Here is a 121,896-nt window from a genome sequence, read left to right as displayed (position 1 = left end):
TTATGTTCTCTTGCTGGACAACTGTTCCAAATGCAAGAGAGAAAAAAATCAATTATCTGGCATATGGAGGTTGGGGGAAGGGGAGGAGAGTTTCATATTTCCCTAGTCCCTTAGGCATCCATAAAGCTTTACGGAATTACCCCAGGCCTTGGGTTCACAGCCACAGAGGAATAGGCTTCAAGGGCTGTGCTAGTGATGGGACAGGGTCACTGTGATTTTCAAGTACTGAAGTCCACATTAACAGTGACTGCCAAAATCTTCCCCTAACCTTGAATTCCTACTTGCATCTAAAACCACATCTCCCTATGTGTTTCTCAGGAAATCATCCAAGGCTGTGGGCATGTAAAGGTGTCTCATAAGGATAATCTCCATGTAAGAACACCATATTCATAATATATAAATTATAACTTATATTAACATACAGATAAAGAAGTAACTTAGAAAAATTTCACGTGCCCTCAGATGGCAGTTTAATAGAAGTCTGAGGTAGTGAACAATTTTCAGAGTGGCAAATTAATATTATTCATGAATTATTTTAAGCTAGTTAATATAAGCATAGTATGATTTATTTTTAAGTGAATAACAAATACTACTGTTCCTTAAAATAACCCATATAAAGTAGAAAAGCAAGAACACATCTTTCAAATTTATTAAATGTTTTCTCCAAGAATCTCATGGTGCCTTTAAACTATCAAACTATTACTCTAGAAAGCCAGATGGTGTTTTAAATAACTCGACCCTCTTCCCTTTTCCATAATATGAAATGACCATAATTGTGAAGAAAATAAGGTAACCACTAAAAATTGAACACGATGCCTCCAGCATTAGTGACGCAACATGGTTGTAAATCATACTGTCTAGCTATTTCTAAGAATCTGTTAAATGAGGCCTGAAACATTAACCCGCAGTGCAGGACGTATTCTTTTTGCCACACACAACAGGGAGGACAAGTCAAACCAGGAAGTTGTTCAGGTCCCCAGGCCTGCCTGGCCTGTCCCACCTCTCGTCTTTCTGATTGGAAGAGACATTCCAGCCCCGAGGATGTCTGGGCAACTATTGGCTTGCTGTCCTATCATTCCTGTGTCATCTCGTTGCTCTTTAGAACAGGTAAACAAACAAGTATTGCTCAAGAGCGGCCACAGGAGCTATTCTCAGAAAGGATTTAGTCAGGAGGATTTGAAGTTGACCCTCAGTAGGTTGCAGTGCTGAGGAGTGTCTTCGCTTGCTCCTCGGAAAGTGCTATTGGCAGCTGGGAGTGGCATTGTTTTTCAGCGCTCCCTCTCGCCATGAGGCTGTGTCTGATGGACAACTTCAGAAATCTGCAAGCGAGCGCTCGCAGGAAAGCCATCACAGATCACTCACGTAATCTAACATCATTTCTGAAATGAGCATGAGCTGCTATTTCAGTGTTCCACAGGTGTTTTGGTTCGTTTAATTCTAAGCAAATTCTCAAGGATTGCTTTTTTTTCCTTTTTCTTTTTTTTTTTTTTTTTTTTTTTGCCCATATATGGGACTGTTAAGGGAGGCATCTCTTGAGAGTCTATGGGCCCTCTTGTTTGGCCTTTGAATATTTTTCTTTCTTTCCATTACCTTGGCTGTTTCTTCTGAGCATTGGGTAAGATGCCACTTTTCACATCCGGACTGTGAGAACCAGAATGGGTAACGTTAACAGTTTACTCAGGTCCAAGAAATACTAGTTTCTGGGACTTCTGGGGAACCAACATAAAAATATCCTGCCCTATAATTTGCTTATCTCCTTAGATGTTATCAATTCTCCATAACAAAGAGTTCATTATTATAGTCCCATCTAGCATTAAAACAAATGATCTCTTTTATTGACCATATCCTCCTTAGTGTTCTTTGTATGGGATACATTATATATAACGGACTATAAAAGTGTTCAGGACACACAAAGCTTTCAGGATTCACTGTGTAATAATTATCTGCTACCTGAGACCTTTCCCCTTGGGTCCCTTCCTGACAACAGGGGTTACCCACGCTCCCACAGGTATGTTTCTTTCTATTCTGGTTAGCACTAATTCAATCCTTCCACATCCTGGGGTGGGTTATTTTACACAGCCTTCTGTTATTCCTGCCCTCAAGGATATACAGATATAGATAGGTCTTCCTAACTGCTGGATACTTGCATAATCCAAACTATAAACAGAATAGTTTAACCATTTTGGGAAGTCTGGGTGGTGGTTAAGCACCTGCCTTCAGCTCAGGTTGTGATCCTGATCCCAGGGTCCTGGGGTCAAGCCCTGAGTCCAGCTCCCTGCTTGCCTGGGGAGCCTGCTTCTCCTTCTCCCTCTGCCCCTCCCCTTACTTGTGCTCTCTCTCTCGCTCTCTCTCTCTCTCTCCCTCTCATGAATAAATAGAAACTTAAAAAAAGAAAAGAATAGTTTAACCATTCTTCTGACAAAAATTTAACCAAATTATTTTGTACATGAATACAAGTCTAAGCTCCTCTGGGAGAAAATTGCCTACTGGGGGTAGACCGATTTAGAAACAAAACAAAACAAAACAAAAATGTAACAGAGGCAAGGATTGTACTTTAGAACCTATGGATCCATGCAGAACATAGCACATAGGCTAGTTGGGCATTCTGCAAAAATTTATCACATTAGTTCAGGCAATTTTGCTTGCTGAAATACTTCCCAGCTTGGATTACAATGCTAATCCACCAGGCTTCTCTAAATCTGTTTGGTTCATGTTTCTCACTTTTTAGTCTTTTAGCCAGTTTTTTTTTTTTTCATTCAACATTGAGTCAGTAAACACTCATTGACTGCATGATGTGTGTTAGCATATCTGTCACATGACAAGAGATACATCTAGGGAGATTGGTACAAAGGCAGCAAGTGTTAATAAAACAATGTGATGGTGCTGTGAAAAGGGAAACATCCTTCCTTGGAGATGCTATTTGGGGACAAGGAGGAAGGGGTTGGCTCTTTAATGGCACAGAGTGAGGAGATGGGTCTTCCTGGCAGAGGAGACCACTTGAGCAAAATCAGAGATGTGACTAGGCTGATGGATGACCTTTGGATTATCAGGTGGCTCCTCTGGAGAGATGGCCAGGAGGCTACACTGGGCAATTATGTGTGATGTGATAAGGAGTCAGTGGGGCTATTAAATAACTTTAAATAGGTGAGTGCCACAATGAGTCTGATTTTGCTTAGGTGTTACTATCTGCAGGAGAGTTGTGAAACCAGCATGGAGGCTGGACTGAAAAGCTGGCTAGGGGCAGCGAGGTCAGTTAGCTGTTGTTTTCCAATTGTGTGGACCTAAGTGGGTCAAGATTTAATTTAGGACATACCGTTTTGTTAGAAGATTCGCTTCCCGCATTACCGGATTCCCTCTCTCCCGCCTTGAGACCTCCCTACAGAGGCGGTGGTGAATAGTGAAGAATTTGTGGGAACTGGCAGGGTCATTAAGCAGGGTCATTAATTTCCTATCTGATTAGCAAGATCACCCTTGCCCAGAAACACTGAGCCGGCCAGGGCATTCTAGGCTTCCCTTTAGACTCTGGGCAATTCCTCCAGCGCTTCAGGACTGTGTCCTAGAGCGGTTCCTGTAACCACGCCCACAGCCAGGGGCCTGCCTCTCTGGAAACAACTAATAACTAGTTTCTTGTTGTTGTGAGTTATTTAAGGTAAGCCACGGTCACGAGGTGGCTTTACACAGTTCTCCAGTTGGGCCCCACCTTCTAGAACACACGTGCCCCGGGACACAGTAAACAAGGTAACGAGGGCAGAACCACAACACTAGTATGGACGAGGAGGTGGGAGCTGGTGTTTTGATCCGTCAGCTGGCATGCTTTTCCCTTTCATTGCAGTAAGGGTGGAACTGAGTGAATGTCAGATTTTAGATAAAAGAAAGGGGTCTGATATGCATACGTCAGGGTTCCATTTGGCTTCCGTGGTTCGGAATGCTAGAGAAGTTTGCATCGCTAACTTCTAGGCCCTAATCACGCCTTACGTGGTCCTGGGCGCCATCCTGGGGTAGTCCTTGGAGCCGTGGTGGTAGTATTGGGACATTCTCCGGAGGGGTGTTGGGGATTCTGGGGAGGGACTTTGGGGAGGGGGCTCCTTGGGACTGTTCTGGGAGGGAACCTCCAGGGGGTCCTCTGGGGGGGGTCCTCTGGCCGTCCTGGGGGTGTGAAGGAGGGGAGTACTTCCTGTGGGACCCTCGGGCCGTCCTGGGGGCGGTTCTCGGGGGACAACCTCCGGGGCTCCTCGGGCCGTCCTGGCAGCGGCGGTCACCCCGGCCGGCGTCCCACGGCGCGGCGACCTCGGTTAGCGCAGTGGGGAGGGCGTCAGTCCATACTCTGGAGGGGGAGAATTGGTCCCTTGCGCACGTCCACGGTCGGGAAGGGGCTGCCGTCGTGCGATTTTAAGCAGCATTCTTTTCCCGTGCTCCGTCCAGGCGCGGGACCCCGGGCCTGAGACCCGAAGGCGTCAGGTGGTGGCTGGGCCGCGGGAAGCCCACGGGCTCACCCCGCGGCGGGCCGGTCCTGGTCCCTCGTGGTGGGCGGGGCCGAGCGGCGCGGGGGCGTGGCCTGAGGCGACCAGGCGGGCCCGGCGCTCCCTGCCCGGCTCCCGGGGGCGGGGCTCGGCTCTCCGGCGGCGCGTGCGCATGGGCGGCGGCGGCGCGGCGGCCGTCCCTCGCGCCGGCATGGCGGTGTGCGCTCGGCTCTGCGGTGTGGGCCCGTCGCGGGGATGCCGGCGCCGCCAGCAGCGCCGGGGCCCGGCCGAGACTGCGGCGGCCGACAGCGAGCCGGACACGGACCCGGAGGAGGAGCGCATCGAGGCGGGCGCGGCGGCTCTGTCCGGGGCGCTGGGCGGCCGGGGCGCGGGCCCCCAGTCGCCCCCGCGCTGCTCGCTGCTGGAGCTGCCGCCGGAGCTCCTGGTGGAAATCTTCGCCTCGCTACCCGGCACCGACCTGCCCAGCCTGGCCCAGGTCTGCACCAAGTTCCGGCGCATCCTGCACACCGACACCATCTGGAGGCGGCGCTGCCGGGAGGGTGAGCGCGCAGGGGCGGGGGTCCGGGCGGGCGGGGGTGCCCCAGGGCTCCGGACGGGGCCCGGCCTCAGATCGGGGGCCTCAGGGGGACGGTCCCGGCCGGGCGGGCGGCGGTGATTCCGGGGGCCTCTCCCACAAGTCCGGGGCGCGGGGTCTGGGAGAGCTGGCGTCCCGGCTGCGCCGCGGAGTCGCGCGCTCTACCAGCTCTGGGGGAGCTCTGAGAGGGGTGGGGGTTCCCCAGCCGCGGAGACTGGGCTGTGACTGCCCTGGGGCTGGGGCTGGGTTGAGGCCGGGGAGTGAGCTGACGCATGTGGGCATCCTCGTCTGTCCCCAGGCTTCGGGAGGCGGAGGTGAGAAGAGCGGAACGGTTAGGGAAGTGGAATGGTTAGGGAGCCCAGGATTGTGGAGGGTCTCCTGAGGGGCGGGTCTGTGGAAGGGCAGGTGGAGCCGGGCACTGCCGGAGAGGGTTGAGTTCCCTGTCAGGGATGCTAATGGCAGTAGTGAGGGCGGTGAATAGTTTTGTAACAAATCGCAGGAGGAAAGGTTTACTTAATCCAGAGTTCGAGGCTCTCTGCGTTTAAACGTTGATAGATGCCAGGTGTTCCATGAAGTCTCCTATTTTGGTAAAAAGAATAGCTGGGAAACAAATCCAAACAATGCAGAACAGCCGCAGGAGGAAAGTAAAAACCATCAGAGACCCCTGCAATCAAAGATAACCCACTCTTAAAATTTTGGAACACGTCTCCATATGCACATGTAGAGTCCTGTACACATTTTTACTTAAACGGGATCATACCATATATATTCTTCCCCAGACAGTTTAGTATGAAAAAGCTTTGTGGGATTCCACTGCGTACATCTGCCACCAGACCAGTTAGGCCCTTACCGACTGACTTTTGAGTTTGCGGTTTTTTCTTGTCACCAACAATGCTGTCAAGGCTGCTTTTGTGCAGTTTTGTAGAAATTTGTGCTGTTTACTTGTGCTTTCTAGGACTTCTGAGATTGTCTTCTAAGGGTGCACTTCCTCTCAGAGCAGGGTTGTTGGTAATAGGGTATGCACACTGATGGTGTAGATGCCCATTGCCCAGCTGTTGGAAATTGCATCCCCAGAGAGGGTGCATGAGAAGGCCTCTTTCCTCAGATGCTCCCCAAAAAGGGCATCAGTCATCTTATCTCTGCAGTGAAGCTCAATGGTCAAGAGTCCGGAGTTTTAGTCAGCAGGCCAGGCTAAGTTTATGTGCTTTGAGATCTTGGACATGCTTCACCTTCCCAAGTATTTTGGGGAAGTGCTGCTCCTGTAGGGTCACTTTGGGGGTTAAATAAGATCATGCACATGAAGCTCTCACCCCCTAAATGGTATTGTTCTATTGTGAGGCTTTTTGGCCATTTTATTTCATCTCTTGTGATTCCTTATTTGTGCATTTTTGTTTATGTCTCTTAAAGCATCTGTTTTTGTCTTACAAATTTGTGAGACCTCTTTGAATGTTAGCAGTATTAACCTTTTGTCATATATGTGGCAAGTGCATTTCTTTTGACATTTTAAAATAGAGATAAAGAAAGTTCCAGGTTCTCTGTGAACTCTACCTTTTCATTTGTTTTGTTTTGCTTTTTGTATACCTGTAAGACCCAGATTCGTCACAGGTGTTCCATTGTGCTTTGAGAAGTTTCTCCATCGGTCAGCCGGACCTGTGTGGTGGTTTCTGGTGGGTTTGTCTCTGGGGAACTGGAACTCATCTAGTTCAACTGTAGAAACAGAGTAAGGACATTTATGTAATCAGAAAAACTCCATTTATGTAATAAAAAAAACCTCGAAGGTATGGTATGGATTAAAACTCACTGGGGTTAGAGTTCAGGGTGAATTCTTAGAGTTGCTGATGGAAGTGCAGGAAGCCCTGATGAAGATGTAGAAGGAAGTTGGGGACGGACGGACGCAGGACTGCAGTCCTTGCCTGCTGGGGCACTTCTCAGTTTCACTTTCCTGGGGCAAGAGACAATGTGACATTAGAAGCAAGGCATCTTGTCCACCAAGGCAGGCAGACATGATAGGAAAGAAGTTAAAAAAAAGAAAGACAAAAATGGTAAAGCAGGCATTTTCCTAGTCACCCCCAATAAATAACTGCTAATTCTTTTGTTATGTTTGCTTTTGATTCCTTTACCTTTTTAAATTTTTAATGTTTAGGTTTTTTATGTTTTTAAATATTTGTATGAGAGAGAGAGAGAGAGCATGAGCAGGGGTAGAGGCAGAGGGAGAAGCAGACAGCCACTGAGTGAGGAGCCTCATGTGGGGCTCCATCCCAGGACCCCAAGATCATGACCTGAGCCAAAGGCAGACGCTTAACTGACTGAGCCACCCGGGCACCCCTCTACCTTTTTTAAAGGAAAGCGTCTCAGCTGATACTCACTTCTGATCAGCACTGTCCTTCTTATTCTAAGAAGCAGCCTCTGTCGTGGGTTTAATTTACTTGTGTATACATATGCTCGTGTGTGTCCCCAAATAAAACATTTTGTGATGGTTTAATTTTTAGAAATATATCATACTGTAAGTCTTGTGCATCTGCTTTTTCCCCTTTTGAACTTGTGTTTTTAAGTTCTATCTGTGTGAATACATTTAAGTCTGGTTCAGTCTTTTTAAATGCTGTGTGGTGGTTCATAATTTGAAGAGACCATGCTTTGTTCCTTCTCTTATTTATGTATTTGGTTATATACAGTGTACAGTGAACAATCTCCATGTCTGTTGAATGCAGATATAGAACACATGCAGAAGTAGTGCTGCTGGGGTGGGGTGCGGTGGGCCGTGAGCCCTGCAGTTTCACTCGGTACTGCCCAGTTACTACGGCCGTGAATTTTAGCTGCTTAACTTCCTGACACCAAAGCATGAGCAGGTAAGTCACAAAAGGTGACATGCAGATGTTCAGTGTGCACCGTCTCACCACAAAGCAGTTGTCATTTCTGGCCCGGCTGCTCCGAGTTACCCCATTTAATCCAGTATCTGCCAAATTCTCTCTACTCTGAATGATTCACCTTTAATTATTTTAATTTGCATGCGTTCGATAACTGGTGAGGATGCATACTTGGAAAATTACATTATTGGTGGTTTGGATTTTTCTTATTTGCTTATCCTTACTCCTTGCCAACTTTCTACCCTATTTTTTTTTTTCTTACTGATTTGTGGATTTTATTTATTTAGTCTGGATAGATTTCTGTTTAATACATTTCAAGACATTTCTTTTTTTTTTTTTAAGGTTTTATTTATTTATTTGACAGAGAGAGACACAGCGAGAGAGGGAACACAAGCAGGGGGAGTGGGAGAGGGAGAAGCAGGCTTCCTGCAGAGCAGAGAGCCCGATGTGGGGCTCGATCCCAGAACCCTGGGATCATGACCTGAGCTGAAGGCAGACGCTTAATGACTGAGCCACCCAGGCGCCCAAGACATTTCTTTAATAGTCTATAGTGATATGCTATTTAACTTCATTTATAATGACTTTTGTGAAAGTTACAGTGTTAATTGAACCTAGGTATTTTGGGCATAAGTAATGATTTTCATCTGAAGGTCAGGAAGATGGTCGCTGGGTCTTCAGTTTCACTAGTTCGTTCTGGTAGCTTTAATTTCTAGCTTATCTATGTCAAACATTGGATGGCTGGTAATCCCATATGGTGTTCATAGATGTCTCAGAGTTAGTCTCATTATATATCTAAGAACAGTCAGGTATGGGATGGGTCTGATCTGAGTTCTCTTAGCTCTTAAAGTTCATCTTTCCTGAACTAGACATTTGGTTAAGGTGAGTGTTGATACTGCCAAAGCCCCAAGTCCATTTAGGTAAAAACCAAAGCCCTCCCAGCCTTGGTGGGCAGGAGGCCGGATCTCAGGCTGGTTGAGGAGGTGAGTTGTCTTAGCCCCTCAAGTGTCCTGGAATGGAACCTCTGGGTCTGGTCCAGCCCTGATGGTTGTAATGGTGGCTCCATTTTTTAGTGTCTTGGGAGGTTGAGTGAGACTAATAAGTGAATTTGCATGTTTATATGTTTGCTTTCTGTCTGTTGATGATTGAATTTTCCAGAACAGAAAACAAGCCACAAAAATGGGAGTCAGAAAGAGAATAGCACACACCTGTGTTTTATTCCTTCAAAGAATTTGGGGCCATGATTGACTTTCAGGGGGCAGACAATGCATGTGTGCTTAAGAGCCCTTCCTAAAATGATAGGATGAGTTTGTGGGGGTAGGGGGTAGCGCTAGAAACTTAAAAACGAGGTAGCTATATTTATAATGTTTGGTGAGAAGCTCACAATTTCCAGTGTCCTAACAATAAATCGGTTATTTTTATAGAACTTTGGTCTTTCTAGCCTGCTGCATACTGGAGCTGTTGGGTTAAATATTTTCTAGTGGTATTTCTCTAGGCAGGTGGGAGAAGGTTGCTAGTGAGAAGCCAGGTCTGTGCTCCTGATTTTGGGGCAAGCACAAAACAACTAGGTGATATTTATCCTTTTACAGGAAACAAACCGAACCAAGCCCAGCTCCCAGGGCAGGCGCAGGCCAGGGTGAGGGTAAACACTTTTTTTGATGCATCACTCCTTTGGCTGTGGGCCTCCTGCAGTTACTTGCGTGTGGGGCTATAAATAAGTCATCATTTCTCAAGACTTCTGAGGGTAGAAGCCAAGTGCGTTATTTTGCCTTTGACCCTGACAAGGCTTTTCTTCGTTAATACTTAACCATTTACTCGGTGAATTTTTAAGTGTACATTCAGACTGTAGTTCTAAATCAAAATATTCAAATAATAACAAAAGAAAATTAGAAACAAAGGAAATGCTCATACATGTATTTTCCCTTTCCACACTGAGCTTTAAATACTCAGACACAAAGATTTCATATTATTCAGCTCAGTACCTGTCGGTGTCTGGTTTTGAATTTATAATATATAATTTGCCCATTTCTTCCCTTGATGGTATTTTTTTTTGACACATAGAATGATATTTGTATAATATTTTGATTTTTTTAAGTCTAAAACGGGTTTAAATTCCATCATAATTAGGAATAATCCTTTTCCAATAATGTATGATTTTTATGACAGAAATGGGGAATTAAAAACCAGTATTTAATTCTGTTTTTGCAAGCAGAAGAAAATGCTGTGCAAAAAATGAGAAATGTGGCTTTTGTTAAATACGACTAAAATTGGAGGGTTGTCTTGGGAAGAGGTGAATTGGGCAAGTTGTTCGTTTTAAGGTTGGCTTCAGGGATTTTTATGATTCTGGTAAAGCAGATCCTTGCTGAGCCCACTGGTTTTGATGGTAGGATGGGCATGTTGGCAGGTAGATAGATAAACTGTTCAGGTGGTAACACGTCTTAACCACGAGAAGGGGAAACCAGCCCTCCTCCTGGACATGCAGCAGGATCTCAGAACTTGGAGGAAAACTGTATCTTTTTCTTCTGCTTTGCCACTTGAAGGGACTGCAGTTCTCTCTCTTTTTTCAAGTTGAATCTCCTGTGCTGCCTTATGGAGAAACCTTCCTTTCCCTCAGCAAAGCAGGAAAGGGAAAAGGGCAGTGGTGCCTCGTAGGGGAGCATTTTTCAGACTTCCCTTATTTCAACCTTAAAAAAGTAAGCTAGAAAGTGAACCTGGTACCCAGAGAGCATCGAGTAAAGATTTCCCCCTGGCCATATTTAATTGGACAGACAATGGTACCTCGCCAAAAAGAATTGATCGGTTGTTAGAGGACCAGGCACTGCCATTGGCACTGTTTTCCTGTGTTTATAAAGTGATTACGTAATGAACTTGAGGCTCTGGGTTTGTCTTTCTGGCTGGAAAGGGCATGCAAACACAAGGGTGTCTTTGCGTCTTTGCAGAGGAACAGGTCTCCTCTCGAAAACGAAGGCCCTTTCCCGAGATGGGCAGGGTTTGGAACACATGAGTCAGCATCCTTTGCCACCGATACCATCGCTGTCCACCCGGTGGCGATGGAGAGGCTGGTTAACCCGAGCCGGCCGGGCCTGCTGTGGGGTATTATTGGAGGAGCCGGGAAGTGTCGGAAATACTAGACAACGTCCAGGGCGAGATGATGGCAGAGTCAGGCTCACAGGCTTCTGTCCTGGTCTCCTACATGGGCGGCGGGACAGTGGGACACTCAGGAAGGGTGGGCATCTCAGGGTGACAGATGGGCCTTAGCGGGAATGGGTTTCCCTTGGCCTGCAAGTGCCTGTCATGGGAGCTGGACTGGGGTCAGAGTCCTCTTGCTGGAAGAGTGCGCTTCTCACGGTGTCCATTGGCATGGAGACTGTTTCTCTTCACGTGGCCCGAATTTGTTGAGAACAAGTCACATTAATCTTGTAGGTGGTTTCAGCCATCCTGGGGAACTGTTAAGCCTCCCAAATAGTCCAGGTATTTAGTAGGAGACACCTGTGGGCTGTGTCCAGGTTCTGAGTTATACATTCTTCCATCCTAAGATGATAATGGCCGCCTCCATTCTTCCATCCTAAGATGAGGTGGCTGCAGAGTGTTTTTCCAGATTTGCTACATTATTTAAAAAAAAAAAAGGCATTTCGTGCAGTCAGGAATAGCTAAGTAGAGCAGTGTGCTGGAGAAGCCTGGGAGTTTAAGTCAGTGCTCTGTTGTTGGAGGGCATTCTTGGGTTTTGGCACCCAGTGGCTGTGCCGGGAAGCCTGGGGACTGGTTGCCTGACCCCTCCATCCTGCCTGGTGGAGGACCCCTCCCCCACCCACCCCCACCCCTGCCTTTGGCTTCTTTTTTAGCCTCAGAAGTAAAAGTGTGAACCCTTTTTTTATTAAGGAGTATAATTATCCCCTAATTTAGTGCAAACAAAAAATCTTTCTGGTCAAACTGCCTTTTAGTTTTATTTAGAGAACTGTGTGTGTGCACAACAGGTAGGAAAGAAGCCTCTGGCACACTCCAGCCCTTCTTCTCTCTGGCTCCCTCCTGCTTGCCTGGTACCACGTCTGGGTCACACTCTCCTTTCCTCCTGACTCTGACTTACCTAGTGGTACAGTGGCCTCCTTGGACCCCCCCACCTGCACTTCCAGGTACGTCTCTGCTGGCGCCCCCACAAGTTAATAGTCTGCGCTGGAGCCTCTCTCCATACCTAAAACTCTTGTAGACTCCCTTCTCTGCCACCTAACTGCCTTCAGGGCTGGGAGAGAACCTCCCTTTCCAGATGGATCTTGTCTGCCCCCATGTCTGCCCCCAGACGCGCTGCAGGTGGCGTCTTAGTGGCGTGCCTGTCCATCCTGGCAGAGCTCCCTCCTCAGTGGCATTGACTGGGAGAATGAGACGAGGTCCCCGCTGTGGCAGCCTCCTGGTATCGACACAGTGCCCTGAAGAATGGCGCTCACTTTCTTTGTCACATTCTGCTCTGACGTGTGTACACATCTCAGCCCTGACTGCCACGGCTACCATGTCCCTGAATCTCCACCTTCTCCTCCGGGGAAGGGGCCTCGAGAAGCAGAGCTGTGTCTCCTGGGTTCTCCTGCAGCGTGGGCGGGGGGTGGGGTGGGGAGAGAAAATCTCTAACCTCCTACTCTAGAGACTGACCAGAGTTAGTGCATGTTCAGAAATGTGCTGTGGGGACAGGGCGTTTTTGGTAAAGCCCATAGTGCAACCCTGAGCCCGTCGCACAGGAAAGAGTGTAGAGTGCTTGGCAGCCCTGGGCAGTTAGGTCACAGGAGGCTGCCGCTTACGTGTTGACTTGACTCTGCCAAAGTACTAGGCTGTTCTTCCCTCCTGGCAAAACATTTTTCAAATAGCTTTTTGGAAATTTTCCGATTGGAGTATTTGAAGTGGCAATTTAATTTTTTTATTATGGTAACATATACATACAACAAAAATTGCCATTTGGACTATTTTTAATTGTGCAGCTCTGTGGCGTTCAGTAGTTCAGTACATTCACGTTGTTGTGCAAATCCCCCGCCCCTGGCCGCCTCCAGCCGTTGTTCATCTTTCGCACCTGCAGCTCTGTCCCCTTACACACCAGCCGCCCTCCCTCCATCCAGCAGCCACCCTCCTGTCTGTCTCTGGGAGTCTGACTATCCAGGTACCTCATGGAAGTGCAATCATACAGTATATTTGTTTTTTTGGGGACTGGCTTATTTCCCTGAGCATGATGTCTCCAAGGATCATCCATACTGCAGCAGGTGACAGTTTACTTCCTTTTGAAGGCTGAATACCATTCCAGCGAGTGGAGGGACCATGTGGTGTTGATGCGCTCATCTGCCCGCGGACACTTGGGTTGCTTCCATCTCTTGGGTATTGTGAGGAGTGTGCTGCAGTGAGCCCGGGTGGAGAAGGATCTGAGCCCTCGCTTTCGGTGCTTTGGGGGCTACACCCAGAAGCAGAATGACAGCTGGGTCATAGGGTGATTCTGTGTCCCCATATACTGGTCTCCACAGCATGACCATTTCATATCATAAATTCCCTCAAGTCCATGTTTCTCCCTTCCCAGCTTTTTGTTTTGTTTTTGCTATCTTTGGAGTAAATACTTTCAAAAAAGAATTGCTTAAGCTCCTTTATTTAATAGATTAGCAAGGACATTTTTTTTTTTTGAAGTTTTTATTACTTGATCTCTACATGGGGCCTGAACTCATGACCCTGAGATCAGGAGTCACATGCTCCCCCACATGAGCCAGCCGGTCGCCCCATCAAGGAAATTCTTTGAATCGACAGCCTGTACCACCAAATCCAGTGTTGGATTGAGAAGCATCTGTAGGCAGCATGGGTGGTGTGCTCGCTTGCTTGCAGTCAGCAGGGGCAGGACCTGTGCCAAAGGGTGGAGTTCACACTTGGTGGTTTTTCTGGAAGGAAGGATACACGGTGCTTGTGAGTACACAGGCCTTCAAGCTATTTTAAGGGCAGTTTCCCTTGATGACTTACGGAACGTTTGTAGAACAATCAGAGGATGTCGCATTGTTCTTAGCTCCTCTTTTAAAAAAGATTTTCCCATCAGGTGGAAAATACCAGACAATTCTTGTAGGAATGGTTGGGTCAGAATGACATTATTCTGCTTTGGTGGATTTATTATGACCTTCTGGGAACATTAAGAAAAACCCACCAAGGATTGCTCTGTTTATTAGCACTACATTCTAATTTTGCTTTTCTCCTGATTGTTCATAGTGTTTTTGTGGATGCTTTATCTGCTTGTGCAACTTCATACCCTGTGCCATATGCACAATACCATTTCTTGACACAATATGCAGAAATTTATTTATTTGAGAGAGAGAAAGAATGAGAGAGATCACGAACAGTGGGGAGGGGCAGACGGAGAGGGAGAAGCAGACTCCCCACTGAGCAGGGAGCCGGATGTGGGACTCGATCCTAGGACCCCGGGATCATGACCTGAGCCGAAGGCAGACGCTTCACCAACTGAGCCACCCAGGCACCCAATGTGCAGAAATTTATGATGAGGTGGCTATCCTGGCTAAAACCCTTGGAGCCGTTCAGAAGCATTGTTTCTGTCAGGTTGGAGTGTGCGTTGGACTCTAATTCAAAAATCATAAGCCAGGTCACCAACCTTCACAGCCTGGGCCCAGAGAAACGCCTAAGCAGCAATGCCAATGCCTCACAAAGGCCTGGCTGTGGACCTCAGGGGCTGTCAGCCACAGGAACATACCTGAATGCATTTTCAGGGCTGTGCCCCAAGTCTAACCATTGGCACCGAGAGTCACAGTGTCTTGCCCGCAGCACTACACACATTACAAAAGAGAAGACCCCTGCCCCCTGCAGTCACCCCACTTTGTCTCCGAGGCAGTAAGAGACTCGTCCTTGTCTGTTATTGTAAGCACCAGTAGCATGCTGGAACCGAGAAATGTGAAACGAGAAACGGAGCTGTCCTTTCAAAACCACCCAGGAAACAAACCGACACACCAATCCTGTTAACGCTGTAACAATTTTGAAGTGCATTGTTTGCACAGGAGAAAGCCAAAGTGTGTGTACGGAGAGCCAAAGTAGTGATCACTGACAGGGTTTTCAGGAGGAGCCCCTTGGCCATCATGGGCATCACGGAGCCAGCAGGAGATGGTGAAGAGAGTTTTATATAGCGTTTATATTGAGAGTGGGGTAGACTGGTTGTTCCAGTGTGTTCTGCCCATCAGGGCGAGGGTGGCCCATTCAGCTGGTTCACGGGGAGAGCAGGGGTTTGGATAAGCTGTGATCTGAGATGCTGGGGACCCCGTTGCATGTGGGTGTTGCTATGTCCCTGCCCTAGATGCATGGACAGCATATTTCATCTGTCTGTCCTCATAGGCTCCTAAGACTTGAATTATCCTCCAGAATGGAGTCCACATTCTTCTTGGCAGCAGGATAAAACATATGCTTTTTATTTTTTTGCCTGATAGTGAGCAAGGCCGTGACTTACATCTTAGGAGTCTTTAACTTCACGTCTGTTCATCAGCAGAGGAGGTAGGGAAAAGCAGGGTTCCCCTGGGCAGGCCCCATCGGGAGGGACATTGCCGAGTAGCTGCCTTGCCCTAAATACCTTCTCCCCTCTGTGCATCTGGAGCTTTGCTTTGTGTACTGTTGGAATCCTATCAGTTCGTAGAAGCGTTTGGGCTGATATCATCCATTCTTTTGAAAAGACCGGACCAGACCTTGGGAGGATTTAGGCACCATCAGGAGTGACATGATGAGCGGACGGCACTTGGCCAGTACTGGCCACACTGCATGAATCCACGTTTTAGACAGACCGCTGAGCTGCCAACCTTGCCCAGCCTTGGCGTCCCTTCCTGTGATGGGGGCATAGTGCTGGTCACAGAGGTGGCTGTCTGTGATGCCCCAGCTGATTGACTGCACCCGGGATGACACAGAGAGTCCTGGTGGGGACTCTGTGTGGACGTGGGCAGCGGGGGTGCTGAGCACGCTTCTTCCTGCCTGGGCTCTGCTCACCACTGTGAGGCGCCCCATCCAGGCTTCGGCTCTGGGTCCTGCACCACCAGCTCCGCTCTTCTGTGCAGGCCCCGGGCCTCTCTGTGCGTGTTTTCTCTTCCATGAAATAGATGAGACAGTAGCAGCTCTCTCAGGCCTGCCAGCAGGGCTGAATACAGTGGTGCCCGGCCCGCACACAGGTACCAGGTACTAGGCAGGCTCTTGCCTCCCAGCAGTTCTGGATTCGTGGTGATTAGTTCCGTGCGGTGCTTTCCTTGCACAGCCTTGCCCGGACCTGACCTGAAAGACCCAAGGTTTCAGCTGGGAAGCTGGGGTGGGTGACTTGGAAACGTGGGGTGACAGGGAGGAGGAAGCAGGAGGGTGCCGTCAGCCAGGCGAGGACGGGGAGCAGGGAGGGCATCCAGGGTCTCCATCGCTGGCTGGGGTCTGGGGGCCTGGTGCCAAAGGGATGTGGCACAGCTCCTCCTTCCAGGCCCTCGTCCAGGCTCTCACTGGCGTCTCCCCTCATGGGCCGTGGCTTTGTTTAATAGAACTGGTGGTATGGTGAGCCACAGTGCGGGTTCAGGGGGTCTTCGTGGGACCCTGACACCAAGGACGATCTCATTTCCATGGGAACGTGCTGTTTCCAGGCCACTGGGGATTGTCTAATTTGGGGTTTGTGCAATTAGGCTTCTAGAGTTTAGCAGGATAGATAGCGCGGATTGTTGCTTTGTCAAGTGTGGTCTAAGCAGAATAATGGCTTCACCGGTGAGTGCGGGTGCTGACCAAGTGTGGAACAGCGAGGGTCGGACTCTGCCTTGGAAGACAAGGTCAAGGCTTTGGCACACACTTTCCTTCCCTGCGCTCAGTCTGTTTCTGCGACCTTGTGACTTCTTGACTGTGATCTCCAGCAAATGTTTCTTGTTGCAGAGTATGGCGTTTGCGAGAACCTGCGGAAGCTGGACATCACGGGCGTGTCTTGTAGAGACGTCTATGCCAAGCGTAAGTGAACCTGTTGCCGCCCACGGTCCCCTTCGTTCCAGATGCAGATGCAGAGTGAGCACCCTTGATAGCAGTGCGAAGAGTGTGACCCACAGCCCACAGTCCCCTCTCGGACACCCTCTGAGAGTCGTAGCTGGTGCTCCACGGACGGTGCTGGGAGTGGCGACCCTGACCTGGGTGGTCTTTTCTCCATCTTTGGGGGTGTCATCCTTATTTTTCAGCCTGTCACAGATAATGGTGTCTTCCATTAGGCGTGGAGAACCCCTAGATCTGAGAAACGTGGCTGCGCTGGGAACAACCCTGGGCTGCTTCCAGAGGTGTCCCTTTCCCTGGATCTGGGCCCACAGCCCAAGGGGCACGTGGACAGCAGCTTCACTGGGAAGTGTGGCCGCTCCCCGGGCTTCCTAGGCATCCTGCCGGCAGCCCCACATCAGGCTCCCCCTTCTGGGGCTCCGTCTACCCCGTAGTGTCACGTTCCCGTGTTGAGCCCCCCAGCCCCCATTTCCTGTTCTCCCCTCCTTTGCTTTCCAGAGTCACCAGTGACACGCCCTGTCTGAGTGCTCCGAGTCCCCCCAGCCCCAGATGTCTTTCCTCGGTGCCCCTTAGCGTGAGGCTGTGAAGATCTCTGTTCACACTGACACCAGCCAGGAGCTGTGGGCCAGCACCGACCCACAGGGAGCAGCCCGTGGGTTCACCCCTGGGTGGCCGTCTCGTGCAGTATTAGCGCCCCAGGGCTGGGATCAAAGACCAGAGTAAGAGACGACGGTGACCAGTTCTCTCTGGCCTAAAGTTGACTGCTCACTGCTTTTAAAAGGACCTTAAGCGGACGCCTGGGGGGCTCAGTCGGTTAAGCGTCTGCCTTCGGCTCAGGTCATGATCTCAGGGTCCTGGGATCGAGTCCCGCATCGGGCTCCCTGCTCAGTGGGGAGTCTGCTTCTCCCTCTGCTCATGCTTGCTCTCTCTAAATAAATAAATAAACAAACAAATAAAATCTTAAAAAAAAATAAAAAGACTGTAAGGTTTCATCTTAAAACCATCTTGGTAGATTTTGGTTTTCACATTCTTTTGAAATGTTCTCCATTGAAAGCAGAGCAGGTGGTGCTCCTTCCTAAATGGCTCACCCGGGAGCGGCGGCTGCGGTCTGCACGGGAACACCTCCTACTCAGGACTGAGACGGAAGCAGGTCTCTGAGAACCAGCCGAAGCCCTGGCAGCCCCTCCAGGGTAGGGGGCGTGCCGGCCGCTGCCTCTCTCCGCGTCCCTCTTCTTAGTGGGTCTGTCACTCAGGTTCTCCCTCTGAGATGCCCCTCCTTCACGTGGCCGCAGGGGAACATGGGGTTTCCATGTAGGGCTGGCTCTTTGGGAGACATGAGCAGTGCTCCCTCCATGGAGGCGGCTGATTTTGCCATCCTGTCGGTTCCTTGCTCCGTCAGAGGCTTCTCCCCACACTGAGATCCATGGCAGCTTGGGATTGTGCGGTGGTTGGTGTTCCGAGTTAGGATTCGCTCACATCGGGGAGCTCTCCTGTCAGCAGGCTGGAGGTTCTTCATGGACCTTCCTCTGGGAAGCCAGCCTGCTCACAACTTGCACAGCTCATGGGGGCTCAGCCATGCCCTCTGACCTACCACCTGCCTCTGGGAGCCCTCTGCCCTGCCATGCCCAGCTCCCCGCTTTTCCCTGCCCTCCTGAGGCCTTGGGCTTCATCGTTGCCCCAGCCACCATGCCCAGCTCGGCACTTGCCTCCTGAGTCCTGTGCTTGGGACCCCAGTGCAAGGCTGGCTGCTCAGGACCTAACAGGTCCTCCTTCCCTGTGCGTGCTCGGACTTGCTTTCTTCTCTTGGCTCCGCTCCACCTTCCACCGTCCCAGGGGACGTGGGTCTAGGGGGCTCTGGTGGCCGCATGTCCAGAAAGCCTGACCCCTTCCTGTCTTCTCCTCTCCGCAGCCAGAACAGTGCTGCTCTGAACCCTGCAAAGCCCAGATTCCAGAGGCAAAACGCCGGTCCTGCCCCCTGCCTCCCACCCTTCATTCTGTGGGTGCCCACATGGCCCTGGCTCCACCCTTGGTTCCTCGTGCTTGCCCAGAGCTCAGGATCTTAAGTCCAACCAGAGCTTGGAATTGGAGGGACTTAGGCTGGCTCTCAGCATTGGTGTTCCATCCACAGCAATCTCCGTGCATGTGCACATAAAACACAGTGTCCTGACTTTTCTGGACGGTCAGCTGGTTTCTAGGAGTATCCACCATGTCAAGTTTTTATCAACGGACTGCTTGAGTTTGTTAGGTCTTTGGACAGTATCACCTGAAAGCCACTTGAAGGCAGAGTTCTTTAGGAGTTTAGGAGTAAGCATTCCAAACAGCACCTGGAGGAAGGCAGGTGCTGACACCTGCCGGGTGTGGGGGCAGATGTGGGAATAAGGCCCCCACGGAGCTCCGCTCAGTTACGCTGTCCTGTGGAGCACAGGTGGGCAGGCAGGTGGGCAGTAACCGTGAGCAGCAGATGGCGTGGCCGGGGGTAAGCTGCGGGTGGGCGAGGGAGAAGGGACGGGGCCAGGGTGAGGTGAACGTGCTCGCCTGCGCGTCTGGAATGCTGGGGACATGGGCAGGTGCAGGAGGACATCTGGAGATTCCTTTTCACCGCTGAATCTTGACCCCCTAAAAATGGTTGCAAAAACCGGGGAATGATTACCTTATTCAGTGTCCAGAAGTGTTGCATCTGACCCGGTCAGAGCCAGCTTCAGTTTTCACGTTCACGATGCAGGAGCAGTGTTTTTGTGAGTTTGCTCTGAAGACCTTATTGAGGAGAAAATTACTTAGCTTCTGGAATGGGTTGTGGAGGAAAATCAAGGTTGGTTCCTGGCATAGATGGGTTCAGGAGGGAGGAGGCCTGAATTAGGAGGCAGGCCAACATCGCCCTTAATCAGAAACAAAACACACATGCCGCAGAGATCGAGGAGAACGCCAGGTGTGCACCAGGCAAAGGAGAGATCGGACTCGGGCACAGGGGTTCTCCAAGTGATCCCCGAAATGTGCCCCAGCCACAGCCTCGGCTCTCCCACCTCCGTGTGCTCCCTTAATCTGTGGCCATCAAGAGAGGAGGGTCCCGAGCTTGCCCGCCTTCATGAGTTTCTGGTGTGGCTCCATTGGTTAAAGGAAGACCGGTCACCCCTGGCAAACGCTTGCACCCTGAGTTTTCTGGGGGCTGTAATGGGAAGTGTCCGTTGTCAGGGAGGGAGGGTGTTGAGTCCTGGGAACTGTTCATACTGTCCTGGAAGCAGAGCCATCTTTATCCTTTCCCTGCTGTGTCTGTTCAGGTATAAACCCTCGCGTGAAGTCGGGACGTTTCATGAAAATTCTTCCCGATTACGAGCACATGGAGTACAGAGATGTTTACACCTGCCGTACGTACCTCCTGCTGGCTTTGGCATTTGCGGGCGAGCACGGCCGAGAAGCTGCATGGAGAGGGACCTCTAACTCCGGGCACGAGGACTGCTTGGGTGTTAAATCGAGCTGCCCTCCTTGGCTTTTGCTGTTTCTTACCTTGGCTGTTTTCTGTGGCTCAGCCACAGCTGAGGCCACAGCTGAGCCGTGGCCCTGGGTCGGCTGCACACGTGGGCCGGGATTCCTCAGCAGCTTTGGGGTTCTTGGGTAGTACCAACAAGGCCACGTTTTTTTTTTTCTATTAAAGATTTTATTTATTTGATAGACAGCCAGAGAGGGAACACAAGCAGGGGGAGTGGCAGAGGGAGAGCAGGCTTTCCGTGGAGCAGGGAGCCCGATGCGGGGTTCGATCCCAGGACCCTGGGATCATGGCCTGAGCCAGAGGCAGATGCTCAGCAACTGAGCCACTCAGGCGCCCCTGTTGGTACACATTTTAATATTTGCCGTCTATTGAGGCTGAGGGGGAGAGGACAGGGTAGAAGTCTTTAAACACTTCTCCAAAATTAAATGTGTTTTGTTTCTAGATTTCATTAGTCACATCGTTACAGCATATGTGAATTAAAAAAAAAAAAATCATACAGTGGACCCACACTGGGCAGAAGTGAGTAGAAGCACTTGATTATTTAGAACCGGATTCCCCTCCCGATTGGCATTACTTGGGTCTAGAAATTTCCCTGAGCCGTGTTGCACACATCTCCGCTCTCTGTTAGGTTGAGCTGAGGTGGAAAGTGAATGTTTGTTGTCAAGAAGACATCACACATACCTGCTTGCACTAAAAGGCGTTTTTACATTCCTGGGAGCACACGGCACTACTCCCTCGTTACTCCCATCCCTCTGAACCCTCCAAGTGTCTGTGTCGCCTGCCTAGAGCAGACCCGCTCCTGAGTCTCGTAGATGCACAATTTCTAACAAAACCTGTGGGAGCAGAGGAAATAGAGGCGCTTAGGGGATCATTCCTAACCCCCGTCAGACTGTGGACAAGCAGCCGGAGTGTGTTTGCTGGTCCCGTGGAGACCATCCTGGCGTCAGTGCAGAGATTCGTGGACGAAGTTAGCCTGCTTCTGGGTGTGTGCAAGGACTGGGCACAGCTCCTGACAATGCCCACCTTGTTCGTGTCATCAGGCCCAGAGCTGAACTGCTGGAGTAGAGACTGGTGACCGCGGGGCTCGTCGGGAGGGTGAACGAGCAGGCGTGAGGAGCTCGCTGAGCTGTCAAGGGGGTCGGGTGGGTCAGGGGGAGTCAGAAGGCATGAATTGGGTTCTTCCTGAACCCTCTTGGAAGTTACCTCTAGCACATTTTGTCCTAGATTGACCCGCCCTCCCGGTTAGTAGTCAGTGAGCAAAGGGGCCTCATCCCGCCCAACCTTCCAGAAATGTCCACCGTGATGACTGGCGTGTGAGGACCTTGGGACCTGGCACTGTTTCTGTCTCCCTTATCCACTTGCCCTATTCCTGGAGCTCTTGAGACCCCGTGTTCCCTGGTTCCCTGGTCTCTCTGGTCTCAGGCTCAGCAGCCTCAAGCCAAAGACACTGTCCCAGGGAGAGGCAGGTCAGCCCATCTAAAGCTAACCTTTGAGGAGCTTTGTGGCCCCACATGAGCTGCTTCGGCTGTGTCACTTTTGCTCATTTTTTTTTTTTTTTTTTAATCAGGCTGCATGTTGTTGCCTGATAGTAGTCCGTGTCTTTAAGGCGTTGGGAGTATCTCGGGAGAATGTGTTGTGTTAACGACGTAGCTAACACGTGTCCTTGTGTGTGAATTGATAGTAACTATCTGTGACCACAGGGCTCTGGGTTTTGAGGTTCCCATCTAGAATTCTGGTGGTGCTCCAGATAACTCTAGTAGATACAGGGAGTTTGGTGGAACATTGCGCACCACTGGTGAGGAGATGGGTAGGCCACTTTTAATGCTTGGGCATAGGTGACGGGGTGTTTGGCTGCACAGGTAGAGTCTAATGGGAAGGCTCCTCCAGAGTCCAGTCTGCCAGGTGGGGCCAAGAACACACAAGGTGTCCTGAGGAAGGGGGAGACCACTGGGAAGTCTAGAAACAGGTGGGTGCTCCTAGAGAGGTCAGAGGGCACCGGCGGGAAGTGCATCTGGGAGAGGGAGACCACCTGCCAATTACCTGGCCAAATTCCTGGAGCCTGTGGGATGGTGTTCCTGATCCTGTTCTGGATGTTGATTCTGTATCCTGCAACTTGACGCAAGGTGGGCATCCTGCCTTGTTCTGACCTTAGAGGGGAAGCTCTCAGCTTTTCCCCGTTGATTATGATGTTAGCGGGGCTTTCTCATGTATGGCCTTTATTATGTTGCAGAATGTTCCTTCTAGACCTTTGTTGAGAGTTTTTTATTATAAGTAGTTACTGAATTGTATCAAATGCTCTTTCTGCATCTATTGAGGACATACAATTTTTTTTTTTTTAAAGATTTCATTTATCCATTTGTCAGAGAGAGAGGGAGAGAGTGCAACAGGCAGAGGGAGATGCAGGCTCCCCGCTGAGCAGAGAGCCTGATGCGGGACTTGATCCCAGGACCCTAGGACCATAACCCGAGCCAAAGGCAGACACTTAACCGACTGAGCCACCCAGGCATCCCTAGGACATATGATTTTTATCCTTCATTATGTTAAGGTGCTGTTACTACATTGATTTGTGGATGTTGAACCATTTATCCCTAGGATAAATCCCATTTGATTGTGGTCAGTGATCCTTTTAATGTACTGTTGAGTGGGATCTGCTTGTATTTTGTTAAGGATTTTTTGCATCCGCATTCATCAGGGATACTGGCCTGTAGTTCTCTGTCCTTCTGGCCTCCTTGTTTTGGTATTGGGGTCATTGTGGCCTGGTGAAATGAGTTTGGACATGTCTCCTCCTCTGATTTTGTTTTCATTTACCAGAAGCTACTAGCAAGTGGCAGGAGATATATTAGTTGCCTTTACGATAATCTTTTGGACAAGGGTCACGGGTGGGAACACCCATCACCCGAAACCCCTGCCCTGCAGCCTCAGATGTGTCAGTTCAGGAACGACTGAGGGCCGTGCTAGTGGAGGGCCGGCTGTCCTGCGTGAGGACCACAGCAGCTGCCTGCGGACTGCTGGGGAAGAGAGCCAGCTCCCAGCCCACGCTGTGCCGAGGACAGTCGGATCTTTTGGGTTTGCTCTTTGTTGTCTAATGTGCCAGGAGTTTCCCGCTTGCCTTCTTAAGTGGCCTTCCTGTTGGCAGATGGGAATTCACTGGCACTGACTAGGATGGGGCATTTTCCCGCTAGCACTTGAGCTGAGAGGTCCCTTAGCCAGCTCAGATGATTTCCCCCATTTTGGGGAACAGGGGTGTCTTGAGCTGAGAATGTTTTTCTGAATACGGCCACACTGACCTTGGGGACCAGTGGTTGGAGCAGCCTGCGAGCTGCCTTGTTTGGAATAAATACGAATTATTCTGAAAGGTCTGCGTCCTGCCTTGTATGGCTAAAGTAGTGGTGTTTTCTCGATTGTCATGGATTCTCTCTTGTTGAGGCTCTGCCCGTGAACTGAAGTTCTGCAATGTCCTAAAGCCCATGACAGTAAAGCACCTGAGGGGTCTAACACAGTTGCCTCCATGTCTCAGGTCCCCTGCCCAGTCTCTGTAACCTGATCCTGTTCTCCTCTCCTGACCGTGTTCAGCGGCTGTTTGGAAACATTGTGGGGAGGGCTCTTTGAGCTGGGGGTCTTCTGCAGGTGAGAAGCCCCTTTGGGTCTGTGAGTGCCTTGCTCCAGGACGTCTCAGCCAGGCCCTTCCTCTACCCGTGCAGGGTCAGGCAGAAGGTCCAGTGGGAGCATGAGGGAAAATGCGTGAACATGTGCACACACCTTGTATTGTTCAGGGGCTGGCCTTCCCAGCAGGGCCCTGGGCATTAGAAGGTAACTCTGAACATGGCCCCCCTCCTGGTATGGACACCCAGTTTTTGTGTGACTCAGGTGGACACTTTCAGTCTGGAGGCACCCTGGGCTCATGCTGGACTCTCTTCTGGATGCTTGTAGTTTTTAAAGCGTCTGTCCTAAAACACAGACCTTACATTTGCATGAGGACATGGCTTGTCCCTCCCAGGGGTTAGCTCAGAGGTTACCTGCTTGCAGGCCGGCGGGCGATGCTGGTCTCCGACTCTTTCTTGGACTGTTATGAGGGTGGTCCCAGGCTGAGCGAGTCAGTGTTGTGTTAGCAAAAGCCATGAAGGGCACAATGATTTTTCTAACACGTGCAGAGCTTATACATCCAGAGAGTGCTACCCCTCCAAGCAGACAGATGGGAGGCAGCGTTTTTAATTCAAAGGCTGTACCCTTTATTTTTTTTATTTTTATTTTTTAAGATTTATTTATTTTTATTAGAGAGAGAGCGAGAGAGAGAGCACAAGTAGGCAGAGAGGCAGGCAGAGGGAGAGGGAGAAGCAGGCTCCCTGCTGAGAAGGGAGCCTGACGTGGGGCTCGATCCCAGGACCCTGGGATCATGACCTGAGCCGAAGGCAGCCGCTCAACCAACTGAGCCACCCAGGCACCCCAGGCTGTACCCTTTAAAGCAGAACAGGGAACTCTCCTTTCAAAATTTCCAAGAGTCTCGTATGTTCTTTGAGCAGTCCAGGGGGCCTGAGATCGTAAGACTGATTTGGAAAGAACCAGACCATCGCTAGCAGGCAAGCTGGGAGCTAGGGGGCAGAGGGAGATAAGAGGGGATGGTCATGCTGAATGGGCCCATTTATTTTATTCTCCAGTATTTTAGCATGAAAATTTAAAAATCTATCAAAAAAAAAAATGGAGGGGATTATGGAGCAAACACCCACTTACCATCACCAGATCCTACAACCCTCAGCAACACTTTATTATCACATAGCTGTTCATCTGCCGTCTCTCCATCATTCCACCTTATTTTTTGATACATTTTAAAGTAAGTGCCAGATACTATCACATTTTACCCCTAAACCCTTGAGTGTACATGTCACTGTTTGGAGTTCATTATTTGCTTAGAGTTCCTGGTCCTGCTTATTATTGCTTGGTTATTAAATGCAAAACCTATCAGGGTATGACCATAAGATAACCAGACTGAATTTACTTTGCATCTTGTAAACCAACTCAGAACATTGCACACAGGATGAATGGCAGGTGTCTGGGAGACAGTACACGCTTGTTAGAAGCCTGTGTTCCTAGGCTGTGTACCCTAGGTTCCTCGGGTATCAGTGGTTGCCGGCACACTTGAGAGGCCTGAGCTGCTTCTGGCCTCACTTTCCTCGTCCCTGTACCCCGGACCAAGGTGGAGACCTGATAGCTGCCATCCCATCTTCGTCTCTCGGTCCCACTTGGCCCTGCTGGCTGGGGCTCCCTTCCCGCGGAATGGTGTGATCCTGCAGCGCCGGTGCTCCAGCCCATCCCTGGCTTCCACTGTGTATTCGCCAGGGTTCACCAGACGAATAGAACCAGTTTCTTTGGATGAATTTATCATAAAGAATTGGGTCCCACAGTTAATATAGGCTGAAAAGGTCCAAGATCTGCCATCAGTAAGCTGGAGACCCAGGGGAGCCAAGGGTGTAGCTGGGGTCTGAAATCTGGCAGGCTCGACACGTTGGAAGAATCCCTGTTTCCATTTCAAGTCCTAAGTTAGAAAAGACTGATGTCCCAGCTCACATAGGCAGGCACTCCCTGCTTGTGGAAAAGCCTTTTTTTTCCAGCTATCAACTGATTGGACAAGGCCCACCACACCAGGGAGGGCAATCAGCTTTACTCAGTGCACTGATTTAAATGCTAATCTTATCTGGAAGCACCCTCACAGGTACACCCAGAATAGTGTGGGACCAGATGTGTTGTCATGGGTCACGGGTGGCACCTGTTGCCGGGACAGGGCTGTTGGGCCTGTGTGCCCAGCAGAGTGAGCAGTTCACTCTAGTGACAATTTTTAGTCTAATTGCTTTATAGACACACCGCATGAACAGATGCCAGTGTCCCAGCGTTATAAAAATCTAGTCCCCGTCTGCCTTAGTCCCTAGGAAAGCGGTGTCCCTGTGTCTGACTCCCTCACTGATGGGAGGCTCACCACTTTACAAGGGTGCTCACTCCGTGTCTTTCAAGGCAGTGTCATTGGCACTGGCCACTTAGAGCCTGGGTTTCAAAGTGGCCCTGTTGTCTCTTTTATTATGGTTTTGAAAGACATTTTCCTTCTTAGAATTCTTTGGAAACTCTTTAAGCAGTCTGCTGAAATCCGTATTTATGTCCAAGGCTCTGCTCCCAGCCGCCACGAGTGGTTTGTCTGCAGTTCCCGGTTCCTGGCCTCGCCCTTCCCCTGTGTCCCTGTGGAGTGCAGGCTGGCCGGCTGCAGCGTGAAGACCTGCTCTCTTTCTCTCCCTGTAGTGCTCCATCGGTACAGACACATTCTGGGGCTGTGGCAGCCAGACATCGGGCCCTACGGAGGACTGCTGAACGTGGTGGTAAGTCCAAGAGCGCGGTGCGTGGGCCTTCACCCGCTTCAACCAGAGGGGCAAGCCCGCTGTCGCCTGCGTGACGGCATGGCCATTGGGAGGGGCCGGAGGCTCTTCGGTAATTGGTTCTCAGCCTTCTCGCTGCGTCCCTGGACTTCGTAGTGATGAGCCACTGGTTGCCTCGAGGGCATCTTCCCTCCCGTAGCCTGGTCCCTGCCTCCTGGACACCTTGGGCCCTTGCGCTCACGCCTGTGGGACACTCTAGTTTTGGGTCGTGCACTAGTTTGTTCTAAATGAGGACTCCTGGGAGCCTTGGGCGCTCACCCTCTGGCCCTCGGGGTCACATGGAATCGTCGCAGGTGCCCCATCGCTGAGCCCTAGGCGCACCCCAGCTGTGACTCTCCCTGTGCGCCTTCTGTTGTTCCGCTGACGTGTGTGAGCGCTTGCCCTGTGAGGAAGACGCAGTTCAGCGGCCTGGGAGGCACGCCGGGGTGCCGTGTCAGAGTGAGTCACCCAGCAGCCATGGCGGCCTTGGGACCAGGCTGGGCCTCAGAGCGAAGTCTGAAAGTGGGGCTATGAGGCCCTGGTTTTAAATCTTTTCTCACCCACCATAGTAATACTGGGGTCAGGCCAGCGTCCTTGATGGGTGGGAGCACCAACGGTGGGCACTTTTTGGGGAAACCGTATTTCCACCATCTGAGAGCATCTCCCCACAGATCCCTTATCACTTACTGTTGTAGCTTCCAGGGGCCGCCATACCAGTGACCACAAACCGGGTGGCATAAAACAACAGAAATGTATTCTTTCGCTCGTAGGGAAGCCTGACATCTTCAGTGTGCCCGACGTCCTCATTGTGCCCGGTGTCCTCAGTCAGTGTTCCTGACACCTCAGGCAGCGTGCCCGATGTCCCGTCAGTGTTCCCGACCTCCTCAGTCCATATTTTCCTGACGTCCTCCGTCAGTGTGCCCGACGTCCTCAGGCAGCGTGCCTGACGTCCTCAGTGTGCCCGACGTCCCAGTACGTATTCCTGGGCTGAGATCAAGGGTCACCATGCTTCCTTGAAGACTCCAGAGAAGGGTCCTCCTGCCTCTTCCAGCTGCAGGGCCCAGGCAGCCCTTGGCTGTGGCCAAACCCCCTCCTACCTCTGCCTCCCTCCTCAGCGTGGCCTCTCCCCTCTGTGTGTCTCAGACCTCTGTCTGCCTCCCTCTTAGAGGGGTACAAGTGATGGTTTTTAGGGCCCGCCTGGATGAGCCAGAATCCTCTGAAGATCCTCAACTTCACATCTGTAAAATCCTTTTTTTGCCGTGTAAGGTGATGATGTGCACAGGTTCTAGGGTTTAGGACGTGGACTTCTTTGGGGGCCGTTATTTGGCAATCAAGATTACAGGGCGGAAGAGGGCCCTTACTGGGGAGAGATGTGGCCAACAGCACCCATCCCAGTGGTCCATGTTAACTAACCAGCAGTAGGACTCTGACCTCAGGCCCCTCCTGGTTTCATGTGAAGCACACAGCCCCACTTCTCTGGATCTCCTGCCAAAGTACCTGACCCGAATCTACTCACGGGCACCTCATCACACAGACCGCAGGGGTCAGGCCCCAGAAGCACTGCTCTCCGCCTTCCGAGTGTCAGGCTCACCGAAGGCCGGAAGGGCTGATGAGCTGAGCGCCATGGTCCCAGTAACCGTCACCAGTGTGGGGAACATGGGGGCCAGGGCCAGCAGAAGAGGACCAGAGGGGACAGCCTGCCTGGCGGGAGTGGGGGCTGCCTTGGAGGCAGGCGCTCTGTCCTGCCATCAGCCTGACTGAGGTCCCGTGAGGGGCTCTCCTGGCCAGGCTGCTGCTGAGAGACCACAGTATTTCTGGTTTCAGCTGCCTTGTCTTCCTGACTCTGGCTATCTGCCCTTTTCCTGTCCCCTGCACGCCTGCTCTTTTCCCTGTGATGGTGGACATTGTTGTTAAGGAGTTATGAGCTGGATGGGTCCCTTCCCTCAAATGGGGTCGGGCTGATCAGCTGGATAGGGTGTTCGTTGAAGACCACTGGGTCTCTTAGGGATGTGCTGTAGCTCTTTGTCTAAGGTCCTAGTGCTGGGGGTTCTCCCTCCATGCCCTGGGGGTTCCTTTTGAAGACTCCCGTCCCTGGCTGCTTGGAGCTGGATGGTCCAGCACGCTGCCCAGCCTGTACTGGGCTCGGTGAGTGGTTGGAACCCGGGCCCCTTGGCAGATCCTTGGGCTCTGTCTCTGCATGGCTCCCTCCTTTCTACTCCAGCCCCGCCAGCCTCCTTGAACTCTGATCTCTGTTCGCTCAAGTTAGAACACTGCCTGGTTCTGCCTGGCCCCCTCTGAGCCCCGGGGTCTGGAAGGTGCCTCTGGCAGGAATCCAGGGGATGGCAGGGGTGACCTCTTATTTCTCTTCTCTGGGTTGACAGCCCTGTGTGGCCTGTTGTCCGGGATCACCTTGGGGCTCACAGCAGTCCCATTACTCTACTATGGCCAGGATATAAGTCTGGCCTCATTTTTTTTTTTTTTTTTTTGGTGACCTTTGTTTTCCTTCTTATTGTGTCTTCTTGAATATATCAGTCAAAGTTCCTTTAAAGTATGTGATCTCCGGTTCAGCTTACAGTCTCTCTTTTTCCTCGGGATTTTCGGGCGTGGCAGTTGGCTGCTGGCATGCCCGCACACGTGGCCGTGGATGCCGCTGCCCCCACGAGGGTGCCTGGCCTCTGGCCTGGGGTCACAGCCAGCAGAGCGCCTTGCCCTGACCGGGTGTGGTGAGCGCCGGTCTCGTCCCTGGTGGCCCCGTCCACAGAGTGTCCCCTGAGGGCTGGGCACCTCCTGCTCTCCAGGGCCTGCATTTCCCCTAGCGAGCCAGGGATACCGCTGATCCCTCTCCTGGCTGGTTGGCCTCTTAGCAGCCACCTTCTGCTTGGCTTCTCCATCCCCTGCCCCTCATGGGTTGGGATCCAGAAGGTGCCTCAAGGGCAGAGCTGTATACACTCTGGGGCCTGCTTCTTTGGGATCCTGCCCTAGCGCTCTGGCCTCTGCGGCAGCCCTGGGGGTTCCAGCGCCCAGCCACCCCTCTGTCCAGCCACCAGCGGTCAGGGACCTGGGGCAAAGAGGTGGGAGGCCCTGCCCCCTTCAGGCCTGTCCCTTGATTTTAGGCTCTCGGTTCTCGTCTTGGGGCCACTGTGCATGTTCCCTGATGTCTTCAGGCAGCATTTAAACTGTGGTGTGTGCAGACAGCTGGTGTCAGCAGGTGGGGCTGGTTGGCCTAAGCCCCTGGGTTCTAGGCAGGAGAAAAGTCTTGCGGTCTCATTTTTAGATGCTGTTCAGTCCCTTGCCTGTCATGTTTTCAAAGGTAGCTGCTCAGTTTTAGTGCTTTACGGGCATCTGTATCGTGGGATGTGGCACTTTACTGAGGCTCTGCAGTGTGCCCGTCCTCGAGCTTGCTGTGCGCTCTCTTCACAGAAGCCCCGGGGCTGGGGGGTGTCTCGGTGCCTGGCCCCCATGTCGTTGCCGCTGATGCTTCACTGGGAATGAAGTCTGGTGCCCTTCGGGGAGCGCTGGTTTTCTGATCTTGCTTCCCCCCCTGGTTGCACACACCCTCGGAGGACCGGAATCCCTAGACCACGGGACCGGCCGTGAGCACGTCTCTCAGACGGCACGTCGGGGTCTTGGTGTGGGCCGTTCTGAGCTCGCCTCGTGTGGGCCCCGCGGGGACTCTGGGTGCTCTTTTACTCTGTATTTTGCTCACCATGTGGGGTTTTGGGCAGGGATAAATATTGCTTCATGTTCTGTGTGGAGAAAGTGTTAAATACTTTATGTTTATGTTTAATATCCCTGGGGAAAGCCTTGGATTTAGAATGTTCCTCACAGGACCAGCCAGACTGCTCCCCGCGTGGGCAGGCTGCCTTCCATGCTTTAGGCAGGGAGGGTGATAATTGTTTTTCTTACTGGTAGTGATTAATAGAGTTAAAAAAAAATTGCAGCTTCTGAAAGCAGGGGTTAATTAGGGGAAAATGGAGCCATGACAGAACAGGGCCAGCTCGCCCTCGTTGGATCAGGTCGGATTGGATCGGATCGCCACAGAAATGGATGAGCCAGAGCCGGCCACTGGGCACCCAGTCTCCCCTGACTACAGGCTGGCCTTCCGGCCTTGGGGAATGTGTGGCGTGCTGTGCCTGGGGACCACTCCCCACTCTGACCCCGTCTCTGCCACGGCCACCTCGTGCTCTGACCCCGTCTCCGCCACGGCCATCACGTCGCTCTTACCCCGTTGCTCTGACCCCGTCTCCACCGCGGCCACCTCGTGCTCTGACCCCGTGTCCGCCACGGCCACCTTGTGCTCTGACCCCGTCTCCGCCACAGCCATCACGTCGCTCTGACCCCATTGCTCTGACCCCGTCTCCGCCGCGGCCACCTCGTGCTCTGACCCCGTCTCCGCCATGGGCCCCTCGTCGCCCTGACCCCGTCTCCGCCACGGCCATCACGTCGCTCTGACCCCGTTGCTCTGACCCTGTCTCCGCTGCGGCCACCTCATGCTCTGACCCCGTCTCCGTCGCGGCCACCTCGTGCTCTGACCCCGTCTCCGCCACGGCCATCACGTCGCTCTGACCCTGTTGCTCTGACCCTGTCTCCGCCGCGGCCATCACGTTGCTCTGACTCCGTCGCTCTGACCCCGTCTCCGCCGCGGCCATCTCGTCGCTCTGACCTCATTGCTCTGACCCTGTCTCTGCCGCGGCCACCTCATCGCTCTGACCTTGTTGCTCTGACCCTGCCTCCGCCGCGGCCACCATGTTGCGTGCACTGGAAGAGTGATGGCAGCGTAGTCGCCCTCTGTTGTCGAGGGCGGCAAGCCCACAGCACCTGCCTCCTCCCTTTGCTTCTGATTTTCAGGCATTTCAAAGCAGATGCCAGGCCCATGCCATTTCGTCTGTTCATACTTCCATGTGGATCTTTAAAGAACGTGGGTGTTTCTCTGCACGTGGGCCTTGTCCCTCCCCCGCCGTACAGACGTGGTGGGGACGCCACGCCCGACGCGGCCTGAAGCCTGGTCCACATCCGTCTCCCCGAGGGCTGCAGAGCTGCTTTGCACGAGGCTTGCTTGGAACCGAGTCTGCAGCAGCCCTCACGTGGCATCTGTGTGTGTGCCTCGCAGGTCTCTGCTGCCGGGGAGCAGCCCCCCGTTTCTGGTGGGCCAGGGGCCGACTGGGGGCCTCCTGCTTCTTTCTGGTCTTTCATCTGGTCTTTCCCTTCACTTTCAGAGCTGGCCCTTCTCTTCAAAAGGCTTGCCTTTATGTTTAGGTTGAACTACCTTTTTTTTCCTTTCTGTTTTTAAACAAAATCTACTTATTTTTTCTTTCAGAATTTATTTTTTACTAAAGCGTAGCTGACACGATGCTGCGTGAGTTTCAGCTGCGTGACACAGTCTGGACGCTGTGCTCACAAGCGCCTCTGACTTATTCCTGTGACCTGTTCATCGCGCAACTGGGAGCCTGTCCGTCCCCCTCCCCTTCGCCCCTGTGTCCCGTACCCCGCACCCCGGCACTCATCTCTTGTTCCCTGTATTTATCTTTCTGTTTCTGCTGCTTTTGTTGGTTTTGTTTCTTAAATTCCATGTATGAGTGAAATCCTATGTATCTGTCTTTGATTTATTCTACTTAGCATAATACTCTCTAGCTCCATCCCTGTCGTTGCAAATGGCACGGTTTCATCCTTTCTGATGATCGAGTAGTATTTCATGGCACATACACACCACATCTTCTTTATCCATTTACCTGTCGATGGGCACTTCGGCTGTTTCCGTATCTTGCTTTTGTAAATAATGGTGTAGGCATGTATCCCTTTATTTTCAGGTTTATTGAGGAATGGTGCACAGGTAAAATTGTAAGGTGCGTGACAAGTACGTCTCGGTGATTGGTATTTGTACACTTTGTGCAAGGGTTCCTGCTGTCTAGGATCAGCATGTCTACCACTTCACATTTTTATTCTCTCTTTTGGTGAAAACATTTAAGTTCAACTCTCTTAGAAGATCTCAGTGTTGGAGTGCCTGGGTGGCTCAGTCGTTAAGTGTCTGCCTTTGGCTCAGGTCATGGTCCCAGGGTCCTGGGATCGAGCCCTCTGTCTGGCTCCCTGCTCCTCAGGAAGCCTGCTTCTCCCTCTCCCACTCCCCCTGCTTGTGTTCCCTCTTTCACTGTGTCTCTCTCCGTCAAATAAGTAAATAGAATCTTAAAAAAAAAAAAAAGATCTCAGTGTTGATGCAGTGTTATCAACGACAGTCACCCTGTTTACAGTCGATAACTACTTTTAATTAACACGCACTTGGTAGATGGGCCATGCTTGTTGTGGTGTGCTAGATGAGGGCACCACAGTGTTCCCTGGCCCCGAGAGTCTCAGTGGGGCTGCCATGTGGGGACAAGGGTGGTTCTTGCGGACAGGTTAGGGTGGGGACCTTCTCCCTTGGCACCTCATCCTGAGCCTTCTGTGGACTTGTGCCCTTTCTCCTCCCCGCAGGTGGATGGCTTGTTCATCATTGGCTGGATGTACCTGCCTCCCCATGACCCTCATGTGGACGACCCAATGCGATTCAAGCCCCTGTTCAGAGTCCACCTGATGGAGAGAAAGTCTGCCACGGTGGAGTGCATGTATGGCCACAGAGGGCCCCACAACGGCCACATTCAGGTGAGTGCTCGGGGCTCCCTGAGGCGTGGCAGCCATGTGCAGGCAAGGGGCTAGGGCTCCTTTGTCCTCCCCGGACCCGGTGGCAGCCTGGGTGGGTGCCTGAGTGGCTGTGGTGTCCCAGCTGCAGACCTGTGTCCACACCAAGCAGTGAACATGGGAGGAAGTGGGGGCTCAGCCCCACTCCGGGGTGCGTTAGCGACATGCGGCTGTTGTGATGCAGCCCTTCAGAGACTCACTCGCTGAGCCCCCCCCCCCGCCCAGGGATTCTGCGTTCGGGTGAAACTGATTGTTGTTTTTGTCCTGATTCCTCACTGCTCCCTGGTTTCCTCTTTGCAAGAGTATAAACTTGGAATAAGACACTCTGCTCTCTGATAATGGTTCAGCAGACAGCCATCCCAATCAGCATGTGTGTTCCCTAACACACGACGAAAGCACCAGCCCTTTTCCTGCTGTAAGATGTCCTCCTGGGAAGACGCACATGCCTCTTCCCCTGAGAAGGAAGTGCGTGCTCAGGGTGGCTGAGTTCCCTTCTTGGACTGGCTGAGGTTCGGTGGCGTCTTGGGCTTCTGTACACATATGGGGTCTGTCGGTGCGGGACAGGTTGGTCGTGCCGCCCATGACTGACTCGCTCCCCTCTCCTTTGTGGTGAACGCTCAAGATTGTGAAGAAGGACGAGTTCTCCACCAAGTGCAACCAGACTGACCACCACAGGATGTCTGGCGGGAGGCAGGAGGTGAGCCTGTCCCCCTTCTGTTCACATGGCGCAGCTGTGAGGTTGAATGGTTTGACATCTCCAGTGTGCCCCCAATGAAGGGCCGTCTCCCCTGGTTCATCCCAGTGTGTGTGTCTGACCTTTGCGTCAGGACATCCTGTGTACGTGTCCATGCACACAGGCTTTCATTCCCTGCCGCCCCTCGGAACAAACGAGCCCCAGAGAAATCGTTCCCTCTGATCGCCTCTCTTTCGCCCCTTTGGTGAGAGTGTCCGTGTGCTGCTGGAGGTTTCTTCTTGGGTGCGAGTTTGCATGGAGACCAGGGGGCTTTTTTGGAGCCTCTGTGTTCTCCCCACAGACGGGCCTGGTGGCTGAGATTTCCAGGTCTTGGCAGTGCAGCACGGAGGCCTGCCTCGGAGCCACACCCGCAAGCTTCTTAGGACTTCCTTTTATTTGCACGGATACTTTCACATTGCCTTTGAGTTTTCCTTTTCTGAGGAGCCAAGTCATACTGCTGTTTCAAAACATTCTTAAGAAAAACTTGAACTTTTAAAATGTAGGATGCTCATTGAACTTACATTTATTTAATAGCTGTGTATTTCTCAAGTTCTGAGTCCGACAGCTTCCCTGTTAGCCAGAGAATTGCAGGGAGGTGTAAGGTAAATTCATACGCACGCATGTCTGCGTCTGAAGAGTGCACACAGGTGCTCACTGGAATCCTCTGGAGGTAGATGAGGCCCTGTTTTCTCACATACACGGCCTGTGAAGGTGACGGTGCATTTTTCATTCACAACGCTGTTGTTGAAGCCTGCACGTACAGTCACACACATGACATACAGGTGAGTGCTCTAGTCCGCGTTTCAGTGAAAAAGGTCAACGTGTTTTCTGAGAATAGACACTCCTCAGCTGTGGACCTCAAAAAGGCCAGATAGTGTACTTCTGGAAATACATATGCTGGGATCAGAAAAAGGTCTTGTAAGCCGCGTCTTTGTGATTTTGAAGTGGAATGGTATTTTTTCTGATTATAAAAGTACTAACCCAAGTCCTTTGGGGAAACTCTTAAGAACACGTGCATGCTGGGTGGGAGCAACGCTTTGCTGGTCTCGGGACTGTGGCGTCAGTTTGCGTTTCTGCGACCACGACCGTGCCCGAGGCTGAGGTTAGGGGCCTGGCTAAGGGTTTCTCGAGGTTGCTCTCTCTGGTGCTGGTATGTTTCTAGTTGATTTGTAGGAGCTTTTTTTTCATATTAGAAAACCAATCTTTCAGGTGTAAGTTGCAAGTATTCTTCCTCATGTTTTTGTCTTTTAGTTTAATTTATGGTATATTGTTTTCCAGGAGTTTTCTTGTTTTTAATTTTTATGTGGTCAGAGGTGTCTGTCTTCCCTGCCGAGCCCGTTGGGGAGACGCCGTGCCACCGGGCAGAGCAGAGGGAGAACTTGCTGTGTGGCCCTGCGGTCACTTCGTCCCTCAGCTGCCCGCGGTCACTCGCCGGCTTTTCTCTCTGCCCCTCCCCCTGTCTCTCCCCTCAGCCATGTGGGGACAGGGTCTCCTGCCCGTTCAGGAGTCAGCCAGAAATGTCTTCACTTTCTTGTGGAGTCTTTCAGACCCAGGGGAATGGCTTCAGGCCCCAGGGAGAGAAGACAGGCCGTGGCGGGATATCGCCATGTTCCTGATAGCTCTGCACACCGAGGTGAACGGCTGGGCTGTGCGCTCTGGCTGTCCTGTGCTCTGGTGGCTGACGGGCATGTAAAATCCTGGGGCCACAGGGGATGGAGGGCTCCTGGCGGCCAACAGGGCTAGCAGGGGAACAGGGCGGCGCGCGGTCTCCTGGGCGGGATGGGGGCGGCGGATACTCTCATGCCCCCAGGGGCTGGCCTGGTGCTGCACTGTCCTCCACCCTGAGTGGCACTGTGAGAGCTTGTGGGGGATGCCCTGGCGGTCCCCCTCTGCCGGCTGTGCTGTCTGAGAAGTGCTGCCCGTGAAGGAACCAGTGAGTCTCCCGCCGTTCCCCTGTGAAGGCCACAGCCGCCCTGCAGGTCTCTGGCTGATGCACCGCGTCTTGCTCACCAGCCCTCCCACTGCTCACACCCAGCTCCCGTCCCGAGGTTTCTGCTGCCACGTCCACCTTTGAATGCCAAGTCCGGACTGCCGTGGTGTGATCTGATGTCTCAGGCTGCAGTGCCCTTGGCCTGCCCCTCACGATGCCTCCGGGTGACCTGTGTGCTTTGCACACTGCAGCCCCTCTCCTGGGTTCCTGTGAGCAGGGCAGGCCCTCAGGCCTACCCAGGCTCGTCCTCCCTGGTCTCCTTCACAGATGATGGCAAGGCCCAGCTGCCATCTTCCCTGCCCACCCTGTGCCTGCCCAGCCCCCCAGCCTGAGGCTTTTGCAGAACTGGGGCCCGCGAGGAGGAGCAGAGACAGGGAAGAGAGGAAGGAGTGAGGACGGCCAGGCCCCACCCCTGCGATGCTGTGGGCGTCCCTTGTCCCTCCTGACCAGGCTGCGGGCTTCTGCCGGCCCCACTCATGGTGCGCTCTGCACTTGGTCACGCGGACTCCTTTACTGGACACAAGTTGCTTTTGTTTCTTTGTCTCATGTACTGAAATGATACCTTCTCACCATCAAACACGCAGTTGTGGGAGCCCCACCCGGGAGCAGCCCCCACACCCGTCCTCTGTCATCCCTTCTTGTTCTCCGAATTTTGTTTATGTAACTGGGATCTAACTCCATCTAATTCGGGTCTTTTTTTTTTCTTTTAAGCTTTTTAGCTCTTCCAGAAATATTTTCCAGGCTCATTAGAATTCTTTATAGTCTTTATTTTTAAAGCACTGTTCCGTCCGTCATCCGTAGGGTGATTGCGTGAGTATAACTGCTCTCCTGCGGTCAGACACGGGGTTTGTGCTCCCCGCTCCTGACCTTCTGCTTGGGTGACTTGCTCTCTGAGAGTCTCAGTCCTCATCTGTGAAACGTGGAGCCCTGCGGCGGCTGGAGGACTGAGTAGGGCAGGGTGTTGTGAGTGCCTTAGCGCCAGGCTGAGAGCCTCCAGGTGTTACTGCTGGAACTCTGTGCAAAAACCTTCCCTGGTTTTTGGATCATACAGAAATGGGATTGCCGGGTAAAAGGCCCTGAAGATGTTCCAGATTCTTGCTATGTGTTGTTAGTTTGCTGGTCCTCGTTTACCATCCACCAGGGTGGCTGAGCCCCCGCCTCCTCTGCTCCTGCTGGCCTTCCTCTTGGCCCTGGTGGAAACAAGGCCCCTTAGCACGTGGGCTCGGGAGTAGCTCTGATTCTGCTGCTTGCTAGCTGGGTGACTTGGGGAGGGTTTCTCAAACTCTGTGACCCCATACCTCTGTAGAACAGGAAAGGTGTGAGCACCCATCTCCTGGACTGGTATGCAGATGGAGGAGATGATTATGTAGTGCCAGCACCTGGTGAGCAAGCTCTGGGTAAATATTATTCTTGTGTATGTTCTGGGCCCCTGTGTTTCTCCTTGTGCATGCATAGCTCATGAGATAATTTCATAATGAACATATCTCAAAGGTCTTTGCTCTGAGTAATTGGGTCTGGTTGGTATTTCTAATGACTGACCTTTTCTTGCGAAGTGAATAAGATTATGACTCCCTACAAGCCAGCCTCATGGTATTTAGCTCAAGTCTGATTACTCACCGTGGTAACATAAAATCCCTACTTGTTGTATTAGCTCACTTCCATTTTTATCTTTTTGTTATCTGTTTGATTTTTTTAGGGCCTTACTCCATTTGAGTGGAAGGTTTTGAGGTGAAGTCTAATTTGTCAAGTTTTTTCTTTTATGATTATTGTTTTTGGTGTCTTAAAAGAGTTTGCCTATCCCTAAGCTGCAGAGTCTTCTCTTCAGAAGTTTGGTAGCTTCATGTTGTGTTTGGGTCTGTGGCCCATCTCGGATTATTTCTTGTGTGTGGTGTGAGGCAGGGATTGTGGTCCTTTTTTCCGTATGAATGTCCAGTCATTGGAGCATCATTTGTGGAAGAGACTTTCCACTTCCCATTGGGTGGATTGGATGTATTTGTCGGAAAGCAGCTGACAAGATGGATGGGTCTGTTTCTGGGCTCTCTGTTTCATTCCGTTGGTGTATTTGTTGACCCTGATGTTTGTACTACTGTCTTGATCACTACAGCTTTATAGTAAGTCATACCATGAACTGGGGCGGTTCCTCCAGCTTTGTTCTTTTGCAAGATTGCTTTGGACGTTGTAGGTTCTTTTCAGTTCCATGTGAATTTCAGAATCGGCTTATCTGTTTGTACAGAGGCCCTGGTGGGACTGGGACTCTGCCATGGCATTGAATCCACAGATGCCTTTGGAGAGAATTCCTGGCTTGGTACTCGGTCCTCTGGTCCGTGGGCACCCGTATCGTGGAGGTGTCTCCGTTTTCTTCCGGCAGTCCTGCGGCTGTCAGAGTAGGGGTCCTGCACATACTTTCTAGTATGTATTCCCAAGTCACATGTTGTCTGAGGCTGCTGGAGATGGACTTAAAATTTTTCATTTTCCAACCTCGTGCTGCTGGTATAGAAACTTTCAGTTGATTTGTGCATAATGAGCTTGTGGCCCTGTAACTGTGTGCTTCAGTCACTGCAGTGAGGGGTTTCTGTGTGTGGCCAGAGTTTGGGCAGGAACAGAGGAAAGCAACTGAAAGATTATAGCTCTCTTGCTTTGTTGTGGTTAAATCGCTTTTGTTTCTGTTTGTAGAACTAACTCTGGATGGTCATTAGAAACAGTATATTGAGCTAGGAACTTGGAGTGATGGATTAGTTTGGTTAAATGTGCAGAATCAAGCTATTAAGCACTAACTATCCTTCACATTGTTTGATCCCATAATGAATGAGCTTTGAGGATGCAGTGTTTATAAAAGCTCCCTTTTCACAAATGAACTTTCTGAACGTGTAACGTAACTATGAAGGCACCTCCCCATCACCACCCCCTGCCCCGCTGTACACCTGTCTTGTTCTTCATTGGCAGTAGCAGAAGGCAGTTCTGGCCAGTGTGACCAGCACAGGAGTTAGCCACAAGAGTCCTGCTGTGCTCCCGCTTTCCTAGAAGCCCCAGAACCAGGCTCGGTGTAGACACCACATGTCCTGTTGGTGGCCACAGAAGTGAGGCTCGTGTGGCTGCTACCTAGGAGCTCTGGACACGGGCTGAAGGGACCCCATGGTCCCTGTTGCCTGTTGAAGTCTGGGTCTGTGTGCTCTGGGAAAGTGGGGACCAGAGCCCTTTACTTTCCTTTGGTGGCTGAGCTTCACAGGAAGGAGGTCAGGGACTCGGGGACCAAAGTGTGGCAGCCCCCTCCTCTTGCCCAGAGTCTTCTCCATCTTGTCCGCCCTGCTGGGACCCCGGTGATGCTATGCCCAGGGCATCACCCCAGCTGTAAGAGTGCTGCTTTTTTTTTTTTTTTAATTTTATTTTTTTGATGGAGAGAGAGCACAAGTAGGCAGAGAGGCAGGCAGAGGGGGAGAGAGAGAGAGAAGCAGACTCACTGCTGAGCAGGGAGCCCCACGCGATCCCAGGACCCTGGGACCGTGACCTGAGCCGAGGGCAGACGCTCAACTACTGAGCTGCCCAGGTGCCCCAGGAGTACTGCTTTTACCCACTTAGTGCCACAGCGAGCAGTCCTCCATGCGCATCGTGGTGGTTTTCATGACCTGTGCTCTCTTGGAAGGAATTCCGAACGTGGCTGAGGGAAGAATGGGGGCGGACACTGGAGGACATTTTCCACGAGCACATGCAGGAGCTCATCCTGATGAAGTTTATCTACACCAGTCAGTACGAGTAAGTGCAGTCCCCTCTGTGGGTACTGTGAGCACAGTCTCTGTCCCCCCTCTGCCCCCCGCCCCCCCCCCCCCCCCCCCCCCCCCCGCTGCCCTACTTTGGTGTCTGTTTTCTGTCTGATTTATCATCATGAGCCTGGCCTGTGTGCCGGAGCCTCAGGGTGGTTTCCCCATGTCTGCCGGGGGACACCTCCTCTCTTAGCTGCGCTTCCTGCCTTGGCCTCTGCCCCATGCCCTGTCCCCATGACCCATTTAAATAATCCCTTGTGCAGTGAACATCCCTTTCTCGGTCTCCGGGGTTCCTGTGCCAGGGTGACGGAGCAGGGGTGACATCCCCTTCTCTTTGGAGAGTGCTACCTGCCCCAGTTCCCTTGTGGTGCTGGTAGAGCGAATGTGCGCCCCTGTTCAGCCCTGTTGGAATTCCAGACAAGGTGTGAGATGTGCCCTGCAAGTGTTTTGAGGACAGGTGATTGTGGCTCAGGAATGTGGGGTGCCCCCGCTCCCCCCTGGCCTGGCAGGAAGCTCAGCCTGGCTGTTCTAGGCTACCCTGCCCTGTCTGCCGTTCCTCACGCTGCAGGGAGGTGAGCGAGCTCTGTACTTTTGCCTGCCCGCCGAGCTGCTCTCATGCCTCCCCTTCCCCCCACAGCAACTGCCTGACCTACCGCCGCATCTACCTCCCGCCCAGCCACCCGGATGACCTCATCAGACCCGGCCTCTTCAAAGGCACCTACGGCAGCCACGGCCTGGAGATCGTCATGCTCAGCTTCCATGGGAAGCGTGCCAGGGGCACGAAGATCACGGTGAGTCCGGGTGCTACCCTGGCGGGCCCCGCTCTATAAACTCAGTCTGATTGGCTGTGCGGTAGCCTGACTCGGGCTGCACCCCAGCTACTCACAGTGGGCTCTGGACCCGTGGCACCCTGCGCTGGGGAGTTTGCTGGGAACGCAGATTGTCAGGTCCCACCCAGACCCATTGAAGTAGGATTTGTATTTCACAAGACCTCCAGGGGATTTGGAGCATTTCCAAGGTGGCTTTTCCCATGGCTCTCAGTCCTGGCCACACACTGAACCCCTGGGGCTGTTGAAGAAACCCTGATGCTGGGCCCTGGAGATTCTGATTCAGTGGGGGAGGGGCCTGGGACTGTGGTTCTGTGAGGTCCTCTGATGGGTGTAAGGTGCAGAGACCTCCTGCATTATTACACAGGCTCCCGATGCCATCCTGGCCTCAGCAGCTGAGGAACACAGTCAGAGGGGTTGTTGAGCTGAATGGGGGTCTCGAACCAGTTGGCCATTAGGCCTGCTCCACGGGCACCGTCCACACTGTGCTCACCTGTCATTTGCATAGCTGGGGTGTGTTTCTGCCAGATGCACTAACGTGTCCTGGGGAGCAATGCCTGTTCTTTGTGCTCACGGAGCTATGCTCTTGGACCTCGATTGGCCAGGGTCCCTGTGCTCTGGGAAGGCTCCTTGTGTGCAGAGCCCAGCACTGGGGCCCCTGCTGGAGCTGCAGGGCCTGGAGGGTCTCCCAGGTTCAGGGTCAGGAGCGTTTGTGTTCTAGGCAGACAGGTTCAGGTCTGGCCCTGCTGCCTGGCCCTGGGAGGGTCTGTGCCCTTCCCTAAGCCCCAGTGTTCTAGAATGGGGAGGTTTTTATACCTGGAGGGCTCAAGTGCACATGAGCCACTATGCTGGGTGTCTGTGCATCTCTTGAGGTCACTCAGGTTCTGTTAGCCCCTATTTTCAAAGATCCCTTCACAGATGGGGGTGCCTGCTGTGGGCACATATTTTTTAAGGGCTTCTAAAATATTCTTCAGAAGGGATGCTGCGAAGTCAGTGGGAACGCTAGAGTGAGCTGATTGGGCCAGAGGTGTGATCTAGGCAGGAAACCACACACAGTGTGTCTCTGCTGATGGCCGCATGTTCGCTCCTCAGGGTGACCCCAACATCCCTGCCGGGCAGCAGACTGTCGAGATCGACCTCATGCACCGCATCCAGCTGCCTGATGTGGAGAGCCTCCGCAACTTCAATGAGCTCTCCCGCATTGTCCTGGAGGTTCGGGAGCAGGTGCGCCAGGAACAACAGCAGCAGGAGAACGGGCTCGAGGACGGTGAGGGCCGTGGCCGGCAGAGCCCCCGGGAGCCCCAGCGGGGCCCTGCCCAGCCCATTGTGGAGCCACCTGCCGAGAAGGTCGGGGCGCCTGGGGACGGAGAGGCCGCGGCTGCGGCTGCGCCTGCTCCTGAGCAGCCCGCCCACTCCGGGCAGGGGCAGCCGTTTGTGTTGCCCGTGGGCGTGAGCTCGAGGAACGAGGACTATCCCCGCACCTGCAGGATGTGGTAAGAATGCCAGGGTGGGCCGTGACAGGCCTGCCGGGGAGTCCTGCCTCCCCACCCCCGTGGAGACGGGCTGTGGGGGCCGGGCTCAGCACCGGCCAGCGTGGGGGCTCCCTGCACCCAGCGGGGAGGCCCTGACAATTCCGTCTGAGTCCCAGCTCAGGCCCGTGCGGACAGCACCCTTCCCTGGCCTGCACGGAATTTGGAAGCTTCCGACCCCTCACCCCCGGGGAGCCTCCGAGGGGGCTTATTGGAACTGCCAGGCACGAGGCCTCCTTCCTAGTGCCTTCTGTCGCCTCGTCAGTCAGGTGCAGGGTAGACAGGTGAGTCTGCAGGTGGCATTGAAAGCAGCCGGTGAGGAGGGGGCTCTTCTGCCCCTGTCCCCCTAGAAGCCAGCTCGAGTCCACCTGGTTGTCCTTGTAGGTAAGGCCTGTTGGGTGTCTCCCTCTGGCCCCTGCTGTGCACCATCCAGTGTCAGCCGTCTGTGTCTTCCTGTGGTTTCTCTGCTGGCTCAGAAAGTGTGCGCAGAGGGCTGGCAGCACACTCCTGCCCCAGGGCTGGCTTGCTCTTTGCTTGACGGCTGTCCTTACGGTTTTGTCTTGGGCCACTGCCCTCAGCCACTCAGGCCCCCCCCTCCCCAGCCTGCTACACTTCAGGGCTTCCTAGGTGTCGATGAGCTAGAATGAATGAAACCACAGACTTGGGTCCTCCGTCCCACTGGCCACATTTCCGATGCCAGCAGCCGCACGTGTATCGCACAGTGTGGGCCTAGAACATTCTGTCAGTGCAGTTAGTTTTCCTGCACAGTTGCCCTAGGGGACCTTTGAGGGGATGACCTGTCCGTCTCTTGGCATCACAGCTGCCTGGCCTGAATGTCCAGTTACGTGGAAAGGTCGGTTTCCTTGACTTCTGGGCTGACTGCCGTCTTGGGCTGGTGGTGGCTGTCTGATTGGCGCGTCACACGTAGAAGAAGCTCCGGAGGGAGGCTTTAGGTGTCTTTGTGGGCTTGGTGGGTAAATTGGTTCTGAGCACCGAGTGCCCGTTGGGGTGGTGCCCCCCACAGCAGCATGCAGTTCACGACACCGGCTTGGTGTCTGGCCACTGGACTCAGTTCTGACCCCACCCCCCCAGAGATGGCGTCAGACCCAGCAAGACTGCCTCTGTTCTCTCAGACACCAGTCCCAACCGTGCTTCTGACCAACCAGCTATAGGTCGGGGGTTCCCGCGACCTCCTCCTCAGGTTCGATTAATGGGCTGGGGTGGCTCCCAGAACTTAGGGACACACTACGTTTACCATTTTGTTGAAGGAGTGAGAAAGGACGCAGGTGGGCAGCCACATGAAGAAACGTGTAGGGTCCCGAGTGCACTAGCTTCCAGCCCCGTGGAACTGGAGTGTGTACATAGGTGTCCCCCACCTGGGAGCTCCCTGAACCCCATACTTTGGGATATTATGGAGGCTTCCTCACAGAGGCATGGTCCCTCATTAGCTCCATTTCCAGCCCCTCTCTTGTCTGGAGAATGACGGGGCGCTCAAGATTCCAAGCTTCTGTTCCTGGCTGGCCACCTGCTGGTGTAAATTGCCCCTGAGGAATGTACCGGGATTTCAGGAGCCCTGTGCCAGGCACTGGGGCAGAGAGATCAATGCATGTATTCTTTTTATCTCACGTAGTGGAAATCCGTTTCATTTTCCTTTACGGTACACAATTATCACAAAAGTGGCTGAATGCGGGTTTTCTGAGAGGAGATATACAAATGGTGTTCCAGTATGATTTCAACTGTTGTGAGCTTTTTAGTGGTCATAAAAGAGAAGAGTTGTGTCGTTCTTATGAAACTCGACAGCCCGCAGTGTCTGGTGGCCAGCCAAGAGCCCAGTGGGCTCAGTCGGGCGCTCTCAGGCCAGCCCTGCGGTGGAGGCACGGGACGTGCCGCACATCGGTCTCTGTGACCTGGGAGGGGCGTGCTGTGGTCCCCTCCCTGTTTGGTTTGTGTGTCTGCGAGGCCTTGCCCCAGCGTGGGTGCAGGACGTGGCTGCCTCTGGTCCTAAGCTCGGTGGGCATCACTTTGCCTCCCTGTGGGTTCTGGGGCCAACTTCCCCACCTGAGACTCCCACGGACCGCTCGCCCTCATGCACAGGCCTGCTCTCCCTCTCCTGCCCAGGGGAGCCTCGGCGTGGTGGATGGAGGGTCGGGTGCCGGGCGCCGTTCTGTGCGCTGGGAGATTGGGCCAGCCCGCGGCTCCTCATTATCTTTATGAGCACCAATTTCTTGGCAAGAAAGACATAAAATTGCATCTTAGTCTCACATTGCTCTCGAAACTTGAAACTTGGCCTTTACGGGTATTTGAGAGTTCTGCCTTCTGAGTTCACGATGGTTGGGTGCCAATAAGTCTTTATTGATTATATTTGAGTCATTTACATGCTGACATAGCTGTCCTGGGAATTCAGATTTTAGTTATCTGAGCCAGCTTTGAGAAAGTGTACTTGGGGACAGGATTAGCGGCGGGGCTGCCCGAGACCCTCTTTCTTTAGCCGGATGAGCTGGTGGAGAGCGGCGGTCAGCAGGGTGAGCCTGACCGTGGGCCCGCGGCTCTGCGCGCCGGGCGCTTAAAGTTGCTGGGTGGTCCAGGTGACGCGCGCTCTCGGGCGCTGTGACTTGCTGCTGCCTGCTGGCCTGTGGTGCGGGGGCGCTGCCGGAGGGGCCGGCGGGGTGCGGCGGGGCGGGGCGGGGCCTGTGGTGCGGGGGCGCTGCCGGAGGGGCCGGCGGGGTGCGGCGGGGCGGGCCGGGGCCCGGTGCGCTCCTCCTGGCCCCTCTCACTGTCCTCCCTGCGCTTTCCCTCTTGTCTTCGCACAGTTTCTACGGCACAGGCCTCATCGCTGGCCACGGCTTCACCAGCCCGGAGCGCACCCCTGGGGTCTTCATCCTGTTCGACGAGGACCGTTTCGGGTTCATCTGGCTGGAGCTGAAATCCTTCAGCCTGTACAGCAGGGTGCAGGCCACCTTCCGGAATGCAGAGGCGCCGTCCCCACAAGCCTTCGAGGAGATGCTCAAGAACATCCAGTCCCTGACCTCCTGACAGGCCACTTTCTTGCGGGGCGGCTCCCGGGGCCCTGGATCCGGCACCTGGGAAAGGAAGCAGCATGCACTTTGGAGAGTCGGCCTTCTGACCAGAACACCCACCTTGTAGGAGTCTTGGCCCAGCCACCCCAAGACTCTTTGTACAGAGTGTGTGATGTTTGCGTGTGTCCTCGTTAGGAGCTCGTGGGAAGGCTGACTGAGCACGTCTTACAAAAAGAAAGAAAGAAAGAAAGAAAGAACCAGAATAGGACTGATTGAGAGGGCTGGCTGCAGAGTGTTGTGAACAACTCAAGTGGAGAAATTGGATTTGTCCTTGGCCTGCTGGCAGTTTTCACGGGACAGGTCGAGGGACCCTGGGGGCTGCTAAGAGGGATTGTGTGTGGGGCGTGCCAGCTGGAGGCGAGTGGAAGTGGCTGCAGGCTGGCAGGGGCCTGGGGTGAGGGCAGCCTGGGTATGGAGCAGTGTGTGCACAAAGGGAGGTCCAGGGGGGTTCAGGATGCTGGGCCGGGACCCTGGACTCAAGTGCCGTTTCTATACTAACCTGCTTGGAGTTTGGACAAAAGCATTTCACCTCTGACATGTTTGTGCATCAGTGCAGGGGGTCAGTGATGCGGGCCGGGAGGGAACGGCGGCTTGGCGGCCCTGGCCTCTGTCCAGCTTTAGAGTCAAGACCTTCACTGCATCCAGTTCCACACAGGCTGTTTGTTTGCACCCCCAACCCACCTCCTGCCCACGCTCTGGTGTCAGAACCCTGAGCTGAGCCACTTGTCTCAGAACCTGCCCCAGAATTGGGCAGGGCCACATCCGAAACACCCTGCGTTTCTCCACTTGCATAGCATACACAGGTGCTGTTCTTGGAAGGGTTTAAGCAGCAGCATGGTGGCACAAATGACTTTGGAGCTCCTTTGCAGGGAACAGGGCAGCTTTCTAGAAGTCACCCCCTATGTATGGAATGCACTTTGGAGATCAGGGTCTCTTGGGATCCTCCAGGGCAGAGGTCTGAGCACAGATGCTTCTGTGGGTGCTGTGCCGGTGTCCCACTGACACCTGCATTTGGGGACCCACTGTAAGGTCTCTGCTGATCTTAATGTTTCCTGAAGAACAGAGCCCAAAATGCACGTAGCCCCCCGAGAATTAGTTGCAGCTCTGCCTCCAGCCTGCAGAGAGCTGTCATCATGTTCACCTTCCATGGGGGGCGGCTTCACTGGGGAGGCAGGCCAGCCGTCCCCCTCTCTGTTGCTTGTCCTTGCTGGGTGGACTGTGCTGAGCCCTCATGCCGGGGGCAAGGGACCCCAGGGAAGGGGGCAGCTTCGTGGTGCCTTCATGTAGAGACTAACGTGAGATGTCCCATGAAACATGTTTTCCTGATGAATTTCTCCCTGACTGGCCTTTTTTTAAAAAATAAAAAATCCCTATTGCTCTAGCTTCAGTACCGTCGGCAACTTTGAACTTCCTTTGCTTCCCAGAATTGTAGAATTGATAAGCTCTGGGGCATGGTCCCTAAAAGGCAGACCTTCTAGGAGGTTCTTCCCAGCTCCCGACTCGGGAGGGTAGCCAGCCAAGAAGGTGGAGTCCCGTCCGGCTGGCTGTTGGACACACCGTGGCTCACCTCCCACATCCTTCTAGTAGGACCTGAGGCGTGGTCCCAGTTTTCGTGTCTTCCGCAGGACCGAGCCTCCAAGCGCTGTCACCCCCACCCCCTTGCGGCCGTCACTGTGTGTCCCGTACCAGGCATGCTGCTCCTGCATGGTGGTGGCCGCAGCCGTGAAGCCTCGGTGAGAATGGAGTGAAGGCCCGCGGGGCGTGCGGCTTCCAGGCTCCACGTTTCGCCCGAGCCTGAGGCTCACTCTGAGGTTGCTCTGCCTGAGCGCCCCCCTTGTCTGTATAGCCCACTCAGATTGAAGATGAGCGTTTCTGATGAAAAACCAGTCTCGAACCCAGATGGTAGAACCTGCCTCTGGAGTTGGGGCCTCTCCACGGTTTCTGCTAGCCGTGGCTGTTGGCTGTGTTCACGTGGGTCCCTGGCTCTGGCGTCAGGCGGTGCCCCGGGGACCTGTGGGGCCGAACGGCTCGGCAGTGGTCTGGGTGAGGGCTTGTCACCCGCACAGCTGGGCATCTAGCATACGTCTTATTTCCCACTTAGTGGAACTGTGGCCAGTTTTGGTTTCCAGTTGAGTAGGCGAGTGTGCAGAGCCTGTGCAAGCCAGCCCCAGGGGGTGTGCCTGAGGGCAAAGCGGGCAACCAGCCCATCCGGGCAGCTTCCAGCCGGTAATTCGTTGCAGGTGAGGATTCAGAAAGGCTGAGGTCCTGGTTGGAAGCCTGAGGGCAGCTGGGGGTTTGATAACACAGGTCCCCACAAGGAACCTGAATGACCCAACTTAGGGACTGTCTGTGCCTACGTGCTGCATGATTCGGGGAAGGTGGCGGTGGACCTGGGTCGGTTTGGCCATCTTCCCCTGGTTGGCACCCCCTTACTCGCCACTGTGCTGCCCTGTGGTTGGATGAGTCTCGTGGTGTGAGTGGCAGGGGAGGGGCCTCAGGTGCGTGTCTGCTGCTTGATGGGAAGAGCCGTGGAGATTTCAAATGGGAGTCTGTGGAGGTTCTTATGTGTTGGGGCTGATTGTTCACTGCAGGAGGCTTTTGCGATTGGCCGGCCACTCAGGCCTGGCGGTCTATCTGGTTATGTTGGCCCACCCAGCTCAGACGTGCCGTGTCTGCTGCTGGGTGGGAGCAGGTTTGGAGGCCTCGTGGTGGTGGGAGTTTCAGAAGCCTTCCTCCCACAGTCCAGACTGGGCCTCCTGTCCTGGCCCCGCTCCTCTGTCCCTCCATCTGGGCAGCTGGCTCACCGTGGCTGGTGTTGAGGGCTGCACCCTCCCTCCCTCCCTCACCTCTTGCCCCAACCCAAGCAGCTTAGGCTGGGCGCCTGTACTTGGCGTTCCTCTTGGCCAAGGCGGAGGGTGGCAGCGCTGGTGGGCTAGCTTGAGGAGCAGGCCAGGCCTCCATCCCCGCTTCATGCAGAACAAGCTCTGAGCTGGAGTTGGCCATCCGACGTTCTCTCTCCCTGAGAACCTGGGGTTGCTGCTATGGCCTGGTCCGGCAGGGCCTGTCCCTTAGGCAGCCCACCCTCCGTGCCCCACCAGATGCAGCGGTTCAGGGCTGGTGTTCAGTTTGTGGGTGGCCCGTGTGTTGCACACTGCTCTAGTGCTCACGAATAGTGACAGAGAGGACCCTGCTCAGTCCCTTGGCGTGGCAAACTCGGTCACGGGGATCTCGGAATTTCTGAGCTCCCTGCGTAGACCCGGTGCTTTGAGGAAGTTGCCCTGTTCTGTCAGAAGCCCTCGTTCTGTCTCTGTCTTCATGCTCTAACTTTTAGGAATGCTTATGGCAGTGTTCTCAGACAGCCCTCCCTGGCTTGCGGCTTGTGCACCCCAGTCCTTGGCCAATCCCAGAGGTAATGTAGGCTGACCTCCCTGTTCCATACTTTTGGGAGGTCTGGGACATACATCCTTGGAAGTGTTTAGAGAGTAGAAATAAGCCATGGTGCCGTCGATTAGCCTGCAGCTGCGAACGGGAACAAGACGGTGCCAAATTACTGAGTGCTCTGTGTCATTTATGGCTTGGCGGCCTGCAGGCCAGCCTTCAGGAGGCATGGGTGACCGGTGGTGCCTCTGAGGCTTGGAAGACATCCTCTCTTCTGGGCCCTTTCTGTGCTCACAGGGAGACCCGCCAATACACAGGAAGGGGTCAGAACCTTTACTCTTTCAGCCTAATTTTACTTTTGGTTGTTCCTTGAGATCACGTAGCCTACTTGGAGAAGAAACCCGTTTCTGCTGCTTCATACTGAAATCCCACGCCCTGACAGCCAACAGGTGAGGTAGGGGGAGCTACTGTCCCTCTCGGGTGTCTGCTGTGGTGCAGGGTGGGCTGGAGCGGGGGTGATGCCCCCGCGGCAGGGCCAGGACCCGAGGAAGTGGCTGCTGTGAGCCTGCGCCCAGTGTTGTCACCGGGATGGGACCACCCTGTGGGGCTGTTTCTCCATAAATCAGTTTTTGAAACGTTGTGTGCTTTGTAATTGTTTTTTGGGGGATGTGATTTAGATGGAGGCCGGAGCCATGAGCCACGTGAGGTGGGGGTTGCTGGGGGCCAAAGGATGGGGGTGGATCCTGGCGGGGTGGGGGGCCCTGGGAGCCTCTCACACCTGGACCTGACAACGTTTTGACTTTCCCAGTTGTGCAATGAAGTGGTAAGTGATCCCTGGGAACGCAGACAATATGGTAGGTCACTGGATCCCTCCCTCTGACCTCGGTTTGATAGGTGTCCGCATCACCGACCCGGTGGCCCTGAGGAAGCTGGGGCCACAATGCGATTTTCTCAGGCTACATTCAAGGGGAGTTTGCCTTTTCTGAGAACAGGTTAAGAACAGGGCAGATGAGGGCAGGGGCTGTGCTCTGTGGTGGGCGCACAGCTGAGGGTCTCATTTCTGAGTTTTCTGTTTGTAAAGGTAATATTCTTGTTAAACAAGTGCAAGAATTTAATACAGGAAGTATAAAAGCACCTCATGTTCCTGTTCAGGGGCGGGAGGAGGTCCCTCCTCTGTCTGAGCAGTGGCTTAGCCCTGCAGCCCCCCTGGAAGAAGGCTGCCTAGTCCTTCCCCCATGGGAGGCTGTGCTGGCAGGGCCCTGGCCAAGCTCCCAGTGCGCCCTGCATCCCCCTGGGTCCCCTCGTGGGACTTTCTGTAGTCTGGCCTCTGGTGGGGATTCAGGGCCACCGCATGCACAGGGGACCCCAGCCAGCACGAACTGAAAATCTAGGAGGGCTGGAAGGCTGCCTTCCTAGCACATGGTTTTTGGAAACATATGGCTGCAGGGAATAGTTCCTCTGCTCATGTTGAGGGTGGCACCTGCGGTCCTTTCCCACCCCCACTGGCCCTTGTGTAGATGCCGAGTCCTGGGATGAACAGGTGCTTCTCTGGGAGCGGACAAGAGGGAAGGAGGCCGTGGACTCTGCTAGGACACGTGGGGAGCGCTAGAGGGAGGCCTGAGAGGTGGCCCAGCATCCTGCTCTCCCACTGCGGGCACACGCCTGTGGCCCAGTTCCAGCTGCAGACCCAGGGCTGCTGAGCAGCCCACAGCAACCCCTGGGGCTGCTCAGTCCCCAACCCCAGCTGCTTGTTTGGAGCCTTCCCTCTCGGCCATTGAGTCTCCATGTTTGGGGCCATCCCATGTGGTAGGGCACTGAGCAACATTCCTGGTCTCCTCTATCATGGCAACCCAAAACGTCTGCTGACATGGCCAGTGTCCCCTGGGGGTAGTCACCTTGTGGAGAACCCCTGGGTTAGTACCTGCACCTTCATGCCCCAAACATGGTGCTGCCTGTTGTGGAAACGGCAGTTAACCAGCAGTGGGGTCTCTGCCCTGCAGAGGTCACAGCATGAAATGTCCCCCAGATGGGCCTAGTGGCCTCCTTTGGACACTCGGGGGCACCCTATTAGGATGTGGAATGGTCTGTCCCCAGTGCAGTCAGGGGTCAAGGCCAACATGGACGTGGGTGCACTTGGACCTGTGGTGCCTAGCTTGGGCGAAGCCTGGCCCGGCACGTGCAGGACCAGGGCGGTGGGTGGGGTGCTGTGTCCTCAACCCGTCTCCCCCAACCCAGGAGGGACATCACTCCCAGAACCTCAGCAGGGGCCCAGGAGCTGGATCTCTCTGGTGCTCCAGAGTTTTGGCTCCTCCCACGTCCAGGGCTGCCTTCCCCAGCACACTTGCCCTGGTGCCTGGTGGTCGGGAGGAGGTGTGGACCGTGTGTTACAAGTAGTGCTGCCGGCCACTTGGACCGACGGGCTGGCTCCCTGTGGGGTGGCCGGGTGGGAGAGGGAGATGCCTGCCCAGCCCTGGGATGCTGAGCCACGGCCTCTGGGGAGAGGGTTCAAGCACTCGTAGCTTCCGAAACCCTCCACAGGGTTCTGATGCTGCCGCGTGGCGGCCCGTCCGTGGCTGTCCTCCGTGCCGCGTTAACACGCATCTCCTTTTCCAGCATCTTTTGGGAAGAGGATGCAGAGGAACGTGACTTTCAACAAATGGCTGTCCCTCACTCTTTAGTGAGAAACGGTTGAGCTGTCCTTTTTTATCTTGGTTAGTTTCTGTCTTACAGTTTATGTGCATGTTTAGTGTGTACACGTCTTTCACGGGTGTGCATACAGCTCTGTACAAGTGCCGCAGTTGGGGTACGGAGCCTTCCGTCCCCTGGTGCTGCCCCTTCAGAGTCAGCACCCCACCCTGCAGCCCCTGGCCCGCCTCCATCCCTGTAGCCTTGCCTTTCTTGGAACGTTGGGTTTCCGGAGAGCGCTGCGGTGAGCAGCGCCTCTCAGCCTTTTCTTCATTATACTCTCCCCCCCAGGAGCCTTTCTGGACTTTTTTCTCCTAATACTCCCCATGACATTTTAATGCCACAGGTAGGCTGTGCAAGTTTGTGTGGGTCTGTATGTGCACGTTTGTGCTTGTAGCCACACAGGCGCAGATGACACAGCGTCCTATGGGCCGAGAGGGAGGCCTGGGGCGCTAACTGTGAGCCCCCAGGAGCCCTGATGGCCACGCTGAGAAGGGACAGCTGGTGAGGAAGGTGGAGGTGGGAGGTGCCCCATACCAGGCTGCTGCAGGGATTCGGATTAGAACTGGTATGGTCTGGAAGTGACCAGAGCCTGGATGAGGAGTCGTGCACAGCTGAATGAGACAGGAGATCTGGGGTGTAGATCTGATTCCACTCTTGTCTGGGTTGTGCTGCTGGGCCACACGCGGTCTCAGGTCCCACCTGCTAGTGGCTCAGCCCCAGGGCTCACCTCACCAGAGCCCCTGTGACCACTCAGTGGACAAGAGGAGCCCGGACGCAGCCACCCCCACCTGGGGAGGGGAGGAGGGGAGCCCTGAGCCCTGCAGTGCATGGGCCGGTCAGCCCTCCTGCAGACTCTCAGAGAGCGGCTGCTGAGCACCCCTGTGGACCAGGGCCCAGGAGGCCGGCGAGGACCTAGACCCAATTCCCCTCCTCTCCTCAGGCTCCCTCCCAGACCCAGGATGGGGACAGAGGCTGCGGAGCCCGGGTGAACGGCCCTCACTCTTTGGTGAGAAACGGTTGAGCTATCCTTTTTTATCTTGGTTAGGTTCTGTGTGGCAGGTGCACAGGGCATCAGCAAGGGGACCTCCATGGAGCTTCACCCCCACTGCTTCTAACATTCCACAGTTCTATTGGGAGGCAGGCTCCCACAGGGTGCCACGGGCATGGGGAGACATGGCGTGGAGCCATGGCACGGAGCCCCTCTCCTAGAAGATGCTCGGGGGATCTCATGGAAAGCACTAGAATGTGAGTCTGGTGCTGGGGTGAGACAGGGACAGGTGCCTGGCTGTCTGGCTCGGGCTGTGTCCCTTTTGTGGCGCTCTGATGACAGTAAGGATGGTGGTGGTGCCCTGTCCCTTGGCAGAGCACAGGACATGGTGAAGGAGAAGGAAAGGGAGCCCACGTTCCACAGTGCATCAGAGAGAGAGTTCCAGAATGTTGTGGTTGGAGGCGGGGAGAGTAAGGGGTGACGACGGAGCCTGCGATCCCACAAGGAAAGGTAAGGCTTTGGGACAGCTGACTTGCACAGCGGGGACTGGTCACATATGCAGGGCCCCTGTCAGAGTGAAAAAGGGAGTCCTGGATCCTGGGGGCCGTTAATACACCATAGGAGTCGGTGGCACCTGGTATGACCGTGACCCAGACTGGACTGGGAAGGGATACTTCCAAGAGATCCCAAAGTGCCCCCAATGAGGGACAGGAGCATGCAACTCTTGATCTCAGGAACGTAAGTTTGAGCCTCACGTTGGGTGTAGAGATTACGTTAAAAAAAAAAATCATTACCAAATGATTTTGGTAAAAATCATGTTTTTACCAAACCCACAGGATTTAGCTTTGTAGGGCTCCTCTGTGCCTGTCATGGGTCCATCAGGCAAGGTTATCCTGTAATAACAAACCTCAAAACAAAATCACAACTTCTGGGTTCTTTTCTGGGTTAGCAGTAACAACGTTCCCAAGGATACGGACGTGGACGTGTGGAAGGGACAGTCCTCCAGCCACAGCCCCCAGGGCCAGCATGGTGGTGGCTGGGATGGTCCCGAGGGCAGTGTCCTTGCTGCTGGATAATCTGTCCCTTGCTCTGTCCACCTGCAGGGGTAGGGGGGTGACCTGCCACTTTGGGCCCTCTGTCTTGGCAGCCAGCTCCGTCAGGTCACACAGAGGCCTCCCCAAACCCTGCTTCTAACTGTGGGGTTGGGTCCTCATCTGGAGTAGAGGACAGGCCCTTTTCTCTTTCCACTCCTACAGGAGGTTCAAATCATTGGGATATCCAGTCTGGAACAAGGAACTGAAGAACATTTGTGCCCCGTCTCTGGGTGTTTGGTGGCCCGTCCCTTATCTTGCCCCAGCAAGGCGGCGGTTGCCCTCCTTCTGCTGGTCTCCCTGCATCTGCCCAGGGTTTGTTTGGGTTTTAAAGTTTTTGTTAGCGCTCACTTGGCCTCATGCTGCCACAGCCTGCCGCCCTCACCACATGCAAGAGTGGGGAGCGTCCCCCTCTGCCACCAGCTCTCCGACGGCAGAGGTGGCCCCAGTCGCAGGCAGGTGGCACGAGGCTTCATGGCAACCTGAAAGAGACCCCAGGCTGCAGGTGACGGTCCCAGGGGTGGCAGGAAGGGGCTGTCTTGGCTGGGTTCCCCTAAAAGCCAGCCGTGAGCTAGGGTCTGCAAGTGTATTACTGGGGGGATGAACTGGGATAGGGTGTGGGGAGGGAGGGAGGAAGCAAGGAGTGGTGCACAGGACACCAGCAAGGGGACAGCAGCGGGGGCAGCTGGGGCTCCGGCCTGCAGGGATGCCGGGAGGTGGCGTGGCGCACGTCCCACGCAGCCGTCCCTCCTGCAGCACAGAGCTCAGGTACTTACCCATCTGCCCCGTCGCTGCTGAGGGCTACTCCCGGGGCCACCGGTCCCTGGCACTCTTGGCCTGCCCCCACACGGGGGTCTGGAGAGTTGCTGTCGTCGGGCAGTTACAGGAGTTGACAGCCATCAGCATGTGAGTGCTGTGGGGGCTGGGGCGGTGCACAGGTGCTGGCCACGCCTGCCTCAACGGCCCACCACTTGTCCGTCCCCTTCGAGCCAGGTCATACGGTCCCCTCTGGGCTGCTGAGCCACTGCTAGCCCAGAGTCCTCCCCTGCAGCTCATACGAGGTGGCCTCCGGGGGCAGGGGCAGGGGCAGGCCCGATGCGGGCTGAATGCAAGCCCGACTCATCATGTTCTCAGCTGGGGACCCTTGGTTGGTGAACACACTGCACAACTGCACCACGACTCTGGGACTCAGAGTGCTCTCTCTGCGCCGCCTCCTCCTACCTGGGTGCTTTGGAAACAAAAGCGTGACAGAAACGTTTGGTAGCCACAGGCTTCTCTGGTCCCACTTCCCTCCTCTGAGGCAGTGGCTGTGAGCCAACGCCTGCCTGAAGTAGGAAGGGGAAAGGAAAATACAGGGAAAAAAGAGAATCTGCCTCACTCACGTAGTGACAGCTGACCTGCCTGGGAGGCTTACTGCTCCGTCCTAGCTGACCTCAAACTTCCAGCTTCCTGTGGATTGGGTCTAGTACAGACGGCACCCAGGCTTGCAAAGTGGGGCCACCTGCCCGATGCACACAGTGAGGCAGAGGCAGGGCCAAGGTTGGGGTCAGGACCTGGTTACCCTGCACACTCAGTGGCATTCATAGGGAATCACGTGCCTGCTTCGGGGTTTGGCTTCCCCACACTGCTGTGTTCCTCTTTCTGGAAATGCCACCAACTCCTTCTTTCATCATTTCTGCTATGAATGGGCATTTGGGTCACTTCCAGTTTGGGGCTGTCAAGCTTGCTGTGGTTTGTCCTTGCCTTCTGGTGGGCCGAGTTCTCGTTCCTTCGGGGCGTATGACGGGGCCGTGAACAGCTCGGTTATCGCGTATTCATCCACGGGCTTAGGTTTGGTAAGCGTTGCCGGATGGTTTGCCAATACAGTTACTATCAGCTTCGTGCGCAACGCAGGAGGGTTCCAGCGGCCGCGCGCCCGGTAAACCTGGTGTTCGTTGGTCCTTCCGTCCGCTCCTGGGGAGGGGCGGGGACGGGGTCAGCGCTGAGCTGCCGCGGGCGCGGAACGGCGAGTCACAGAGCCGGAGCGCCCGGGGCGCCCGGGCTGTCACAGCAGGGCCCCGTCCCAGCGGGCGCGGGAGGAGCGGAGCAAGGGGGAAGGCCGGCAGCGCCAAGGCGGGCAGGCACACGGAGCGCTAGGTTCGCGGGGAGGCTCCCGCATCGTCCCGTCATCAGCTGCAGTAAGAGGCCGGCGACAGCATGTGCACGCAGCCACGCAGCGGGGGTCCCGGGCCCGGGGCAGCCACGTGCTGCGGGCACGGCCCCGGCGGCCTGGCTGCCCGGGCGCACGGCTGCAAGCCCAGGCACGACGGCGGCTGCCTTCGCGGCCCGGAAAGCCCGGGCAGCCCTGCGGCCGGAAGGCGGCACGGCGGGGCGTCGCCCGGCGGCGCTGGCTACTCCGGTCGGTTGGGGCACCTGCCGGCACACGCACACCCGCCCGGGGGCGGGGGGCGCTCTCGTTCCCGACACCCGGACAGGCGCGTCCTGGCGTCCCTTCGGAGCCTGCGGGGCAACGGAAGGCAGGCCAGGGCTCAGGCCGCGACGGCCCAGGCCCCAGGGCGCTCAGGAACGACACGCGTCTGCAAAGGTCACCACGTGGGCCCAGATGCCGGGCGCGCAGCCAAATCCGACCTTGAAGGAAAAGCAACGAGCGGCTTCAGGGCGCCGCGCGGGCTTCCCTCAGCCGGCCGCGGGGCGGAGACACCGCTGCGGCGCCCGCGAGCGTCGCCCAGTCGTGATCCCGTGCGCGCGGGCTCCGCCCCAAGCCCTCCCTGTGGCCCACCGACCCCGAGGCCCCACGCCGTCAGAGGCCAATCAGCCGCCAGGTAACGGCACATGCCTAGAAGGCAGCGCATGATTGGCTAAGCTCGGGCACGTCCGCGGCGCGCCGGGGCCATCGGGCCGGAAGGGCGGGGCCTGAGGCGGCAAGCGGACGGAAGGGGTGGGGCCCGCGAGTGGGCGGACCCGTGCGTGCGCGTGCGTAGGCCTGCGTGCGCGCGCGGGGCTGGCCGCGGGGAGGAGCCACACGCGTGAGGGCCGGCCCTGCTGTCGTCACCCGCCTCACGATGGTCACCACCAGCACCGCCGCCGCCGCGACCCTGTCGGAGCCGCGGCGGGCACTTCCGGGGGCCCTCGGGTGTCCGTTGGGTCTGTCAGCACGCACGCCCCCGAGCGCGTCGCGGCAGGCACGCGCGTCCCTGAGCCCCGCTCGCCGGGCCGCGGACGCCGCACCCGGGGCGGCCCCAGCTCCGTCCCTGGGGGGCCCGGGCCCCGGTCGCTCCGGCCCAGCGGCGGCTGGAGCCCGTGGGCAGGGCAGAGGGCACGCCTACGCCGACGTAAGCACCGGAGGCCCCTGTAGTGTTTCCCGGCCCGAGAACGTCGGGGGAGGGTCTTCAGGCCCCGCTGCCCGCGCTGGGGCTGTGCTCGGGCGCCGTCCGTGCGAGCGTCCGTCAGCCGCGCTCTCCGGGGCCAGCCCCCCTGGAGGCTGACAGCCTCGACGCGGAAGGATCTGCTCCCGCCCCTGAGTTTTGGCACGAAGCCGCAGACTGAGTCTCGCCGGGCTGGCCTGTGAGCCCCTCCGCCGGCAGCCGGGCGTGCGCTTGGGGGCTGCGGCCTCGGGGGTCGGGCCCATTGGACGGGCGGGCGCGGGCCCCGGTCCTGGGCGGCAGCGCGCCGGCGCGAGCGGGGCGCGGGGACCTGACGCGGAGCCGCGGGCAGGCCGGCTGCGGGAGGGGGGAGGCGGGATGTCCCACGGCTCCTAGACGCGTCCCCGCCGCGGGGGACTTGCGTGGCTTTGTGTTCCCCTTGTGCCCCCGGGGGACTGCGTGTGGCGTTCTAGCGACTTGTTCCCGGGGCGGAATCACCGTGCGTGGCCCCGAAGGCAGTTCGATGTAACGTACAGTTTTGACAGTCTTCGCCTTCAGTGTTCCGAGTGGTGCCCCGGGGGTGCCCCAGGGGTTGTGGCTGGAGAGTTCTCGCCGGGTTGGAGCCTTCCTGTCATTCCCTGAAGGGCCCAGCACAAGTGTGGCTGGAGAGTGGGTGAAGCCAGTAGGTTTGGGAAAGCAGGACTTCACCACAGCCGGGCACGCAGGCGCAGCGTCCACCTGCTTCTGTTGCCAGCCGCAGTGCCCCTCTTAGTCTCCGAAGGATGCCCCTCCCTCCCTGGGGTTTCGTGACGGGAGTCAGTTCCAAGAAAGCTGGCCCAGGTCCTCACCCAGCAGTGCCGCCCCCCCCCCCCATTTACACAAAGCCCAGAGCTCTCTAAGTCTTCCTGTTCTTGTTTTCTAGGAAGAGCACATTTCAAACCTTTGGGAAAGAAGTGTGCCTCATAGATCATTCGGTAAGGAAAGCAGACCCTCAGCAACTTTGCTCCCACTCCGATAAGCCCGTGGGTTTGGGAGAGTGCAGAAAGTGGGTGGGTCCACAGCATCTCATGGAGATGTGTCCGACTCGGAGTCTGTGGTTCCGGGGCCCATCAGCTGGTCCCCAGTATCTCTGCAGGGTCACCCACCGCCTCCCCCACCCCTGGCTCCCGAAGACACTTCAAGACAGGGATTCAGGAGGCCTGGGAGAACAGTAGTGCCCCCTAATATACCTGTTCTGGGCACCAGCTGCTTCATCTGACCCTGGAGAGGATGACTTCCCCTCTCCTTCCTGCCTGTGGCCGTGGTGAGGACCACGGGATGGATGTGGAAGCCTTTGTGAATGTAAAGCACTGACGGCAGATTGACCTCCAAGGAGAGCAACCCTCTCCCCACCGCAGTCGGTTGTACTCCCCCAGACTTGCCCGTGGTAATGCGGCAGGAAGTGGCTGGGAATCCTAGCAGCTGGTCTGTAGGCTCTGCTCGTCCCCCTCTAATTGACCGGAGAGTGAGCCATGGTAGCCTGCCTCTTGCTGAGCTGCAGGAGGAGCTGGGGCCCCTTGTTCCCTGCCCCTGGATGCCCTGCCTCAACCCTGGCTCTCTCCAAGCATTCATTGACTATTCCAGAGAGTTCCTCGGCTCACATCTCAAATACAGCAGCATGTTTAATTCTGTCTTTTCTGGCTCTTGCTCAGATGTGTCCCGTCCCCAGCACTGTTCATCGAGAGCCCATCTGCTGTGAGTGCCAGGCCAAATTCGGGGGCTGCCTGCCGGTGCCCAGGGTCAAGGCGATGTTGCCTTACTGGGTCCCTTTGTCCTTGAGACCCCGAAAGCAGGTAGGTGACTTGGACCAGGGCTGCTTTGTCTGAGTCCAGGGTGAACTTCAGGGGACCAGTCAGTCATCCCTCAAAATCAAAGATGTTATATGTATGATTTCTTAGAATTTCTGGGAGACAGTTTTCGTGTGTGTGTGTGTGTTTTTTTTTTTCAAAAACCAGATCTATGGAGTTAAGACTGGCATGTGATAACTGCACATATCTGAAGTGTACAGGTTGCTAACTCTTGACATAGATACCTGTCTGTGAAACCACCACTGCTGCTGAGCTGACGTGCATACACACAGCCCTGAAAGGTTTCCTTGTGCCCCTTTGTGACTCCCCCCAGCCCTCCCCGCCCTGCCATCCCCAGGCAACCACTGATCTGTTTCTGTCACCCCAGACCAGCTTGCATTTTCTCAGATTTTATATAAATGGAATCATATAATAGGTCCTCTTCGGCCTCGTTCACTCAGCATAATTATTTCCGAGCTTCCTCCATGTGGTTGCTGAGTGGTGCTGGGTAATGTCCATCATATGACTGGACCACAGTGCAGCCATTCGTCTAGTGAAGGACATTTGCACCATCTCCACAAATTTTGTCTATTACAAATAAAGCTGCTGCAGATGTTTGTGTACAAGTCTTTGTATGAACATACATACCTTCATTTCTCTTGGGCAAGTAACTAGGAGTGGACTTGTTGGATCATGGGGTAAGTGTCTGTTTAACTTTTTAAGAAACTGTCAACTGTTTTCCAAAGTGGTTGTATCATTTTACATTCCCACCAACAGTGTATAAAGTTCCAGTTCCCCCATATTCTCAGTAACATGTGGTTTCGTCAGTCTTTTAAATTTTAGCCATCTTAATAGGGGTGTGTCTTGCTGTGGCTTCAGTTTGTATTTCCATGGTAACTAGCAATGCTGAGTGTCTCCTCCATATGCTCTTGCCATCTGCATGTCTTACCTGATATGTGTCTGTTCAGGTATTTTGCCCATTTAAGAAACATTGGGTAGTTTGCTTTTTCTTTTTTTTTTAATTAATGGAGTTTTGAGAGTTTTTTATATATATTCTGGATATAATATGAGATACTCAATTTGTAAACATTTCTCCATGTTTTTGACTTGTTCTTTTATTCTCTTATCAGTATCTTTCACAGAGCATAAGTTTTAAATTTTGATGGAGTCCAGTTTATCAATTTGACCTTTTCTGGATCTTGCTTAGGTGTGCTCCTACCCCCAGCACAGCAGTAGCACGTGCTTTCTAAGTATTCCTAAAATATCTTAGCTTAAGCCAAGATCAGAAAGGTTTCTCCTTTATTTTCTTCTAGAAGTGTTACAGTTTATAGTTTGTGTTTAGGTCTGTGATCCATTCTAAGTTAATTTTTGTGTGTAGCTTGAGGTATGGGTTGAAGTTCCTTTGCTTTCGTCATGGGTGTCCAGTTGTTCTGATGCCACATGTCATAGAGGCCATGCTTTCTCCCCTGGCTGACCTTTGCACCTTTGCCAGAAATGAGCTGTGCGCGTAGCTGTGGGCCTGTTTCCGGACTCCGTTCCTTCTGCTGTTCTCATTGTCTGCGTGCCGCCACGCCGTCTCCATTACAGTGACTTTATAAGGAGCCGTGTGTCCTCTAGTGCTGTTTCTCTTGCTTTAAGTTGGTCATTCTGGTTTCCTTGCATTTCCATGTGAGTTTTAGAATCCATCTGCCAGTTTCTACAGAAATGTCCTGCTGGGAGTTTGTTTGGTCTTTTTTGTGTAAATTAGTGTAAAGAGAATCATCATCTTAATAATACTGACTCTTTTGACCCGAGAACGTGGTGACCTCTCTATCCGTGTAGGCCTTTCATGTTTCTCAGGGGTCGCTTGCAGTCAGCAGCGCACGGGTCTGGCGTACCTTCTGTCACGTTGATCCGTGAGTTTTTCATAGCTTTGAGGACATCATTTTAAAAATTCGGTTTATGATTGCTCATTGCTAGTATTTAGAAATACCACTGATTTTTGTGTTTTGATCTTGCATTCTACAATAATGGTTACCTCCTTTATTCTCGTAGCTCTTTTTGTAGATTCCATCAGGTTTTCTACGTAGATCATCACATCATCTGCAGAGAGAGATGATTTCATTCCTTCCTTTATAGTTTGGATGCCTTTTATTTTTCTTGCCTGATACCCTGGCTAGAACTTCCAGTACACTGTTGAGTGGAGTGGGGAGACAAGACATCCTTGTCTTCTTCCTCATCTTAGAGGGACAGCATTCAGGTTTTCACCATGAAGTAGGATGTTAGCCCTTGGTTTAGATGCCCTGCATCAGGCTGAGGGAGTTCTGGCTATTCCTAGTTTGCTAAGAGGTTTTATCCAAAATGAACATTGGATTTTTTCTGTCTATTGAGGTCATCACTTTTTTTCGTTTGTTAATACGATGGATTGCATTGGTGGATTTTCGAAAGTTAAACCATTTCCTAGGAGAAACCCCCTTTAATCATGATGCATTCTCCTTCGTATATTTGATTAGAAGTTTTGCATGTTTATTCATGAGGGATATTGATCTGCATTGTCCTTGTTTGCCTTTGTATTTGGGTAACGCTGGCCTGGTACAATGAGTTGAGAAGTATTCTCTCATTTTCAGTTTTTTGAAGACTTTGTGTAGAATTGATATTATTTCTTCCTTTAATGTTTGGTAGGATTTACCACTGAAGCCATGTGGGACAGAGCTTCCTTTGTGGGAAGGTTTTTAACTACAAGTTTAATTTCTTCCGTAGATACAGAGTTATTTAGGTTATCTGCTTCTTATTTAGCAAGCTTTAAGGAATTTGACCATTACATCATTGTCAGATTTATTGGCATGATGTTATTCATAATATTTTCTAATTACCCTTTTAATATCAGTAGAATCTGTAGTGAGGCCATCTCTCTCATTCCTTGTTTTTTAGTAGACTCAAAGGGGTCACTGGCTTCAAGATGACCGAGTCATGTTCTAGGCAGTGATGACGGCCTTCGTCCCCCCTGTTGGTCACTGTATCATTTGAAAGTTGGGCAGGGTAGATATTATTGTACCCCTCTAAAGGATGGGTAGACTGAGGTCCAGAGTGGGGCAGGCTTTTCTAAGGTTACACAGTCAGTTCATAGCAGATGAGGGATTAGAATCCAGAACTCTCCCCACTGAGTTGTGCTGCTGGGCATCAGGGAGGAGGTGGCCCTAAGCAGGATGGAAGGAGTACAGAAGCCAAGGTGCCTAGCCTGTCTCGTGTTTGCCAGCTGGCCCCCCCACCTCTATTCTCTCTAGCTCTGGCTGCCCATGTTCTGATTGGCAGCCCCATGAGCTGTTAAAACTGTAGATCTGGTCCTATCACTCCTCTGTAGCTCCCAACTTCTGAGTGTAGAACAAAGTCCCGGACACGGTTCCTGGGGTCCTTCCTGATCTTGCCCCCGCCTGGCTCCGGCCTCCTTTCCACTTGCCCCTCAGGCTTCTGTTCCAACAGAGGGAAGGTGTTCGGTGCAAGTAACAGAAAACTGACCCAGAGTGGGTTCATCCAGTCTTGGGAGACAGAGGACTCTACTAGGACTCGCCTTAAGGACCCAGACTCTTTTTGTCCTTTACGCATAGTGTTGGCGCTGTCATCTTTAGTGTTTCAAGATGGTGGCCATGGGTCTCTTTTTTACACCGTGATACACATGGCAGAAAGTGAGCCTTTCTGGGGTCCTCCTTTTCTCAGGGGGGAGTAGAAGGCTTACCCTCCCGTTCTGCTTTCTTATCAGGGATAAAAAAATTCTCAGACACCCCAGCCGACTTCTCTTTTGTCTTTTTGGCCTCACCTTCAGACTCATTCCTGGCAAAGCCCTGACTGGCTGGTGCTGCTCCCCTGGGACTGGGCACTTTGCCCCTTGAGTGAAGCTGGGTTCTTTTAACAAGGGGGGCTGGGGAATGATTGCTGCAGAGGCAGCCCATAGGCTCTGCCTGGAAGTTTGTTCTGTCCATATCCTGAGGGCTCTCCAACAGGTACATGCTGCTCTCCTGCCTTCTCCACCTAGCCGGCCCCCTGTGGCACGGCTCAGTGATGCTTCTCAGACAGACGTTCCCAGCCTGGAGTTTCTCCCCACTCCTGCTCCCCCGCATCCTGACATTTATTCTGTCAGTGGACAGCACTGCGTAGTGAACTGCTGTGGGCAGGACAGGTCTTTGCTCCTAGTGCCGTGCACGCTCAGAGAGTGTGCTCAGCCAGCGCTTGGTGGATGGGGCAGAACTGGCCCGAGTGTGCCTGTCCTGTCGGGCAGTGCCATGTTGGCAGGAGGTAGGGGGGGACGGAGGTTCCTGGGTTCTCCAGAACCCCTTCCATATCTTCCTTTGGATGACCGTTCCGCCCCTGGGCCCTCCCCTGTCGGGTCCTGTGCTTGGCAGCATGTCGCACACCTGCTCTGGGTCGCTTCTCTGCCTTGGGAAGTCAGCAGGGTCCACTCACAAGTAGGTTTTGTTGTCTTTTCTAACGTGCGACCCGAGCACATGGCGGGAACTTACACTGGTTCAGGGGGCATACCCCACCTGCGCCTCCCCCAAGGCTTCCCTGTGCGGCCCGGAGATGTGCTGTGCGTGTGGTCTTTCACTAGTGACACATAACACATTGCCCGACTGCCTGCCTTCAAACTGCAGTCCCTGTCATTGTGAGCGGCTCAGCTGGGTGGGCCAGCCCCACCTGCCCCTGATCTTGGAGCCATTGTGCAGGCCCAGATGTTTAGAGGCCTGTGTGGCCGCTTTGCCCGGCTAGACCTGGCTGCCGTCACTTCCTCCTTGTTCTGTGTGCCAAACCCCTGCACAGCCTAAGCGAAGTCCGGGGGCGGGCTCCACGCTGCCCCTCTGCCGGAACGAATGGGGGTCCCAGGGCAAAGGGCAGGGCTGTGGGGAGGGTACAGAATGAGACAAGGCCATGGTCACAACAACTCCTGCCCAGGAGGCATAGCACGTAGATTTTCTATAAAGCTGCACGTGGCCGCATGCTGGGCCTGCTATGTTTCCCACTCCACATGGTGTCTCTGCATTCGTTCCCGTCGGGACAGACACGTCTGCCTTGCACTTTCCAAAGCCTGCCCCATATTCCCTCTTGTCCCTGTGTCCCTCCCAGGCAGGCCCTTGGGCTCTTGGGCCATGACAGCTGTGCTGCAGCTAGTGTTCTTTGTGAGCGTTGTTCTACAGACACACGTGTCCCAGAGTGGAACTGCTGGATCAGACACTGTCCGTTTTAGACTCTGACCCATGGTTTCAGAAAGCTTTGTAGCCAAGAACGCTGAGGCTCACAGAGGCTAAATGTTGTGCCTAGGGGCCACTCTTGGAGGCCTGCAGACTCAGGACAAAGCCACATCTCCTGACTGTAATTCACGTGTCCCACCATGGCAGCCATTGCAGAGGTGCAGGTGGCCCCAGGGAATGTCATGAGGGGGAGACTGCTCCCTCAGCTGGGTGGTTGGGGCAGGCCTGTGGGAGGGTACAGAAGAGGAGCTCCCCAGGGCCCTGTCCCAGGGTGAAGGTTTCTGGGGCACAACCCCTTTGGACCTTCTTTTCCCTTCCTCTTTGTTAGATCCAAAAGATGGTCCGGTTTTATATCCCCAAAACCTCCGAGGCATGCCCCTGCCCATGCCACCGCTTTGGGGGCCGCCTCCCGATGCCTAGGGATCAGGCCGTGATGCCCTACTGGGTGCCCCAGGTCCTGAGGCCTCACAAGAAGGTAAGAGGGAGGCCCATGGCGGCGAGGCCTCAGAGGGACCTGGAGATGGGGTGGGGGGTGCTGGGTTCTTTCCCCACAGTGGCCTCCACCGGTGTCTGGGCTCTCCTGGAAGGCACAGTGAGTGCAGTAGAGTGCAGGAGGTGGGTGTGTGCAGGGGAGGGCCAGCTCAGTGTCCTGGGGGGTGCTGGGAGGGTGGGCCGCACGCACGGTGCTCTGAAGGGGGTCTCTCATCACTGCCCCCACCTTTAATGCTGTCTCTCCTGCCTCCTACTCCTTCCTCCTCCTCTGCACATCCCTCACCTTGCCTCAGCGCCCTCTCCAGCTCTCTGGGCGTCCTGGCAGGTAGAGGGAGGAGCCAGGAAGGTCCCTTGCTCTGAATTTCTGTCCTGGCTTTTCATCTCTGTCTGGGCGCTTCCAGGGCTCTGGCTTCCAGGGTGGTGACTACTGGGTTGCTGGCCAGGTCCAGCCCTCCTCGACCCCATGGCCCCTTCTCTCCCATGCTTTCTGGGTGTCCTGGATGGTCGGTAGAGGCTTGCTTTCTGCCTTTACCCACTTAACATTTGCTGGTTTTCTCTCATCATGTAACAAACTGTCCCCGGAATTAAGACTCAGAGGCCCTTTAAAAGGGGACCATGGCTTGCATTCTGAGCTGGCCACAGCCCTTTCCTGGTTTCCGGCCCAATCCCTGGGCCCGCCCTTCTGGTAGACCACCAGGCTGGGCTGACACATCTGCCCCCATTCTTTTCTTTTAGGTGGTGAAGAGGCAGCAGAGATGTAAAGGCGTCCAAGGTAACCGAGTGTACATGTTTCATTCCCTCACTCCCCAAGGAAGGTGGGGTCTCATGGTGGGGATGGGGAGACTTCTTTCATCCCCAGGTATCTGTAAAACCGAGATGGCCATGTGACACACAGACTGCATCTTTACCCAGGCGTCACTAGCCATCTACCATTTTTCCCCAGGGAACCTAGAGAAGCCTTACACTCTACCAGTCTGTCTGCATTGGCTTTCAAGATGAAGCCAGTTTGCAGCCTGGAGTTAGATGGTATCTAAAGTGTATTTTCTTTTAAGCTCTAATCTTATATAGTTTGTGATATTGTGTGTGTGTGTGTTCTGGTGTATTCACACATACGCTTATGATCTAGTAAATGTATTTACTAATGATATGGTACATATGCCTACAACTACATATGCAGGACACGCTGTATGTTTGTGACATATTTAGGTATTTATTCATTTTGTGGTATATTTATACATTTATGTATTTGAGAGCTAGTATGCCTACGTTCACATATTTCTGGCAGATGTGGTACATACCACATATACATGTGTTCGTGATGTAGTTTGTATCTGCAACAAAGCATCTTCGTAGATTTATGTATTTGTGAGCCGGTATATACTTATGCACTCACTCAGCACTTGAGGAGATGGCATCTCCATCCCTACCTTTACTTTCTTTGTCTCTAAAACAAATGGGTTGGATTGCTCTTGAAGGCCTTGTCCGGCGCTGATGGCCGACATGTATGCTTCCTCTGCACTGCACACGAGCAAAGGAGTGGACATGCTGGGTGGTTTGCATCAGGTCCTCCCCTTGCCCAGCCAGTCCCGTGCTGTGCGTGGTGAGCAGCCCTGCTGGAATCTGTGAAGGAGGAAATGCATGGATGCCGGGCTGGGGCTCGGTTCTTGGGATGGGCGAGCAGTTTAAGCGGCCTGCCCAGAACCCAGGAGCATAGGGCTGGGTGGGAGAGTGCCCAGGAAATGAGTGGCCACCAGCCAGCATGCCCACCTCTTAATGCTGCAAAAACACTGTTTTCCCTGATAATAAGAGTCACACAATGAGGACTGCAGCACGGATGGACACAGCCTTTGTGGGGGCAATTTAGAGGCATCTATCAAATTATTTTTTATTGAGATATAATTGACACAGAACATTATATTAGTTTCAGGAGTACGTGTAATAGTTTGATACTTATATTTTTGTGAAATGACCGATACAGTAAGTCTAGTTAACATCTGTCACCTCATATAGTTAACAAACTTTTTTTCTTGTGATGAGAACTTTTAAGATCGACTCTCTTAGCAACTTTCAAATATACCACACAGTATTGTTAACTATGGTCGTGCTGCACTTTAGAGCCCAAGGACTTATTTATTTTATAAGTAGAAGTTTGTACCTTTTGACCACTTCACCCATTTCTCCCATCTGTCAACTTTTGTAATACCCATCATCTTTACTCCAGCAAGACCATGTCCGGGTAATGTCTGGTAGACACTCCCACGTGCATGCCTGTCTGCAGCAGCAGTGTCCTTGGCAAGGTGTCTGACGCAGCTGAAACATCTCCCAGTGGGAGGGTGGACATGCGTGAGGGTGTATTTGAAATGTGGCACCTGCCATGTAGAGCACGCAGCCCTGAGGGACGATGGGAGGGAGTCCCAGACACACTGCGGTGAAGAAAAACAAGTTGCTGCAGGCCGCGCAGTTGGACCCCATTCCTGTGGCTCGGAGAAGCTGAAGCCCCATGTGGGTGTGGATGCGGGTTGGTGGTGCGGGTCCGGGCTGACAGCACAGGTGAGCCGTGGGGTGGGGAAGACAGGCGTTCCGGACCCCGAAGAGCAAGACCAGGGGCTGTATGATCGACAGAACAGAAGGCAGCATGTTGGCTCCAGTTTGGGGGAGAAGAGCCAGAAATCTCTTAAGAAAGAAACCACAGTGGGAGGATAAGAGCAGTTGGAGAAACTGCTCTTTTAACTGCAGAATCACACATTTATGGGTTATTTTTGTTGGTTGTTTTTGGCTTTGGATACTCTGCATCTTTAGGGAAAGCTAAAAGCTCAGCTTATTGTTGAATCCTATGCATCAATTGGATACATTTTCAAAAGCTCGTATTAACTTTTCTCCATTCCTTGTTTATAGTGCAGGCAGTTTATACAAACAACCCATTCAGGCCCGAAGATGTTCCAGGACAGGACTGAGAGCCCAGGTCTCACTGGTACCAGCTCTCCTTGAACTTTGTGTAGAGTGATTTAAAAGTATGATTTAAAAAAAGTGATTTAAAAATATTTCCCTTAGCCTCAAATCCAGATTATTTCCATTTTAAAGAGAAAAATCTGTATTTTTCATCTTGTATTTTCTTTGTAAAGAGGGGCCTCATCTGCTTTTCTTCCCTATGATTTTGCACTAGGCTTGTTTAGTAAAGAAAATATTGTGTTCTTTATTAACCACGCTTTGACACGTTAGTGTAATTAGAGTAGGAACGTAGCATATAATATGCCAAATAGAGTGTACGTGTGGTGTGGGTAACACGTAAACATAGTGTAAGTTGTAGTCGTAACGTGTCGTGATATAAGTGAGCGTAACGTAAGACGTGATGTCGGAAAGGTCCCGTGTTGACCAAAGCAGGTCTCAGAAGCTAGCGACTGGAGTCCCATTTGTGGTTGTGGTTTTTTTCAGATACTCACATAAATCCCATGTTTCCATCACTAGGTTCTACTCCTTATCAGCTTCTTGCCAGTCTGGTTTCATCTGAGCTTCACCTACTTGTTCCCCCCTTGGAAAAAAAAAAACCAACAAAAAATTAATGGGAAGCACATTCCAGCTAAATTCTGTGTTCTTTCATCCCTAACTAGCTCATGATGTGGCTGTAAGGGATAAAGACGCCGGCACAAGCCCCCAGTCAGCCCAGAAATAAGTAGACAGCAGTATTCTCTTCATCTCCATGGATGTCGGTCAGCGTCCACACTCTCAGGGCCGTGACCAGCCTTGCCAGGACGCCTGGCATCCTCGCCCTGGGTTCTGGAGGGCTCTCCTCTGTGTGGTGTGCACATGCAGCACTCTGCCCCCACTCTGCCCAGGGCCTGACTCGCTTTCTCGCCTAGAACCCCCTCTGGACTTGCGCTCCTGGTACAACCGCTGGCGGATCTGCTGTGACGGGCGCCTCCTCCTCAAGTGGCAGCAGCTCCAGGCCCTTCACCAGCACGAGCCACTGGCCCCAGGGAGGGGAGTGAGCCCCCCGGCCCCCCTCCTGCCCTTCAGCCTCCTGACCCTCCTGCAGGCGGTCCTGAGGGTCGTGGTGGCCATTCGGTGAGCAGGCACAGGGCGGGGGTGGTGGGGGCCCTGGGCCCATCTTACTCCCTGGCCTTTGGGGTCAGGGGCTGGGGGTTTAGTTGAATCCAGGATGTGGGAGAAGTTGGCTGTGGCTGAAGAGGGGGTAAGGAATGGCTGCAGTGGGGTCGCCGTGGTGCTGTCCTCACCGTCCAGAGTTAGTTGGTCATGCCCTACGTGGGGATCTCACTCTGGCACACACTTAATGGACAAGCAGTCCAGGCACATCAGAACTGACGGTGGGGCACTGGGCATCTTGGGGCAGCCCGCCTTTCTTCACCTCGCCCCCGTGGCTGCCACTGGTTCCAGTTTGCACACATTTCCATCACGTCGAGGTTGAAGGTGGCTGTTAGAGGCCGCTCACCCAGCCAGCCCGCTGGGGAGTAAGCACAGCTTCCGGCCTGGGGACCTGCGGCCTCTCCCCCGGCCCGGTCCCAGCCATCGAGTCTCCAGTTTGGAGGGCCTTTGCCCCAGCCTCGACCCCACCAGGCTCACTCAGGCCTTGTCACTTGGATCCCCACCTAGGCCCTCCTCCAGGGTGCCCCCCCCCCCCCCAACCACCCGCCTGGGGACAGGGAGGACTGCTTCCTTTGGTCTCGTACTCAGGCTCTTTGATCACAGCTGTGTGCAAGGACATGCAGATACACAAATGTGTGTGGGTAGAAGATGTGCAAAACAGTATCAGCGGATCAAATTTATATATATTGATTTGTTTGCTGCTTAATCGTCAGTCTTCCTGTAATTGTAAGAGGAATGTTCTAGAAAGTGTCCAATATCTGAAAATGGTCGTTGGTGTCTTCCGTCCAGTGTCCTCGTTGGTGGTGTTCCCAGCACGGGGTTAGCTCTGTCTTTGTCTCTGGTCCTGGCTGGAAGCAGAAGGCCTGCCCCCCTTGCTGGTCTGCTCTCCTGGTGTTGGACAACTGGTGGTGCCTCTAACCCTGTGATTACAAACGGTGCCATAGGGCACATCCACATGCGAGTGCCCGTGTGGACCTACAGCCTCTCTGGGGCATGTGCTCTCGGGCAGGGGGCCGGGGCAGGGGGCTGGCGGCTTTGGGTGATCTGTGAGCATGAGTAGGCTCGTGAAACTGTGAGATTGTTTCTTCTTTGCTTTGCATGAAGATTCATCTTTTCTTTGTGTGTGTTTGCCAACTTGACCATCAAAGTGAGTTGGACTCCTTGGTGCCCACTCTGGGAAGAGTAAAGAAAAAAGCTCAGCTGTAGATGGTACATGAGGTAGATGGTCAGGGTAGGCCAAAGGGAAAGTGCTAATGACCGTGGAGGAGGCGTTTGCCTCAGAGCCAGGCTCTTGGGGCTGAGGTATAGGTGCCAGCTAGATGTTCAGGAGAACTCTCTTGTCTGGCTGGGGTGTCTGTGGGGTGCCCTGTGAGATCCCCCAAACTGCTCGACCAGCTTATCTCAGGAGAAGCTGCCGGCTGCCTCTAGCCCAGATTTGCTAGAACTGTGAAGGCCTCAGGAGGGGAGGTGAGCTTGGGACCTTCCCAGCAGGGATCCTTGAAGGGTTGTGACAGTCAAACGTGCCTTCTCAATGGGGCCCACTGCAGCCACATCGGGTCCCTTTCACAGGTGCACAAGGCAGGGACTCTCCTTCCTGCCCGGAGGGGGTGAGTGGGCTCTGGGGGCCGAGTGCCTCATCCGAGGACCCATGGCTGGAAGTGAGCCAGCTACGACACACCCTGGCATCGCCTCCCTGTACCCTTTCCTGCCCAGGCTCCTCAGGGATTCAGATGGCGTCCTCCTCCACTGTGGGGGTCCTCTCGCGTTCCAACCCAGGGAGGCTCCCTACCAGGTCCTGCCAGGGCAGCATGGGCTCAGTGTGGGGCACAGTTCCAAGTAACTGCATTTCTCTTTGCTTTCCAGCCACTTGTTTTGGGTTTGAAGTTGGAGTCTTCAGCCACTGCCGAGAACATCAACGAAAATGTCAGTCATAATCAAGGTCTTTAATGAAAGCCGTCAAGTCAGGAGGAGTCTGTGATAAGCCACCATTTTCTCAGGTCCTATACCTCACACCTGGGGTTGGGTCTAAGTTCTTTCTCATCAGGCAGTGCTTCGTTGTGGTGCAGCTGCTGTGGATGCGGGTGAGACTCTGGCGAATGCGGCCAATAAATGTTATTTATGAAACTCCAGAGTGGCGCCTGATTGAATGGTGACACTGGTTCCGCTTTGTGGAGGGGGGCGTGTTCTCTAGCCCGGCGTCCCTGAGGGAGAGGGGCCGCCTCTGTGTCTCTCTTCCCTCTGCCCGGGACAGCGGGCCCACCAATGACGGGCCAGAGGTGCCGTTGGCACCTGTGTCAGGTGGCTCATGCTTTAGTGAGTTGCATAAAATTATGGAAGTTGAGGTTTTTTTAAACTGAGATGTCATTCACATCATAAAATTCACCTTTTTACAGCATACGATTCAGTGGATTTTGGTGTATTTACATGGTTGTGCAGCCCTCCCCCTACTGTCTCATTCCAGACCCGTGTGGTCACCCCAAAAAAGAAACCGATCCTGCATCACTCCTTCCCTTCTTGCCTGGCCTCCGGCAGCCACCCACCTGCTTTCTGTCTTTTCCTGTGCGTGCAGTCCTATGGCATGTGGGTCTGCTCTGTCTGGAGCCTCTCAGCGCACGTGTAGCCCGTGTGAGCGCAGCATTCCTTTTTATGTGGGTACACCGGGGCTGCTGGGCCTTTGGGTTGTTTCCGCCTGTCGGCTCACCATCACTCGTACTGCTTTTGTGTGGACCTGTTTCCGTTCCTCTCGGGTCTGCACCTGGGAATGCTGGGGCTTAGGGTAACTCTGTTGACTGTGGACCTGCCTCCGTTCTCCACTGTGGAAAACTGCCCCATTTTATATTCGCATCCATGCCAGCCAGGCAGACCAGTTTCGGTTTCTCCACATCCTTGCCGACACTTGTTGTTAGCCTTGTTTGGATGATAGCCCTCCTTATGGGTGTGGAACAGTGTCTCATCATGGTTTTGATCTGCGTTTCCCTGATGACTAGTGACGTTGAGGGTCCTTCCGCGTGCTCCTCGGCCATTTGTGTGTCTTCTTGGAGAGATGTTTGTTCAGACTCATTGCCTGTGTTTTAATTGGATCATCCAATTTTTCGTTGTTGTTGAGCTTGTGTTCTGGCTGTGTTCTGGATGGTAGGTCCTTATCAGATGTATCATTTGCAAGTATTTTTCCCTGCGGGTTGCCTTTTCCCTCTCTTGATGATGACCTTTGAAGTACAGAAGTTTTTAAATTTCCATGAAATCCAGTTTTCTATTTTTTCTTAGGTCAGATGGTCATATCTCAGAAACCATTTCCTGATTTACCAATGTTTTCTCTCTCGCTCTTTTTTTTAGATTTTATTTATTTGTTGGAGAGAGAGAGCACAAGCGGGGGAGCGGCAGGCAGAGGGAGAAGCAGACTCCCCGGTGAGCAGGGAGCCTGATGCAGGACTCGATCCCAGGACCCTGGGATCCTGACCTGAGCTGAAGGCAGTCACCCAACCGACTGAACCACCCAGGTGCCCCTACCTGTGTTTTCATTTAAGAGATTTATAGTTTACCTCATACATTTGGGGCTTTGAGCGATTTTGAGCGAGTTTTGTAACTTTTATATATGGTGTGAGGTACATGCGTTTGATGTTCTTTTGCATGTGGATATCCAGTTGTTCCACATGGCATTCTTGAAATGATCAAATTGTAGAAATGGAGAACAGACTCGTGGCTGCCAGGGGTTCGGGGGTGTGTGGAGGGTGGTAAGGGGAAGTAGGTGCCATCATCCAAGGACAACATGAGGCATTCTGTGGTGATGGAAACATCCTGTATCTTGACTTTATTGATGTTCTGGTTGTGAGATTATGCCACAGTTTTGCAAGATGTTACCAATCGGGGCAAACTGGTTGAGGACAACATGGGATTTCTCTGTATTATTTCTTGTAAGTCATTGTGAATCCACGATGAACTCAAAATAAAACTTTAATTAAAAAAGTAGTACAGTTCGCTTTGGAAGGTTTTGAGAATACAGAAGAGTACAGAGGAGAAAGTAGAAACCGCTGAACCTTCCCCCACCCCCGACCCCGAGTTGACCTCTGTTGCTACCCTGGCAGGAAGGAATGGATGGATTCCCACAGGAACCAGACTTGGGGGTAGGGAATGTGTGAACTGGGGTGGCCACCTTAGAGACGGGAAGAAGACAGAGGTGGGGATCTCGGCTTTGGAGGGCTGAGGATGATGAGGCTGCCGTTGGGCCGGGGGCTGGCCCCGTGGGGCATTTGAGTGGGTGGTCCTGGAGGGCCTCCAGGCTTCCCTGTGGGGGCATAGTGGTGTTCTCCTAGGGCCCATCTCCACTGGCCTAAGGGTGACACTGAGCGTTGTTCATTCATTCAGCAAATATTTATCGGTGTGTACCGTGTGTCAGGCATTGGCAGGGGTTAGCGTCAGACGTGCCCCTGGGCTGATGGGATACTGTAATACGGGGACAGTTGCATAGTGAGTGAAGTACACATGAGCGTGGGGCTGGGAGTGCAGGGGGTGCTCTTGACGTCCTGTTCACATTCATTCCCATGTTGCCCCACGGACCAGCAGTTCCTGACTGGTGTTCTCCGGCTGGGGGAGCCCGTGCAGGGACAGACTGCCTGTGCTAGGGAGTGACATCCCGGGGGGGGGGGGGGGGGGAGCCCTCAGCCAGTGATGGGTGGGAGCTGTGGATAAACAGCCAGCCTCCTCCCTGGATGGGACAACACTGAGCTGTGTTTTGTACTGTCTCCTGGAGCTCCTTAGCAGGACTGAACCCCACCGCCTTCTGTGCTCACCTTGGTGATGCCCTTTGTCCGGGCTGCTTACCTTCCCAGGCTCACTTCCCCATTCCTTCACAGGCCTTCCTGGATCACCTCTCAATAAAGCACTTGCAGTTAATCCTGGCCTCAGGCTCTGCTTTTCCTGGGGAAGCTAACATAAGACAAGGCCTGTGGACCTGGTCTTGAGGTCAGGGTAGGTTCCTGGGGGAAGGTGGTCTGAGCTGAGGCTTGAAGGCGAGTCCTGTTGTCTTGGTGATGAAGGCTAACGTCAGTGTGCAGTCGAGGTGTGCAATGTGAGGGCCTGCCCAGGACAGTCTGGAGCATTCTGTCTACATAGGAAGCTTATGCTTAGGAGGGGCAGTGACAGGAGATGGAGTAGGGACCAGACTGCGGGAGGCCTTGGTGGTTTTTTAAAGATCACAAGTGCGTCACACTTGTGTTTGGGAAAAAGCACCCTGGCTGAAGCAAGTTGAATGGAGGCCTGCCTGGGGGCTGCAGCAGAGACACTGGGATGGGAGTGCCTGGCCAGCTGTGCTGGTGGCAGCGGTTTTGTTTTAGGTGGAGAGTATGTGACCGCTTTGTTCAGAAATCCCCCAGACACACTCCTGGGGATGACACACTCTTCTGCAGTGGGCTGGCCCAGCCCCGGCACTCCTGCCTGTGTGTGTGTTGTCCTGAAGCTTGACATGTGGAGCCACGAGAGGGCACTAAGAGTCTCTTGTCTGGAAACCGCTCAGAGAGGCTGGAGGAGCTAGAGAGGTCAGGAGGGGTGGGCCCAGCCTTGTCGGGCCCTCCCTGACCTGCAGCCTCCCTCCCCTCCTGATGGCTTTCTCCAGGACAGGCCCTGAAATCTGCGAACTTCCAGGCAGAATGTGTTCCAAGGAATTTAAGGAGTTTTGAGAAAGATGCTCCTGTGGTCCTTGGCGCCTCAGACTCAGTCAGGGAGCCCAGAGAAACTGCTCCCTCTGCCTCCCCCTCTCCTCTAGCCCCTTCTCTGCTGCCTCCCCCTCCCTAATGCCTGCCCCCCTCCTAGCCCCCTCCCCGCTGCCTCCCCCTCTCTTCTAGTCACCCCTCTGCTACCTCCCTCCTCCCTAATGCCTTCCTCCTTCCCCCTCACACCCAGCCCCCTCCCCGCTGCCTCTCCCTCTCTTCTAGTCCCCCCTCTGCTGCCTGCCCCCTCCCTAATGCCACCCCTTGTCCCCTCCCCGCTGCCTCCCCCCTCTCTCCTGGCCCCCTCTCACCCCACTCTCCCACCCCCTACTAGTCCCTCACCTCCCTACCACCCAGCTCGTTCTTTCTCCTCCTCTTCTCTTCCATCTCTGTCTCATAGCACTTACTGAGCAGTTACCGTGCAGCCCAGCCCTGGCTAGTAGAACTTTCCGCAACGATAGCATGTTCTAGATCTGCACTGTTCAGTACAGAAAGCCCACAAGCCACATGTGGCTATTGAACACTTGAGATATGGTCACTGCAACTGAATTGTAGTTTAATTTAATTCACTTTAAATAGCCATGTGTGCCTAGCAGCTAGCAATTTGGGCAGCAAAGATGTGGCCCTTTGACTTGTCCTAAGGCTTCATGGCCTTCTAGAATGTTACTGAGCCTGGTTACAGCATTTACTGTAGATATGTGGGTCTGCTTCTCACCTTCCTAAATCTTGTTACTGCTCTGAGGGTAAGGGCAGCAAGCTCCCCGGAGCCCCATTTCCGCCTCAGGTGCTTGGTGTCTCCCAGGCATGCTAAAGGCTCATGATGGCCTTCCAGGTGGAGCGAGCACTCACCCCTGGCACAGGTGTACAGACCCAGGCCCTGAGAGAGAGGTGAGCTGCTGCCCTGCCCACGCCACACAGAGCCAGGCCAGCTCCCAGGGACCTCCGTGGCCTGGAGGCTGTTCCAAACAGGAGAATGGTGTCTCTGGTGTTTTGGGAAGAACCCTGTCTGCTGTCTACCTGGAGACCAAGGACACCAAGCCGTCAGAGAATCCGTCCTTCGAAAAAAATCATGCTGGGGAATGTGGCCAAGCCACTTCCATGCATGAAAGCAGCCACATCCAAGTGACAGTGAAACTGCAGAGCACCTCAGCGTTTATCCAGAGGGACATCTCCACCACCCCACCCCACCCCCCCAGGCTCTGGCCCGTGTCCTCATCCCTGTCCCAGGCCTCGGTGCAGCCTGGTGACGGGCGATGGGGGACAGCATGCCTTCCAGTACTGTAGGGTGCGTGTAGAGTGGGGGGGAGCCCAGGGGACAATGGGACGTGCCTAGGGCAAGGTCTCAGGCAGGGACACTGAAATGGAGAACAGAAGGATGCAGCAAGCAGGGCAGAATGAGCAGAAGGAAAAACAATTCCTGGGAAAATGTCTCGCTCTTTAGAATGCAAATGAAGTCCCCAAACTATTGATGAACATTGGATTTCCACAAAGAGATCCCACAAAGGATCCTACGAGAGAATCTCAGCCTGAGGGAAATCCCCTAAATTCCCTTTCCAGAAAGGTCCTTTACAGCCAACTGAGAGCTGTTCCTTTGCTGTAAACCTGTTTCTCCTGGCTTCCAGAACAACGGTCAGCATCCTCCTGCTGGAAGCGTTTGCTGTGTTTGATGAGTTTCTCCTAGCCCTGGATGGAGCAGAACCTATGGGTTGTTTCAGGGGTGGGATGCCTGCTTTCCCATCCAGTGAGTACGTGGCTGGGCCCTCATGAGGATGGTGGCCCCAGCTGTCAGCTTGCCCCCAGCGGACGGCTGCGTGGAGCAGCCGCAAGCTCTGGGCCGAGCAGCTAGCAAGGCGATCCCAGAGGGTGATGGTGCTGTAGTGCTCCCCAGCTGAGAACAGCAGCATTCTGAGGGGAGCCGTTGTCCTGGTTCTCTCTTCAGCTGCAGAATCCGCTCGACAGGTGGTCACGGTGGGGGGGACAGTGTTTGGGCTTTGGAAAACACCGATTGGAGAACTCACATCCAGACTGTGGAAGGTTCCTTTACAGGGCGAGTGTTTCTGGTTGAGGGTGGTTGTGTTTTTTCCCCAAAGAACTCAACAGCGTATCCACTTCCTTATTCATTTCTTACTCAGTAGCTATCTCCCCCTTAAGTGTCTGAGAGGAGGACTTGGACATCTTTGGGGGGCCAGTGTTCTACTGACTGCAGTTCCCTTGAAGTCTTTTTTTTTTTTAAGATTTTATTCATTTATTTGACAGAGAGGGACACAGCGAGAGAGGGAACACAAGCAGGGGCAGAGGGAGAGGGAGAATCGGGCTTCCCGCCGAGCAGGGAGCCGGAAGCGGGGCTCGATCCCAGGACCCTGGGATCATGACCTGAGCCGAGGGCAGACGCTTAACGACTGAGCCGCCCAGGTGCCCCTCCCCTGAAGTCTTGAATAGCATATTAGTGTGCGTGGATCCAGAACGTTCTCACACTCCAAGGCAGGCTCTCATCTGTGGCTATACCTCTGATGGGGGAGACAGGGGGTGCAGACTTCTTCTGGGCAGCCATGCCCCTCTGCTTTACGCTCGGCTCTGGGACTGAAGAGAGTGAGTGTGGCTGCTGGGGACAACTTGCCATGTCATCAGCCTGTTCTACAGATGGGGCAGCTCAGCCTCGGAGAGGCTGGTAAGAGGCAGAGCCACGATTCACTAACTGAGCTTCACCACCCCCCATTTGTGTCGGATGTGCAACAACCTGCTGGGTGAGATCTGACTCACATGAGAAATGTCTAGCTCAGAGGGGTGTAGTAACTTGTTCTGGGTCCCGTAGCTTTAAGTGGCAGAGCTGGGATTCAAAACCGCGTTTTCTGACCCCAGTTCCCCTAACATGGCCACGTGGGTCCTAGTTCCTGGAAGTCCCTATGTGTGAACTTTGCCGCTAATACTAACTTGCTTCCCACAGCCTGGCCATCTAATGGCACTGTGCTGGGCTCTTGCCGGACAGCTGTGAGGGATCTCCACTCGTACAGCCCTGGCCTGGGCTGTGTCTCCATTGTAGGACTCAGGGCATGCTGCAGGTACCTGATAACGCTTGCTGGGATCATCCCTCTCTACCAGCTGGACCAGGTTTACCAAGTCAGCACCTTGTATGCCTGGTACTTAACACGGAGCTTGGCACACACGAGGTACTCTGTAGCTGTCGTGTTGAATGAGTGAGTAAATTCATGAATTACAGAGCTCCAGCTATGCACCAGGACACATCACACTCTTGTCTGGAAATAACCCGCTGATGGGGCCAGGTGCCCAGGAGCCGGGTGCTTGTGTGGCCTTAGGAGGTCAGCTTGCATCTGAAGGACTGGGGAAGGGTCTTATGGGGGCCTGGTGTCCTGCCTGCCCACATAACCCCACTCTGCACCTGCTCCAGCCTCCTGTCTGGCTTCCTGGGACCTATGGACCCACCTGGGATTGCCTGGGAGAAGGTGAGAGCCCTAGTGGTTCTGCCAGGCCACTCTGGCTGGGTGGAGCCCCAGCTGTCTGCCCAGCTCCACCCTCAGGGAGCTCTCTGGTTACCCCGGTGCTGAGACCTAGGGGCTGGCAGGGGCTGTGGGGACACCTAGTCCAACCACTTCATTCATAGGTAGGGATGCTGAGACCCAGAGAGGGTAGTGCCACGTCCAAAGCCACACTACAAGCTGCTGGCAGTCGCAGGACTTGAACTTAGCTCTCTTGCATCCCGTTCAGGTCAACTCCCTCTCAAGAAACTCCCCGCCTCCAGGTGTCTCCAATTCACTTCTCCTCTAGGGGAGCTCCCTGGGGGGTATAGTCCCCCAGATCCACTGGGTTTTGTTTCACGTGGGGTCGGTCTTGTGGCTGGGGCCCTGTGGTCACACGGAAGCCACGTGGGCCCTTAAGGAGAGAGCTTGGCCATCAGTGAGGTGCGTCGGCCCGCGGTTGGGGCTCAGGGTCCTCCTGGGTTTTCCTGCTGTCCTGGCAGCTCTCGCTTGGTGCACAGCAGGTGCTCCATAAGCCCTTGTTGATTTGGGGGAGCCACTTTTTTCTGCTGGGTGCCCCGCTGGGAGGTCTGGGGGCCACAGGAGTATTGGGAAACTGCCTGCTTTCACTTTGGCCGTTTCCAAGAGAGCAGACCCTGTTTGAGGGCACCATTTTTATAGTAAAACAACAAACCTCAGGGTTGATCCATGAGCAACGGAAGGTGGTGGCATTCTGGAGGAGGCCAAGTCTGGCATTCCAGAGTTTGGGGAATTTTGTTGTCTCAGCACCAGCAGAGCAAGTGTATCCTTCCCAGACATCCCACATTTGAAGGGGGGAAATTCCAGAAATTGCAGCACACCCGCTCCCTGTTCCCAGGTAGGGAGCAGGGGGTGGGCCGGGAGCCAGAGGCCTCCTCTGAACTGCCTGGCTTTGCCCCTCACTTGCCGACAGCATGGGCTTTGTGGGGGGTCGAGGTATCTGAGCTCCAGGGTGCCTTGCCAGGTTGGGCAGGTTGTGTCTGGGGTGCAAATCCTATCCTCTGGCCTGTGTGTGCTTCACTGGCTGACCCCTCCTCCCAGTCCCAGCAAGCACACTCCCTCCCTCCTCTCTCTCCCTCCCACCCTTCCCTCTCTCCTTCCCTTCCTCCCTTCCTCTCTCCTTTCTTCTTTCGAGAAACCATTTTATGTATAAAAACAGGCATAGGAGTCTGAAAATGTATAAAAAGTGAGGATTTTTTTAAACATGAACACAGTGCCTCATTGCTATTTTTTGTTCTGTGTTTCCTGATCTAGAGGCCTAACAGATTGAGGTGTATTATTTCTTGCAAGATTGCTTCCGATGCCAGGCTGTGTGCTCCCTGTGGCATCGTGTCAGGAGACTTCTGGTGCTCGTGGTCCCACTTGTCACATGCTACGACTGGTCAACCAGGAAGCCCAGAGGGGCCAGCCTGATGCAGCAAAGCCCCACCTGGGAGCTTTAGCATCCCTTGACAATCAAGGACTAGATCTGTTATTTCATCAGGGGAGGAGTTTGTTATATATGGGTTTAGAAATTATTAACTTACATACTTTTGTCCCTGGGACCTCAGTTAATGCTTACAATTCTCACATTTAATTATTGAAAGCTAAGATTATTGTTATCCTCTTTTTTGCCAAAAAGGAAACTGGTCCCCAGAGAGGGTCTTTTGTGACTGCACAAGGCCACACATGGCCACTTGGGTCAGAAGTGGCCCCATGGGACCACCACCTGGGACCAGAATCTGCTCCAGGGCCTTGTTTTGTCTCGTTTCTTTTCTTTTCTTAAACGACTTTTTTTTTAATTTTTTAAATTTGTTTTTTGGACTTTTTTTTTGAAATTTAAATTCAAGTTGGTTAACATGTGTATCATTAGTTTCAGAGGTAGAATTTAGTGCTTCATCAGTTGCATATAACACCCAGTGCTCATTACATCATGTGCCCTCCTTAATACCCATCACCCAGTTACCCCACCTCCCCTCCAGCAGCCCTCAGTTTCTTTCCTAGAGTTAAGAGTCTCTCATGGTTTGTCTCCCTCTCTGTTTTGTCTTATTTGATTTTTCCTTCTCTTCCCCTATGTTCATCTGTTTTGTTTCTCAGATTCCACGTATGAGTGAAATCGTTTGGTATTTGTCTTGTTTTGACTGACTTATTTCGCTTATTAATGCTGACACTGCTTTGCCTGTATCTTGCTTCCCTCTTGCCAGAAGTTTTCCAGATAGCAGTTCTTGCCCGCATGGGTTTCATGGAATACTCAGCATGTTTGGTGCTCTGGGAGGGTTCCACTGTGTCAGATCCATTGGGGACTCTGCCTGTGTGCATGCGTTGACCAGAGCTGTGCACGCAGGCTTGTAGGAGTGTTACTTGTGGTTGGGAGTCATGTAGCATCCAGCGAGAGACGTGTTCCCCACTCTGCGTGGCATGCAGCACACTCTATGGACACAGGTGTCTCAGCTCTTTCTAAGAGTGCCATGTGGGTGTGAACCAACAGCTGTGTTTGAGTTTGTCTCTTCCCCACACCTGCACTGGGTATGATTTCGCTTGTGAATATTTGCCAGCCTGGGAGATAAAAATGCTGTTGCTGTGTCATTTAATTAGCGTTATTTAATTAAGATGTATACAGTTCTTCACACATTTGCTGGGAGGTGCACTGCCTCTGCTAAGAATGGTCTGTCCACAATCTTCACCTGTCCCTTCCTCTGTCTCACATGGGTCTATCTGAGGACAGCTGACAGTGCCAGCCCACATACTGAAAAACAGAGCAAAAGGGCGATGTTATCTTTAACAGGAATGTCCTTGGACGCCAGTGTGCTGTAAGAGCATGTTTGTGTTATGGGGCATGAAATGGTGGGGACTGAGGTCATGGTCATGGGCAAATAGGCTCTGTTGGTACTAGGAAGGTGAAGCAGAGTAGAGGGATCGGTGCTGATGGGGGAGGGTGGGGCCTCTCTGAAGAGGGGACTCTGCAGAGGATGGAATAGAGAGTCTGGGGGAGAGATTGCTGGGCAGAGGGTGGCAGGTGCAAAGGTCCTGGGGGTGGACATGTTGTGAGTATGCAGAATAGCAGGAGCCCATTGTGGCTAGAGTGGAGAGAGGAGTGGCCAGAGGCCTGGAGGTCAGCTTGGGCTTGGCACCATGGGAAGGTCTTCGGCTTTTTTTCTGACTTGCGGAAGCTCTTGGAAGTCCCTGAACAGAGTCGCTGATCAGGCTTGGAGTCTAACATGCTCCCTCTGTTGGCTGTGCTGAGAATTGGCCATAGAGGGCTGTCTGGAGGTGCTCTGCCACCCAAGAATGAAACTGGAAGGATGCTGAGGTCTGGGTCTATCTTGAGATTGATGATAACAGGATTTGCTGATGTATTGGCTGGGGGTGGGAGAGCAGGAGAGGAGGCACCTGGAAACCTGATGCTGTCATGTATTGAGCCAGGGAAGCAGGGGAAGGAGCAGGTGCGGTGGTGGGCACTGCCAAGCAGCCACATGGAGAGGCGGGTGTGGCTGTTAGAACTGTGTCTGCATGGAAGGGACGTGTACATCCGAGTAACCAGCTGGCCCGTTTTAGAGCCCCGGGAATGGAGAAGACAGGACTGAGGTGGGGGGTCAGCTGTTGTGGGTCCTGCTGCCTGCGTGCACATGTTCCAGGCCGTCCAGGACATCCGGAGTTCTGGATCACAGCATTACAGAACACGCACTATGCAGAGACTCATTGTCCTGGAGATGGAAGACCATGACCTGGTCACTTGACTGACCAGGTGACTGAACATGTGCCATAGCAATAGAAATAGGTCTGGTGTCACATAGACCCTGCTGACTCAGCTTTACAACCTACTGGTTGTGTCCTTGGGTTGATTATGTCACCTCCTTGAGCCTTGTTCTCCACATCTGAGAAATGGGGATGATGATATTACTTTGCAAGGGCCTGGCAGGCAGAGAGCACTCAGTAACTAGTGATGCCTCCTCCCTTCTCCAGTTCCCCCCTTCCTCTCCCCTCCTTCCTTCCCCTTTTCCTCTCTCCTCCTCTCCCATTTCCTTCTTCCCTGTCCTCCTTCCTCCTGCCCGCCTCTTACCACCTTCCTCTCCTCCCACCCTGTATCTCCAGGTCATCTTTCTGCCATCAGTGATGATGTACTAGATGTGTGCTCCACAGACCAGGATCCCACAGTCCGGGTTCTCCTGGTGCAGAACGGGAAGACCCTCTCTATGCTGAGTTGCCAGGGCACTTGCATTCTTGATGGTGGGGTTGCCTTCTCTGCCTGCCCCTGGTGCTCAGGGCTTGTCTTTCATTTGCACTGCTTGTTGGGGTCTGGAAAGGGCTGCTCGTGGGGTTTGAGAGTGCCTGGTGTCAGTGGAGGAACGATGTGCAGTCAGTCTCCTCTGTCCTGAGCCCCCTTCCCAGGGTGCATCCTCCCCTGGGTGGAGCAAGCAGCTCTTACTGGTGTGGTCCACGGTAGCTCCAAGGAGTTAGACACCAGCTGTCAGCCTTCTCCCACGGTACCTAGTACCAGGTACATGGATTGACAAGGGAGTGAGTGCGCAGGGGAGACGTGGGAGCAGATCCTCCTTTGTGCCGGTCCTTGCTGTTGCCTGTCCTCCTACGTTCTTGGATGTATATATATGCACGTACTCATATAACGTGAGCCACGTATGTAAGTTTTCCAGTAGCCACGTTTAAAAAAGTGAAAAGGAACACATGAAATTAATTGTAATAACCCATTGTATTTAACTCAATTTATGTGAAATGTCCTGTCAACATGTGGCACTGGCCACGTTTCAAGGGCTCACTGGTCACAAGCAGCTTATGGACAGTGTGGCTCTGGACACCACCCCTTGTGGGTGGGTTGGGGATGTTCTATGGCTCAACAGTCTAAATTCAAACCCAGCCTTCGTCTCTCACTAATAGTGTGGCCATGGGGAAGTTTCCTAAGTGTCTATAAACTCAGTTTACTCAGTGGTAAGATGGGCCTACAAAGATCTATATCATACAATATGGGGGAAGGCTTACATAATGTGATTAAATTGTCTTTGGCATAATAGATGCTCAACCTGCTGGCTTCTGCTCTGCTTCCTGGTTGTTTCAAACATGGACTCTAAGCTGGATGATCTGGTTTGAAACCTCATTCCACAGCTTCCTGTGTGTTCAGTCCATGCCTCAGTTTCCTCATCTGTAAAATGGAGATAATAGTAGTTCATACCTCATATGGTTGCTTTGCAGATTAAATGAGTTAATAATTATAAAGCAGTTCCAACAGTGCCTGGCAGGTGATGCTGAGGAAGTGTTTGTTAAATAAAAACAAATAACTTCCGTGATAAAAACAGCATACTAGGAGTACAAGGAAACTATCTCAACATCATAAAATCCTGTATGAAAAACCCATAGTGAACATCATAGTTACTGGTGAAAGACTGAAAGCTTTTCTGTTGGCAAGGATGCTGCTTTCACCACTTCTACTGAGTGTATTCCTGGGAGTCCAGTAAATTTACCTCTGTTCACAGATGATATGATCTTATATGTAGAACATCCTGGAGATTTCACAAAAATTGTTAGAACTGGAAAATTAATTCAGCAAAGTAGCAGGATGCAAAGTCAGCACACAAAAATCAGATGCATTTCTTTACAGTAACAGAAAGGAAGTCAATAAAACGGTTCCATTTACAATACCATCAAAAAACAAAATACTTAGGAATAAACATAACCAAGGAGGTGAAAAATATGTACACTGAAAACTACAAGTCATTGCTGAAAGAAATTAAAGAAGATATAAGCAAATAGAAAGACATCCCATGTTCATGGACTAAAAGACAATATTCATAAGATGTCAGTACTACCCAACGTGATCTACAGATTCAATATGACCTCTGTCAAAATCCTAATAAAGTCTTCCGCAGAAATGGAAAAACCCATCCTAAAATTCACATGGAATCCCAAGGGACCCCAAATAGTTTCAGTTGGGGAAGAGGAAAACGTTCTGGAGATGGATGGTGGTAATATTGGTACATTATGCATGTATTTAGTACCTCTGAACTGTACACTTAAAAATGGTTAAGGTGGTAAGTTTTATATTTTTGTATTTTATCACACAAAGAAATGAAAACACCTGACTTGTTGGTATTTGTCATTAGCTCAAGTCATTTGCTCTGTGCACTCACAGTTGTCCTGAGCTCTGAGTGTTGTAGTCCTAGGTAACCTAATGAGGGGGATCTAAGAGCACGCTGGTGAAGTTGGCTAATCCCTGGGGCAGGGGCATCCTGTTGACTTGTTCTAAACATTTTATGAGGTGCCTACTATGTGCTAGGGGATATGCCAGCCCCTCATGTGGTTCTAACACCCAGTGTGAGGCCTCTTAATTGGCTTCAAACGTAGCTCTGGTCTTCCTGAGTTACTTAATGACCCTGGGTAATGAGGTGTCTCAGTCTCAATATTTGTTTAATGCTTTATTCATGGGCACAAAACAGTGGCAATGTTCATTTCAGGGGAACTTTAATGATGTATGTGTCTGGTGAAGTCCCCAGCTCCTGACCCTTAGGTGCTAGATATGTTTGGGTCCATGTGAAATGTTTTGCATCACTTGCAAGAAAAAAAAAAAAAAGAGGTGCTATTTTTCCTCAGGAAAAGAAGAGGTATTTTGCAGCCAAACCTTGTTCTCCTGTGGAACATTTGTCAGAAACTGTAGAAAGCAAACACATGGAAATTTCCAATGCTTCTCCTAAGGGAAGGAGTTGGACTCTTCACAACCAGAACAATGGTCCTATTCCCGCATTTGCTAATCTGTTCATCAGTCCACCCAACTGTCCGTCCATCATCCTTCCATCCATCTATCCATTTATCTATCTGTTCGTCTGTCCATCCATTCATCCATCTGTTCACATACTCATCTACTCATATGCCCATCTATCCCTCCATCCACCTACCCACCAACTTATCTCTTCATCCCTCCATCTCTCCATCCCTCCATCTCTCCATCCATCCATCCATCCATCTGTCCGTCCATCCAGTTCTCCATCCATCCATCCATCTGTCCGTCCATCCAGTTCTCCATCCATCCATCCATTTATTTATCCATCCACATACCTATCTGCCCATCTATCCATCTACCCATGTACGCATTCATCCTTCCATTCTTCCACCCACTCACTCATTTGTCCATCCATTCATCCATCCACACACCTATCACAGGCCTATGGGACTGCTCTATTTCACCAGCCCCAGGGTCAACATTGTGTCTAGCCAGGTGGGCAAGGCCAGGGACTTCACCTTTCTGAGTTTCTGCTTCTTCACCTGTCAAGTGAGACCATGTTGGTGACATGCTTAGCCCTGTGCCTTGCCTACAGTGAGCAAGCGTTCAATACATGTAGCCATAGCCATCATCATCAATAATAATAGTATACTCTGAAATAGGTGCTGTTATCAGCCCATTTTACAGAGGAGGAAACAGGTGGAGTGCTGTGGTTCTGTCGCCTCTCAGAGTGCAGATGTGAAATGTGCAGGAGCTGGGCTGGACACCTGGAACTGCCCCTTGCTCCCTGAGTGACTGTGACTTCTTTTAGATCCTGGGGGCCGCTGAGGGCCCAGGTTCCATGGGCTGGCCTGGGAGGAAGCCAGACATGGTAATTTTCTACCTCTGGAAACAGTCAAAAGATTAAAAACAAAAAGATGATCACTTCATTTATTTTCCTATTAAGATAGCTACTTTGCTTCTCACTCACCTCAAACCGTTCCAGACAGTGTGCTTGGGATTTCCAAGCTTCTCTCTTGTTTCTGTCCTCCCAGGGGAGAGAGAAGCTGATTACGACCCGATCCAGCACAGACAGCCTTTGTTTGTGCAATTCCAAATTCTTCCTTCTTAAATAAAATTCAAGACCACCTGAACCGAACATGGGGCTCTTTTGATTCTTGGTTGAGTTTCTGACATGCACGTGAAGCCTGAGCCTGCTAATATGTGGATATTACCCTGGCCAGAGGGAGGTGTTAATGCCTTCGTCACTCACCTGCCACTTGTCTTGCAGCTGGGAAGGAAAGTTCCCCGCCAGGTCCCAGCCTTCCGGGGACTGCTGGCCCTGCTGCCCGCCCTCATTGATGGCAGCCATGTGACACTGCACCAGGGGAAGATGTGGCTGCCCTGACCTGTGCTCCCAGATGGTGTTTTTGGAAACAGACCTCCAGAGGTCATGGCAGCCAGCCTCGGAGATGCCCTGTGGTCCCCTCTCCTGGAATTCACACCCTTGTGTTTTCTCCTCACCAGGGTTGGTCTTTGTACTAATGGGATTTGCTATGTCACTTCCAAGATTAGGTCATAAAAGACACTGTGGTTTCCAGGTTGGTACCTCTCCTTCCCTCTCCCCCTCCCCCTCCCCCTCCTTCTCCTTCTCTAAGGGGAGCTGCCCCTGGATTCCTGACTCTCAGAGACTGTGTGAGATTACAGACACTTGCTGCTTTAAACTGCTAACTTCGGGGGAATTTGTTATGCAGCACTAGGTAACTGATAGACATGTCCTGTTTCTGCAGGACAGTGTCTTGTATGCAGTGAGAGCCAGAGACGTTCTCTCAGTTAACGCCCACCCCACGTGGGAGAATGATCAAATGCATGCTCAGGAGTATGAGAATATGCTTCCTTCCAGGAAATGAGCTCGAGGGCCTGTAACAGAATGTTTGCTTTCCTACAATGGAAAAGGGGAAGGAAAGCCGACTGGTGTTCTCTGAGCAGCAGCAGTAATGCTGGCTCCTGTTCGGTATGTGCTACTTCTGCCTGCCCCCCAGACCGTGGGGCACACGTGATCCTCCTGCCTTTAACAGGAGGCCACCGAGGGCCCGGGAGCCGCAGTGGCTTGCCCAGTCGCACAGCCAGGCCGCGAGGGAGTGTGGGCTCAGCCTAGCGGTGTCTCTTAGTGAAGGGGTGGACAGGAGCTCAGAGCTCGAAGGCACTGAGGTTCCACAGACTGTGATCATGTTCTCCAAAAAATGTGCAACTGAGACACGAGACTTGCAAATTATTTTTTCCCCCAGATGTGTGAACTTAAAAAGAAACTTAAAAAACATTAACATTGAATCATATTTAGTCCTAGGTTGAATAAATTGCCTGCTTTGGGAAGAAGAGGAATCCAGGAAGGGAGACCAAAAATTACCCAGAAGGATGGATACCTATGGATGTTAATCAATACCGTATCTGAATATCGGACTTTGGGCTGATCCTGTCCCATTGGGCATGTATGGCTGTCACAGTTGCTTATTCCGCGTGAGCTCTGGGGACTGGAGTTTTGGCCTCCCCTCCTTCCAGGTGATATAGCTGGCTGGGCTTCAGCTCCTGGCTGTTCTTGTGTGAGTCAGGCTCATTTTTTCAGGGAAGTTTTTATTTTGTGATAATTTTAGATTTACTGAAAAGTTGCAACAATGGCACAGAGAATTCTTTTTTTAAAATTTTTTTAAATTTATTTATTAGAGAATGAGAGAGAGAGAGCACGAGAGGGAAGAGGGTCAGAGGGAGAAGCAGACTCCCTGCCGAGCAGGGAGCCCGATGCGGGACTCGATCCCGGGACTCCAGGATCATGACCTGAGCCGAAGGCAGTCGCTCAACCGACTGAGCCACCCAGGCGCCCCTGGCACAGAGAATTCTGTGCCCAGCTTCCCTGAGCTCAGCTGACCTCTTCCCGGCAAGAGCCCAAACTAGGAAACGTGAATACACTGCTGTTAACTAAACCAGGCAGTATTCCGATTTCACGTGTTTCCACTGATGTATTTTATTTTCTATTCTGGGATTCATAATTCAGTACATATCTCACACTGTTGTTGAGTAAATCTGAAGTTGCTCTTAAAACCCTGGGCCTGGAGCTGAAGTCTGCTCGCTAACCAGGAGTCCCCTCAGCGTGCCCCTGACAGCGTCCCCGCTACTTCTTGCCGCGTAAGCCCATTTCCACAAGTGGTGCGGAGGTCTCAGTGATCTGCGGCTGGGTCCGCCTGGAGCTGTGGGTCGAGAATGAGGATGAGACCCTGTCTCAGCTCTGGGATCTGCCAGCAGGGTCAGTCACAGGCAGGGGAGTAGAGAGGAGTGATGTGTGCTCAGAACGTTTCTCACCTAGTGTTCCATCTGTCCGGGAGAGGCACCTGTATTTGAATGTTGGATTATGAAATGGGGTGTTTCCGGTACGCTAGCCACACTTAGCCATGGGGGTGGTGGTGATGATGGGATACGAATAGCTAGTATCCTAGGTACCATGTATCAAGTGCTTCCTTTGTCCCGGGCACTGTATTAGCTCGGCCACAGGACTTGTTCCTTAGAGCGGCTCTGTGAGGTGGGGCACAGTCGTCATGCCCATTTTACGGGTGATAAACGAGGACTCAGATAAGAGAAGGGCCCTTTTCTGCCTCCCACAGCTGTTCAGTTTCCTTGAAGAGAAGCCCATGTTCTCCAGGCAAGGCGGAGTTCACCAAGCCTTGACCCCTCAGAGGTTCTCCGCCTCATTCCAGGCCCTCCTCCTCATGATCACCCGGTCACCTGGTCACCTGCTCATGCAATCCACATTAGGCTCTGGCAACCATGCAGACCGTGAGATTTGTTCCAAGGGTTAGGGGCAAGAGCAGGATTGAGTGTAACTTCACAGGGGTGACAGATGGGGAGTGCCAAGCACCTGCATTCCCATAAGAATTTCTGCCAGATTTAGGAGTTTGGAAACTCTTAAGTGGGTAAGGTCTATGTGTGCCAGAGATGCAAATTAAAATTTGGGTTTCAAAGGAATAATGGCCATACACCTAAAGGAACACCTCCATTGATTGCAGGAATAGATTTTCTCCTTTTGGTGGGGTACGATTCTCAGTAATCTGAGCCCTTCTGGCCTGTGAAACCTCGTCTTCCAGGCCTCTCCTGGCCCGCTCGTCTTTATTTCTGGCCCCTCGGCTTGCTCACTGTTTCTGCCAGGAGAGCCCTCCCTACCTCCGTTTCCCCCTTCAGAGCCCCTTTTCTGGTGGATGCTGCTGCTTGTGTCCTGCCTCATCCTCCCTGTGCCTGTCTTCCTGCTGCCTCCGGCCTGGAAAGCTCTGGAAAGCAGCACTGTGCCTCTCTATGTTCTGAGAGCTTGACCCAGCACTGGGGGTAGAGGTGGTGCATGAAGTTGGTTTCTTAAAAGATGAGCAGGTCTGTAGCCCGGAGGAATTTTATGTCTTCCAGTTCCTTCTTCAGAATTGTAGGGTCTCCTTAGGCCATATTTGTGGCCAAGGCAATGATACAACACTCTACGTTTATCATGTGCTTGCTACACCGTGGGCTGATCATACGCCATCTTAGTTTTCCCTGTCTGTAATCCTCTGGGGTGGGATGTTTGTCCCCCTTTTTATAGAGAAAGTTACAGAAACAAGCTACTTGTGCAGGGCCCTGGAGCTGTCGGCACCGCTGCTGATACTGAAGCCTTGCAGTGCCCCAGAGCGCAGGCTCCCAGCCTGGAAGGATTGCTGAGGGCTGAAGAGGGTGGTGGGGGCAGGGTTTGAGGCAACCCACCCCATCCCAGCACCATCTCACTTTGTCTCCCCACCACCCATCCGGGATCAGCAGCCTGTCTGTTATCAATGTTACAAAGAGCCAAAATAAGCCAGTTTTTGATAAATTGTGAAATTTAGTAAATTCTGTAAGTTAGTTAGTCATAGAGCAAATGGATTCTTTGGGGGAAGTGACATGAGATCAGGTGACCCTCGTTAGGGCTGCTGTTAACCCATGCAGTGAGCAATGGAGACTTGTCTCTGTTGGGGACTTTGTGAGCAAGTGTGTAGAATGAACCTAGAATTTGTCTGCTGGAGGCAGAAGGGGTGAGTGCTTTTCCACTGGCTCAGACCTCCTGTTGGTGAAGGGCAGTCCCATGGGGTGATGCGTTTTTGGCACTTCTGTGATGAATGGGCTTCTGGAGGCAGTGGCAGAGAAGCTGAGCAGAAAGCAGGATGTGCACAGTGCAGTGAGGCATGGCTGGCTGCAGCAGAAACTGTTGGAGTAGACTGGTGGTCGAGGGGAGAGCAGACAGGACATGCAGGGCCCAGTGTGCCAGCCTCAGAGATCCACTGGCTCTTCCCCAGACAAGCCCTGGTTTCCCCACCACTCCCTTTCTGCAAGCATTTTCTCTAAGCTAGATCATGTTTCTTCCCTGCAAAATGAAAAGTGGGTAATACTTTTGACCAATATCTCAGTTAAAGATCTTTCCATGGGCCTTATTTGCTGTCCTTAGCCTAGGATTCATTATTCTGCTAGGCTTATTAGATTCATAGTAATATCATTTAATATTAGATTTATTAGACTCATAGTAATAATTAGGTGTCAAGGGCAGGTTGGGGAGTACTTGTTGGCTAGTTTGCTGTAGAGTTTGTGTGGTTTATGCATTCATCTTCAAACAAACCAGACTTCGTAGAGTCTTCCCAAGGTCAGACACAGCAGTGCAAATGCTCATCACAAGATAAATGTGCATTACAGATGTTGGGGCGATTAAAAATTTCCTTTTCTCAACATAAGCTGTGGTTCTCTTTGTCCCCTTTCCTAGGTAAGATTACTTTTCCTGACTGCCATTGCTAACTAAACTCTCTGCCTCACTTATAAGCTTCTGGGAGGGAGACTGAGTTTCTGGAGATGGAATTGTTTAGAGATGATATTCCAGATCAGAACCTGAAGACAAAAAGCTAGCTGGCAGTTAACCCACTTCCTTGTGAGCCCCGTATGGGAAATCTACATTCAGCTGTTTGGGGTCCTGAAAGAAACCCCAGCTGTCATATAATGAGTGGGATGTATGCTGCTGATTCATTCATTCCACAAATATCTCCAAACACTTAACGCATGTCAGGCCTGGGCTCCGTACTGCGTGTATGTGATCTCCTTCAGCTCTCTCTTGACCCTGTGAGGCGGGCAGTCTCCTCATTTTTAGGTCTGGTTGGTTTTGTCAAAGAGATGAAACAATTTCCTCTAACCTCTACCTTTGTGCTAGTTTTCTCTTACATTTTACTTATACATGTGTTATAAATCAACAATATATTCTTATTATATTTTTATTTTATTTTATTTTTTTAAGATTTTTATTTATTTATCAGAGAGAGCGAGAGAGACAGAGGCAGGTATTGGGAGAAGCAGGCTCCTTGCTCACAGGACCCTGGGATCATGACCTGAGCTGAAGGCAGATGCTTAACTGACTGAACCACCCAGGCATCCCTCTTATTATATTTTGATCAAGCATTTAATGATATTTTTTGGCTGTCCTAGGGTTTAGAATATACATCCTTAATTTTCAGTCTACCTTCAGATAACGTGTCATTTCATGTATAGTGTATGGATTCCCACCCTCTGTGCTATTGGTGTCATGTTACATTTACATAGGTCATACATCCACGGTCCTTTGCTTTTGTTTTTGCTTTAGACACTCAACATTTTAGAGTGATTAAGAAGGTCTTCCCTTCATTAATTTTTTTATTTTAATTTTTTAAAAGATTTTATTTATTTATTTGAGATAGAGCTTGTGCACAAGTGGGAAAGAGGGGCAGAGGAAGAGGGAGAAGCAGGTTCTCTCCTGAGCAGGGAGCCCGATGTGGGACTCGATCCCAGGACCCTGGGATCATGACCTGAACTAAAGGCAGATTCTTAACCAACTGAGCCACCCCGGTGCCCCTCTTCCCTTCATTTAAACAATTTCCAGAGCTCTTCCATTTCTCTGTAGGTCCAAGTTTCCATCTTGTTTTATATTCCTGTACTTGAAAAACTTCACTTTACTATCTTGTAGTGGGGATCTTCTGGTAATTAATTACCTCAGATTTTGTTTTCCTGAAAACGAATTTCAAATTTTGCTTTCATTTATGAAAGGTATTTTTTGCTGGGGATAGAATTCTGTGTTGACCGTTGTTCTCTCAGCACTAAAGCAACGACACTTCATTGTCCTCTGAATTGCATAGCTTCTGATGAGAAGTTTGCTGTCATTCTTCTGTTTCCTTAATTTCTTTGGCCTGCCTTAATGCTTTTCTCTTTCATTATTTTGCACGTGATGTGTCTATCCTTTTTTTTTTTTTTCCAATAAATAATCCTGCTTGGGGTTCTCTGATCTTTTTGGATTTGTGACATGATATCTTTCATTACTTTTATAAAATTCTCGGCTGTCACCTCCTCAAATATATCTTCTACACCATTGTGTCCCTCCCTTCTCCTTCTGGGGTTTCAGTTACACATGTTAAATTATTCATATTATCCCAAGTATATTTAAAACTCCTCATTGTCATCATGATCATTGTCCCCCTCCCCCTTCCCTGCCCCCTCCTCCTTCTCTTCCTCTTTGTTTTAGAGTTTGGAGAATTTCTGTCAACCTATCTTCACCAATTCTTTTCCCGGCTGTAAGAATCTAGTGATGATCACAGTGAAGTTCCCCATCGCTGGTACTGTGTATTTTATTTCACGAGCCTCACCCCCTTTGTTTCCACCGTCTCAGGCATGACGCTCCTGGACTCATGACTGTTCGTGTACTTCTCTTCCTCCTCCTTCCTTTTGTATAAGGTGGGAAGAGAAATCTGGTATTTACTACTTTATTATTGTCAGAACCATCTTTTTACTTAAAACATGTCAACATCTTTTATTTAAAGGTTATTTCTTATAGACAACATGTCACTAGTTTCCTATTTACTTGGATCAGAAGATTGTGATTTTTCTGAATCTACTCAACATTGAGAACGGTATCAGATATATATTTTTTGGCTGTGTAGTCAGAGCTACAAGGACTGTAGAAGGACTGCACATCACTTTTGGACCTCCTTCCCAGAAAACATACCCTGACTCTCATCATGACAAAACATGACCCAAGCCCAAACCCAAGGACACGCTATACCAGAACTGGCCTAAGAAAGAGCAGAAAGACTAAGGAATGTTCCAGATGAGAGGAGGTCCAAGGAGACAGGACTGCAGGCAGAGTGCAGTGTGTGGTCTGGGGTTGTCTTTTGTGTGAAGGATACTGTCAGGATGCTTGACACTTGGTAGATTAGACAGTGACATTGCATCCTGGCAAATTTCCAGTTGTGAGGTGCTGTACTGAGTACTATAGTTGAGAATGAGAATGTCCTTGTTTCAAGGACATACATGCTGATGTCCTTAGGGGCCAAATGGTCATGTCTGCATGACAGCTTACTCTTAAACGGCTCTGAAAACAGAGGCACATAGACAAGAAGATAAGACAAATGTCGGAAAATGTTAATGTTGGTGCTGTCCAGGTTAAGGGGATATGGGAATTTTTTATACTATCCCAAACTTTTCTACGAGTCTGAAATTGTGTCAAACTAAAAAGTCTAAAAAAGAATCTTCCCTGCCAAAAAAAACAAACCAAAAAAAACAAAAAAAACCCCCCACAGCACACCCGAGCACCTCGGCAAGTGTCATTACCAGGGCCTTTGATGCATCAGTCACCGCCCTGTGGTCTCGCTGCGTGGTCTGTGTTAGTCACTCTGGCCCCAGCGTTCCCGGCACAGCCAACAGGCCGCTCTTAAACACCAAGGAAGCGCCTCCTCTTTTGGCATCACCTGCCCGTGCGCCTCCTGTTGGGGCTTGCTGCCTTTTTCCTGAGCTGCTCACGAAAACAACCGCTTCTATGGGAGCATGTCCTGGGTGTCAGGTATTTTGTAATTTTCACATCAACCTGCTTGATCTTATTTCTGTCATACAGATGAGAAAACAGGCCCAGAGCCAAAGCTTGACGGTGGGTCTGTCCAGCTCTGCCTGTGAGCCCTCTCCTTTCACCCCTGCACCTCATTCTCTTGTTCATCTGTTTGTTGTCTGTCCTCCGTGTGGCAGCTCTTGGGGGGTAGGGCCCTCATTCTGCTCTCTTCACTGACGGATCCTGACAGTCTGGCTCAGTGCCTGCCCTGTGACAGGAACTCACTGAATACCTTCTGGAGGAAGGACCATTGTGGGGCTTAGCACACTTAATACATGGGCATTGGGTTTGAACATTGGCTCAAATTCTGGTTCTGCTACTGAGAAGCTGTGTTGACCTTGGACAAGCTAATTAGTGCCTCTGGAACACAATTTCTGAATCTATAGGATGCAGATTGTATTCTTACCTCATGGGGTTGTGGGGAAGATCTACTGACACAATACACATAAAGTGCTTATCGTGGTACCTGGTGTTTCGCAGATGCTCGCTCCATATTTAATGAATGAATGAATGAACGTTTCAAGTGGCCTCTATGTCTGGGAGACCCCAGCTCCTCCTATAGGTGTTTATTGGAAGCTCTATGGAGGGACTTGCCTGAAAACTTTAACTTACTGCAACAGACTTTGTGGGAGCATATTACAGTGTTTTTATTTGTGCATTTCTGGTGTCCCCCACTGCCCTGTAAGCTCTGGGCAGGCAGGCCTACTTGCTGATTGAGTTACCTCGTTCTGTTTCATCACACATTTATTGGGGTCTGCTCTGTGCCAGGCCCCGTACTAGATGCTGAGCACCTGCCCCATGCCCCCAATTTCTTCCCCGGGGCCCCCAGCCTGGCTCATGGGTGGGGCTGCCTTGGGCTCTTCTCCTGGGTGCTGGCCATCTCCCTGCCCCAAGAGACCTGGTGTCCTCTGGCGCATGGGCCCATTTGGTAGCTAACCTTCGGAATATGTTGGTAGGCGTCCCTGGAAGCCCCTGGGCTACTGCAGCACTGCAGCAGATAACTGAGCCCAGGGAGACCAATGTAGCCTCCTCTCCTCATGAGCACCTCACATCCACACTTATTTCCTCTCCTAGTTGGGACTGAGAGGCTACACTGCTCAGGAGGTGTCCAGGACGGCCTGCTCACCTGACACCTCCATGCTGGACGCTAGCAGTTCCGTGCCTGCTGACCAGGAGGTGGCGCTGTCCCATACTTTATGGGACATACACAGCAGCTGTCCCATACTTCCCCGAAGGGGAAGGAGAGCAGAGAAATCCATGTTTTATCCCTAGAATGCTACTTTAAGATTAGGGGAAAATTATGGGCATTTGGGTTAATTATCTGGAAGAAAAAAAAGAATCCTGAAAATAAAATGAGTTAAAGCTTCCATTCAGATTCTGTATCTGAGTATTGAGTTCTGCTCACACGAGAACCTGTTTTATAGGTTATCAGAGTTTTTTGTTCTGTTTGGTATTTTTGTTTTTCGGTTCTGCCTGGAAATCCCTCAGGCAAGGCTGGTGGGGTTGAGAATCCAATTCTGTTTCTCTGAGTGATTGAGAAAGTGGGCTCTGGCCCATGCCCTTTGCTTTTCGTCCCTGGGCAGTTTACAGGAGCACTCTGAGGCTTGGCTTCCTCCTCCGAGACGTGGAGGTAGGAGCCCAGATGCCAGTGGGTTGTTGAGAGCTTGTGAGATGATGAGTATAAAGCCTGAGCCCGGTGCCTGCGAGGGAGGAAGCGCTCGCAGTGATAGGCTGCGGTCTTTGTGGTGGTGCCCCTAGAGGGTGCCTCTGACCGCTCCTTTCCCCAAGGGCCTTGCTGGAGAAGCAGACCCTCCTTATCACTGCAGGGAGGAGGGGCCGGTGCTTACGGAGCTCCCAAGGATGAAAGGCCCAACCCCACCTCTCGGACCCCAGGGGGAGGTATGTTAGTCCTTCTGGGTTCTGGCCGAGGTGCTGGGGGACACGGAAGGAGAGGAATGTGTTCTTCCGGGCACACTGGCACAGACATCATGGAGGGGGGCTGCACAGAGACGGGGAGCCTTCAGGTGTGGCTCCGGGTGAGCCGGGGGCAGTTTGGAGGGAAGGACAGGTGCAAAAGGGGTCCATGTAGGTGTGGACATTCACTCTGGGCAGGGCCTCCAGGAGGGAGACAGATACATATATATATTTAAATTTTTATTTAAGTTCTATTTAGTTAACACACAGTACAATATTGGTTTCTGGCGTAGAATTCAGTGATTCATCAGTTCCATACAACACCCAGTGCTCATCACAAGTGTCTCCTTAATGCCCATCCCCCATAGCCCATCCCCTACTCCCTCCCCTCCAGCAACCCTCAGTTTGTTTCCTAGAGTTCAGAGTCTCTTAGGGTTTGTTTCCCTCTCCCTCTTTTCTCCTTCCCCTCTCCTATGTTCATCTGTTTTGTTTCTTAAATTCCACATATGAGTGAAATCATGTGATCACTGTGTTCTCTGATTGACTTATTTTGCTTAGCATAATACCCTTTAGTTCTATCCACGTTGTTGCAAATGGCAAGATTTTATTTTTTTTGATGGCTGAATAATATTCCATTTTATATATAAACCACATCTTTATCCATTCATTTGTCAATGGACATCTGGGCTCTTTCCATAGTTTCGCTATTGTGGACATTGCTGCTATAAACACTGGGGTGCAGGTGCCCCTTTGGATCACTGTGTTTGTATCTTTGGAGTAAAATACCCAGTAGTGCAATTGCTGGGCCATAGGGTAGCTGTATTTGTAACTTTTTGAGCAACCTCCATACTGTTTTCCAGAGTGGCTGCACCAGCTTGCACTCCCACCAACAGTGTAGGAGGGCTCCCCTTTCTCCGCTTCCTCACCAACACCTGTTGTTTTGCAGGAGGGACTTTTATTTATTTTTTGTTATGTTATGTTAGTCACCATACAATACATCATTAGTGTTTGATATGGTGTTCCATGATTCATTGTTTGCACATAACAGCCAGTGCTCCATGCAGTACGTGCCCTCCTCAATACCTATCACTGTGCTCACCCATCCCCCTCCCCCCTCCCCTCTAGAACCCTCAGTTTATTTCCCGGGCTCCATAGTCTCTCCTGGTTCATCTCCCCCTCTGATTTTCACCCCTTCACTTTTCCCTTCCTTCTCCTAATGTCCTCCATACTATTCCTTATGTTCCACATATAAGTGAAACCATATGGTAATTGTCTTTCCCTGTTTGACTTATTTCACTTAGCATAATCTCCAGTCCCATCCATGTTGATGCAAAAGGTATTTATCCTTTCTGACGGCTGAGTAATATTCCATTGTATATGTGACCACATCTTCTTTATCCATTCGTCTGTTGAAGGGCATCTGGGCTCCTTCCACAGTTTGGTTATTGTGGACATTGCTGCTATGAACATTTGGGTGCATGCGCAGGAGGGACTTTTAAACCATGGCAAAGAGATCCCTTAGCGCTGGGGACAAAGCTGCGTTGCTTCAGCTTTGACTTTCCTGGAACATGGTGAGAAGTGCAGGTCCCCAGTGGTTTTTCTCAGAACCTAGGAATTTCAGCCTTCAATTGTGCAAAAGGGGAAGAAGGATCCAATTCAGTGAATCTACTGTTCACGTTTCCTGTACCTCCTGCTCCTTACTCAATGCCTTCCCTCCTTCTCAAGGCGTGTCTTCTTTTTCTCCTCCAGTGAGCTCTCGGCCCCTCACTCAGACAGAAGCCTTGTCTGCCTCCCCTGGGCCCCAGAGTCCTGCCTCCCAGCCTCCCAGCCTCCCCTTCCCTCTTCATCCTCCTGGCCCCATCCAGCAAGGTTAAGCTTGTCAGAGCCCATTCTGAATCTCCCAGGCTTTTATCTGGAGGGCTGTCTAAATTGTTTCGAAGACAGTTGGCTGAACTCAATAAACGGATGTGGGAACTCTGGGGTCCCTCTGTCATTTCCCCCAGAATTCAAGTCCACCAGTGGTGGTTGCCATTCTAAGGGGCTCTTTCTTTCTCTGTGCATGCATGCATGCACACACACGTGTGCACACTTGGTCCAGACCTGGAGGCCCTCCCGAGATGATTCTTTGCACGCTAGTGTTTGGCTTTTTGTTGAGGGGCAGGCGGCAGCCGTGGCCAGGTTTGATTTATGGGGCAGGGACAGCGCCAGTAGTGTTTGGGCTCCCGACGGGGACGTCCTGGCTGCCTGGCTCCATCCAGAGGGGGCAGGCAGCATCCCGCTGGAGGAAGCACCCTTGAACTGTTTTGATGTGAAGAAAGGGGCTGGATGACCTGTCCCTCAACACAAACCATCTCACTGGACCGCTGAGGGATTGGCCCCCCAGAAAACATTTTGGTCTTTACGCTCAGCACTGAAAAACCATTAAGTGGAGAGGAAACCTGTACCCTTTCCCTGCACAGTCCCGCCCAGTGCTGTCCCCACGTGCCTCACAGTGCAGCTTTTGTTCAGGGTCTGCAGCATAGAGCTAGAGGGGCAGATTGTTGGTGTGCACATTTCCAGTTTCCTGGCTTTCATCAGCTGCGCCACTCAGATGACAATATTTAATCCCAATGTTTCCTTCCCTTCCCTGGCCCCTGCCCCATCGGTAAAGTAGACATCGCTGCCGCTCCTCCAACCATAAGGAAAAGCGTGTTTATGATTTTTCTCTCGTGTATTTGCTGTCGCACAGAGCCCTCCTGAACAGGTCCAGGGGCCTTGTTCAGGAGGACTGGACTCCCCAGGTTTTAGTTGAACGGAGGTATCTCTTTGCTGACTTCTGCACCCCAACCTGTGTCTTAGGGTGAAGAAGATACGCCTTGATCCTGCCAGGGCTCGGATCTGGCGGGGATGATTCCACGCCATTTTATTCTGTTGAGGTGGCTGGGGTTATGCCGCCCATGTTTTGAATCAGGCAGTTTTTCTGTCATTTAGGGAGGGAGTTTTCGTTGTAGTCATTTTATTAAAGGATGATTTGTCCTCTGAGTGAATGCGACACCTAAAATTTAAAACTTGAAGCTTCCTTTTGTTGCTTAGTAACTTTGTAGAAGCAGTTGCTCAGCAAGACAGCCCTTGTGACACGACAATGCTGAGAATGTGCTCACACCGTCATGTCTGTGTTCTCTAAGGGTACACATCCACATATGTCCAGAGCCATCGTTAATGTTTTGCTCGGTGCGCCGGAGTATCACATATAATATTTCGTAGAAAGAAAGGAGCGCACACATCAGAGCAAGATCTTTTTACCCTTCCTTCCATGGGTGATATCTGCTTGTGTCTCAGTTACGGCTCCTTGGTTTACGTCGCCCTGGGATCTGACTCCTGAGCGGGATCTGATGCCTGGCAGAGACCCCTTCCCCCCCCACCCCTCCCCCCCCCCCCGCCTCAGGTGGTGTGATGGTCAGTTTCATGTGTGGAGTTGGCCAGGCTCTAGTACCCAACTGTCTGACCAAATGCTGACGTATCTGTTGCCGAGAAGGCTTTTGGCAGATGTGCTCAGCCTCTACAATCAGTAGGCTTTGATTAACCTGGATAGTCTGGGTGGGCCTCCTCTAATCAGGTGAGGGCCTTAAGAGCAAAATCTGAGGTTTCCCTGAGATGAAGAAATTCAGCTTCAAGACTGAGGCCTCAGCCCCTGTCTGAGTTTCCAGGCTTCTGTCAGCCAGACAAATCTCAGACTTGCTGAGCCCCACAAGCCTGCCAGCCAGTTTCTTAAGACCAATCTCTTTATAAATACAGTTGACCCTTGAACAACAGGGGGGTTAGAGGTGTGGACCCCCCATGTAGTCGAAAATCCGTGTATAATTTTTGACTCCCCCAAAACTGTACTACTAATGGTCTACTGTTGACCTGAATCCTCACCGATAACCTAAACAATTAACACATATTTGGTATGTTACATGTATTACATACTGTATTCTTAAAGTAAGCTAGAGAAACAGAAATGGTAATAAAACCACAAGGAAGAGAAAATACATTTACGGTCCTGTACCGTATTTATCAAAGAAATCCATGTATAAGTGGACCCACATGGTTCAGAGCCACGTTGTTCAAGGGTCAGCTGTATGTACCCCATGTCGGCTCTGTTTCTTTGGAGAGCGACCTGCCTGACCCTCGCTGAGGTGAGGGGGGTTTCAGGCTTGACTGTGTGAGAGGACAGCAGTCTCGGGCTGCCAAAGGTCTATGAAAATCAGAAATGAGCTTCTCTGTGCCTCTCTAGGATCTTAAAGGGATCTGGAGTTGTTTTCCGACAAGCATGTGTGTTTGTGCTGGGGGGCCTGGTGGGGTGACACGTGACACAGATATTCAGGCCTCACTGCACGTGTACTCCACTGAAACCAGTTACCACACCTGTATTCGTGGCTGTGGACAGAGGGGCCTGGGAGAGGGCTCCCTGGACAGTGGCCTTCCAGGAGGACCACAGATCTTCTGATGGACAAGGGCCAAATAAATATCGGTGAGCACAAATACAAATGAGAGGCAGGCAGCACCATGCCATGCAACAAAACACAGATGTTGTTCAGGCGGACTTGCAGCCACATTGCCCACCCCCAGTTCCTCCACGAGCTTGAAACAGAGCAAGCTGGTTAGCCCTTCTGAGCTGCAGGTGTAAGAAGGGGAACGAATTAATACCTGCCTTTAGGGTTCTGGGGAGTGGACATGTTGATGCGGGTGAGGCCCTGAGAAAAGCTCACACACTTTGAGACGACACCGTGTAAGGACATGCACTTTCATTATAATGTGACAGGTTCCTGCCTTGTGACTGTTAGGAGTTGGGCTCAAGCTCTAGCCTGCCACACACAAGCCCTGTGGCTTTAGGCCAGCTCCTTAACCTCTCTGAGCCTGGTGTACAAGAAGGGAGGTGAGGAGCCCAAACTGTCTCCTAAGGCTTGTGGTAATGGGTAAGAGAAAGATAGAAAACTGCCCAGCCCATGGGGAACCCGCACATGCAGCACACCTGCTCCGCTGGGCACTGTTAGGGTCTGACCTGGGGGAGGACAGAGTCAGGTGCCCAGTGTGCAAAATGTAAGCTGGTGCCACCAAGCCTGCACTTGCATGGCCCTGAGAGGGAGTGCTGCCTGAAACCGGGTACCCTGGGTGCCTTGCTCCTTCACCCTCACTTTACCCGTGAGTGCCATACCAGCTTTGCCAGGTATAGGGCTCCAGTCCCTGTCACAGAGATTGCGACGTGCCCCAGCCCTCCCGGGTTGTGCGAGCACTTGGAAGGCAGTGGCCGCCCCTGTTCATTTCATGCAGTTGCCCACGGCACCCAGGAGGTGCTACATAAATGCTTACAAATGTGGAATGAGTAAGGGCAAGAGGGAGGGCTCAAGCCCGGACGCGTCTCCATGCTGGAAGCAAGGGCGCATGCAGAAGTGAGGCTGTAAAGCCTTCTGTGTCCCCTTGGAACGGAGAGCCTTGTTGGGGGACTGAGTGCTGCTCAGCGTCTCCTGAGACCAGATTTGGACAAAAGGTCACATATGGAATGGTTCCATTTATATGGAATGTCCGGAATAGGTAAGTCTACAGGGACAGAAAGCTGGGGACTGCCAGGGCGTGGAGGAAAGGGGGATGGGGAGTGGCGGCAGCATGTACAGGCTTTCTTTTGGGGGATGAAAGTGTCTTGAAAGTAGACGGAGGTTATAGTTGCAATCCCATGAATGTACTAAACGTCACTCCGTTGTACACTGTAAATGCAGTTAAAATGGTAAATTGCACGGTATGTGTATTTTACCATACACTCCACGCAGACCAGATGTGGCCGGACTCGGTGCGTGTGTGACAGAAGGTCAGGCAGTCAGCTCTGGGGTTGTTGGTGAGGTTAGACACCCAAACTACAGCAAGGGGCTCGTGCACCATCATGAGTCCATTCGACTTTTATTTCTACTTTTCTGCTCCTATCTTTTTCATGCATCACCACCACCAGCTGCCACCTGGTGGGAAATAGGGCTGGGGAAGCGTCTAATGGGGCCACATGCTTAGTGTTGGGGAGGAGCAGCCCCCAGAAGACAGCCGTGTGTATCTGGGCTGGGGAGGGGGCCAACATTTCAGAGCCACACGCCCCATGTCATTGGTCAGCAGGTGGCTGGGAGCTGGGTCTCCACTGTCTTTTGAATAAATGTTCCTCAGCAATATCACAGCTTTCCAGAGGACTTCTCCATCTGTGTCTTCTTCAGACTTATTCAGAGCAACTATTTTTCCTCCCCTACAAAGCCTCCTGGATGCCTAGAAACACCTGGACCAGTTGGCAGAGTTTACCGGAGATGCAGAAGCCCCAACATGGGGATGTGTTTGGGAGGTGGGGAGGCAGATAGGACACAGTATACCTGGGAAAGTATCATGTGTGCTAGAGCTTGGGATGCCGCTAAGGGGAGATGCTTCCAAGGTGAAGCCTGAGTATTCGTCCTGGGGCAAGGCGATGGGGTAGGTCTCCACAGCCTGATCCCAATGGCCCAGTGGGTCCTTCGGAGAATTGGGAAGTTAGCAGATGTTTCAGGGCTGCATGGGCTTGCAGTCCTGATCATCTGAGGTGATGTGATACCGCAGGTGTGTGGAGAGTGTTATGTGGGTTTGCAAGTCCGTAGGTGCCGACTAAATAATGGGTCCTGGTTGGTTCTCCAGCTGCAGGAACATCTGTTCAGCTTTTGACCGAGAGCCAGCGGGAGATCTCCTTGCCTGATCCCCAAAGATAGTTTTACCTACTGTTCAGGAAAGAGATTGTGAGAACTCTAAAATAAACAAACAGAAAACTCAACTTCAAACATGATTGCTGTCCTGGGGGAGATTTCTTTCCCAACCTTAATTTTGGGATTAATTTGTTTTAGAAGTTCCTTGGCTGCTGTCCGTGTGTGTGTGTGTGTGTGTGTGTGTGTGTGTGTGTGTGTGTGTGTGTGTATGTGTAAGAAAAAAAACACACTAAGGAGAAAGTGTGTCTCGTTCTTCTGACTGCTGTTACTGGCCATTTCCTCTCTGTACCATGAGGCTAGCCCGAGCGAGGGCATCTCTCCCACCTCTGTGTCTCCTCTGAAGATGCAGGGCTCAGAAAGCAGGAAAAGGGAGCTGGACCGTCCCGAGCCTCGTTCCTGCAGCGTCTCCTCACCTTTTTGGTTTGAGCATTTTGTTATCAACCCAAACTGATCTTGGTTAATAAAGATACAGAGGCAAGAGCTGCAGCTCCCTGATTTCCAGCTCCAGCCCCTTTATCATTACTCATCTAGACACAGCATCTCTCTGTTCCGAATGTTCCACCAGTTTCCTGCTCCTGGGGTGGGCAGTCCTCGCTGTGCAACTTTCTCCTCCGACTTGACTAATTTTAATTTCAGTTACAGGTCACCAGAGACTCTTTTTCTAATGATTCCTGAGTTCTTGTGATCTAATAGGGGGCATTAGTTATACATGAGCTTCTCTTTTTTTGCTTTTTATTTGGGGGGGTATTACTTTTTTTTTTAAAGATTTTATTTATTTATTTATTCGAGAGAGAGAGAGAATGAGAGAGTGTGAGATGGGGCAGGGTCAGAGGGAGAAGCAGCTCCCCGCCGAGCAGGGAGCCGGATGCGGGACTCGTTGCCAGGACTCCAAGGATCATGACCTGAGCCGAAGGCAGTCGCCTAACCAACTGAGCCACCCAGGCGTCCCCGGGGGGGTTATTACTTTATAGATATTTTATAGATCATACAAGCTATGCAAGAATATACAGTCGACCCTTGAACAACATGGGTTTGAACAGTGTTGGTCCACTTATGTGTGGATTTTTAAAAAAAATTTTTTAGGGAGTGTGCGAGGGTGGGCAGAGGAGGAGGAGGAGAGAGAGAGAATATCCTAAACAGGCTCTATGCTCAGGGGGGAGCCTGACATGGAGCTCAGTCCCACCACCCTGAGATCATGACCTGAGCGGAAATCAAGAGTCTGATGCTCCACCGATGGAGCCACCTAGGTGCCCCCCTTTTTTCAATAAATACAGTCCAGTAATTGTATTTTCTTTATCTTATGATTTTCTTAATAACATTTTCTTTCCTCTAGTCGATTGTCCTGTAAGAATGCAGTATATAATGCATGTAACATACACTATATGTGTTAACCAACTGTTTATGTTATCGGTAAGGCTTCTGGTCAACAGTAGGCTATTGGTAGATTAAATTTGGGGGAGTCAGAAGTTATACATGGATTTTTGACTGTGTGGCCAGTCAATGCCCCCAACTCTCAGGACTAAGGATTCAAATGATTCTGAAGTTCAGACCAAAATGTGCTGCCCTTGCCTCCACAGGGAATCACCCTGAGTGGTTTAAACGCCTCTTTCCCAATTCCTTCCCTGGCACTCATACACGTGTGGATAGTAAGACTTCTTTTGTTCATTGCCACTTTCAACATGTTGAATAATATTATACACATGTGTTGGTTCACCCAACGTTTCTGAGCACCTGCTGTGTGCCAGGTGTGATGCTGGGAGCTGCAGATTTGATACTGAGCAAAAATGGTCCTGCCATCACGCACAGGCTTGTGGGCACATTGTGCTGGGGCATAGTCCCCTCCCACTTCACAAAATATCTGGGTGTTCTCTTCAGGGCCCTCCTTATTCATGTGCTCTGTGCTCTTCAGCATCTGTGGGTCACACATGAATTTTGATGGACATGAATTCAGTTCCAGTTGATTTGTCATTATGAAAAGCAAAGCAGCAAAGGTCTTTGCTTACATCTCTTTGAACACCTGGGTGTTTAATAGGATCTAAAGATTGTTTGGATGGCAAGACAGAACACACTGGCCTTGAGATAGATGAAAGTTGCGTTTGAATACTGTGTTATAGTTTCCAAAACAGAGCCTTCGAGTACCAAGTCTCACTGAGTCTTCACTGCCAACCTGGGAAGCAGGTACTGATATTTCTACCATATTGTGGATGAGAAAACCGAGGCTCAGAGAGGTCAAGAAACCGGCCTAGGATCACACAGCTTGGAAGCAGTAGGGGCAGAGCTTTGAATTCAGGCTTTTGATGCTTGTCCGAGAACTTTCCATTTCAACTCTGTCTGGTATTCGGCTTCTGTGCTCAGGGTTTGATCGCCGGGAGTACCATGAACCTGAGGAGCAGAGAAAGCTGAGCCCTTTCTCCTTACCTCCAGGGGTTGATTTCACACCTGGAACAAGGACATTTTCCTGTCCCGGGATGCTAGCCACGACTCCTTTGGAGCATTAGGGTATCACAGTAAGAATGTTTTCCAAACACTCCTCACCGGCATCTCACATGGCCCTGATGCCTGGGGAAGGGAGGACTGGTCCAGAGGATGGAAGGTGCCCTCTGAGTGATTTCTTCAGGCACACATCACTCTGCTTGAATTATTTTTCTGGAAGATGAACGCTTTTCAGTAGTCAAAGCAGGGGTCCAGCACTTGTGAGAGCCCTTGGCATGCTGATGTTTAAAATTTAAGTATGTGGAGTGGCCTACATGTCCATGGCCTTTCAGCTTCTTAAGGTTTAAATGTGTTTTCACGCTGTGATCCCTGGGGGACAGGAAAGGCTGTTTTTCTGTCCCTGGGCCTCCAGGAGTCCTGCCTGGACCACCTGTGGGAAATTAGCCTGAGCCCCGAGCGCCGCTGGGAGGCGGCGGCCTCGCTCTTCTCTGCACTACATAATCTCGTCTTTCAAGGGGATTGTCCTCTGGAGAAGCAGGAGCTGAGCAACTAAGCAGACACGGTGCTGCTAATCCCTCTGTCCGGAGGCTGGAGGCTTTAACTGGCCTCCTGTTTTAAGGCAGAGAGTTCCAAGTGGGCTGTTGGGGTTGACATCAGAATTTTATAGAAGTGTTTGGTTTTGTGCTCTGTGCTGGGGGAGAAATTGCAGCTGACACTCTGCCGTGTCCCAGGTCCTGCTGCGTGGTACTGCTCTCAGCACTTCAACTAGAGGAAGCTGGCTGCTCCTACCGTAGGAGGTGGGTGCTGTTACTATGCACCGAGTCACTTGCTCAGGGTCCCCGGAGGAGGAGGGTTGGGCTGGGATCAGACCCAGGCCGGTGGCTCCCCTGTGCTCCCCATGACAGGGGAAGGGCTCGGGTTGGCTCTGAACTGTCTGCCTGGTCAGTGAAGGCCAGGCTGATAGAGATAGAGGTCCTTCATGGCAGCCAGACCGGAACGAGGACCTCTAGAGGTGATCCCGATGTGCAGCGGAGGGCAACCGCAGGACTGCACAAGGGCCTGGGGGGGTGAGGGAGCATTTAACTCTGATGGGTGTGTGACAGCGTCAAGGAAGCTTCCTCCAGGAGATCATCAGCAGGGGCAGGATGGGGTGTTTGCTGGGAATGGGTGAGATGGGGTGCATTCGGTGGAGAGAATGCCTTCTGGGAAACTCTCTGGTGGGCAGAGCAGAGGCAGAGAGCAGCCTGCCCTGGGTTAGCTTGGCCTGGGCAGGTTCTTAATCAGAACCTCTCAAAAAAGCAGGCCATGTGAATGATCCCATTGGGCCTGGTTGCTCAGCAGCTTAGTGTTTCTAGGTGGCGAATGGGCAGAGGTCCTAGCTGAAACTGTAAGATGTAGGACTCTTCTTTCTGCAAAACCAGTGGCTCTCACCTGCTCACTCTACTATCCACAGAATGCCACAGACAGAGGCCTCTCAGCGGCCCACGAGCTGTTGCTGTATGGCTCAGCCAGTTTCATCCCTCTCCCCACAGAGGGCCCAGGAGTACTAAGTTAAGGCCCGCCCCCCAGGGCACAGGTCAGGGGCAGGTTCTTGACCCTCATCCATCACAATGTGACTGCCAGCTGGTGCAGGATGTGAGCAGGTTCCAGCTGGTTCCATCCCAGTGGCAGCAGACAAACCATCCTTGCATTTTTGTTCTGTGGCCCTAGCTGGGGATAGCATGCAGAAGGGCCCCAGCAGAATGCCCTTCTCCCCTAGCCTGAGCTGTGATGTTTTCCTCTGGCTTCCAGGGCTGCTGCTGAAAGTGGCCCTCAGCCACCTGGATTCAGGGGGCTCTGCACTGGGAGATGCAAAGATGTTTGGAGCTGGAGGGGCTGTCTGCCATTTGGAAAGGTGCAGAATGTTTCAGTAATTACTTCCACATGTGGGGACCTCTGTCCTCCCCTCACCTGAACTGCCGTCAGCTTCCTCCTCCTGCCAGACTTGGGTTAGTCTGAGCTGGGTGCTGCGTTTGCCGTGTCCTGCTCCGTGTGCCCTTCGCCTGTGCCGCCCTCCTCTGCTCTGTCCGCTTCTGTCTGGGGCTTGGAGTGAGCTCTGCCTAAGTGCACTGCCCTTAGGCACCTCGTGAACGACTCTGATTTCTCTGTCCTGACTACTTCTTTCTTTGCTTGTTTGTTTTCAAGCATTTCTCTTAAATAATCGCACAGAGAGGGACCCTGTTTGTTTTTCTTGCTTACAGCCTCCTGCCAATCAATTCTTCCCCAAACAAAGGCCTTGCGATCCCCTCGGCCCTGCCAGGACTAAAGGGAGCAGAGCACTCTTCACTAGGGAGAGGGTTCCAGCAGCCACACCTGCTCCCAGGGAACACGGCCCATTTGGAAAGGTTGTTTGCCATGTGATGGTGCAGGTAAACCCAGCTCACATTTCTGTGCCAGAATGACTCCCATTTCGTGGATTAGGAACCTGAGGTCATAACAGTAGTCATGCAGGTGGAGTTCACATCCACGGTCTGTGAACTAGGGCAGTCAGATAGAAACATCATTTGAGCTGCATGTATAATCCAAAATTTTCCAATAGACACTAATAAATAGTGAACATGAAATTAATTTTAATAGTATACTTTGTTTAACTCAATATATCCAAAATAACATCCTTTCAACATGTAATCAACGTTAAAAATATTAATGAGTATTATGGGCTGAATGTGTGTGTCCCCCAAATTCTGTGTTGAAGCCCTAGCTTCCAGTGTGATGGTATTTGGAGGTGATCAGGTCTTTTGGGAGGTGATTAGATGAGGTCATGGGTCAGGACCCCCATGATGGGATCATTGTCCTTATAAGAAGATGCAGAGACCTGCGAGGCGTCATTTATTGTACACCTGAAACTAACAGGATGCTGAGTGTTAATTACACTTCAATTAAAAAAAAACAAAGACCAGCGCCTCCTCCCCACCATGTGAGGACACAGCAAGTAACTAAACAACACTAGTCAGGGTTCCTTGGTTTCTTGGTGCTTACCACACACCACTCTGTCTTTGCAGAGCAGGACGAGGGCAGAAAGCTCAAGCAGTGTGATGAGTTCAAGTTAATCTTGAGGCCTATGATTGTTTCAATGTATTTTCATAACCGAGGAAGTAAAGTTAGTTTCAGAAACTTCCCTCATCAGAGACAAAGAAAAAGTGGTTATATGAATCCTTAGTCTCTTGGTTTTACTTGCTTAGAGTGATCCTGTTTTTTTTCCCTCTAGAAGTTTATTATGTATTTTAATAGCAAAAAATATTGCACTGGAACAATGGGGAAATATTGAAATCATATCATAAAAATACTAAGTTTTCCTTAGAGGCAAATTTACACACATGTGGATTAGTAGTTTGTATGAAACATATAATGTAACTGCATTGTTTTCAGTGCTAATGAAATACATCAGTCAGTGAAGCACTTTCTAAAACAAAGCTTAGTCCTTTATGTGAACTCACTTTACCCCAGTTTATAAATTTGGAGAGCACGAAAGTGGGAAAATGTTAGAAGAGGGAAAAAGAGTTAAAACATACTTATTCCAGTGATGTAATGCCACTGAGTCTTAATATCTTCCTTGGAAGGAGAGATTTCTACTTGGACATTTAGTTTTCTTTCTGTTTATTTATTAATTTGTTCAACAAATATTTGAGTCAGATCCTGAGCTAGGAACTGGGGAAACCACGGAGAATAAAACCAATGTGGTCCCTGCTCACACAGGGTTCCAAATCCAGTGGGGGAGACAAATAAATATTGTAGAACCACAGTGTGGTTAGAATTACAAGGGGAAGTGCAGGTGCATGGGAGTTTGTAAAAGGGGGCCTGAGCCAGGAGGGGGTGATGTCTGTCTGAGGGAGGTCGTCCTTGGGAACTGGTGCTTCTGCTGAGGCCTGGAGGGGGAAGAAGATGGAAAGTAGGTGGGCAAGGATGTTGTAGGCAGAGGGAACAGCATGTGCAAAGGCCCTGCAGCTGGAAGGAACATGGGGATGTGGACCCAAGTCCATGCCCCAGGTGGAAACTGGGCGAGGAGACTCTCTATGGGAGACCCCAGCTAGAAAGGAGCGCCGTTCCCCACTCAGTCGCCTATGCCCCTGTTAGAAGCCAGCTGAGTTTCTAGCCCAGAAAGCAGACCTGGAGCTGGGGTCTGTGGGAGGCTTCTGAGAGCTGCAAGGAGGGAGGGCCTCTTCTAGGAACACCAAACACTTGGTGCAGAGCTTTCTCCATTTAGCAGTGCCCTGGCCCTTTATTTCTGTTGCACTTGGCAGCTCCCTCGTCCTTCCTACCAGAATTCTGACTCTGTCCAGGGCACCCATCCCCAGCCCCATCTGTGGCAGGGTTCAGCAAACTACAACCAAGGGCCAAGGCCACACCCATTCACTGATGGGTGCCTGTGACAGAGTTGAGTAGTGACAGCAGAGACCATGTGGTTCACAGAGCCAAAGATATTTACTGCCTGTTCCTTTGTGAAAAAGGTTCGCCAACCCCAGGTCTAAGTTAATACTGATGACCCCATGTCGTCATTTCCCAGCTTCCCCTGCAGCTGGTGGGTGTTATCTAGGTTGTGGACCGTCGAGCAGATCGTGCAGCATCTCTGAATCTCAGTTCCTGACCTGTCACTGCAAACACTTTGCGTACATTCTTTCATTGACTGTAATTCACAGTAGCCCCTGAGGTGTAGGTGCTGTTGTTATCTTGAAATTGAGGAAAAGGAGGAACAGAGAAGTCCAGTAACCGACCTGGGACCACACAGCTTGAAAGTAGTGGCTCCTGAGTCTGGTCCTGGTGGGAGAGGATAGGGGGAGGGTAGCTGTATGGATTCCTTCAGGTCTTGGATCCTAGGTGGCATCCATGTCCCTGTTCCTGTCCCTTCACGTGTAGCATGGAGGAGGGGTTGAGCTTGTGGACTCGGGGGTCCAGCTGCCTGCGCTAAAAATCCCAGTTCTACTGCTGACTGAGCCACAGCCTCCCCGTCTGTCTCAGGGGAACATAACCTAGTAACTGATCATTGGGGAGGTGTGTGGTACCTAGTAAGTGGTCAGTAAAATGAGCCATGATCACTCAAAACCAGACTTTGCTGAAGAGAAACACACAAGCATGAGCTCAGCCATTCAAGGAGTCAGTTTTTAAGAAAGGAACTGGGAGGGAGAAGTAAACACCACAGTAGGTAATCCAATCTGGGGGAGGCCCTTGGCACGTGAGGGCTTTATCTTGTTCAGTCTTGATGAGGGGGTGCTTTGTTACTCCCATCTTTCTGAAGGGGAAAGTGAGGCTGGGAGGGGGACAGTGTCTGGCCTCCGGCAGGCAAGTGGCCTCAGGCACTGTGCAGAGCCCTTAGCTGGTTCTCTGTGCCCACGTGATGTTTGCAGCCCAGCGCTATGGCCAGTCCCAGCCCCCCAGCCACGGACCTGTCCTGCAGAACGCATGGTGATTTTAACTCTGCAAAGAACTGGAAAGCTAGGCCTGAGTAGCTCGCCCAGGACCACAGGGAGAGTTTAAAACCAGGCCTGGATTAGCGCTCAGAGCAGCCAGGTTTATGGTCTGAGGCCAAGGCTACTCGCTCAGACCTCATTTTTTTGGCCTATGAATTTCTATTGAGTCAGTTAAAAAACAAATGGATCTATTTAAGTGAAAATGCTTAGAGGCAGGGGATTTACTCAATGACTTTTTTCTTTTCTTTTTTTACTATTGAAATTAATTAAAAAATAATTTTGAACATGTATGGCTGACACTCTGCCAGGAACATGTCATGTGTAAAATTATTCCTCTCTATCATGTATTCATAAATCCCAACTGGCCATCTGTTTTCCTAAGACCATGTGGGGCCCACCTTCAGGGATTTTTTTTCTCTTTTGGCCAAACAAATTAAGATTTGTAACTTCTCCTTGGGGAAGAAAAATCCTGATGGAGCTATATAGTTGTGTCCTTGAGTGTGTATATATGTGTGTTTACATACTATACATGTGTGAATATACATGTATGTGTGTATAAATATATATGGATGGTATACATATGAATATACATGCAAATTATCTTGAAGTCATTTCTAAGCTAGTTTGTGCTGAGTGGTCAGAAATCGCTGAATGTCAAAGATAGTAATACTGGTTTAAATACTGACCCTTTAATCATAACCTCCAACTGACATCAGAACTGATTGGAGTTTTCAGGTCATTTCTTTGTTTAAAACTTCTCTCCACCTACTATATAAGGTCTGTATTTATTAAAGAAATGCATTCACATCCCTTCAGCTGCCAAAGACAAACCGCATTAATTATGTGATGTGTTTCTTTCTAAATGTATGTATATTTTTGTGTGCTCTAGGGTAATGCATGCAAGTACAATTTTATATTCTGCTTTTTTTTTTTTTTTTTGCTTGAAGTTATATTGTAAGCATTTCCCCAGGTGTTACACTGGTCTTTATATTATTTTTGGTGGCCACGTACTATTTCATGCATTGGCTACTGAGGTTAATGAACCACACTGCTGTATTTGAACCTTGAGGCTGTTTCTCACTTTTCAATAATACTAATAAAACACAGCCATGAACAACAATGTGTAAAAATGTTGCCCCTGAACACCAAGGCAAAGCAGGCACCTCCTCTAAGTCTCTGCCACGTCGTCCTGGTCATCTCCTTTCTGGCACACTCTCATTAACCACAGCTTCTCTTGTTTCCTTGTGTGCTCCCCTCTCGAGGGGAAGTGCTGGGGAGCAGGTCCCATGGACCCAGCCCTCTGGGGTGTCCTTAGCCAGCTGTCTGCCTTGTGTGGAGCACCAGCCAGGAGCCTGGACTCTGAGCCCCACGGCCTGGGCAGGAGCCCGCCTCTGGGCATGTGGGAGCTCTGCTCAGTTTTCTGTAAATCTCAGACTGCTCTGAAGCACAGAGTCTGTTAATTTTAAAAAATCATTTTTCCTGGTCTGTTCAGTACCTTAGGCAAATATGAGCCAGTTTAGTTCTCAAACAAAGGGGGCACTAATGAGAGAGAACATTATCTAAGATACTTGTGACCCTTAGGCTCAGGTGTGTGGAGCTCTCCTCTCTGCCCAAACCCGCGGTGGTGAGGCCTGCTTGCAGCTCCCGCGTGAGGAAGTGGGCCCAGGGATGTCTGGAGACGCTAGGGCTTGTTCACCTGACTGCCAACATCTGTCCTCTCTCCCTGCCCGTCAGGTCCAGAGAGCCCCGTCTTTGGGAGTCTTGGCTATGCTGGTTTCTGTCTTGTTTTCCCTGTGTATATGAAATGCTTTGCACCAAAGGAAAATTATACAGTGTAAACATTTATGCAGAAAAATGGTTTGCAATGTTACCTCCCTGGAGAACTTGGCGGAGAATGAAAGCCTGGTACATGCGCCTGCCGGCCGAGGACAGGAAATGGAATCCTTTGCTCAATATATTTCCAGCTTTTATGAGGCAGCTTTAGTGGAGATGTGTCAGCTTCTCGCCTGAAGCACAGGCTGGAAAGAGCCCTACTCTGCAAAGCCAGACAAACGCCCCGGTTGCGGAGAAGGGTCGAGAAAATTGGCGCCAGGGGTCCTGGCGACCAAATGGTGCTTGTGGTGACTTTCATCTCTGCTTCGAATGGGCCAAGTGAAAAGAAAGGGGGATGAGAGTGGCCTCAGAGTCCCCCGGGTCCAAAGCGGATGGGGTCATGCTTGTCCTGGCCCACTAAGACCACGGATGCTGGAAATGTCACTGTTTGGACACACAGACGCATGTTGTCCCCTGACTCTGGCTCTTCCTTTCTCTGCTTTATTTTCTCCAAACACAACTATGGGCTGAATTATGTTCCCTGAAAAGATATATTCAAGTTCTAGCCCCTGGAACCTATGAGTGTGACCCTATCTTTGCAGATGATCAAGTTAAAATGAGGTCTTTAGAGTGGGCCTTAATCCAATGACAGGTGTCCTTCTAAGAAGATGGAGATACAGAGATGCACAGGAGAGGCCGTGTGAGACAGAGAGCTTGGAGTGATGTGTCTACAAGCCAAGGAGCACCGAGGACGGCCGGCTGAGCAAAAGGCCTGGGATGCATTTTCCCCTCCAGGGTCCAGAGGGAGGTGGCTCTGCCCACACTGTGACTGAGAGAACAGATATCTCTAAGGTGAGGCCCTAGTGGGTACACCTTTGTGATAGGAGCCTCAGGACACTCATATACACTGAATAATTTATTCCTGATATTTGGGGCCTGCCTCCTCACCCCACCTCTGGGTGAATGGGCCTCATGTCGCTTGTGGTCACTGCTGGACCCCATGTGCCGGGCACATAGTAGGCCTTCAGTAAGTACTTGTTAAGTGAGTGATTTCTCAGGGATCAGTGGAGCAACCTGGGGGGTCCTCTTGAAGCTGGATTTTGGGGGTCTTGAAGCAACATGGAGAGGAGGCTATCATACCCCTCACCAGAATCCCTGCACCACCAGACCTGTCACACACCCAGCCTCCAACAGCTCCTCCACCTGAACACCAGCTGTGCCTTGCCTGCGGGCACCCGAGCATGCAGAGAGGGCGCAGCCAGCTCTTCTTGCTTTTCTTTTTCTTTTTAAATTTTCTCCCTGCCCTGGTCCTCACTCATCACTCTGGATTATGCATTTGTGCCTGAGTAGCCCCGGAGAGAGGAGAAGGAGGAGAAACAACCAGGGAAAGGAGGTGATGGAGTTTTTGTGATGCATCAGGAGGAGAGAAATACTTTAAAACAAAGACACCAAGATCCTAGGGGGCATGATGCCTCATTTTTTCTCACCCACAAGTGCAATCAGGCTGCAAGCTCCCTGTGGGCAGGAGGGAGCCTTCCCCACTCATAGAGCATCCAGTGTGCTGTGGGAGATGGAGAGGCATACTCTCTGGGCAGCTGGGGACACCCCAGAAGCAGGTGGACAGCACGCCATGCGTGGGCCCTGGGGACTGGACCCTCTCACCTGGGCTGGATGCACAAAGCAAAGTCCTGGGCCTCATCTGCCGGGAGGCTGTGACCCCCAGTCCTTGGCTGCCAGGCCTGGCAGCCTGTTGCAGAAACTCCTGCCAAGTACTGAGTTTGGGGGCAGACAGGGAGCAGCCCCTGCTTATCCTCTCTCTCCTGCAGCCTCACGGTGGAGTGGGAAGGAGGCAGAGAGGCTCAAGAGACTGAAATGCAGGAGTGTGGTCCCTACAGGGTCCAGGGAGATGAGAGTCTCATGGAATTGGCACTGAGACCCAGGAGACCTGCGTCCTTAATCTATCACCCAACAAAGACTTATCATTAAATAGTTTGTGCATAATACGTTTGTCCGACATATATTTATGGAACACCTACTATGTGCCAGGCATAATTAGTACGGAGGATTGAATGAAGCCAGATCCCCACCTGTGTGGGGCTGATGTTTAGTGATTAATAATGACATTTATGTGTGTGTTCACTCATTTATCTTCAGACACAGTTTGGTAAGTGTTAGCAAAGGGGATGGGAGAAGCACTGGCTTCCGTCTGAGGGAAGGAGGGGACTTCCCACTGAGCACAAGCTGGGGACAAGTGTAGGTGGGCAGCTGGGCTTCCCAGAACCTCCTGATTATCAGAGCAGTGGGGAGGGAGCCTGCTCAGCTCAGTGGATACTGGACCCTTTACTCTCATGCTGGAGCTCCAGCTGTGTTCTCAGCTCATTCCAGACTTGTGTCCACAAGCACCCCTTCGTCCTCTTTATTTTCTTGCCTGTTTCTCCAAATGTCTAGCTTCAAATTCCCATTTAACCCTTTTGGTTGGGAGGGAAATTTGCAGAACTTTTCCGCTCCTGGGGCTTACTCATTGGAAAATGCCCAGAATGGTGCTTGCTGGTGTGTGGCCCCTAGAGGGCGCCCAGCCGAGGCTCAGCCTCCAAGCAGGGCATGATGTCCAGCGGCTGCCTTGGGGTGCTGTTCCCCCAAATCAGAGGGGCCGTCCTTGCTATGGGTTCCTCATGGGAGTTCAGGGAGGCTTGACATTCTCTTAGCACTTTGTAGTGTGAGGGCTGAAAACCAGCTGGGAGAAACTTAGTGGGGAAGATGAGACCATCCCAAAATGAGGGTGGCCCCCCAGCTGTAAGATGCACGGATGCACAAATGAGGATTAAGTGTCCCAACCCAAGTGAAGCTCCAAGGATGTGCTGCTGTTTGCCTTCTGTCTGTGCGGTTGATTGTATCAACAAACAGTAGGCAATTAGCTGTGCTCATTTTCTGAGCTGAACCATTGGGCTGCTGCACAGTCTCCTGCAGCTCTGACTGAGGAGGAGTCTCCTTTGCCTTGTTTCTGGAAAATGGATAAGAAAGCATTGGTTGGAGTTGCTTTCCTCTTGGGACTTTCAAATAAAATCAGAGACTAATCCCTCATCTAATACCAATTTAGTAAGGGCTGGGTTAGAATGTAGTCAACTCCATTTATGAACACCAGTTAATATTTCTTTATAGAAAGCTATACTATTTTCAGAAGCATTTCAGACAAACATCCTAAGAAGACTTAGCAGGCTCAAGATGTTTACCTTGGACCCGAATCTTATTTCTAATTAACCGAGTCTTCAACAGTCCATCAGAGAATGCGGTTACCTGCCAAATTTCACACCTAAGGGGAAAAAATATTCCCAATAAAATTTTCCTTAAAAAAAAAAAAATCCACTCACTTTTACCACTAAGACGTCCTTGACATATTTAAATCAATCCCTCTCCATGAGCACACAGAAAACTAATGTTCTAGATCCCAAACCTGTTTGTGGTCCCAGATTTCAGGGAAGCTGTTGAATTCGACATTACATTTTCCGCAGACGCTCAGACAGGGACCCCATGAAGATGGTGGGCTGACCATGTGGGCACAGCCAGCCCGAGTTTTCCAGGCCGCCCACACTTTCTCCAAGACTCCACACTTTCTGATTGTATTGTTTTAATTCACTTCACAGAAGCAACTGACTCCTTTTGGAGAGTGAAGTTTTTTTCCTTCTCTGTGTTCACAAAGAGACCGGCTCTGTGGAGAGGCTGTGGGTTTCCTCTTGCTTCACTATCCAGCACATTAGAGCTCATTTTGAGGTCCTCCTTCTCACACATGAGCTTCCTGGGTGGACTTGAGCTCTGCGTGGTTTACTGCTCCCCTCCCCTCTGTGGGGCTGGGCACCTGTGAGGCCCTTATCAAGTATTTATAGAATAAAAAAGTGTTTGTTGAATAGGTAGACCAGCTTGTTTTTACCAACAGTTTTACTCAGATCTCTTTATAGCTAAGTTTTAGCTATAAAGCTTCTCAGAATTTTATTTTATTATTTTTTAAAAGATTTATTTATTTTATTTTAGAGAGAGAGTGAGAGCATGAGCAGTGGGGAGGGGCAGAGGGAGAGAGAGAATCCCAAACAGACTCCACGCTGAGCCTGGTTACCTGGACACCCTACCCCCACCCCATGAACCCAGCTTGTCGACTGTCATAGATCAGTGAGTAGAAACTTAGCCTTTTTTCTTTTGGTTTAGCTTTTAGGCTGTCCCGAAGAAACAAAAGCTAAAAAGCTCACATTGGTGAATTAAATTCTTACATCTGTCTCATGTGGTTTGGTAGAATGGGAAGTGTTTGTGAGGAAGGGCGTGATACTGTAGAAAAAGCCCAGGTCGCAACCTTACCGCTTCCAAGCTGTGTGGCCTTGGGAAAGTCACTCACCCTCCCTGGGCCTCAGTCCTTATTTGTGAAGTGGTGGAATTGGAGTTGATGCCCTCTGCATTCCCACCACTTCCTCACACCTGGGCCTCCACAGGGAGAGTGAGTCCTTAGGTCCAAGACTCAGACCTGCAGGTGTGCTTCCCTGCCTCTGCGTGGCCAGTGACGATGAGAGCAGGATGGGCTGCCCACCATGACAACTTGCTGTTTCTTAGAGATTGATCATTAACATATCGGTTTCCTTTTGCTGGCTTTTTTGGGGGGGGCATTCTTTTCATATTGACTTTTGTGTTTCCCTTGCAATGTTCTGTCTGTTGTTGAGTAATTTTGTTACTTACTTCGGTTTAAGATCTGAGAGAGCAAGCATTTATTTTAGTATTTATTATCTGTTTTCAGAAGGAATTTTGACTGACTTAAGCTGAAAATACAAAGCATAAAAACCATTAATTCAGAATAAAAGGCAAGAGGGAGGAGAATAAAGGTATAGAGATAGAAATTATATTAAAAAAATCTAGATGGAGGGACGCTTTTGCAGCTAAGCATACAAATTAGCTCTGAGTTTCCTAGCAGCCAAGGCAAAAAAGCAAAATTAGGAGAGCCTTGTTATCGCTGTTAAATGTGGGGAAGCAGAAATCCAGGAGGGGTTGATAATCCTATAGGTTCATTGACCAAGATGAGCCCTTCAAAGTTCCTTGAACATTCTGGATCCCTCTCTGAGAGGGAGATTGTGTGAGCGTTTGGAATCATCCATGAGTCTGAAAGTTACTGACCTTCCGTTCCAGGTGGTCAAGAAATACTAAAATTAGGGGCGCCTGGGTGGCTCAGTCGTTAAGCGTCTGCCTTGAGCTCAGGTCATGGTTCCAGGGTCCTGGGATCGAGCCCCACATCGGGCTCCCTGCTCGGCGGGAGGCCTGCTTCTCCCTCTCCCTCGCCTCCTGCTTGTGTTGTGCTCTCGCTGTCTCTCTCTCTCTGTCAAATGAATAAATAAAATCTTAAAAAAAAGAAATAAAATTTGCTGGCTAACGTGTAGATGATATTTGTTCCAGGAATTAAGAACTGATAAAAATAAGTAAATTTTACCGAGAGAATGTGTGTTGTGGAAAAAAAACAAAACAAAAAAAGCCACTGGGTGGAGGTCAAGGGCCCTGGGTTTGAATCACAGCTCTGCCAATAATCTGTGTCTTTTTAAAAAATATTTTATTTATTTATTTGACAGAGAGAGACACAGCGAGAGAGGGAACACAAGCAGGGGGAGTGGGAGAGGGAGAAGCAGGCTTCCCGCCGAGCAGGGAGCCGGATGCGGGGCTCGATCCCAGGACCCTGGGACCATGACCTGAGCCAAAGGCAGATGCTTGATGACTGAGCCACCCAGGCGCCCCAGTAATCTGTGTCTTAAAGAAGGCCCCACAGCCTCTCTGGGCCTTGGTTTCTTCACCTGTAAGGTAACAGGGTTCAAACTGGTTTCCTTTGAGGTCTCAGGTATGACAGTTCTACTGGTGCAACACTAATGGGTATCAGGAGGGGATGATTTTGTCTTCTGCAACCAGACCTGTTCTTGGCACAACTCTTGCATATCAGAAATCACCTTGAAACCTTCATGTTTGACTCCTCAGAAAGCAAAACGACCCCCTTTAATCTAACCTCTCGAGAGAGAAAAGATCTTTTCTCCTCACCTGGGGCTTTTCCAACGGAAGTGCATTTCAGTGACCTGAGGCTCACGCATTTGGCTGCAGGTGAGGGACGCCCAGTGGACAGGCGCGCCGGCGGCTTTCTTGGGCTCAAGCTGAGCTGTCACAAGGTGAAAACACCACAGAGATGTTTTTCCAAGAAATTGTCCCTGAGCAAAAACTTTGCCACTTTCGTTGGGAGAAAATGGTTTCAAATATTGCCTTTTGTTTTTATGGAAAATGATGAAAACTTTGAGGGAAAACCACAAAACCCTTTGCTTTTATTGAAACCACAAAAATTGATTAATTTTTTTAAAAAGCCCAGTTTTTGCTGAGGGCTGAACTTTCTTCTTTGAAAGGCTCTACTTTACTTTTCTTTTTTGGAAACATCTCCTGAGAGTCTCATGAAAGGTCTTTCTGTTAGCTTGGCTGAGCTGAGCCCGGGCGTTCCGAAGCTCCACACAGAAGCATAGTTTTTGTGCCCGAACACTGCCTTTTGGGGATGTCTTCATGCTCCAATCTCCAGACACTGCCCTAAGTCTTCCTGAGTCCCCAGGGGGCCATGGTGTTGGTGAAGCTGCTGAGCGTTCCCTGGTGCTCAATGAAATCATTGAACCTGACTTGACTTCCCGGCTCGGCTGTCTGCATTGCCGCCATTTCCTGCACCAACGGAAAGCTGTGTGCGTAGATGTTGCCTTTGCCAGTGGGGGCCTCGAAAGCTGACTTCATAAGTTAATTGGTCTCCCACCTGGTGGCTGGCATGGGCTGTCCCCGGGCAGGAGACAAGCTGTCTGTCCCAGGTGAAATCTGTCTTCCCCTCTGCCCACGATGGGCCAGGGGGCTGCCGCCCTCACGGGGCGTTCATTTGTTCTTGGTACAGGCAGCTCGGGAATTCTCCGGTGCCACAAAGAGCCAGTGGGTTTCTGGCCACCAGCACAGAACTGGTCTTTTTTTTTTTTTTTTTTTTTTTAAAGATTTTACCTATTTATTTGACAGAGAGAGACAGCGAGAGAGGGAACACAGGCAGGGTGAGTGGGAGAGGGAGAAGCAGGCTTCCCGCGGAGCAGGGAGCCCGATGTGGGACTCGATCCCAGGACCCTGGGATCATGACCTGAGCCGAAGGCAGACGCTTAACGACTGAGCCACCCAGGCGCCCAGCACAGAACTGGTCTTAAAGCCAGTTGGAAGGTGCAGGAAAGAGAGGTCTCCTGGGGGCATCTTTGGGGGACCCTGACTCAGCTCCATGGCTGGCATCTGGACCTGGTGTGCCAAAGGGCAGGTTTACGGCTGAGATGTCTCCCTGTGTGTGGGGTTCCACCTTCGTGGTCTGTCTGTGGGTGTGCCCTCTCCGTGGAAGGAAATTCCGTTCCTGGAGCAGGACCGCTGGATTCATGTGGTCGGCAGGCTCGGCACACCTTCTGGGCCTTGGCTTCTCCGTGTGTCAGATGGTGCAGGGACAGCACCGGCCTCACGGGTTTGTCGTGAGTGTTGAACAGAACAGTGCCAGGCACATGGAAAGGACTGTGTGTTACCACTGAAGGGTTACAGAAATTATGATTCTTACCCTCCCTGCCAAGTCCAAGTCTCACTTCATTTTACAAATGAAGAGACTACAACATGACAAAACTCAAGACGAGTTTAAGGAAGTGATTATTGGTGATCTCCCATGATCCTAATATAGCTGTTATGTTCAACTGGGGTGTTTAATTCACTGTGGCCGCTGCTAGTGATCATCAATGTCTGAGCGAGAGTTCCATGCATGCTGCACACCACGCAAAGTGTTCTGTGGCCATGCGCCCGTTAACGGGACCTGAGGGGCGGACAGACGAGCCCACCCAAGGCCAACAAGCTGAAGCTGCGAGAATTTGAGCCTTGCCTTCAAAACCTCTGGGCTTACCCAGAATGCTGGTTTTCTGTCTCCTGTATGTGGGTTTTGCATTATGTAAAAGAAAAAGCAGGAGGTTTCCATCTGAAGCACTCTTGGGCTCTGTCTTCATAGTAGGTGAACCCCGGGAGGTTCAGTCCCTAGTCTGCCTGGACAGCCTCTAACGGCCACACAGAGGCACGGAGGGATGCAGGGAGGGGGTCCCCTCAACCCCCTGCCCTCCCGCCCTCTCGCAAAACATGTGACAGCGACTGACTGACATCTCAGGGAAGCAGGACCCTGGAGCCCGACTGCTCAGTCACCTCAAGTCCGGCAAGAGGACTCAGGAGTGCTTTCCCTTTCTTCCTCACCGAAGTCACGTTAGCCCTGAAAAGACCCTCAGAGACTGGATCTTCTCCCAAAGGCTCACCCCTTCCCTGTACTATTCTGGACTATTATTATTCAAAACACAGCCTGCCCGTTTGTCCCTGGGTGAGGAGAGCGCGCTGGCAGGCGAACACTGCTCTGCTGATCACTGACCTGGAATTGCGTTAGCTTTTAAATTTAATGTAAATATTGTGTGATCATGGGCTTGGTGCAGTTTGGAACAAGTCTCCCTTTTGCTCTCTTATCTGATTACCTTTTAAGAAAGCACCTCATTGTTCAGATTCAAGAATAACAAGTTTCCCCACATCCAGTCCCCTCAACCCTTCATTTCCCTTCTCTCTTTCTGTCCTATTCGGCATCGTCTAATTACAGAAACATGTCTGTAAGTGCCTTGCACATCTGATCATCAGCTTTTCCCTTGTCCGCAACTCTTCCTCCATCTGCTTCCCACCCCCTCCCCGTTCTGCCACATCTGGAGCAGTCCCCTGCCACTCCATGCCCAACTGACTGCTGAACTGTTTCCAAATCACATCTCCCCTTTCCGGCCCTGGCCGCCTGACATGCTCAGCCGTAAAATACTCAGCTTCTAACTTGTGGTCCTCTCTGATTCCTCTCCTCTTAGACAACAGGCGGGGGGCAGAGCCATCGCCCCGTTCCTTCCATTCGGATTTGGTCATGTTAAAGTCTTAATTTTCAGGAGGCAAAATCATGACCCTTGTGCAGAGATAAAATGAACACACGCAAGAGATTTTATGTGGGTCACTAATAAGTCGGTAAGTCAGTAGAGCCCGTTGAGAGGGGAATGTGAAGAACAGATGTGTCTGTAGGCAATCGGGAAACGGCAGTGGCGCTGTCCCAGGCACACGCCTGTTTATGTCTCTCGGGCAGAACATGTGTGTCTGAACGAGTTGTGTCTCCACAGGACAGAGTTTTTTGCACTTACGTGGGCAGGAATCGTTGGGGTTGCTCTGTGTTCTCCAACATCCAGGGCCACTGCCCCGCTTCCTCCGGGCGCCTGGTCCGCCTCCCACCTCTCGGCCAAGTGCTGCTAGTGTCTTCCATTCAGCCAGGGTCACTGAAGACCCGCTAACCATCTTGGCCCATCTCAAAGTGTTTCACAGTTCTTCTGAACACTTTCTGCTTAAATCTACTCAGCATATTCACACGGAGGGGCTGCAGTTTCCAGACCTCCTTTTAGGAAAAGCATAGGGAGAACACGGGTGGGCAAGGGGGGGACCTCACTAGTTCAATGTAAATCTTCCAGAAATGACACTTGAGTCTGGGGAATTCTTGGCTTGGAGTTCTTCCGTGGCTCCCTATTGTTTGCATGATAATTCCCAGATACTCCCACGTGGCATGTAAGATCTTCCACAACCTGGCCGTGATACATGTTTAAGTCTTCAAAAACATTTGTTAAAATAATACAAGGCAGAGATGAGAGAAGCACAGAAAGTGAAGGCCGTCAGCTTCCTCCATCTCTCAGACCTTTAGCATGGACCCTGGAAGAAAGAATAACCGGTGGCCAATCATCGATTCTTGACTGAGGGTCAGCTTGATGTTTATTGAAAATTGTGTAAGCATTTTATCAGAAATGCCCATTTCTTCCCAGAAGGATGTTGTGAATGACAAATTAGAAGGTTTTGTCCAAGACTAGGTTTGGGACTTTTCATTGCCATCTCTCTAGAAGTTTTCTTGATGTATAAAATAACTTTTTTTTTTAAAGATTTTATTTATTTATTTGACAGAGACACAGCGAGAGAGGGAGCACAAGCAGGGGGAGTGGGAGAGGGAGAAGCAGCCTTCCCGCTGAGCAGGGAGCCCAATGTGGGGCTCGATCCCAGGACCCTGGGACCATGACCTGAGGCGAAGGCAGACACTTAATGACTGAGCCACCCAGGCACCCCTAAAATCACATTTATATTTACATCTGTAT

The 121,896-nt window shown here is 51.9% G+C and overlaps 2 protein-coding genes and 2 long non-coding RNA genes across 11 annotated transcripts; 2 read left to right on the top strand and 2 right to left on the bottom strand.

The window, feature by feature from the left end:
• Positions 1-4,657: 4,657 nt before the first annotated feature.
• FBXO31 (F-box protein 31) lies at positions 4,658-46,759 on the top strand. Of its 4 annotated transcripts, XM_028096163.2 has the most exons (9): positions 4,658-5,020; positions 16,806-16,877; positions 26,677-26,753; positions 33,255-33,422; positions 34,081-34,155; positions 39,822-39,931; positions 40,577-40,730; positions 41,859-42,259; positions 45,106-46,759. In XM_028096163.2, exons 1-9 carry the CDS (start codon positions 4,672-4,674, stop codon positions 45,326-45,328), a joined length of 1,629 nt encoding a protein of 542 aa, XP_027951964.1. In that variant the 5' UTR covers positions 4,658-4,671; the 3' UTR covers positions 45,329-46,759. The 4 variants fall into 4 exon arrangements, with proteins under 4 accessions (XP_027951964.1, XP_027951975.1, XP_027951986.1 ...); XM_028096174.2 differs by lacking the exon at positions 34,081-34,155; XM_028096185.2 differs by lacking the exons at positions 4,658-5,020; positions 16,806-16,877 and adding an exon at positions 20,220-20,272.
• LOC114202841 (uncharacterized) lies at positions 5,556-6,944 on the bottom strand. The gene is made up of 3 exons (XR_003607874.2): positions 6,857-6,944; positions 6,637-6,762; positions 5,556-5,719 (listed from the first exon to the last, which is right to left on the bottom strand). It is a non-coding gene; the product is annotated as an uncharacterized LOC114202841 (long non-coding RNA).
• A 6,465-nt stretch (positions 46,760-53,224) lies between the features above and the next one.
• Positions 53,225-56,268, bottom strand: LOC114202834 (uncharacterized). The gene is made up of 2 exons (XR_003607873.2): positions 54,294-56,268; positions 53,225-53,999 (listed from the first exon to the last, which is right to left on the bottom strand). It is a non-coding gene; the product is annotated as an uncharacterized LOC114202834 (long non-coding RNA).
• On the top strand, positions 55,271-70,646 carry CUNH16orf95 (chromosome unknown C16orf95 homolog). 5 transcript variants are annotated; one of them, XM_088027523.1, is made up of 7 exons: positions 55,271-55,352; positions 57,802-57,853; positions 58,571-58,711; positions 64,253-64,399; positions 65,152-65,188; positions 68,274-68,478; positions 70,381-70,646. In XM_088027523.1, exons 3-7 carry the CDS (start codon positions 58,571-58,573, stop codon positions 70,397-70,399), a joined length of 549 nt encoding a protein of 182 aa, XP_087883649.1. In that variant the 5' UTR covers positions 55,271-55,352; positions 57,802-57,853; the 3' UTR covers positions 70,400-70,646. The 5 variants fall into 5 exon arrangements, with proteins under 5 accessions (XP_087883649.1, XP_087883650.1, XP_027952011.2 ...); XM_088027524.1 differs by lacking the exon at positions 55,271-55,352 and adding an exon at positions 55,423-55,435; XM_028096210.2 differs by lacking the exon at positions 55,271-55,352 and adding an exon at positions 56,287-56,339.
• Positions 70,647-121,896: the final 51,250 nt, after the last annotated feature.

This window comes from Eumetopias jubatus, unplaced genomic scaffold, assembly GCF_037043125.1.
Source record: "Eumetopias jubatus isolate StellerSeaLion01/CBP00866 unplaced genomic scaffold, mEumJub1_p1.0 scaffold_10, whole genome shotgun sequence".
Lineage (NCBI taxonomy): Eukaryota > Metazoa > Chordata > Mammalia > Carnivora > Otariidae > Eumetopias > Eumetopias jubatus.
This window is presented reverse-complemented; position numbering and strand designations above follow the sequence as displayed.

What these genes read in the sequence shown, in the direction of transcription:
- FBXO31 (XM_028096163.2), top strand. Translation starts at nt 4,672, where the DNA reads ATGGCGGTGTGCGCTCGGCTCTGCGGTGTGGGCCCGTCGCGGGGATGC. An exon ending in GAGGACTGCTGAACGTGGTG is followed by an intron (nt 26,754 to 33,254) that starts GTAAGTCCAAGA and finishes TCCTCCCCGCAG; the next exon opens with GTGGATGGCTTGTTCATCAT. An exon ending in CCAGGGGCACGAAGATCACG is followed by an intron (nt 40,731 to 41,858) that starts GTGAGTCCGGGT and finishes TTCGCTCCTCAG; the next exon opens with GGTGACCCCAACATCCCTGC.
- CUNH16orf95 (XM_088027523.1), top strand. Translation starts at nt 58,571, where the DNA reads ATGTGTCCCGTCCCCAGCACTGTTCATCGAGAGCCCATCTGCTGTGAG. An exon ending in TCCTGAGGCCTCACAAGAAG is followed by an intron (nt 64,400 to 65,151) that starts GTAAGAGGGAGG and finishes CTTTTCTTTTAG; the next exon opens with GTGGTGAAGAGGCAGCAGAG. An exon ending in GAGATGTAAAGGCGTCCAAG is followed by an intron (nt 65,189 to 68,273) that starts GTAACCGAGTGT and finishes TTTCTCGCCTAG; the next exon opens with AACCCCCTCTGGACTTGCGC.